Source organism: Salvelinus namaycush, chromosome 8, assembly GCF_016432855.1.
Source record: "Salvelinus namaycush isolate Seneca chromosome 8, SaNama_1.0, whole genome shotgun sequence".
Taxonomy (NCBI): domain Eukaryota; kingdom Metazoa; phylum Chordata; class Actinopteri; order Salmoniformes; family Salmonidae; genus Salvelinus; species Salvelinus namaycush.
The window spans coordinates 46,301,832-46,446,010 of NC_052314.1; the positions used below are offsets into that span (position 1 = coordinate 46,301,832).

Sequence of the window (144,179 nt, forward strand, 5' to 3'; positions counted from 1 at the left end):
TCCTTCTCGCACATGCTTTTTCAGTTCTGCCCACACATTTTCTACAGGACTGAGGTCAGGGCCTTGTGATGGCCACTCCAATATCTTGACTTTGTTGTCCTTATTAAGCCATTTTGCCACACCTTTGGAAGTATGCTTGGGGTCATTGTCCATTTGGAAGACTAATTTGCGACCAAGCTTTAACTTCCTGTCTGATGTCTTGAGATGTTGCTTCAATATATCCACATCATTTTCCTCCTCATGATGCCATCTATTATGTGAAGTGCACCAGTCCCTCCTGCAGCAAAGCACCCCCACAACATGATACTGCCTCCCCCGTGCTTCACGGTTGGGATGGTGTTCTTCGGCTTGCAAGCCCCCCCTTTTCCCTCCAAACATAACGATGGTCATTATGGCCAAACAGTTCTATTTTTGTTTCAACAAACCACAGGACATTTTTCCAAAAAGTACGATCGTTGTCTCCATGTGCAGTTGCAAACCGTAGTCTGACTTTTTTTTATGGCGGTTTTGGAGCAGTGGCTTCTTCCTTGCTGAGCGGCCTTTCAGGTTATGTCGATATAGGACTCGTTTTACTGTGGATATAGATACTTTTGTACCGGTTTCCTCCAGCATCTTCACAAGGTCCTTTGCTGTTGTTCTGGGATGATTTTCACTTTTACATTCATCTCTAGGAGACAGAACGCGTCTTCTTCCTGAGCGGTATGATGGCTGCGTGGTCCCATGGTGTTTATACTTGCGTACTATTGTTTGTACAGATGAACGTGGTACCTTCAGGCATTTGGAAATTGCTCCCAAAGATGAACCAGACTTGTGGAGGTCTACAATTTTTTTTCTGGGGTCTTGGCTGATTTCTTTTGATTTTGCAATGATGTCAAGCAAAGAGGCACTGAGTTTGAAGGTGGGCCTTGAAATACATTCACAGCTACACCTCCAATTGACTCAAATGATGGCAATTAGCCTATCAGAAGCTTCTACAGCCATGACATCATTTTCTGGAATTTTCCAAGCTGTTTAAAGGCACAGTCAACTTATGTATGTAAACTTCTGACCCACTGGAATTGTGATACAGTGAATTATAAGTGAAATAATCTATCTGTAAACAATTGTTGGAAAAATGACTTGTGTCATGCACAAAGTAGATGTCCTAACCGACTTGCCAAAATTATAGTTTGTTAACAAGAAACATGTGGAGTGCTTGAAAAAGGAGTTTTAATGACTCCAACCCGAAGTGTAAATAAACTTCCGACTTCAACTGTATCTAAAATGTACTGCACAGTAAGGATTGGATTTTAATCTTTCCTACAAATAGTTCTACCCATGATAACTTTTTGATATACCTACTACTTCTCTTTGAATGAACCATCTCCCATTCATCACGAGTCAATGTAAACACACCATTATTTGGAGTGGTATTTTTTAATTATTAATAAGTCTGAGACTACAGCCTCTTTTACAGATGAGCCCTGCATAAATACATCCAACACATACAATATACAATATACAAAATTACAAAACATATACACATTTATAGCAACATAGAGGTCCCTGAACCCTCCAAATGCCTGAACCCTCCAGGGTGGCAGGCTAGCCTAGTGGTTAGAGCCTTGGGCTAGTAACCAAAAGGTTGCAAGTTCAAATCCCCGAGCTGACAAGGTACAAATCTATTGTTCTGCCCCTGAACAAGGCAGTTATCCCACTGTTCCTAGGCCGTCATTGAAAATAAGAATTTGTTCTTGACTGGCGTGCCTAGTTAAATAGAAATAATGCTGAAACCTCCAAAATGTGCCTCATTTGACAAAACCAATTTCAGTGTACCCTCACTTATTTTAACGTCAACATGTGATTCAGTTTTCATAAAGCTTATAATTTCCTCATCTGATAAACCTCTACCACAACTTTCTGTCTATAAGTGGTAGTAGTAATTCCCAATATCTTGGGTGTTTGAGATTTGATTGAGCTGCACGTTAATGTTTTTAAAGGCATGTAATTTGTAAAGTCTATTGTCTGTGTAGGGTTCGTTCTGCATTATGTAATTTAATGAGAACACTGCCACAACTGGAGGTCTGTTTGTTGGATTTATATTTGCCCTGCGCACGAAGAGACAACGCACAATATGTTAGTCCTTGGCGCAGTCACAGCTCTCAGGCACCACGGTTTTAAATTGAAAAATTGCAGAGCCAAGGACAACATACCTCGCTAGCTGAAGGTCAGGCAAGAGAGAACAATAGGGGGGGTACAGAAATACTGGCAGTCTGAGGGTCTTCTCTGAGCAATTGACATTCCCTCTCTTAAACACTCCACGGGCAATAGGTTTCGAACCATAGCCTCATTTACATTCTCTGTTTGAACTATTTTGTTTAATTTCACCTTGTTGTCACTAGCAATGAATGTATACAGTAAATGTGTCACAGTCCCCTTTAAGACTAAATCCATTTTGCAATTGCTGTACATGAACTCGACATGGTTGTGATTCCACATCCTTTTGACTATCTGGAAATAGGCCAACACAATGAAAGTGATACCAATTTGCACAGACATCACATGCTAGAATAGCTCGTTTACTGTTATTTGGTGATTTACAGAACCAAAACAGTGTTTTGGGTTTATTTTGCTGTGTGACCCATTCCTCACCATATGTATGTGTCACTGCATTTCTCCTTCCCACTCTGTGTTTGATTGGTGTTTTTGTATCAATTAGTATGTGCTGTCACCCTTATCTCCTGTGTCATTAAATATGGTTGACAGCCTTAAAGGGTTGGTCAACACAATTTGTTCCTCAATCTGATTAACAGATTAAATTGGTGTGATTGTTCCTCCAAAGAGCAGTTCCTCCATAGAGTATAACAGATCAAACTTAAACAATGTACACATCTGATATTTTGTCTTGGGCATTCAGTCTTCTGTACATGCACAATAGACTTTAAAAGCTATAACACATTTTTAAAGAATATAGCAGATGCTTTTATCCAGAGCGATTTACAGTAGTGAGTGCATACATTTTCATACTGGTCCCCCATGGGAATCAAACCCACAACCTTGGCATTGCAAGAACCATGCTCTACCAACTGAGCCACACAGGACTACACACATTTGGTATTTAATGAAGACAAGACCTCTTTTCACCATTCAGACTTTGATTTAATCTTACATTTCAGCAAATAAATAATGCCTTCATGACAAAATATATTGCAAATAATACTTTTACAATGCAAAAGAGTCCCCTGGACCCCCATATTGGCACAATGAATTAAAGTAGATTTACTGTTCAGACAATAAACTGGTAAGAAATTCTAAAAGCATATCAGTTAAATACTACATCACAGCAAGCAGCCAAGTTAGCTTATTTTCTTCAACATTGTGCATATACAACAACTTCAAATTTGCACTGATAACAATGATAATCGTTGATAATCATAATAACATGATTCAGCAGAAGCGGTAAAATATACATTCATTGCGTGCTATAAGAGTGACAACATTCAGGTCCTCACCTTTTTCTCAATGTCATTCAACATCAAGTGGAAATACACTTCAAAAATGGCAAAGAACAATATGAAACGCTGGCTTTGTAATTTTACATTTTACTATGGCAACGAGAGTTGAAACATGAAGATACATTACATTATGCAATGTTATATTTTGCCACTGAATTTTCTGTATATATGAGCCTCAATATTCCACCAAATATTTACATTCAATGTGTGTATGCATCTCTCTCGCTCTCTCTCGTTCTCTCTCTCTCTGTGTGTCTGTGTGTGTATACTGTGTGCAACTGAGCATGAGATAGAGTGTGTCTGCTTATCTTTTTTACCTCATAAATATATCTCAGCTCTTCCTCTTTCTCCCTCTTTATGTCTCTCCTTCCATATTATCCACCACTTAACCTCTGTAAGGCACCAATCCTAATTTTAGACAACAAGTTGGACTGTGGAAAACAGCACACCACTGGGAGACAGTCATCGCTGCACACTATGAACAGATGAAGACAAGGGCCTAGATTCAATCTGGGCCGTGGAAAATCCACGTTAAAGTGCGATTGACATTTAAAGGTAATTTCCAATTGAACCGACATATGCAGCATTTACTGTGAATGCCATCTCCACTAGCGCTGGAACATTGCCTTTAAAATGTGCTTAGCGGCTTAAACACGATCGGATTGAATCTGGCCCAAGGAGACGCAAACCTACAATCACTGACAGAAAGAGCGACTGGGAAATTAGAGAGACACACAAAAGAAAAGTGAGGTGTAAAGACACAAACTCAAAGATAAAGAGAGAGACTGAAAGAGAGAGGCAGGGAAGAGGAAATAGCGGAGTGGGAGATGATGGGAGTGAAAGAAGTCATCTGAAAGAAAAAGAAAGTTGTTCCTCTTCCTCCAGATCTCTTTATCTATCTGTGTGTTTTAATTCTTCTCAAGACGTTTCTTCTTCAAATGGACACCTCATACTCCCGTGTGTCCTAGGAACCAGGTTGCAATACAACAGACCCGAATAACAATTAATTTGAAGAAGAAAATAGTTGGTTTTAAATGCTACAGCAAAATATCCTCAGCAGTTTAGGACATGCAACCTCCAGGATTCATAAGCAATGGACGAGAGTATTCACTTTTCATTAACCTACAGTCAATGTCATGGCAACTTCTAGCCAAATAAAAAGCAAAGTTACAGAGAATATTTTCCTAAATACTAGCCAAAAGGTGAAAAGTTGGAAAAAAAACTTGTCAATTTATTAAAGTTGATACAATTTACCTGTACATGAGCTCTACATTAAACTTTAGCTTAGTGACATAGATAGAACAATTTTACCTGGTGGTTTAGTTATACTAATAACCTGGGTTTGATTCCCAGTTGGTTACACAGACAGGGCTATCCATTATAAAAAATAATGACAGGCTAATGCAGGTTTTCATGTTAATTTGGATGGGAGGATTTCTAGCCTATCAGTTTAATCGAGTTGTAGACAATAGAACATCACACATTAGAGTGTTTGAACGTGTAATGCGGCTGCATGACTTGTCGGGTATAAAGTTGGGTGTGGTTTCGTGGCATCCAATGGCAGAGTAGGGCAACGCAAGGAACCACTTGTAGATTTGACAGCTCTAACGGAGTTCCACCTCAGAGACTTCCAAAACAACCGCTATGCTGGCTAGCGCGGATCTGATAGAATCTAGCCCCAAAGTGAGAGGGCTTGAGCAATACTTACACATTAGGCAAAAATAGAGAAAATACTCACCCCTGCCTCGTATAGAGGGTTGTTGAAGTCAGACTCCACAGTAATTGGGCTGTATGAGTGGGTGTGAGAGAGAGACTTCCAGAAAAGTGGCTTCCACTGCAGTCTACATACACCGAGGGAGAGGGAAATACATGTTAAAGGGAGAGAATACAGCATACAGTCAACTTCTGATATCTGATCTATGCAATGGCTCAGTACTCTTGTGTGAATGTATGTGTGTGTGTGTGTTAGGTCAAACCATGCCAATATTTGGTGAAAGTAAGAAGAATGCATTTTAATTGAGACTGCTGAACTGCGCAGCACGTACTTTGTGTAATACATGTAGATTCCACCAATCAGAAGAATGACCAGGATGATTGGCAGGATGATTGCCAAGGCAATGTTCTCACTTAGCATCTGGTGGGAGGGCTCCAATGACTGGGATACTAGGGAAATAATCAAAAATAATAAATTAAAGAAGAAGTTAAATCAAGACGATTAAAGGGGAATTCCACCACTTTTCAACCTAATTTTCATTATTTCCAGCACCATCCCACTGAGCACACCACGTAATTTCAACGTGGGCAATTGGGTAATATTTGGTTGAGACATTGATATATGAGATAACAACCTATATTCACCCACTCAAAAAGACAGCCAAAAGTTTGTAGAATTCCCAATGTGTTCCCATGATTGAGCCGGAATCTGCAGCATTTACCGTGAAGCTGATCTCCATGAACGCAGGAACATTGACCTTAAAATCCACATTTTCCACAACCCGTGATCAGATTGAATCCCTGCATTATTCTTCAACGTTGATTTTTGGTTGAGATGGAGATGTGAATCCAACATAACAAGTATTAACTTGTTGATAAACTGGATTTAAAAATATCTCATAGTGGAGATAAAGTGAAGATATGACGTTGTTTCAAAAGTACAACTTCATCATACAAGGTTTGTCTGTTGAAAATTGGTTACCATGACGTTTCAATGTTCTGTAGTTAGAAATAAGAAGAAATGTCATGACATCATCAAATTGCATTAAAAGTAATTTAAAAAATAAAAAATAACCTACTACGAGTTTCTAGCCAGGGGGAGGCATTTTCCTTCTCCCTGTGTTAGCATGAATCTCATAGTCTTTGTAAGGAACTGGAGAATGAATATGAGGTTGAAAAGTGTCAAAATTCCTCTAAAGAAGATGTAGAAGGAAACGAAAAATCACCTTCTAATTTATGATCATCCAACAGCTCCTCGTATGCCACTGATAGAGAGATGCAGATTATTATTATTATAAGATCATCATTCCTCATTCACTCTATGTTCACAATATGTTCAAGTGTTTCAATTCTCATGCAGAATTTATTGAAATCCCTCTAACCCCTCATCCTCATTTCCAGCAGTCCAATGTAGAATGTCACCTTTGCAGAAGGGTGGTGGACTGTTCCATTGAGATGGGTGGCCCGGGACACAGTTGATAATAACCTCCCCAATGAGTTCATAGCCCTCATAGCAGAAAAAACGGAGCGTCTCTCCTGCCTGGTAGCTATGTTTGTACAATGTCTGGTAACCATTGTCTGGCACACCTGGGTTTGGGCATGGGTCATACTTCACTGTTTAGGGAAAGGAAATAAAGACGGATAGAGAGAGAGAGAGAGAGAGCAATGCATTCAGAAAGTATTAACAGCCATTTTTCCACATTTTCTTGTATAATTTAAGATTGATTAAACTGAGATTATTTGTCCCTGGCCTACACACAATACCGGATAATGTGAAAGTAGAATTATGCTTTTCGAAATGTTTACAAATGAAAAGCTAAAATGTATTGAGTCAATAAGTATTCAACCCCTTTGTTATTGAGAGCCTAAATAAATTCAGGAGTAAAAATGTGCTTAACAAGTCACATAAATTGCATGGACTCACTCTGTGTGCAATACATTTTTTTAACATAATTTTTTCAATGACTACCTTGTCTCTGTACCCCACACATACAATTATCTGTAAGGTCCCTCAATCGAGCAGTGATTTTCAAACACAGATTGAACCACAAAGATCTATTGGTAGATGGGTAAAAAATGTAAAAGCAAACATTGAATATCCCTTTGAGCAAGGTTAAGTTATAAATTACACTTTGGATGGTGTATCAATACACCTAGTCACTACAAAGATACAGGCGTCCTTCCAAACTCACTTGTTGGAGATGAAGGAAATCGCTCAGGGATTTCACCATGAGGCCGAAGGTGACTTATAAACAGACACTGGGAGATGAATTCACATTTCAGCAGGACAATAACCTAAAACACAAGGCCAAATCTACACTGGAGTTGATTACCAAGACAGTGAATGTTCCTGAGTGGCCGAGTTAAATCTGCTTGAAAATCTATAGCAAGACCTGAAAATAGTTGTCTAGTATTGATCAACAACCAATTTGACTGAGCTTGAAGAATTTTGAAAAGAATAATGGGCAAATGTTGCACAACCAAGGTGTGGAAAGCTCTTAGAGACTTACCCAGAAAGACTCAGCTGTAATCGCTGCCAAAGCTGATTCAACTCAGGGGGTTGAATATTTATCTAATCCAGATACAATATATTAGTGTTTTATTTTTCATATTCTTTTTTTTATACAAATGTTAACATTTTTATTCCATTTTGACATTACTGTATTATGTGTTGATCATTGACAAAAAAAGACAATTACATCTATTTTAATCCACCATGTAACACAACAACATGTGGAAAAAGTAAAGGGGTGTGAATACTTTCTGAAGGCACTGTATAATCCCATAGGATTACAGTGTTTGACATCCATCTCAACACACACAGACAAACACCCAGGGGAGTGACTCACAGACACATTTGGGACTGCGGTCACTCCACTTGGGGGTGCCCGTATCCCGTCCATGGCAGGAGATCTGACCAGGGCCCTCCAGCTGGTAACCCTGGTTACAGGAGAAGCGCACCACTGTTCCAACAGCGAATCCAGACTCTGGGCGTACCGAACGCGCTCCGTTCACCACCTCCCCCGGATCAGGACACTGCTGGACTGCGGACGATAAGGATATACAAGACATGATCTAATATTTGTATAATTTTTTTAATCTACCCTGGTACTACAGATGAAACAGAGCTAAATGAGTAAACTCCAGCACACTTCTTTTCTGATATGTAGATGATTGTCCATTGTCCCTGAATAAACACATATAGAAAACGAATGCATTATTATATACACTGAGTATAAAAAACATTAGGAACACCTGCTCTTTCCATGACCAGTTATGATCCCTTACTGATGTCACCAGTTAAAACAATTGAGACATGGATTGTATACGTGTGCCATTCAGTGTGAATGTGCAAGACAAAATATTTTGAACGGGGTATCAACTAGACGCACCGGTTTGAGTGTGTCAAGAACTGCAACGCTGCTGGGAATAATGGTCCTCCACCCAAAGGACATCCAGCCAACTTGACACAACTCTGGGAAGCACAGGAGGTTGGTGGCACCTTAATTGGGGAGGGCGGACTTGTGGTAATGGCTGAAGCGGAATGGTATCAAATACATCAAACACATGGTTTTCATGTGTTTGAAGTTATTCCATTTGCCCCATTCCAGACATTATTATGAGCCGTCCTCCCCTCAGCAGCCTCCTGTGGTGGGAAGAATTGGGGTCAACATGGGCCAGCATCCCTGTGGAACGCTTTCGACACCTTGTAGAGTCCATGCCCCGACGAACTGATGCTGTTCTGAGGGCAAAAAGGGGTGCAACTCAATATTAGGAAGGTGTTCCTAATGTCTTGTACACTCAGTGTATGTACATACAGTATGAGGGGGAAAAATATATATATATTTCCAGAATATATTTATGAAATATATAGCTTGAGCAAATCATAACAGAAAAAATGATATGTTAATTAAATATATTTGTGCCACATGTATCATGCTGAATTGTAATGTTGAGTCTATTGTCCTCTGGTACCTTGGCATTATGTTCCCAAAGTGGGGCATGCAAAAGTTGAAAATAAATGATGCAGCTATTAAACAACCTGCCACTTATGAACCATAGTACGATTACCTTTGTTTATTTTGAAAAGAGACACATGAAACTCCTGTTGTGACTTTACATTTATTAATCTGATGACTGTTATTTATTTCATCCACTGACTATGTTTAATTGTTACTCGATTAAATTAACCATGTAACAACTAACTCATTAGGAATTTGGGGCACCACAGAAGAGGATGTTTAAAGAGTTACCATTTCCAGAATTAAACTCTATAAGATATACAGTATATCTATTACATCGATAAACAGTCATCTTATTAATCATTACCTCTTATCATATCATCATTCTGAACAGTCGTAACCTTCTTGGATCTGCAAAAAACCCAACCTTACTCATGATTCAGTACTACACAAATTGGTTTAATTATTTATTTACTAGCTAACTAAATAATAACACAGAATAAACATACACACTTACTACATGAGACAATATGGATTTTTACGCAATGACATGGAGAGAGACAGAGAGAGAGAGAGAGGAAAAAGACACTTATCGTTGATAGATTTCAGAATTATTCTCACAGTAATGTTAATCATATAGTTTGCACACAAACCGCCGCCTGTTTGGAATAAGAAATCATGAATGTATTTACGTGTGAGTGCCTTTGTTTGGTCAGAACCAGTCTCCTTTGGAAGGTTGTTGGCCTTTCAGCGGTAAGCTGTATGGCTCTGATTGTCCGATAGGGGTCTCCCCTTTCCCGTCTTCTACTGTTGTTCACTCTGGAAGATAACTAGCCAGCCATGTCGATGGTTCCCACTGGTGATGAGTGTAGTAGGAGAGTCTCACTTATATTTGCTTTTCTAGGTAGCTGATTCCAGACAGCTAACATTAATCAGCTATCTCAGTGATTGTCTGAGAGGTGAGCTTCTGTCCTCTTCTTCCTCGTATAGGTATTCAGGATTCGGACCACGATGGACATGAGCTGCAGCTCGCCGTCTCTCTGGTCTAAAGGAAGGTGAATTTATTTCTTCACCTTGTGTTGACGTTCAAAGTTCCAACTATTTCAAACGTTTAGCTCCCGCCTCAGGTTTCCTGGTCTAATGTTAATTTCGTTGGCAATGCGTTTTATGCACTCTGGTTAAAAGGGGATTGTTCCGTCAGTCTGACACGCTCTCCAACCTCACTCGGGGTGTGGCTACTTACTTATGCACAGTTTATAGGAGAAAGATTCTGTTACACCTCCTAAAATCACAATCATATCTTAACAAAAATGTATTCATAATTTTTCATATTATATGCACAACGTATTGGATGGAAACTTGACAGATAAAGGGGATATACTTTCCAAGTTACATTATTTTGTCCATCCAGTTTTTAGTGACCTCACAAAATGAAAAGCAATATTACATTTGTTTTCCATTGCTCCCCACTGACCATTACCCACATTCTTATGTTAGAATTATTGTTCCATTATTCATGTTTGACCATGTTAGAGTTTTGGCAGGAAAGTCTATGAAACAAAGGCACATTCCTATGCACATTTGAAGATAAAGGGGAGAGAGTCTTCTTCTACCTTAATTTACGACAGGGTGTGGAGGTGTCAAAACCCCACACCAGTTCCCTCCTCCCTCTGCGGGTGAGAGGAGGTCTGGTTATTGTCAACCATTGCCAAGTTGATCTGACCCATTGTGATTCTCACAGGACAGTCATGACACTCTTGAGCTGTCAATCACAATTTGAAATGTTACCGAGGCCCGCCCCCAGTCCACCTCCAAATGACATTGCACCTGTTGCGGTTTAGAATTTTCTTCAGATGCATGAGAAGATCAGCTGTCAGCACAAAAATCTTTCTCATGGATAATGCCATTTTATTTATCATAACATTGATTTAAAATACACTACATGAAAAAAAGTATGTGGACACCTGCTCATCGAACATCTTATTCCAAAATCATGGGCATTAATATGGAGTTGGTCTCCCCTTTGCTGCTATAACAGCCTCCACTCTTCTGGGAAGGCTTTCCACTAGATGTTGGAACATTGCTGAGGGACTTGCTTCCATTCAACCACAAGAGGATTAGTGAGGTCGGGCAGTGATGTTGGCCAATTAGGCTTGGCTCACAGTCTGTGTTCTCATTCATCCCAAAGGTGTTCGATGGCGTTGAGGTCAGGGCTCTGTGTTAGCCAGTCAAGTTCTTCCAAAGTTGGCATCTTATGACGGTGCCATGTTGAAAGTCACGGAGTTCTTCAGTAAGGCCGTTCTACTGCCAATGTTTGTCTATGGAGATATCATGGCAGTGTGCTCGATTTCATACACCTGTCAGCAGTGGGTATGGCTGAAATAGCCGAATCCACTAATTTGAAGTAGCGTCCACATACTTTATTTTCTGGGTGACCTAAATATTGACTGACTTTCAGTAAGCTGCCCACTCAAGAAAACGCTTCGAACTGTAACCAGTGCCTGCAACCTGGTTCAGGTTATTGGTCAACTTATCAGGGCATTTACAAACAGCACAGGAATGACATCAAATCAAATCAAATTGGTCACATACACATGGTTAGCAGATGTTAATGCGAGTGTATCGAAATGCTTGTACTTCTAGTTCCGACAGTGCAGTAATATCTAACAAGTAATATAACCATTCCACAACAACTACCTAATACACACAAATCTAAAGGGATGGAATAAGAATATGTACATATAAATATATGGATGAGCGATGGCCAAGCGGCATAGGCAAGATGCAATAGATGGTATAAAATACAGTATATATATATGAGATGAGTAATGTAAGGTATGTAAACATTATTAAAGCGGCATTATTTAAAGTGACTAGTGATCCATTTATTAAAGTGGCCAATGATTGGAGTCTGTATGTAGGCAGCAGCCTCTCTGAGTTAGTGATTGCTGTTTAACAGTCTGATGGCCTTGAGATAGAAGCTGTTTTTCAGTCTCTCGGTCCCAGCTTTGATACACCTGTACTGACCTCGGCTTTTGGATGGTAACGGGGTGAACAGGCAGTGGCTTGGGTGCTTATTGTCCTTGATGATCTTTTTGGCCTTCCTGTGACATCGGGTGCTGTAGGTGTCCTGGATGGCAGGTAGTTTGCCCCCGGTGATGGTTTGTGCAGACCACACCACCCTCTGGAGAGCCTTGCGGTTGAGGGCGGTGCAGTTGCCGTACCAGGCGGTGATAGAGCCCGACAGGATGCTCTCAATTGTGCATCATCATCATGTATTGATCACATCTTTACTAATGGTGCAGAAATTTGCTTTAAGACAGAGGGCGCTGTTGTCACTTTGGGGGAAAAACGTGCCCAATTTAAACGGCCTCGTACTCAATTCTTGCTCGTACAATATGCATATTATTATTACTATTGGATAGAAAACACTCTCTAGTTTCTAAAACCGTTTGAATTATATCTGTGAGTAAAACAGAACTCATTTGGCACAAACTTCCTGACCAGGAAGTGGAAAGTCTGAAAACTATGCTCTCTTCTAGGTCCTGCCTATAAATGGGCATGATACGTATTAGTATACATGCACGTCATACACCTTCCCCTGGATGTCAAGAGGCGGTGAGAGAATAAATGGGGTGTTTATCTTGGTCTGAAGTGGAATAACAGCTCTTGGAATGACGTGTCACCCATTTCCTGTTTTCAGGAAGGCGCGAGAAGGAACCTGGATTTGCCTTCTGATAAGCTGCCGTTATGGACGACTAATATCTCCGGCTTTGATTTTATTTGATACATGTGACCATATCATCGTAAAGTATGTTTTTTCAATATAGTTTAATCAGATTATTGAAATTTTTTCGGGAGTTTTGCCGTGTTCCGTTCTCTTCCGTTTGTTGACATGGAGAGATTCGTGCCACTTGGCTAGTGTGCTTGCTAAATCGAGAGGGAAAGAGGCCGTTCTAAATCCAAACAACGATTGTTCTTGACAAAGGACCCCTTGTACAACATTCTGATGGAAGATCAGCAAAAGTAGGAAACATTTTATGATGCTATTTCATATATCTGTCGTACATGTGAACTCGTCGTCGGCGCCCAGCTTTTGGGTACTCTAGCTATACCGAAGCTGTATGTCGTAATGAAGTTATTTTTAGAATTCTAACACTGCGATTTCATTAAGAACTAATGGATCTATCATTTCCTATACAACATGTATTTTTTAGTTATGTTTATGAATAGCTATTTGGTCAGAATATGTGTGTCAGAAAAAGTGTCAGAAAAAAATCCGGACGTTGTGGGAAAAAGTAGCTAAGTTAGCACAATGTATAACCATTGATTTCAGCTCTAAATATGCACATTTTCGAACAAAACATAAGTGTATGTATAACCTGATGTTATAGGACTGTCATCTGATGAAGAATATCAAGGTTAGTAAAAAATTATATATCTTTTACTGGTTTGTCACGATCGCTAACTTTTACTGCTGGGGAATGGCTTGTGTTTCTGGCTATTGTGGTAAGCTAATATAACGCTATATTGTGTTTTCGCTGTAAAACACTTAATAAATCGGAAATATTGGCTGGAATCACAAGATGCCTGTCTTTCATTTGCTGTACACTATGTATTTTTCAGAAATGTTTTATGATGAGTATTTAGGTATTTGGCGTTGGTGTCTGTAATTATTCTGTCTGCTTTCGGTGCAATTTCTGATTGTAGCTGCAATGTAAACTATGATTTATACCTGAAATATGCACATTTTTCGAACAAAACATAGATTTATTGAATAACATGTTATACGACTGTCATCTGATGAAGTTGTTTGTTGGTTAGTTTAGTTGGTTCTTGGTTAGTTAGGTTGGCTTTGTGCATGCTACCTGTGCTGTGAAAAATGTCTGTCCTTTTTTGTATTTGGTGGTGAGCTAACATAAATATACGTGCTGTTTTCGCTGTAAAACATTTTAAAAATCGGACATGTTGGCTGGATTCACAAGATGTGTACCTTTCATTTGCTGTATTGGACTTGTTAATGTGTGAAAGTTAAATATTTCTAAAAAATATATTTTGAATTTCGCGCTCTGCCTTTTCAGTGGAATGTGGGAGGAGTTCCGCTGGCGGAACGCCAGAGCAGTACAGGTTAAAGCACCATCGGATGTAGTGATCACAATTAAGTAGCCATATCTAAGAAAACCAAAGTTTCAAAGGCTGGGCCTAATATAGTGTTTAAGAGCTCATACAATACGTTTTGTAGTGATTCCTATGTTGATGATGTAATGAATATTTGCTGGTCTGTGGTGGGTAATGAGGACGAATCAGATGCTGCATTTGAAACATTTATGAAATTGCTTATTCCAGTTACTAACAAGCATGCACCCATTAAGAAAATGGACTGTGAAAACTGTTAAATCCCCTTGGATTGATGAGGAATTGAAAAATGGTATGGTTGAGATGAATGAGGCAAAAGGTATGGCAAGTAAGTCTGGCAAAACAATCGATTGGCAAACATACTGCAAATTGAGAAATCATGTGACTAAACTGAATTTAAATAAAAAAGAAACTATACTATGAAACAAAGATAAATGATATAAAGAATGATAGTAAAAAGCTTTGGATACTTTAAATGACATTTTGGGCAAAAAGCCAAACTCAGCTCTGTCATTCATTGAATCAGATGGCTTATTCTTCACAAAACCCACTGATACTGCTGTGACGACCCTCCCACTCTGTCTGCCGTATTCTGTCTCTTTGCTGTTGTTTTCCTAAATAAGATGTCGGTGGACGGAGCCGGGAGGGTCGTCAGCGAAATGGGACACACCTGGGCTCGGGTGTGTCCCGGGATAAATACACCTCTTCCGCATTCATTGGGGAGACAATCTCCATGCAGACACAGATAGATTTTGGATGTAGTCTTTTTGTGGCCGTTTGTTTGCTTTGGAACCTTTCAACACCCCTCATCATCACATTTATGCACGCAAACACTCACTTACACTGATTACTGACTACACACACCATTGTTAATTGTATTTAGTTTTCTTCCGTTAATAAATATATTTCATTATTCCTTATCTCCACGTTGTCTCCCTCTCTGTTATGAACTTTGAGCCGGTTCGTGACAACTGCCAACTACTTTTGTAAAGGCTGTCAATGTCGTTCTCCTCCTCGGACGAGGAGGAGCATGGATCGGACCAAGATGCGGAGTAGTAGGTATTCATGATTTTAATGGCAAACCAACAAACACTACAAATTAACAAAACAACAAACGTGACTAACCTGCAACAGTCCTGTGTGGCCCAAACGCTGACACAGGAACAAACACCCACAAAACACAAATGAAACCCAGGCTGCCTTAGTATGACTCTCAATCAGAGACAAACGATACACACCTGTCTCTGATTGAGAATCATACCAGGCCGAACACAAAACCCCACATAGAAATAGAAACCTAGACCAACCCACCCAATTCACGCCCTGACCAACTAAAACAAATACATAACAAAGGAAAACAGGTCAGGAACGTGACAGAACCCCCCCCTTAAGGTGCGAACTCCGGGCGCACCAGCACAAAGTCTAGGGGAGGGTCTGGGTGGGCGTCTGTCCACGGTGGCGGCTCTGGCGCTGGTCGTGGTCCCCACCCCACCATAGTCAACCCCCGCTTCCGTGGCCTCCTCCCAATATTCACCCTCCATGTCAATCCCGCTATTCCAAAAGGCAGTAACAGACTGAGGGGTAGCAGTTGACTGAGGGGCAGCACCAGGATAAGGGGCAGCACCAGGATAAGGGGCAGCACCAGGATAAGGGGCAGCACCAGGATAAGGGGCAGCTCCGGACTGAGTGGCAGCTCCGGACTGAGTGGCAGCTCATGACTGAGTGGCAGCTCATGACTGTAGGGCAGCTCATGACTGTAGGGCAGCTCATGACTGGAGGGCAGCTCATGACTGGAGGGCAGCTCATGACTGGAGGGCAGCTCATGACTGGAGGGCAGCTCATGACTGTAGGGCAGCTCATGACTGGAGGGCAGCTCATGACTGGAGGGCAGCTCATGACTGGAGGGCAGCTCATGACTGAAGGGCAGTTCTGGCAGCTCCTGACTGGCTGGCGGATCTGGCAGCTCCTGACTGGCTGGCGGATCTGGCAGCTCCTGACTGGCTGGCGTCTCTGGCAGCTCCTGACTGGCTGGCGTCTCTGGCAGCTCCTGACTGGCTGGCGTCTCTGGCAGCTCCTGACTGGCTGGCGTCTCTGGCAGCTCCTGACTGACGGACGGCTCTAGCGGCTCCTGACTGACGGACGGCTCTAATGGCTCGGGACAGACGGGCGGCTCTGAAGGCTCGTGGCAGACGGATGGCTCAGATGGCGCTGGGCAGACGGATGGCTCAGACGGCGCTGGGCAGACGGATGGCTCAGACGGCGCTGGGCAGACGGATGGCTCAGACGGCGCTGGGCAGACGGATGGCTCAGATGGTGCTGGGCAGGCAGGCAGTTCAGACGGCGCTGGACAGACGAGCAGTGCAGGCGGCGTTGGGCAGACGGCCGACTCTGACCTGCTGAGGCGCACAGTAGGCCTGGTGCGTGGTACCGGAACTGGAGGCACTGAGCTGGAGACACGCACCATAGGGAGAGTGCGTGGAGGAGGAACAGGGCTCTGGAAACGCACTGGAAGCCTGGTGCGTGGAGTAGGCACTGGTGGTACTGAGCTGGGGTGGGAAGGTGGCGCCGGATATGCCGGACCGTGAAGGAGGACACGCGCTCTTGAGCACCAAGCCTCCCCAACCTTACCAGGTTGAGTGGTCCCCGTAGCCCTGCCAGTGCGGCGAGGTGGAATAGCCCGCACTGGGCTATGCAGGCGAACCGGGGACACCACCTGTAAGGCTGGTGCCATGTACGCCGGCCCGAGGAGACGTACTGGAGGCCAGATACGTTGGGCCGGCTTCATGACATCCGGCTCGATGCCCAACCTAGCCCTCCCAGTGCGGCAAGGTGGAATAGCCCGCACTGGGCTAAGCACGCGTACTGGGGACACCGTGCGCTTCACCGCATAACACGGTGTCTGACCAGTACGACGCCCTCTCACTCCACGGTAAGCCCGGGGAGTTGGCTCAGGTAACCAACCCGGCTTCGCCACACTCCCCTTTAGCCCCCCCCCCCCCCAAGAAATTTTTGGGTGAGCCTCTCGGGCTTCCAGCCGCTCTGCCCAGGTCAGGAACGTGACAACTTTAATGATCTTTTCATTGGCAACATTAGCAAACTTAGACATGACATGCCAACAACAAACACTGACACTACACATCCAAGTACAGTTGAAGTCAGAAGTTTATATACACCTTAGCCATATACATTTAAACTCAGTTTTTCACAATTCCTGACATTTAATCCTAGTAAAAATTCCCTGTCTTAGGTTAGGATCAACACTTTATTTTAAGAATGTCAAATGCCAGAATAAAAGTAGCGTGACTGATTTATTTCAGCTTTTATTTCTTTCACCACATTCCCAGTGGATCAGAAGTTTACATACACTCAATTGGTATTTGGTAGCATTGCCTTTAAATTGATTAACTTGGGTCAAATGTTCCGGGTAGCCTTCCACAAGCTTCCCACAATAAATTCTGTGAATTTTGACACCTGACAGAGCTGGTGTAACTGAGTCAGGTTTGTAGGCCTCCTTGCTCACACACGCTTTTTCAGTTCTGCACACAAATTGTCTACAGGACTGAGGTCAGGGCCTTGTGATGGCCACTCCAATACCTTGACTTTGTTGTCCTTAAGCCATTTTGCTACAACTTTGGAAGTATGCTTGGGGTCATTGTCCATTTGGAAGAACCATTTGCGACCAAGCTTTAACTTCCTGACTGATGTCTTGAGATGTTGCTTCAATATATCCACATAATTTTCCTCCTCATGATGCCATCTATTATGTGAAGTGCACAAGTCCCTCCTGCAGCAAAGCACCCCCACAACACGATGCTGACACCCCCGTGCTTCACGGTTGGGATGGTGTTCTTCAGCTTGCAAGCATCCCACGTTTTCCTCCAAACATAATGATGGTCATAATGGCCAAACAGTTATATTTTTGTTTCATCAGACCAGAGGACATTTCTCCAAAAAGTACAATCTTTGTCCCCATGTGCAGTTGCAACCGTACTCTGGCTTTTTTATGGCGGTTTTGGAGCAGTGGCTTCTTCCTTGCTGAGCGGCCTTTCAGGTTTTGTCGAAATAGGACCCTTTTAACTGTGGATATAGATACTTTTGTACCTGTTTCCTCCAGCGTCTTCACAAGATCCTTTGCTGTTGTTCTGGGATTGATTTGCAATTTTAGCACCAGAGTATGTTCATCTCTAGGAGACAGAACACGTCTCCTTCCTGAGAGGTATGACGGCTGCGTGGTCCCATGGTGTTTATACTATTGTTTGTACAGATGAACGTGGTACCTTCAGGCATTTGGAAATTGCTCCCAAGGATGAACCAGATTTGTGGAGGTCTACAATTTTTTTCTGAGGTCTTGGGTGATTTCTTTTGATTTTCCAATGATGTCAAGCAAAGAGGCACTGAATTTGAAGGTAGGCCTTGAAATACATTCACAGGTACACCTCCAATTGACTCAAATTATGTAAATTAGCCTATCAGAAGCTTCTAAAGCCATGACATCATTTTCTGGAGTTTTCCAAGCTGTTTAAAGGCACAGTCAACTTAGTGTATGTAAACTTCTGATCCACTGGAATTGTGATACAGTGAATTATAAGTGAAATAATCTGTTTGTAAACAATTGTTGGAAAAATGACTTGTGTCATGCATAAAGTTGGTGTCCTAACCGACTTGCCAAAACTATAGTTTGTTAACAAGAAATTTGTGGAGTGGTTGAAAAATGAGTTTTAATGACTCCAACCTAAGTGTACATAAACTTCCGACTTCAACTGTATATCTTACCAAATTATGAAAGACAAGCATTGTAATTTTGAATTCCATAAAGTGAGTGTGGATGAGGAGAAAAGATTATTGTTGTCTATCAACATCTTGTTGTCTATTGCCATCTTTATGTAATACATGTATTACTAGCCACTTTAAACTATGCCACTTTATGTTTATATACCCTACATTACTCATCTCATATGTATATACTGTACTCTATACCATCTACTACATCTTGCCTATGCCGTTCTGTACCATCACTCATTCATATATCTTTATGTACATATTCTTTATCCCTTTACACTTGTGTATATAAGGTAGTAGTTGTGGAATTGTTAGGTTAGATTACTCGTTGGTTATTACTGCATTGTCGGAACTAGAAGCACAAGCATTTCGCTACACTCGCATTAACATCTGCTAACCATGTGTATGTGACACATTTGATTTGATTTGATTTGATGACAAGACGCCGGGGTCTGACAACTAGGATGGAAAATTATTGAGTATAATACCGGTCGATATTGCCACTCCTATTTGCCATATCTTCAATGTAAGACTACTAGAAATGTTGTGCCCTCAGGCATGGAGGGAGCAAAAGTCATTCTGCTACCTAAGAATAGTAAAGCCCCCTTTACTGGCTCAAATAGGCGACCAATCAGCCTGTTGCCAACCCTTAGTAAACTTTTGGGGAAAAATGTGTTTCACCAGGTACAATGCTATTTTACAGTAAACAAATCGAAAACAGACTTTCAGCAAGCTTATATGAAAGGACACTCAAAAGGCACAGCACTTACACAAATGACTGATCGGCTGAGAGAAATTGATGATAAAAGGATTGTGGGGTCTGTTTTGTTACACTTCAGCGCGGCTTTTGACGTTATCGATCATAGTCTGTTGCTGGAAAAACATATGTGTTATAGCTTTACACCCCTTGCTATATTGTGGATAAAGAGTTACCTGTCTAACAGAATACAGAGATGCCTCTCCAACATAATCCAGGTAGAATCAGGAATTCCCTAGGGCAGCTGTCTAGTAGGATGAATATGTATGAACTTTCCAATTTGTAAGTCGCTCTGGATAAGAGCGTCTGCTAAATGACTGTAAATGTAAATGTAAATGTAGCAGGCCTCTTACTTTTTTCAATCTCTTGAGTAAAGTAAAGCCAGTGTGGCTATGTATGACTCAACACTATACATGTCAGTTATCAAAGCGACTGAAATGACTGCAACATTTAACAAAGAGCTGCAGTTGGTTTCAGCACGGCTGGCAAGGAATAAGATAGTCCGAAATAGATCAAAAACTAAAAGCATTGTATTTGGGACAAATCATTCACTAAACCCTAAACCTCAACTACATTTTGTGATGACCCTGATCTCTCTTTTGACGAACATATCAAGACTGTTTCAATGACAGCTTTTTTCCATTTACGTAACATTGCAAAAATCAGAAATGTTTGGTCCAAAAATGATGCAGAAAAATGTATCCATGCTTTTGTTACTTCTAGGTTAGACTACTGCAACGCTCTACTTTCTGGCTACCCGTATAAAGCACTAAATAAACTTCAGTTAGTGCTAAATAGGCTGCTAGAATCCTGACTAGAACCAAAGATTTGATCATATTACTCCAGTGCTAGCCTCCCTACACTGGCTTCCTGTTAACCTCACTAGGGTATGTAGCGTCCCACCTCGTCAACAGCCAGTGAAACTGCAGGGCGCCAAATTCAAAACAACAGAAATCACATAATTACAATTCCTCAAACATACAAGTATTTTACACCATTTTAAAGATACACTTGTTGTAAATCCATCCAGTGTCCGATTTCAAAAAGGCTTTATGACAAAAGCACACCAAACGATTATGTTAGGTCAGAGCCATTTTTCCAGCCAAAGAGAGGAGTCGCAAAAAGCAGAAATAGAATTAAATCACTAACCTTTGATGATCTTCATCAGATGACACTCATAGGACTTCATGTTACACAATACATGTATGTTTTGTTCGGTAAAGTTCATATTTATATCCAAAAATCTGAGTTTACATTGGCGCGTTATGTTCAGTAGTTCCAAAACATCCGGTGATTTTGCAGAGAGCCACATCAATTTACAGAAATACTCATAATAAATATTGCTAAAAGATACAACTGTTATGCATGGAATTATAGATCCACTTCTCCTTAATGCAACTGCTGTGTCAGATTTCAAAAAAACTTTACGGAAAAAGCACACCATGCAATAATCTGAATACAGCGCTCAGAGACCAACACAATCCAAACAGATATCCGCAATGTTGTGTAGTCAACAGAAGTCAGAAATAGCATTATAAATATTCACTTACCTTTGATGATCTTCATCAGAATGCACTCCCAGGAATCCCAGTTCCACAATAAATGTTTGTTTTGTTCGATAATGTCCATCATTTATGTCCAAATACCTCCTTTTTGTTCGCGCGTTTAGCCCAGTAATCAAAATTCATTAGGCGCGATCACTAGGTGCAGACGAAAAGTCAAAAAGTTCCGTTACAGTCCGTAGAAACATGTCAAACGATGTATAGAATCAATCTTTAGGATGTTTTTAACATAAATCTTCAATAATGTTCCAACCGGATAATTCCTTTGTCTGTAGAATTGCAATGGAATGCAAGCTAACTATCACGTGAATGCGCGTGGCCAACTCGTGGCTCTCTGGCAGATCTCTGACTCAATCCCCTCTCATTCGCCACCACTTCACAGTAGAAGCCTCAAACAAGGTTCTAAAGACTGTTGACATCTAGTGGAAGCCTTAGGAAGTGCAATATGGCCCCATAGACACTGTGTATTCGATAGGCAAAGAGTTGAAAAACTACAAACCTCAGATTTCCCACTTCCTGGTTGGATTTTTTCTCAGGTTTCTGCCTGCCATATGAGTTCTGTTATACTCACAGACATCATTCAAACAGTTTTAGAAACTTCTGAGTGTTTTCTATCCAAATCTACTAATTATATGCATATTCTAGCTTTCATGGCTGAGTAGCAGGCAGTTTAATTTGGGCACGCTTTTCATCCAAAATTCCCAATGCTGACCCCTACCCTAGTGAAGTTAAACAAGTAACTCTTTATCCACATTATAGCAGGGGGTGTAAAGTCATAACACGTATGTTTTTCCAGCAGCAGACTATGATAGATAATGTAAAAAGCTGCACTGAAGTCTAACAAGACAGCTAACAAGACAGCCCCCACAATCATTTTATCATCAATTTCTCTCAGCCAATTATCAGTCATTTGTGTAAGTGCTGTGCTTGTTGAGTGTACTTCCCTATAAGCATGCTAACATTATTTTGTCAATTTGTTTACTGTAAAATAGCATTTTTGGGCCTATCACAAGGGGGAGTTAGAACACTGATCTATTGGTAGTCTAAACTGTGGCACAAATGTACTATATTTTCGTAAATTATTGGAGGTGTGAATGTCCCGAGAGTCTCTCGTCTCTGGCGCTAGAGTCCTGCATCAGGCCCAAAAATGTTTTGCTGGTGTGTGGTCCTGGAGTTGAGAGAGTACCCAGAAAGATTTCAACTGGTTCCCCCACAGCAAGATGGCATGAAAAGGGGTGTGAGTAATGGGAGAGGAAAAGTTCTCCGTATGGCCTACCAGAGTACTCGCTCCTACTGGTGAGCCTGGTCTTTTAGTGGACAGGTGGCCATGAAATTACCAGCAGTCCCGCAATACAGGCAACTCTTCATGTGAAGCCTGTATAGCCGTTCGGCTGGGGACAGCCTAGCTCTGCCTAGTTGCATCAGCTCGGGAAGAGATTAATTGGCAGACTTCGGAGACTCTCGGGGGAACTCGGGTAGCCTCCGGTTCTCTCGGCAACAGAGCCATCGGAGACTTCCGGGAGGTCTCGGAGGCAAGGTGGATGCCTTGGGCGGGCGAGTGAAATCGAACCTCCTCTCCTTCCTTCGCTCCCGTAGTCGCCCATCGTTCCGAATGGTCAAGGCGATGAGCGAGTCGAGATCCGTCAGTAGTCCCGGGCTGCAAGCCCGTCCTTTACTTCCTCCGATACTCCATGCAGGAACATGTCGAGCAATGCTTCCGGGTTCCAGGCACTCTCAGCCGCCAACGTGCGAAAATCCACCATGTAGTCTGCCAAACTATGGGAGTCTTGACATAGCTGGAGCAGCTTACGAGCAGCCTCTCTCCCGAACAACGGAGAATAAAACACCTTCCCAACTTCCTCCACAAACTCCTCCAGACTGAGGCAGACAGTGGACTGTTGCTCCCACACCACCGTGGCCCAGGCAAGTACCCTCCCGGACATCAGCGTTATGATGTACGCTATCCTCGAGCGGTCCAAGGGGAAGGAAGAAGGCTGCAGCTCAAAAATGAGGGTGCACTGGGAGAAAAAAGCTTGGCAGGTTCCGGAATCTCCAGCGTCCAAAAGGTACAGAACGGCGGGCAGGCTCAGGGTCAGGGCTTGCAGAATGGTCAAAACCGGGAAAACTAGAAAACAGGAACTAGAAACAGACAGGAGCAAGGAGAAAACCGCTGGTAGGCTTGACTAACAAAATGAACTGGCAACAGGCAAACAGAGGACACAGGTATAAATACACTAGGGATAATGGGGAAGATGGGCGACACCTGGAGGGGGGTAGAGACAAGCACAAAGACAATTGCAACAGATCAGGGTGTGACAAGTACAGCCACTATTTAAAAAAGTCAAATGCATTCGTGAATTCAATCGCTTTAGCCGAAATGTTGCGGTTTATTCATTGGGACTTTAAATGTATTAATGGATGTTTGCGAGGCATATCACTTCTTCCATCTCTTTGAATAGCCCACCAAATGCACTGTTTTCTAACCACATCTGGATTGATCCATAACGAATTACTATGGGAATAAATATCCCTGAATGACAGAAATATTGGAATAAAGTAGGCTAATGAAGGCAACAAATTGTTGCTTACTTAAACACCCAAAGTCATCCAATTGTTATAATAGGATTTGAAGTAATAACCTATCTGTGTGTGGTCAACTACTTTAGCACCGATTTGCGCTGCTTTGAGACAAGCATGGGGACTGGTCTTGATAAATCCGATTTGTATTTTCACATACTCCGTTTGGGTATTGGTTAGCCTACAATTAGGGTGTGGAAATGTTGTGATTATTTTGCTCTTCCCTCACAGTCACTTAGCAGCCTAGGCCTACTCCCAACCGGTCACTTTGTACAGCGCCATTTTTTTATAACGGAAACCCTGAGGCCTACATAGGCTACTATAAAATGCATTTTCGTTTTTCTTGGAATAGAAACACCATAATATGAATCAATTTAATTAAGCAACATTTCTACAAAAAAAAGGTTTTAAAGTCTCTAGTACAGCCAATATTAAAAACAGTCAAATGCGGTTCATTAATTGTTTAATTATTAAAGAATCTCTTTGTTATTTTGTTTTATAACTAAAATGCTTGACTGTATTTTAAGACTTGGATGACTTGCATGCTGTGTGATGACATGCACAAATGAATGAATGACTGAATGATTGATATACTGTATATTGAATTAGGCCTTTATGCCAATAAATAAGTTAAGCTAAAACAGCTACAGTAAACAGGACTCTTAGGCCTAGAGCTCCATGTCATTTCAATAACTTCGCTTCTCAAAGATGCCCTCTGGTGGTCAAACTAGCATTAATGACAACAATGGCTGACAGTAAAATAATATGACTTCATGCACTCTAATGTGCCATACATTTATGCAGCACGCTGCAAGCTGTGCTGTAGTATGACGCAACTATCGCCCAACAACAGAGTTTTTTTGTTATAGATGTTCAATGTCTACTATGATGGTAAAAGTTAATCTTGATTTTGTGTAACAGCACGAGAAATGCAGATGTGCTGAACTGCTAATAAGTGATGTGTTTCAAGGCTGCTAGTGGTTAGCTAGTAGGGGTAAGCCAGCAGGACTATGCTAAAAGCCTACACACCGTATAAGTGATACATTTTTTGCTGATACAGAATAAAGAAATCACAGGATATGGTCAGATGATAAGTTGGTTTTATTCAGTGCCAATGAGGACTCGGTATGATGTGGGTCTTTACCGTCTTATGTGGACAGTGGCTCACTCCTGCTGTGTATTCACTCGTGTGTTATTCTCTTGACATCACTTTTCCAAACACTTTTCCAACATGACATCTCAAATTCGGATAAATGTACATTTCTCCCAAAATACAAATGTAAAGTGATATGTCATATTGGGACTTTTTATTGGAAACATGATCAGAATGTTTACCAGCAACCTATTTCTGCAATCTTCCCTTTAAGTGTCTGAAAGGACCTAAGGCTCTATTCAATTTAGCCAACATCTGCATAGTGGTTGTTTGGGCGGCGTCGGAGGTGGAACTGTGTTAGAGCTGTCAAATCTACAAACGTCTCCTGGCCGTATACCTAACGCAGACATTGCCATTGGCTGCTCAGAGTCGCATTAAGAGTAATCCCATATAGCCTTGCTTACAAGTTCGAACACTGGAATAATATATAATATTCTCATTATTTCGTTTAATGATTTTTAATTTGAGTGTCATTATTTCTATGTAGCCTACACTTTCTCTTTCTGAACTTCGAACGCGAGTGGGACAGGTCTGGCTTCATGACAATTATCAAGTGCAGCTGCTCACCAATTTGAAAACGCCAATGCAGTTCCACCTCCAACACCACCAAAACAGCTATTGTGTCGGCTATCGCCAGTTAACGCTAGATCTGATTGAACCTAAGCCTTACTCAACCTCTAAGATGTAAAGTGATTTTTAAATCAGTTAGTATGCTCAGTCGGTGATCAGCAAAGGAGCAAAATTGATGCTCTCAAACACATCCTAAGTTTTGTTGGAAGTTCGGGTTGTGTTCCCCTGCTCAGGTGTTGCGTTGCATCAACCAATGGATAACATATGATCTGGCATGAGTCAGCAATGTAGTCGGGCAGGAACGCACTTTAGCTCACCTTTGATGCAGGTGGGTGGGCTATTGCTCCAGGAAAGATCCCATTGGCAAGTGATGATGTCAGAGCCACTGATGTCATACCCCGGCTGGCACTGATAGGTCAACACACTTCCCCTCACGGGAGAGGTGTGGGAGGAGCTAATCCAGCCAAATTCGATTTGAGGGAGGGCAGGACAGGTGTCATTAGGCTCTACCTCTGGATGTGAAAGAAGTTGATGTCATTAGATGTAGGATAAACCAAGGGCTTGTTCAGGAGGATATAATGTTACAGAACATTCAGATTGAAAAATAATTGTGTAGAACACACAATTGAGGTAGAATACGTAAATCGTATTGTCTGTTCATATTATATCTACATTTATTAACATATTGCCTCACTGAATACACACCAGGAAAATGTACATATTGTATTTGGGTGATGTTATGTATGGGCAATCAATGTTCTGCATATCATGTCCTTTATGTGAATGTAATGTCCTGTATGTAAAAGTCCTGTATGTGTACGTACCACGGTAGTGAATAAGGAACCCCTGGCTGAGAATAAAGGAGGAATCGTCAGGGTCACTCTGGAACTGAATAGTGACCTCAGAACCACCTGACACGACCTGGAAACGCTCTCGTGACCCCAGGTACTGGCCAATCACATGGGACATGAGGTCGTGACCATCGAATATGGTGAGAACGTCGTTGTGGCGGATATTCAAACTTTGAGGGAGACAAAATGCATGAAGAGAGGAAAACAACTTTCACTTTAAACACAATGTCACTTCAAATGGAATCATAAAATATATATTCTCACAACCATTGTCATTTCTAATCCTTACAATAAAAACTTCACTGGAAGCATCACATATTTTTTTGAATGTATGTCAGTCACAGTTGAAACACACCCGTTATAATCAATGAGACTCGCTACACCAGCCACGGAAGCAGCCATCAGTGAAGCGACAAAACGCAAGGTTCACATTGTTCAACCTTTGTTTTATGCTTTAAGTATATTCCTTACAAAACATGCAAACATACTTATTTTGAGTTCTATCCCCATCATATACCTCCGGTGTAGTGGTAAAAAAAAAAAATATGCAAAGGGAGTGCTCATGTTATGCAGTGAGGTTTCAGAGGCAAAAGAGACATGGGAAAATTCAAGGAACAATTCCCTCTCCCAAATGCTCCAACCACAGCTTCAAAGACCAAAATAATGCCTTTTGGGTGTTGGAGAGGCCAAACTCACATCTGGATGTCCAGTTCGATGCGCTTCTCCTCATTACCATGGATCTGCCACACACAGTCCTGCCCCTTGGAGTAGCTCTGTGGCCAATCAGGGGACAGAACAGTGCTGGAGGGATCGGTCAACTCTCCCCCACACAAAGCTGAGAGAGAGTGGGAGTTAGGGGCGGAAGATAGAAAGCAAGATAGGGAAGGGGGGGAGAAAAAGTTATTGTAACATTACTTGTATTATTATCTTATTTTTTTAGTTTAGTGAAAGAAAGGGGCTTTACAAACACATTATCATAATGAAATGGTAGTATTCAATAGTATTACCTTTACACACAGGCTCACTCTCATTCCAGTGTGGATCGCTTGGGTCCACACACTCAATGACCCCGGAGCCCTGCTCCATGACAAAGCCTGGGGAGCAGGAGAAGATGACTGTGGTTCCCAACGGAAAGGTAATGTCACTGCTGCTGAAATTCCCATGGGGTAAGTAGGGCTCATAACAGTGTTCCCCGTCAAAGGCTGAGAGAAAGCGAGAGAGAGCGAGAGAGATAAAATAGTGTGCACATGTGAATATGAGGAGAGAAAGAGAGAGAAGTAGGATAAAGCATAATATAAGATGAACTAAAGTAGGGCTGACCCCATTTAGTTGACTGGTCGATTGTTTGGTCTATAGACTATTGGTCGACCGAGATTTCTTTTTTTATGGTGCACAAGACACCGGTTTGATTCCCTCCTGTATCATTGGACTAATCCATTGCGGAGGCCATGGCGATGGCACAGACCATCACTCTAAGACATGTGATACTGAAATTGTATATGGTTATATTACGTAAAAAATAATAGTGCAACACTAATAAAGCTAATATTATTAGTGTATTATGCTATGTGCATAATAGAAAAATTAACCAGCATATTGGGATTGAGAACAGTGAGGCAGAGGCAGCAGCAGCAGAGATGATGAAACAGCCTTTGCCCTATTCAGAAGGGGGTGGTCGGGTAATGTAATTATGTGCACAAGCACAAAACACCATATCTGTAATTTTTTTCTGCCATGTCAGTAACTTGTACATGGCAGGAGAGTCATTTCAGCCAGAATAACCAACTAGAAGGTCCTCTGATAATACCAGTCCCTGTGTTTTGAGAGAATCGACATCCCTGTGTTTTGAGAGAAATATCTGAGTTTGACAGGTGTTGCTCACGGTTTGAGCAAGAAAACAATGACTGATTCAATAAATTGAATGAAGTGCATAGCCTAGTATTACCATCAAAAAGTATTCAGACCCCTTGACTTTTCCCACATTTTGTTACGTTACAGCTTTATTCTAAAATGTATTAAAACATTTTATCCCCCCTCATCAATCTACACACAATACCCCATAATGACTAAGCAAAAAAAAATTTTTTGTGTGCAAATGTATATATATAAAAAAAAGGGAAATATTACATTTACATAAGTATTCAGAGCCTTTCCTCAGTACTTTGTTGAAGCACCTTTGGCAGCGATTACAGCCTTGAGTCTTCTTGGGTATAATGCTACAAGATTGGCATTCCTGTATTGGGGAGTTTCTCCCATTCTTCTCTGCAGATCCTCTCAAGCTCTGTCAGGTTGGATGGGGAGCGTCGCTACACAGCTATTTTCTCTCCAGAGATGTTCGATCGGGTTCAAGTTCAGGCTCTCTCAAGGGCATTCAGAGACTAGTCCCGAAGCCACTCCTGCCTTGTCTTGGCTGTGTGATTAGGGTTGTTGTCCTCTTGGAAGGTAAACCTTTGCACCAGTCTGAGGTCCTGAGCACTCTGGAGCAGGTTTTCATCAAGGATCTTTCTGTACTTTGCTCTGCTCATCTTTGCCTCGACCCTGCCTAGTCTCCCAGTCCCTGCCGCTGAAAAACAACAAAACAGCATGATGCTGCCACCACCATGCTTCACCGCAGGAATGGTGCCAGGTTTCCTCCAGACGTGACGCTTGGCATTCAGGCCAAAGAGTTTAAGCTTGTTTCTCATAGTCTGAGAGTCCTTTAGGTGCCATTTGGCAAACTCCAAGCAGGCTGTCATGGGCATTTGACTGAGGAGTGCCTTCCGTCTGGTCACTCTACAATAAAGGCTTGATTGGTGGAGTGCTGCAGAGATGGAAGGTTCTCCAATCTCCACAGAGGAACTCTGGAGCTCTGTCAGAGTGACCATCGGTTCTTGGTTACCTCCCTGACCAAGGCCCTTCTCTCCGATTGCTCAGTTTGGCCGGGTGGCCAGCTCTAGGAAAAGTCTTGGTAGTTCCAAACTTCTTCCATTTAAGAATGATGGAGGCCACTGTGTTCTTGGGGAACTTCAACGCTGCAGAAATGTTTTGGTACCCTTCTCCAGATCTGTGCCTCGACACAATCGTGTTTCGGCGCTCTACGGACAATTCCCTCGGACTCATGGCTTGGTTTTTGCTCTGACATGCACTGTTAACTGTGTGACCTTATATAGACAGGTGTGTGCCTTTCCAAATCATGTCCAATCAAATGAATTTACTTCAGGTGGACTCCAATCAAGCTGTAGAAACATCTCAAGGATGATCAATGGAAACAGGATGCATGTGATGTCAATTTCAAGTCTCATAGTAAAGGGTCTGAAAACTTATGTAAATAAGGTATTTCAGTTTTTTTTAATATAAATCAGCAAAAATGTCTAAAAACCTGTTTTCGCTTTGTCATTATGGGGTATTGTGTGTAGAGTGATGAGGAAAAAATGTATTGTATCCATTTTAAAATAAGAAATAGAAAAGGAGTCCGAATAGTTTCCGAATGCACTGTGTGAAGGGCCTAAATGCATCAACTTTCAGTGAATGCTTTTGTTCATATGTTTTGTGCGTATGAATTTAATATCGACAAATGCGTCTGTAAAAAATATTGTGCCTATTTAATTTAACCCTTGCTGTTAATAGATCGTAAAGCAGCATACAACTGACCTAAATGTTTGGAAATGATAAGTTCACTTTCGCATTCCATAGCCTTAAAACGTATCTCAAGTACAAGTGCACTATTTAGCTCACATCTGAAGGCCGGGGGGCATTTAGGACGTCTACTGCGGATTGCTAAAATATCCTATGATTATGATCACACTTCCTCAACTCAAATATTATGGCGACACTATACCAAAGATGGATTTGTATGGTTTAGAAACTTGGGAACCAAGCTCGAGTTATCAGTGTAGCCCTGTTATTGCCTGGACTTGTTGAAATATCTTCACGCCTACAAGAAAACCTCCAGGCTTCCGTCATAACTGTCCATTTACTTGAAAAAAGAAAGAACTACAGGGGGAAGTTTGGACAAAAACTATTCCCGTCCGAGTCATCCTCTGGAATAACGGACATTCTGGGGTAACAATTACATAACCAACATTCTCTAGTAATACTAGTCCAATGCGAATAGGGTTTGTATTTGTATTTATTATGGATCCCCATTATCTGCTTCCTGTCACAAATCCTCCCGGTGGTGCTGCTGCTCATTCCGTTCACCAGCTCCGGAGGTCTACGTCACCGGCCTTGTAGGCGTCACTGAACTGGATTCATTACCACCAACCCCGGACTGTCTTGTCTCACTATGCACACCTGGTTCCCATTCCCCCTGATTAGTATGTGTATATACAGTATGTGCCCTCTGTTCCCCATTGTCCTTGTCGGTTTTGTTGTTACCATGTCCGTTGGTCGTGTGAGTACCTGTGCTATTATATCGGCTTCCATTTTGCACTTGTTTTACGGGTCTCGTCCTGTGTATTATTTAGAGGTTAACACCTCGCTCTTTTGTTTGGGTGGAGAAAATAAAAACCCCTATTACGCATTCCTGCACCTGCCTCCAATCATTATACAACGTGACTGTCACGTTCCTGACCTGTTTTCTGTTGTTTTTGTATGTGTTTAGTTGGTCAGGGCGTGAGTTGGGGTGGGTAGTCTATGTTATGTGTTTTCTATGTTGGGTTAAGGTGTTGCCTGATATGGTTCTCAATTAGAGGCAGGTGTTTGACGTTTCCTCTGATTGAGAACCATATTAAGGTAGGCTGTTCTCACTGTTTGTTTGTGGGTGATTGTTCCTGTGTCTGTGTATACCACACGGGACTGTTTCGTTTGTTCGTTCGTTTTAGGTAGTCTGTTCCTGTTTCATGCGTTCTTCGTCTATATGTAAGTTCTATTGTTCAGGTCAGTCTACGTCGTTTTGTTATTTTGTAATCAATTCAAGTGTACTTCGTGTTTCGTCTTTCATTTAATAAATTCATTATGTATTCATCACCCGCTGCGCCTTGGTCCGCTCATTCACCACAAGACGACCGTGACAGTGACACTGCCAAGGCAGCAGCTACTCTTCCTGGGGTCCGGCAAAATTAAGGCAGTTACAACATTTAAAAAACATTACAATAGATTCATTACAGAATTCACAACACACTAAGTGTGTGCCCTCAGGCCCATACTCCACTACTACATATCTATAACGCAAACTCCATCTGTACATCTGTGTGTATAGTGCATATGTTATCGTGAGTGTGCCTATGTTTGTGTTACTCACAGTCCCAACTGTTCCATAAGGTGTATTTTTACCTGCTTTTTAAATCTGCTTGCATCAGTTACCTGATGTGGAATAGAGTTCCATGTAGTTATGGCTCTATGTAGTACTGTGCGCCTCCCATAGTCTGTTCTGGACTTGGGGACTGTGAAGAGACCTCTGGTGGCATGTCTTGTGGGTTATGCATGGGTGTCCGAGCTGTGTGCTAGTATTTTAAACAGACAGCTCTATACCTTCAGCATGTCAACACCTCTTAAAATGTAATGAGGAAGTCAATCTCTCTTCCACTTTGAGCCATGAGAGATTGACATGCATGTCATTAATGTTAGCTCTCTGTGTACTTTTAAGGGCCAGCCTTGCTGCCCTATTCTGAGCCAACTGCAATTTTCCCAAGTCCCTCTTTGTCGCACCTGACCACACGACTGAACAGTAGTCCAGGTGCGACAAAACCAGGGCCTGTAGGACCTGCCTTGTTGATAGTGTTGTTAAGAAGGCAGAGCAGTGCTTTATTATGGACAGACTTCTCCCCATCTTAGCTACTGTTGTATCAATATGTTTTGACCATGACAGCCTAATCATCTAAGAAAATTGAGGAGAGCGCAAACCCCAACTTAATTAGATCTATAATCAATAGCCTAACTGTTAATTGTGCCTGGCTTTATAAATCAACCATATATATCTACAGAAGACAGATCTGGCTTCTGTTTGAGTGTTTGTTTAATAGCCTACTGATTCCGTGAGCACCAAGCCTCATGCAATGGCACAATGTCGGATAAAGCAGAGTTGGCTGTTTTTAATCTTTGCTATGCTGTAATAAAGGCTTTACAATTGTTTTTTCGTTAGAACAGACTGGCATTACTTAATTCTTTAGGGTTGTTTACACTGTTCCAAACAGGCAGAAAAATCATATTGTAATCTAACAGCACCTGTTTGTCACACATAGTATGCACACAGCTCTTGCTCCTATACCCTCCTTTTTCTTGATCTCCTTCGTATGGTTATTATTACCATTATGATCATCATTATAATAATAAGTCATGTCGTTATCATTAGTAGGCCTTGTATAACCACCATTGAACTGTAGGCATAAGAGGGCGTCCTGTTTAGTCTTAATACCGTAACTTACTTAGGCCTACATTTCAATATATAGGCTACTGAATCAATCATTCATTTTTTCATGCCATCACACTATGCGAGACATTTATGCTTTGAAATGCAATCAAGCATTTTAGTTTTATAATGAAATAACAAAGGGAGCTTCGAATAATTTGCCTAAACAACAAATAAACTGCAATTCAAGAATGCAAGCAACTATTTTTTGTCTTCTGTAATAAAGGCTTTGTATGACTTATTTTGTGTAAGAACAGACTCTCTGGTACAGTTATTTATTTAGTGTTGTTTACACAGTTCCAAAATGGTCAGAAAGAATTATAATAATGTAACTTAACAGCAGCTGTTTGGTACACATAATACTCATACAACGCTTGCTCTTATACCCTCCTTTATCTTGATCTCAAGTAGTCAGTAGTTTCCACAGCTAAGTCAAATGTCTTCCACAGATCTGACTTCCTCTTTCCCTCCTGAGCAACCAGTAAACATTCGCCCGTTTCGCGTTTTTCACGTCTTCCTCATCCATTTTGCTGTTGACATTACTGTGTTTGGAGTTTGTTATAACAAATGTATTGATGTGATTATGATAAGCTATAGGTCAGGCCCTATTGGTTATATGCATGCGATGAGAGTGAGACAATGTGCGCCAGTCACACAGGCACTCGCTGTCATTTTTTTTAACACAGTCTGACGTTTCTTGAGTCATTTGTGTGTCTTAATTATTTAATCAAACAGTATGCTTAAACCATCAGACAAGCTCAGTGCATATGTAGTTGGTTTTATTCAAGCACATATGGAAAAATACGGTTAAAAGTTTCGACCAATGGATTGGTCTTAAGAACAAGACGACTCTCAGTCAACCAAGATTTTATTTTGACGGGGACAGCCCTAAACTAAAGCAAGCAGCAGTGACTGTACTGCACAGTCAATTAACAATTAAGAGTGAGAAAGAGACAAGAGAAACTGTGTTCTGATGCTGGGAGCATTTTAAGGTCTCACCTTCATAGCGCAGAGCTAGCAGTAGCGGGATGAAAGAGGAGTCGGCCGTGAGCTCCAGGTAAAGTATGAAGCCCTCACTCACGATTCCACGCTCTGGAACATCGTCCAGGTCTGAGTCAAAGAGCAGCGGAGCCATAGAGTTGTTTCCGCTTCGCACAATCAGCCTGACAAAGAGGGAGAAGAAAGGATGGAGGGGAAGAAAGAAGAGTAGAGAGGCAGCAATCAAATCAAACTTAATTTGTCACATGCACAGAATACAACAAGTGTAGACTTTACTGTGAAATGCTTACTTACAAGCCCTTAACCGACAGTGCAGTTCAAGAAGAGTTAATAAAATATTTACCAAGTAGACTAAAATAAAAAGTAATAATACAAAACGAACACAATAAGAATAACAATAATGAGGTTATATACAGGGGGCACCGGTACCGAGTCAGTGTGCAGGGGTACAGGTTAGTTGAGGTCATTTGTACATGTAGGTGGGGGTGAAGTGACTATGCATAGATAATAAATAGCGAATAGCAACAGTGTACAAAAGGGAGGGGGAGGGTCAATGTAAATTGTCCGGTGGTAATTTTACTAATTGTTCAGCAGTCTTATGGCTTGGGTGTAGAAGCTGTTGAGGAGCCTCTTGGTCCTAGACTTGGCGCTCCGGTCCCGCTTGCCATGCAGTAGCAGAGAAAACAGTCTATAAATGGGGTGACTGGAGTCTCTGACAATTTTATGGGCTTTCCTCTGACACCGCCTATTATATAGGACCTGGATGGCAGGAAGCTTGGCCCCAGTGATGTACTGGGCCGTTTGCACTACCCTCTTTAGAGCCTTACGGTCAGATGCCAAGCAGTTGCCATACTAGGCGGTGATGCAACCAGTCAGGATGCTCTTGATGGTGCAGCTGTAGAACCTTTTGAGGTTCTGGGGACCCATGCCAAATCTTTTCATTCTCCTGAGGGGGAAAGGTGTTGTCTTGCCCTCTTCACGACTGTCTTGGTATGTTTGGACCATGATAGTTCCTTGGTGATGTGGACAGCAAGGAACTTGAAACTCTCGACCAGCTCCACTACAGCCACGTCGATGTTAATAGGGGACTGTTCGACCCGCCTTTTTCTGTAGTCCACGATCATCTCCTTTGTCTTGCTCACGTTGAGGGAGAGGTTGTTGTCCTGGCACCACACTGCCAGTTCTCTGACCTCCTCCCTATAGGCTGTCTCATCGTTGTCGGTGATCAACCCTACCACTGTTGTGTCATCAGCAAACTTAATGATGGTGTTTGGCCGTGCAGAGTCATGTTTGGCCACGCAGTCGTGGGTGAACAGGGAGTACAGGAGGGGACTAAGCACACACCCCTGAGGTTCCCCAGTGTTAAGGATCAGCGTGGCAGACATGTTGTTGCCTACTCTTACCACCTGGGGGCGGCACGTCAGGAAGTCCATGATCCAGTTGCAGAGGGAGGTGTTTAGTCCCAGAGTCGTTAGCTTAGTGATGAGCTTCGTGGGCACTATGATGTTGAACGCTGAGCTGTAGTCAATGAACAGCATTCTCACTTCAGTGTTGCTTGCCTTGAAGCGAGGATAAAAGGCACTTAGCTCGTCTGGTAGGCTCACATCACTGGGCAGCTCGCATCTGGGTTTCCCTTTGTAGTCTGTAATAGTTTTCAAGCCCTGTCACATCCGACGAGCATCAGAGCCGGTGTGGTAGGATTCAATCTTAATCCTGTATTGACGCTTTGCTTGCTTAATGGTCTGTCTGAGGGCATAGCGGGATTTCTTATAAGTGTCTGGATTAGTCTCCTGCTCCTTGAAAGTGGCAGCTCTAGCCTTTAGCTCAATGTGGATGTTGCCTGTAATCCATGGCTTCTGGTTGGGATATGTATGTACAGTCACTGTGGGGATGACGTCGTCAATGCACGTATTGATGAAGCGGATGACTGAGGTGGTGTACTCCTCAATGCCATTGGATGAATCCCGGAACATATTCCAGTCTGTAATAGCAAAACGGTCCTGTAGTGTAGCATTCGCGTCATCTGACCACTTCCGTATTGAGCGAGTCACTGGTACTTCTTGCTTTAGTTTTGGCTTGTAAGCAGGAATCAGGAGGATAGAATTATGGTCAGATTAGCCAAATGGAGGGCGGGGGAGAGCTTTGTATGTAGGTATACAGTGTGTCTATGTATGCGGATGACTCAACACCATACACGTCAGCTACCACAGTGATTGAAATGATTGCAACACTTAACAAAGAGCTGCAGTTCGTTTCAGAATGCGTGGCAAGGAATAGGTTAGATAAAAATACACCTTATGGAACAGCGTGGACTGTGAAGCAACACAAACATAGGCACAGAAACATGCATACAAACACACAATAACATACGCACTATACACACACGTATATGTGGATTTTGTGTGGCCTTGGCAGCAGCTAATGGGGATCCATAATAAATACAAATACAAATGGAGGGTGGATAAGAACCAGCGGTCTGGAAAGTTACTGAGTGAGGGAAAAGGCAATCACTTGGTTTTGGTCACTGATACAGTTGGATAGCTGTGGATTAGTGAGGAATGTGGGCCGAGGTCAGATGAAGTGAGAAGGAACAGTTTTATTACACACACCACTTAACTTCCCTCCTAGCAACAGATATGTATTGGCTGTTTTGATGTGCAAGGAGGAGACTGTGCTGGTGGAAAAATGTATTTGTCTTTTTAGCTGTTTGACCCATTGGGTGTATTAACTTGGTTTGAGCTTTGACTAGTTGTCTGTTAGGTTTTGACAAACAGAGTGAAAAACTAACACTAGTGTCCAAAAAACAGAGAAGGCAGGTCACCAGCAAAAACACAGTGAAGGCTGGTCACCAGCAAAACCAGCATCTATACTGGACCAGCCTATGATGGTGAATGCTGAACTCACAATACAATGCAGCCAAATTATTGTTGTACTTTTGCAACTTCACTTTTTCAAAGTCCATGAGAAGTAAGTTATTATCTAACCAATACACAATACTGGGTTAGAAAATAGAATTGTACTAAGATCGGTTTTACATTATTCATGTGGAATTGAGCAGCTGCATCTGCAGTTTGAACAATAACACAGCTGTCACCACGCCACTGATTTGGTAAATAGCTGAGGGATGGGGCTGGAGACATGTAACCACTCTCAAATTCATAGACTGACCATCCATGTGACTTGAACATGTTTGGACTTTAAACAGTGTTTGTTCACAATTAGATAGAAGTAAAAACAAGGTTATATTTTGGGTACTGATGGGGTAAGACAGTTGAACTAAGCTCATGAGGCATTTATAAGTTATATTCTTTAAGGATCAAAGGGTACATATCATTAATTTAAAAGTAAAACAATAAATTAATGGATGTAGCAATTGCAGATTGCGCCTTTAACATCTTAACTTACTTATCATTGTCCTCGTCCAGCGCAACCCTCTCAAAGTGGAGGTGAAGCCTGTGTCCCTTCTTGGCCTCCAGTAGCCAATGGCAGCTCAGATTATTGCCATTGCTATGGTTACTCGTAGATGGAGGAGGCGGCGAGAAGATTCTACCCACGGTCGCATTTCGGATCCACCCTCCACATGACACAGCTAACAGTTGGGAAGAACAATCAAGAGTCATCAGTTATATACACTGTGTGTGGACACTGGCGTTGGGGCCAGCCACAGAAACATCAGCACTTCCCTCAACTGTGTGAGATGTGGGGCCTTCCGTGGACAAACAATTTCCAATGAGCTCACAGTACCCATACTGGCCACAACAAAACTGCATTGTGCGTTTCAGGAAACACATTTTCTGTGCAGGCCAGACAATTGTTGTATCCTATTGACATGGTCAAAGATTCTACAGTCAGAAGATAGCGAACACTAACCCACACACTGAGGTTCAGGAGAGCTCCAATGGGGTTGAGTCATGTTCAAGCAGGTGGCTACCTCGTGGCCCCTGACCTGGAAGCCAGGGTCACAGTGGAAGTGGGCATGGCCTCCAGGGTGGATGTCCGTTACTGTCACACCCCCTCCCTCAGGAGAAAGAGGGAACAAGCAGGAGAGGAGGAAGGCTGTTGCATGTAGGACAGATTAAGGGAGTGAGAAAGATGGAGGAAAGAGAGAGTGCTACAGATCAATTGTACAAAACAAGGCAGGATGACATGTGAACAAACCATCACACTCAAAGCGCTCACTGGGGTGAAATACCTTTTACTTTATTAAATAAAAATAATATTTAACCTTTATTTAACTAGGCAAGTCAGCTAAGAACAAATTCTTATTTACAATAACGGCCTACCCCGGCCAAACCTGGACGATGCTGGGCCAATTGTGCGCCTCCCTATGGGACTCTTAATCACGGCCGGATGTCATACACCTTGATAATGTATTCATGCAAAATTTGAGTAGTCGTTTCATTTAAAAAAAAATTATTAAACTAAAATAATCACCTCAAGTTTGGTGTGCTTCCCCTCCTTGTTGTGGACAGCACCCATATAAAACCATTGTATTGACTCAAACATGTTTTCTTGGAAAAAGAAAAGACGCCACTCTGAATTTACCTTGATAGTGTAGGCTGAACACACCATGATCAGTCTGCCGGAGACTGCGGTAGTAAATCTGCACCTGATTGGTTGAGCTTCGAATCACCTGACCCTCACGCATCAGGGTCTCATTGGCTAAGAGTTCTGGTCCCGTCCCTCCATAGCCAAGGATAGTCAGGGACTCGTCCTTGGATAGGTTCACTTTCTTCACCTGGGGAGAGGGGAGATTGTGGACATCTAGTGATTCATTAAGGCAGGGGTGTCAAACTCAAATACCCAGTGGGCCAAAATGTAAAACCTGAACAAAGTCGCGGGCCAACATTGAACAAATGAACCTTTTAATATGGACCCAAACAAGTTTTGCTTTAACATTGAATATGGAACAAGCATCGCTTATTACCATACAATATATAATTTAATAGTGGAGACATGCAAAATCGAATTTCAAATGAAAAAACACATCAATGGCATTCATTTATTAAATAAATAAAATTTAAATAAAAATCGTATGCCTCTTTTCTATTTGCAGCCTTCTGATTTAAATACCAAAATAAACTTTTTCCACTGGCTAATAATTTTACAAATAAAATGATAATAAATCAATCAACCATTCAAGCCCATGCCTTGTAGCAAGAAAAAGTGCACAAAGAAAACGTTAATTATTGCACACTGATCTAATCTGATGTGCCCAAGCCAGATACCTGGCATCTCTTCTTGGATGCTAGTTCATCAATGTCTGGGCTCAGGCTCTGAGCTGAAGAAATCCTCAGTATCGAGCGAAGGTGTTCATCAGTCAGACGTCTCCTGTGAGTTGTTTTGGTCATCTTCATCGAGGAGAAAAGTTGCTCGCATAGATAAGTGCTGCCGAACATGGAGAGCATCTGAGCAGCTTGGGTGCGGAGCTGAGGCATTGTGTCAGGGATGAACTGTGGAAACTGTGCGGCGCCCACAGCATCATACTTTGACTTCAGCGTGTCGTTGCACTGGAGTTCAATCAGCTCCATTTGGATGTTGGTTGGTGCATTTTCCACATCAACTGCGAAGGGATTACTAAGCAGTTCAAACCTACATTTCTGGACATCGAAGTCGGCAAATCGCCGGCTAAACTCAGCGGCGAGAACACTGAGTTTTTCAGCAAACTGTGCGCATGGGAACACGGCGGTAGAGATCTGCGCTTTTATGGTTTGGCAGCAGGGAAAATGGCAAGGGTTTCCTTGCAGCATCTGATTCTCCCACAGGCACAGTTTAGTTTTAAAGGCCCTCACTGCAGCGTACATGTCTGTGATACTGTCACAGAGGAGAGGGCGTTTCTGGGTCCTGTCCTGATTGGCGCGCGAAAACAACAGCAGAGCATTATGGGATTCGTAGTATTAGCGGTGAATGCGCTGTATAATACCGGCGGGCCAGCTCTAGTAGTAATTTGGTATTGTCTCACGGGCCAAATATAATTACCCCGCGGGCGGCCAGAGTTTGACACCCATGCATTAAGGAATCATTGAGGAGTAAAAATGCCTAACACTGGTTACTAACCAACATGTATACATTATTCAAAACTGGTTCTACACAATGTCGAATGGATTTCACATGATGTATACTGCAACTGTTTGCTTGGAGAGGACTACAGGGGTGAAGTGGGTACTCTTAGCAAACAGGTAGCTGGGGAATCCACACCCGCCTACTTTTTCTTTCTCTTCTACCCCAAAAGCCGGACACCGCTCTAGCCTGGTGGAAGTGTTTGCTCCCCACAGCCGACTGGCTGGTACTCTGCAGCAATCCCTCTCAGAAGGGGTCTCCCCCTTCCCTGGAGAATGGAGTTGGTGGGATGCTCCTGGATGACATGGTGGATGTTCCTGTTCTCAATCCTACCAACCAGCCATGGAGATATAACACTTGCAGTGGAAATCGAAAGCAGTGTCCTCTGGCAACGGGGGCCTCCTTGGAGATGTTAAGCCCGGACCAGACACAGACTAGAAACAGTTTCGCCGCCCTGGATCCAGAGGTTCCGGCACCTTCTTCCCTGGGGGCTTCCAATTCGAGATCGGATCCAGAGGTACCTGTGCCTCTGTCCTCTGTTTTGTCTCCCTCTCCGGTGGCTTCTACCTCGGGTTCAGATCCACCGTGAGGCTGTCTGAGACTCCAGCCCATTCATCATCCACAATGGATACTACAGCTGGCTCCGGTCTATCGGGCCCTTCGGTCCTCGAGGGGTTTGCGAAATCAGTTGAGGCGAAAGAACGTAAGTTCCTCCTCAGCCATTGCACCAGCTGTCGTCATTGCCAGTTTTATGGGGGGACAAAATCATAGTTCCCGGGGAAAAAACTCTGTGCTATCCTGGATTATGAGTACAGGACATTACAAGGCTGCTTTCGACCGTTCTACGACAGTTGCCGGGAGCTGACGCTGTCGTAGTCCATGTGGGGTCAAACGACATTAGGAGGGCTAGCTCGGAAATTCTCAAAATGGATTTTAAAGAACTGATTCTAGCACTGAAAGATTCCAAAAAGCGCCAAATTATTCAGGTCCGGTACCATCATTGGGTAGTGGGTGTGAAAGATTCAGCAGAATACTGGCATTACACACCTGGCTAAAATAGTGATGTAGCTCTGTTGAAATCACTTCTATAGATAACTTTGACACCTTCTGGAAACTTTCTACATTTCCTGTAGAAATGATGGAGTCCATCTGAACCATATTTACTCCTGGACTCAATGACCCAAGCCCAGCTCAGTTAATCCCTACCATTGCGTCTGAGTTATCATAATGCTGTAGCAAATGTACATTATCCCAGGGGCGTTGGCAGACACAATGTAAGTAACATAATGTATGTCCCTCTAACGGCCCTGAATGCCTCTGTTAAGCCTACAGCTATTGTATGCAGTAACATGAACCAGAGTTAAACTGTTAGCACTGACACGGTGTGCCCTAGTAGGAAGTCCATTGTGTGCAGCTCACCCTGCACTATCAGCTCAAACATAAATAACATGAGCATGTCTATTTCTGCTAAGCATCCCAGTAAAGCATTGAAAAGAATCACAAACCCCAGAAAAATTTGAAAAAATAGCCCATATTAACATATGTAGCCTAAGAATAAAGTTCATGAAATCATTAACTTGCTTGTAACAGACGGCATTCATATTCATATTCTCTGAAACTCACCTAGATAATACCTTTGATGATACAGTGGCAGCAATACATGGTTATAAAATGAACAGAAAAAATATATGCCAATGGTGGAGGTGTTGCTGTTTATACTCAGAATCACATTCCTGTAAAGCTTAGAGAGGATATCATGTTAAATACTGTTGCAGTAATATGGCTACAGGTTCATCTGATTCACCTAAAGCACATTCTTATGGGAAGCTGCTATAGACCACCAAGTGCTAACAGTCAGTATCTGGATAATATGTGTGAAATGCTTGATAATGTATGTGATATCAACAGAGAGTTATATGTTTTGGGTGATTTAAATATTAACTGGCTTTCATCAAGTTGCCCACTCAGGAAAAAGCTTCAAACTGTAACCAGTGCCTGCAACCTGGTTCAGGTTATCAGTCAACATACCAGGGTAGTTACAAACAGCACAGGAATGAAATCATTAACATGTGTTGATCACATCTATACTAATGATGCAGACATTTAAAGCAGTACCCAAAAACATTGGATGTAGTGATCACAATATAGTAGGAAAACCAAAGTTCCAAAGGCTGGGCCTAATATAGCTTAAGAGGTCATACAAGAAGTTTTGTAGTGATTCCTATGTTGACCATGTAAAGAATATTTTATGGTATGTGGTGTGTAATGAGGAGCAACCAGATGCTGCACTTAACACATTTATGAAATTGCTTTTTCCAGTTACTAATAAGCATGCACCCATTAAGAAAATTACTGTATGACTGTTAAATGCCTGTGGATTCATGAGGAATTTTAAAATGTTATGGTTGAGAGGGATGAGGCAAAAGGTATAGAAAATAAGTCTGGATGCACAACCGATTGGCAAACATACTGCAAATTGAGAAATCATGTGACTGAACGGAATAAAAAGAAGAAACTATACTATGAAACAAATATAAATTATATAAAGACGTTATGGGACAAAAGGCAAACTCAGCTCCATCATTCATTGAATCAGATGGCTCATTCATCACAACAGCCACTAATATTGCCATTTACTTTAACTATTTTTTTAATTGGCAAGATTAGTAAATTTAGGCATGGCATGCTAGCAACAAATGCTGACAAGTATAACTGATCAAATTACAAAAGACAAGCCTTGTAATTTTGAATTCTCTTAAGTTAGTGTGGAAGAAGTGAAAAACTATTGTTGACTATCAACAGTGACCAGCCACTGGGGTCTGACAACTTGGATGGAAAATGACTGAGGATAATAGCGGACGATATTGCCACTCGTATTTGCCATATCTTCAATCTAAGCCTACTAGAAAGTGCATTCCCTCAGGCCTGGAGGGAAGCAAAAGTCATTCCGCTACCCAAGAATAATAAAGCCCCCTTTAATGGCTCAAATAGCTGACAAATCAGCCTGTAATCCTTAGTACAGTTTTGGAGAAAAAAAGTTATTTGACCAAATACAATGCAATTTTACTGTAAAAAATTTGACAACAGACTTTCAGCACGCTCATAGGGAAGGACATTCAACAAGCACAGCACTTACACAAATGGCTGATAATAGGCTGAAAGAAATTGATGATAAAAATATTGTGGGAGCTGTTTTGTTAGACTGCAGTGCGGCTTTTGACATTATCGATCATAGTCTGTTCATGGAAAAACGTATGTATTATGGCTTTACACCCACTGCTATCAAATCAAATTTTATTGGTCACATACACATATTTAGCAAATGTTATTGGGGGTGTGGCGAAATGATTGTGTAGTAGTATCTAACAGTACAGTAGTATCTAAAATGAGTCACAACAAAACACACATCTAAAATTAAAATAATCTATTTAAGAAATATATAAATATTAGATCATGCAATGCAATGTTGGAGTGGCATTGACTAAAATACAGTAGAATAGAATACAGTATATACATATGACATGAGTCTAGCAGTATGTAAACATTATTAAAGTGACTAGTGTTGCATAATTAAAGTGGCCAGTGATTCCAAGTCTATGTATATAGAGCAGCAGCCTCTAAGGTGCAGGGTTGCTTAACCGGGTGGAAGCCGGCTAGTGATGGCTATTTAACAGTCTGATGGCCTTAAGATAGAAGCTGTTTTTTAATCTTGGTCCCAGCTTTAATGCACCTGTACTGACCTCGCCTTCTGGATGATAACGGGGTGAACAGGCCGTGGCTCAGGTGGTTGATGTCCTTGATGATCTTTTTGGCCTTCCTGTGACTTCAGGTGCTGTTTGTTTTGTTGACGTTGAGTGAGAGGTTGTTTCCTGGCACCACTCTCCCAGGAACCTTACCGCCTCCCTGTAGGCCCTCTCGTCATTGTTGGCAATCAGGCCTACTAGTGTTGTGTCGTCTGCAAACTTGATGATTGAGTTGGAGGCGTGTCATGGATGAACAGGGAGTACAGGAAAGTGCTGAGCATGCGCCCTTGTGGGGCAACTGTGTTGAGGATAAACGAAGTGGAGGTGTTGTTTCCTACCATCACCACCTGGGGGCGGTCCGTCAAGAAGTCCAGGAGCCAGTTGCACAGGGCGGGGTTCAGAACCAGGGCTCCGAGCTTAATGATGAGCTTGGAGGGTACTATGATGTTGAATGCTGAGCTATAGTCAATAAATAGCATTCTTACATAGGTATTCCTATTGTCCAGATGGGATGGGGAAGCGTGCAGTGCGATGGCATCGTCTGTGGATTTATTGGGGCGGAAAGCAATTTGAAGTGGGTCTGGGTGTCAGGTAAGGTAGAGGTGTGATCCTTAACTAGCCTCTCAAAGCACTTCATGATGACAGAGGTGAGTGCTACGGGGCGATAGTCATTTAGCTCAGTTACCTTTGCTTTCTTGGATACAGGAACAATGGTGGACATATTGAAGCATGTGGGAACAGCAGACTGGGATAGGGAGAGATTGAATATGTCAGCAATAAAAGCCCCACTTTTATTCGACAGGCTTGGATCCACACTATGCAGCTGTTGCAAGAGCACATTTTTCACTGGCTGTCCACTGGTTTCAAAAACAATGATTGATAGGCAGCTTAAACTTTTTGAATTCAACCATTATTGGGTTCAAATACACATCTAGATTTGTGAACAGCCATCCACATCAACTACAATCTGTAAGGCGAAAATAGCTAAATGAGAGAGCAGAAGTGTGATTCACATCAATTAACTAAATACAGTAGATATCAATAATAAGTGATATCCGTATCGCCATAGACTACATCACTGCTGTCATCCTTACCTCCAAGCGTTTATTCAAATTGGATAATCTTTGGATATCGACAGCAGTCACACCATTGGAAGACATAGCTAGGACTTTAGCCTAAAAAAGCCTATTCCTGCTCTTTTCCCACGATCCATCAAACACATTTGGGTGTGTCATCATAGTGGTCTCTGACTTGTGGTCAGACTCGCTCAGGTGGAACAAACTTAAACTTGTGCCTTTTTTCAATGCTGATTTGAATGTACTTGAGAAAACAGAGAAGTGACAAAGATTTTTTTTCGCAAACATCCGTCTGAATTTATAAGTAATCCTAGGAGTAATCATTTAGTTTTTCAAAAGTATCTGTAATCTGATTACAATATTTTTGTTGGTAACGTAACGGATTACAATGACATTTTTTTTGTAATCCCTTAGTTTCTCCCATTTTTCTCTGCAGATCCTCTCAAGTTCTGTCAGGTTGGATGGGGAGCGTCGCCGCACAGCTATTTTCAGCTCTCTCCAGAGATGTTTGATTGGGTTCAAGTCCGGGCTCTGGTTGGGCCACTCAAGGACATTCAGAGACTTTTCCCGAAGCCACTCCTGTGTTGTCTTAGCTGTCTGTTTAGGGTCGTTTTCCTGTTGGAAGGTGAACCTTCATCAAGGATCTCTCTGTACCTTGCTCTGTTCATCTTTCCCTCGGTCCTGACTAGTCTCCCAGTCCCTGTCACTGAAAAACATCCCCACAGCATGATACTGCCAACGACATGCTTCACTGTAGGGATGGTGCCATGTTTCCTCCAGACGTCCAGTTGGCATTCAGGCCAAAGTGTTTAATTTTTCGTTTCATCACCAGAGAATTTTGTTTCTCATGGAATGGGAGTCTTTAGGTGCCTTTTGGCAAACTCCAAGCGTGTTTTCATGTGCCTTTTACTGAGGAGTGGCTTCCATCTGGCCACTCTACCATAAAGGTGATTGATGGAGCGCTACAGAGATGGTTGTCCTTCTGGAAGGTTCTCCAATCTCCACAGAGGAACTCTGGAGCTCTGTCAGAGTGACCATCAGATTCTTGGTCACCTCCCTGACCAAGGCCCAACTCTCCCAATGGCTTAGTTTGGCTGGGCGGCCAGCTCTAGGAAGAGTCTTGGTGGTTCCAAACTACTTCCATTTAAGAATGATGGAGGCCACTGTGTTCTTGGGGACCTTCAATGCTGCAGAATTTTTTTTGGTACCCTTCCCCAGATCTGTGCCTCAACAAAATACTGTCTCAGAGCTCTACGGACAATTCCGTTGACCTCATGACTTGGTTTTGTCTCTGACATGCACTGTCAACTGTGGGACCTTATATAGACAGGTGTTTGCCTTTCCAAATCATGTCCATTCAATTGAATTTACCACAGGTGGACTTCAATCAAGTTTTAGAATAATCTCAAAGATGATCAATGGAAACAGGATGCATCGGAGCTCAATTTCGAGCCTCATAGAAAAGGGTCTGAATACTTATGTAAATCAAGTATTTCTGTTTTTTATTTTAATAAAGTGCAACATTTTCTCAAAACCTGTTTTCACGTTGTCATTATGGGGTATTGTGTGTAGGTTGATGAGGATTTGTATTTATTTATTTAATAGAATAACGCTGTAACGTAATAAAATGTGGAAAAAATGAAAGGGTCTGAATACTTTCCGAATGCAATGTATGTGTGAAATTAGTGTCGATATAGTTTTGGCTCAATTTCCAGGCAATTATAAGGGTGATTATCAACTGGCCACTGCACCTGGTTATAACTCCAGTTCTGTTTGTGATATTACGATTCTACCAACGGCGATGTGTTTTATATAGACTTATTAAGGAAAAGTCAAGGACGGAGGGGGGCATTACTTTAAAAATGTCAGAATAATCAAATTAATTAATTAATGAGCAGTCAAAATTACTGCTTTAGCGGTTCTAGTGTTAGGTCAAAACTGTAAGTCGGCGACTCAGGAACATTCACAGTCTTCTTGGTAAGCAACTCCAGTATAGATTTGTCCTTGCTTTAGGAAATTATCCTGCTGAAAGGTGAATTAATCTCCCAGTGTCTGGTGGAAAGCGGACTGAACCAGGTTTTCCTCAAGGATTTTGCCTCTGCTTAGCTCCATTCCGTTTCTTTTTTATCCTGAAAAACTCCCCAGTCCTTAACTATTACAAGCATACCCATAACATGAGGCAGCCATACTATACTTGAAAATATGGAGTTGTACTCAGTAATGTGTTGTATTGGATTTGTCTCAACATAACACTTTGTAGTGACTGGGTGTATTGATCCACCATCCAAAGTGTAATTAATAACTTCACCATGCTCAAAGGGATATTCAATGTCTGTAGTGCCTCTTTCAGCCCTTATGCTGCATGTCACCCAGTCATATACAGTATGATGCAGTTCATTTAGGCCTAAGACAGGGAGTAGCCTATCATGCAAACATTTCATGCAAACAAACACTTCTTACTCATTACGTTAGTACAAATACAAAACTTTCAATCATACACTATAATTTCCCCGTCTTGGACCCTTCGTTGCTGCGGGATTTCCACCGTCTCCATCCGGATCGCCCTGCGCCTCGTCCTCCGGGTCGTCCCCGAAGGTCGGTGTTGGCGCAATGCTGGAGCCGCGCGTCAAGGGGGGTACGGTCACGACTTCCGCCGAAGTCGGTCCCTCTCCTTGTTCGGGCGACGTTCGGCAGTCGACGTCACCGGCCTTCTAGCCCTCACCGATCCTCTTTTCATTTTCCATTTGTTTTGTCCTTGTCTTACACACCTGGTTTCAATCCCCCAATTACTTGTTCATTATTTAACCCTCTGTTCCCCCATGTTTGTTTGTGAGTGATTGTTCATTGTATTGCGGTCCGTATTTGTGGCCTTGGATTTATTGACGTGTAATTGTGATTATTGTTGAGTAAAATTGCGTACATTACTCATATCTGCTGTCCTGCGCCTGACTCATCTACACCAGCTACACACAGACGCATTACAATGGGTGTCCGAGCTGTGTGCCAGTAGTTTAGATAGACAGCTAGGTGCATTCAACATGTCAATACCTCTCATAAATAAAAGTAGTGATGAAATCAATCTCTCCTCCACTTTCAGCCAGGAGAGATTGACATGCATATTATTAACATTAGCTCTCTATGTACATCCAAGGAACAGCCGTGCTGCCCTGTTCTGAGCCAATTGCAATTTTCCTAAGTCCTTTTTTGTGGCACCTGACCACACGACTGAACAGTAGTCAAGGTATGACAAAATCAGGGCCTCTAGGACCTGCTTCGTTGATAGTGTCGTTAAGAAGGCAGAACAACGCTTTATTATAGACAGACTTCTCCCCATCTTAGCGACTACTGCATCAATATGTTTTGACCATGACAGTTTACAATCTAATGTTACTCCAAGCAGTTTATTCATCTCAACTTGCTCAATTTCCACATTATTTATTACAAGATTTAGTTGAGGTTCAGTGTTCAATGAGTGTTCTGTTCCAAATACAATGCTTTTAGTTTTAGAAATATTTACGGCTAACATATTCCTTGCCACCCACTCTGAAACTAACTGCAGCTCTTTGTTGAGTATTGCAGTCATTTCAGTTGCTGTAGTAGCTGATGTGTATAGTGTTGAAACTCTAGCTTTATTCAAAGTCACTGGCATGTTGTTAGTAAACATTGAAAAAAGCAAGGGGCCTAAACAGCTACCCTGGGTAATTCCTGATTCTAACTGGATTATATTTGATAGGCTTCCATTAAAGAACACCCTCTGTGTTCTGTTACATGCTGACCAGACCGGACACGTCGCGTCCGCGAGCGTCGCAAAATAAATGTAGAAATCCATGTTATTCAATTATTGCACCCACACTGCTTGCGCGCGCCAATGAGCGTCTGCGACACCAAGGGCTAAAATAGATGTCGTTCCTATTTCTGACGCAGATCGCGCTGAAAGTCCTGCCTCTCCCATCTACTCATTGGTTTATAGAAGCAGGTACCCACGTGCCATCTCCTCATTGGTTATACCCACGTGGGTGATAGAAAGACGAACTGTTTTGCCGGTAGTCGTGGTAATACAATGAAAGTTTAGATGCGATCACCATATAATTTAAACGATGAAAAAGCCTGGAAGGAGGAGAGATGACTAGAAACGATTCGGTTGGCCGTGTTATGTGTGGATTAATTGTCGGAGTAGAGATCCTTGTGCATTTCAGGTAAAATAACAACTCAATGTTTATATCCCAGGACAAATTAGCTAGCAACAGCAAGCTAGCTAAATAGGACAAATTAAAGTTAGCTAGCAAGTGCAAGCTAACTAGCTAAATTACCATACATGTTTAATGCTTTTCGACCTGTCCCCAAATTAATATCATTGGTTCAGAGTTTGTTTTGATATTTTAACCTGCGTGTCGTGATCGTGTTTGGTGTGGGGGGGCAAAATACATTTATGCACGATAGCGCCTGATGGCGCACGCGCGCAGCCGGTTTGGGCAAGGTGTTAGACAAGTAACTCTTTATCCACATTATAGCAGGGGGTGTAAAGCTATAACACATACGTTTTTCCAGCAGCAGACTATGATCAATAATGTCCAAAGCTGCACTGAAGTCTAACAAGATAGCCCCCACAATCATTTTATCATCAATTTCTCTCAGCCAATCATCAGTCCTTTATGTAAGTGCTGTGCTTGTTGAGTGTCCTTCGCTATAAGCATGCTGAAATTCTGTTGTCAATTTGTTTACTGTGAAATAGCATTGTATCTGGTCAAACACAATTTGTTCCAGAAGTTTACTAAGGGTTGGTAACAGGCTGATTGGTCGACTATTTGAGCCAGTAAAGGGGGCTTTACTATTCTTGGGTAGCAGAATGACTTTAGCTTCCCTCCAGGCCTGAGGGCACACACTCTCTAGTAGGCTTACATTGAAGATGTGGCAAATAGGAGTGGCAATATTTTCTGCTATTATCCTCAGTAATTTTCCATCTAGATTGTTAGACCCCAGTGGCTTGTCATTGTTGATAGACAACAATAATTTTTTCACCGCTTCCACGCTGATTTTACGGAATTCAAAAGTACAATTCTTGTCTTTCATAATTTGGTCCAATATACTTGGATGTGTAGTGTCAGCGTTTGTTGCTGGCATGTCAGTAGTTTGCGATATCAGTGGGATTTGTTATGAATTGAATATCTGATTCATTGAATATCTGATTCAATGAATGAAGGAGCCAAATAGGCTCCCCCCCCCCCCCCAACATTTTCCCACTACAAAACGTCTTGTATGACCTCCTATACACTATATTAGGCCCAGCCCTAGGAACTTTGGTTTTCCTAGATACGGATTTTATATTGTGATCACTACATTCTATGGATTTGGATACTGCTTTAAAGCAAATATATGCAGCGTTAGTAAAAATGTGCTCAACACATGTTAATGATTTAATTCCTGTGCTGTTTTGAACTACCCTGGTAGGTTGACTGACAACTTGATCCAGGTTTCAGGCATTGGTTACAGTTTGAAGTTTTTTCCTGAGTAGGCAGCTTGATGATAGCCAGTCAATATTTAAATCACCCAGAAAATATACCTCTCTGTTGATATCACATACAATATCAAGCATTTCACACATGTTATCCAGATACTGACTGTTAGCAGTTGGTGGTCTATAGCAGCTTCCCACAAGAATAGGCTTTAGGTGAGGCAGATGAACCTGTAGCCATATTACTTCAACAGTATTTAACATTAGATCGTCTCTAAGCTCTACAGGAATGTGGTTCTGAATATAGACCGCAACTGTCATGTTTTGTCTTTGATCTTCATGTCTTGTCCCTGTGCTTCCCTCTGCTGGTCTTATTAGGTTCTTTCCCTCTTTCTCTCTCTATCGTTCCGTTCCTGCTCCCAGCTGTTTCTCATTCTCCTAACGACCTCATTTACTCTTTCACACCTGTCCCCTATTTTGCCCTCTGATTAGAGTCCCTATTTCTCCCTCTGTTTTCCGCTTCTGCCTGGTCGGATTCTTGTTTGATGTTTGCTGTTCCTGTGTCCTTGTTCCGCCCTGTCGTGTTCTTTGCCTTCTTCAGATGCTGCGTGTGAGCAGGTGTCTTTGTCAGCTACGGCCAGTGCCTTCCTGAAGCGACCTGCAGTCTGTGGTCGCGTCTCCAGTCGTTCCTCTCTATTGACGAGAGGATTTGACCATTGATAATATCCAGGAGAATCATTATTTGTTTATTACTGGAATAAAGACTCTGTTACTATTACGTCGCTTTTGGGTCCTCATTCATCAGCATAACAGCAACACCGCCTCCGTTGGCATTTCTGTCTTTTCGGTAGATGTTATAACCATGTAATGCTACCACTGTATCCTCAGAGGTGTTATCTACGTGAGTTTCAGAGATTTCAGTCAGAATATGAATGTCATCTGTTACAAGCAATTTATTGACTTCATGGACCTTGTTTCTTAGGCTACATATGTTAATATGGGCTATTTTTAGCACTTTGAGTTGCTTGAGTGTTTTTAATGCTTTACTGGGAAGCTTATCAGAGGTAGACTTTCTCATGTTATTTACATTGGAGCTGATAGTGCAGGGTGAGTTAAGATCATGTACATTTGATGCAGCATTATGACGACTCATTGTCACAATGACTGAATGACTGGAATTCTGATAGACTTTGGTTTAATGTAAAGATCTAATTTAATCGTATTATTATAATGTAGTAGAAAGCGATAGGTTAGAAGAAACCAACATAACCAACCCATAAAGCAAAATGTAACATCCATATATGGCCAACTATGTAAACTTTAACATTGATTTATCTTGCAATAGATGTCGTTCAATTGGTAACATACATTTTTCTTTTTCTAATGCCTCTTAAGGGGAAAGTAATCTAAAAGTAATGGAATGCAATCAGATTATGTTACTGAGTTTGGGTAATCCAAAAGTTACATTACTGATTGCCATTTTGCACAGGTAACTCGTAACTGTAAAACCTACCCTAACCAGAAACAACGGATAGATGGCGGGATTCGCGTAAAACTGAAAGCATGAACAACTACATTTAATCATGGAAAGGTGACTGGGAATATGGCCTAATACAAATAGTGTAGTTATTCCTTCCGCAAGTCAATCAAACAAGGGAAATGTCAGTATAGAAAAAAAGCAGAGTCGCAATTCAACAGCCCAGACACGAGATGTAGGCGGCATGGTCTACAGACAATCACGGACTACAAAAAGAAATCCAGCCACGTCACGGACACCGACGTCTTGCTTCCAGACAAACTAAACACCTTCTTTGCCTGCTTTGAGGATAATACTGTGCCACCAACGCGGCCCGCTACCAAGGACTGTGGGCTCTCCTTCTCCGTGGCTGAAGTGAGTAAGACATTTAAACGTGTTAACCCTCGCAAGGCTGCCGGCCCAGACGGCATCCCTAGCCACGTCGTCAGAGCATGCGCAGACCAGCTGGCTAGTGTGTTTACGGATATATTCAATCTCTCCCTATCCCAGTCTGCTGTCCCCACATGCTTCAAGATGGCCACCATTGTTCCTGTACCCAAGAAGGCAAAGGTAACTGAACTAAATGACTTTTGCCCCGTAGCAATCACTTCTGTCATCATGAAGTGCTTTGAGAGACTATTCAAGGATCATATCACCTCCACCTTACCTGTCACCCTAGACCCACTTCAATTTGAGTACCACCCCAATAGGTTTACAGATGATGCAATCGCCATCACACTGCACACTGCCCTATCCCATCTGGACAAGAGGAATACTTATGTAAGAATGCTGTTCATTGGCTACAGCTTAGCATTCAAGACTACAGTACCCTCCAAGCTCATCATTAACTTCTACTTCATCACAATCCCGGATCCGGGAGCACCCCCATCAGTAAAAAAGCTGACTAGCATAGCCTAGCATAGCGTCACAAGTAAATACTAGCATCTAAATATCATTAAATCACAAGTCCAAGACACCAGATGAAAGATACACATCTTGTGAATCCAGCCATCATTTCTGATTTTTAAAATGTTTTACAGGGAAGACACAATATGTAAATCTATTAGCTAACCACGATAGCAAAAGACACAACTTTGTTTTTCCACCATTTTTTTCCTGCATAGGTAGCTATCACAATTTCGACCAAATAAAGATATAAATAGCCACTAACCAAGAAACAACTTCATCAGATGACAGTCTGATAACATATTTATTGTATAGCATATGTTTTGTTAGAAAAATGTGCATATTTCAGGTATAAATCATAGTTTACCATTGCAGCCACCATCACAACTCTCACCAAAGCAACTAGAATAACTACAGAGACCAACGTGAATTACCTAAATACTCATCATAAAACATTTATGAAAAATACACAGCATACAGCAAATGAAAGACAAAGATCTTGTGAATCCAGCCAATATTTCAGATTTTTTAAATGTTTTACAGCGAAAACACAATATAGCATTATATTAGCTTACTACAATAGCCAACCACACAACAGCATTGATTCAAGCCAACAATAGCGATAACGAATAAACCAGCAAAAGATATACATTTTTTCACTAACCTTCTCAAACTTCTTCAGATGACAGTCCTTATAACATCATATTACACAATACATATAGAGTTTGTTCGAAAATGTGCATATTTAGCGGCACAAATCGTGGTTATACAATGAGAATAGTAGCCAAGCTGCCAACAATATGTCGGGAGAAATCTTGGGAGAGGCACCTAATCTAATCAGTAACTCAATTTAAACTTGACTAAAAAATACAGGTTGGACAGCAAATGAAAGATACATTAGTTCTTAATGCAATCGCTGTGTTAGATTTTTAAAATTAACGTTACTACGACATACAGCGTGCGTTAAAGCGAGACCGCACCGAAATTAATGGCGGAATATGAGTTTTACATTTTTCAACAGAACAACGAATTAACATCATAAATAGTTCTTACTTTTTGATGAGCTCCCATCAGAATCTTGGACAAGTTGTCCTTTTTCCAAAAGAATCATTGCTCGGTTGTAGATTGTCGCCTTCAACTTTGGAATTAGCAGTAAACATTAGCCATGTGGGCCAGACGTGCCCAACTCACTAGAACGCAGCACAAATAAATACCCGAAAATCGCAATATACTGATATAAACTGATATAACTCGGTTTAAAATAACAACATTATGATGTCTTTAACACCTATATCGAATAAAATCAGAGCCGGATATATCTAAGGGCTATAACGGGAGCTTTCTAGAACGCCATCCTGAGGTCTGTCTTGCGTCATGGCGAAAGAGAGAACCCCACGTTGCCAGCCCATTTATAAGGCCTCAGATCTGCCTAGCAACTCCATTCCAATTCTCACTATTTGCTGACATCCAGGGGAAGGCGTATGCAGTGCATCTCAACCAATAGAAGACATGCAAATTAATAAACCGACCTCAGAACAGCCTGCAGATTTCAGATTTCTCACTTCCTCATAGGAAAATTGCTCCAACTCGAGTTCTGTTTTACTCACAGATATAATTCAAACGGTTTTAGAAACTAGAGAGTGTTTTATATCCAATGGTAATAATAATATGCATATTGTACGAGCAAGAATTGAGTACGAGGCAGTTTAATTTGGGAACGAAATTATTACAAAGTGCAAACAGCACCCCCTATTGAGAAAAGGTTGCTTGAGGTCCTGGGTCTCAACGCCGCCCTGTGTAATTGCGTCCTGGACTTCCTGACAGGCCGCCCCTTGGTGGTGAAGGTAGGAAACAACATCTCCACTTCGCTGATCCTCAACACTGGGCCCCCACAAGGGTGAGTTCTCAGCCCTCTCCTGTACTCCCTGTTCACCCATGACTGCGTGGACATGCACGCCTCCAACTCAATCATCAAGTTTGCAGACGACACTACAGTGGTAGGCTTGATTACCAACAATGACGAGACGGCCTACAGGGAGGAGGTGAGGGCCCTCGGAGTGTGGTGTCAGGAAAATAACCTCACACTCAATGTCAACACAACAAAGGAGATGATCGTGGACTTCAGGAAACAGCAGAGGCAGCACCCCCCTATCCACATTGACGGGCCAGCAGTGGAGAAGGTGGAAAGTTTTAAGTTCCTCTACGTGCACATCATGGACAAACTGAAATGGTCCACCCCAGACAGTGTGGTGAAGAAGGCGCAACAGCTTAGTCCGCTGCGCCACTCGGGAGCTCATATATTTATATGTATATATTCTTATTGCATTCCTTTACATAGATTTGTGTGTATTAGGTAGTTGTTGTTGAATTGTTAGATTACTTGCTGCACTGTGGGAACTAGAAGCACAAGCATTTTGCTACACTCACATTAACATCTGCTAACCCTGTGCATGTGACCAATAACATTTTATTTTATTTGGATTTGATTTGATTACATTTAGAAAGTAACCTACCCAACCCTGGTCACACCCAAGAAGACTCAAGGCTGTAATCGCTGCCAAAGGTGCTTCAACAATGTACTGAATAAAGGGACTGAATACTTATGTAAATATGCTATTTCCTTTTTGTGTTATTAATACATTTGCTAACATTTCTAAAAACCTGTTTTTGCTTTGTCATTATGTGTTATGGTGTGCAGATTTTTAAAATTCCTTTATTATTTCCCCCTAACCCTACCACCCCTCCCTTAATTGGAGTAAACTAATGGACAACAACACTTTGGCTTCTACTTCCAGCTTATACACACTATATACACATTTTACGGACAAAGTATATTTTACAATAGTGCCCCTCAACCCCTCCCATCTATCTCTGAAGACCATTAAGTTTTGATTTATATTTGCCATATATTTTTCAATTGTGCTGTTTCACAAAAGTTCTGAACCTTTCTATTCTCATAGTTTCGACAGATTGTAAATTAAAAAACATTTTTGGCTTAGAGTATTATTATATAATTGATTGATTGACTATAAATCACTTAACTGACTTAATTGACTTAAATCACCCAGAAGTGCTATTTGCAGAGTTAGCTACAGGTCAATTTACCAATTCCTCGGCCATTCCTGAACCTGCGACCAAAACCAAGCTACAGTACATACAGTGGGGCAAAAAAGTATTTAGTCAGCCACCAATTGTGCAAGTTCTCCCACTTAAAAAGATGAGAGAGGCCTGTACTTTTCGTCATAGGTACACTTCAACTATGACAGACAAAATGAGAAAAAAAATCCAGAAAATCACATTGTAGGATTTTTAATGAATTTATTTGCAAATTATGGTGGAAAATAAGTATTTGGTCAATAACAAAAGTTTCTCAATACTTTGTTATATACCCTTTGTTGGCAATGACAGAGTTCAAACGTTTTCTGTAAGTCTTCACAAGGTTTTCACACACTGTTGCTGGTATTTTGTCCCATTCCTCCATGCAGATCTCCTCTAGAGCAGTGATGTTTTGGGGCTGTTGCTGGGCAACACGGACTTTCAACACCCTCCAAAGATTTTCTATGGGGTTGAGATCTGGAGACTGGCTAGGCCACTCCAGGACCTTGAAATGCTTCTTACGAAGCCACTCCTTCGTTGCCCGGGCGGTGTGTTTGGGATCATTGTCATGCTGAAAGACCCAGCCACGTTTCATCTTCAATGCCCTTGCTGATGGACGGAGGTTTTCACTCAAAATCTCACGATACATGGCCCCATTCATTCTTTCCTTTACACGGATTAGTCGTCCTGGTACGTTTGCAGAAAAACAGCCCCAAAGCATGATGTTTCCACCCCCATGCTTCACAGTAGGTATGATGTTCTTTGGATGCAACTCAGCATTCTTTGTCCTCCAAACACGACGAGTTGAGTTTTTACCAAAACGTTCTATTTTGGTTTCATCTGACCATATGACATTCTCCCAATCTTCTTCTGGATCATCCAAATGCTCTCTAGCAAACTTCAGACGGGCCTGGACATGTACTGGCTTAAGCAGGGGGACACGTCTGGCACTGCAGGATTTGAGTCCCTGGCGGCGTAGTGTGTTACTGATGGTAGGCTTTGTTACTTTGGTCCCAGCTCTCTGCAGGTCATTCATTAGGTCCCCCCGTGTGGTTCTGGGATTTTTGCTCACCGTTCTTGTGATCATTTTGACCCCACGGGGTGAGATCTTGCGTGGAGCCCCAGATCGAGGGAGATTATCAGTGGTCTTGTATGTCTTCCATTTCCTAATAATTGCTCCCACAGTTGATTTCTTCAAACCAAGCTGCTTACCTATTGCAGATTCAGTCTTCCCAGCCTGGTGCAGGTCTACAATTTTGTTTCAGGTGTCCTTTGACAGCTCTTTGGTCTTGGCCATAGTGGAGTTTGGAGTGTGACTGTTTGAGGTTGTGGACAGGTGTCTTTTATACTGATAACAAGTTCAAACAGGTGCCATTAATACAGGTAATGAGTGGAGGACAGAGGAGCCTCTTAAAAAGAAGTTACAGGTCTGTGAGAGCCAGAATTCTTGCTTGTTTGTAGGTGACCAAATACTTATTTTCCACCATAATTTGCAAATAAATTCATAAAAAATCCTACAATGTGATTTTCTGGATTTTATTTTCTCATTTTGTCTGTCATAGTTGAAGTGTACCTATGATGAAAATTACAGGCCTCTCTCATCTTTTTAAGTGGGAGAACTTGCACAATTGGTGGCTGACTAAATACTTTTTTGCCCCACTGTATGTGGTCCCATGTGGCTCAGTTGGCACATGGCACTTGCAACGCTAGGGTTGTGGGTTTGTTTCCCACAGGGGACCAGTGTGAACAAATATGATAATGTGTCCATTAGCTACTGTAAGTTGCTCTGGATAAGGGCGTCTGCTAAATCACAAAATGTAAAATATGGACAGTACCTAAAGTTATTAGCTGGCTGGCTTTCTATGGGCTCAATGCTTGAAAACGTGTGTGATGATTTATGTGCCCTGGATCAGGTTTAAGTGTTAACTGTTAGACAGGACACAATGTGGGATTTCTGATGGTGTTAAGTTTAGGTTCCCAGATATTACGAAATTAAATGAATGGTTCTCCCATCGATCGATCCCACCTATAAATATCTGAGCTTTTGGATTGACAAGGATTTAACGTTTATAAAAACTGATTAGCTAGTTTAAAAGCTACGATTTAAAATGGGCTTATTTTTTAGAAATAGATCTTGCCTCTCCCTAAATGGCAGGATCAGATTGTATAGTCAATTTTCCTGCCAGTTCTTGACTATGGTGACACAATTTACCAGAATGCAGCAGCCACTACTCTTAAACCTTTGGATGCCGTCTACCATAGCGCCCTTCGGTTTATCACAGGTTACAGTTTCAATACTCCTCCCTGCATCTTGTATTAAAAGGTTGGCTGGTTCTCATTAAAGTCCCGTAGATCACTTCACTATTCCCTTTTTGTTTACAAAGCTCCACTACACAAGCTTCCAACTTCGTTGTTTAAGTATAAAATCATGCGTTACCAAACCCGTTCACAGGGTTGGTTAACTTGAGGTTCCTCGGGTCTCCACCGAATTAGGTAAATACACTTTTAGTTTTAATGCGCCTCACTGCTGGAACAATTTGGAGAACTCATTACAATTAGATGTTCTGGTGTCACTCTGCAGTTTAGGGTGTTAATTGAGGACCTAGTAGCGGAGTACTGTGACTGTTTTTCATAAATGTTGAGTTTTGTATTGATTGCTGTTTTGTTTGACATTGTGTTGGTTGTTGTATTGTTGTTATCAGGGCCCCCTTGTGAATGAGACCATGGTCTCAATGGGGTTTCCCTGAATAAATAAAGAATAAACAATTTTTAAAAATGATTAGTGACCAACAATGTCCGAACTCCGAAGGTTTGTGCTAGCTAGCTTGTGTGTGCGTTTGCTTATCCTGGAAGCGGAAGGGCTGAAGCGGTCCTATGTAAAACAATAGATAATGATTCAATTAAAAATGGGGATATCCAACCAGTGTAGGATGCCGCTTTGAAGTCTGAGGGCACAGCCCCTTCATTATGGTCGCTTCTTGCCGACACATCAAAGCAGCTGTTCCAGACTCTCACGTCAAGGACGTAGAGAAGCTGGTGTTAGCAAGACTAGCTAAATACTATCAAAACTATAGAAACCCTCAGTATCAAAACTCTCCAAAGGCAGCCTGAAAAGTAGCTGAATTTGTTGCTAGAATCTTTTACCAATAAAAGTTGCTGGAGGGGTCTGAAAACTCGTTAAATATACTGACAAAGTTGCTGAATTGGCAACACTGGAGTAGTTCCTGGTTTTGGGTTTTCTTCATTGATTATTTTGACAAATCAGAATTGGGAGAAGGTGGTGCTTAAATTGGTGCAGTGATTTTCAAGCCTGTGTGCAGATGATAAACGGTATCCACTAGATTCCCCAGCCACAAAGCCAAAATTGTCTATATCGTAAAAATTAATGAAAACAAAAATTAGATTTTTGGCCATGATAAACACGGGTGAAATTAGCAGAAAGGAGGGGTTTGGCCGAGTGTTTCCATTTCAAGGGAGGAGACTTCGCTTCCTTCCTTTGTACAAAGGTAATTGTTAAAGGTTATTGTTACAATTGTTAAAGGCACCCCCCCCCCCAGAAGTAAAACAGGAAATGACAAACTTTCGTGAGAGAATTTTACTTCTGGGTGATCGAGATTAGGATTTGATCATCCAACGGTTGTAATTAAAGGGGGAGGCATTCAGGGGCTTTGTGTGTCTGTCCATGTGGGTGTTTGAGTGAGAAAGACAAGAGAGCCAATGAGTATGAAAGCACAGCCCCCTTCATTATCGACGCTTTGTGCCTACAACATCAAGGAGCCTTTCCAGACCCACTTTTCACTTGCTTCTTAAACTCTCATCCCATTGCTTTGTATTTTTCTTGTGTGCAAATAATAAAAAATACATAATTGTGGAATGATGTGACATAAGTAACGGTCACTTTAACTCTACCTACATGTACATTGATGGATTCTGTTAAAATGTAACATGTTCATTTTAAACTGTAGTTTGTTTGTATCCTGTTTAGTGAATGATTACTGTTAGTATTAAATGGAGTTTAGGCCATGAAACTGTGTGTATGCTAATTTGGAAAGGTTGACCTAATCAGATAAGAGGAAATTGCCTAGGATTAGAGAGCATGGTCAGGCCCAGGACAATTGAGATGGACGGGTGTGATTCTGACATCTAGCTGAACAAAGAGAGGACCATGGACATTCCACAGGGGAGATAAGGGAAACTCATTGGAGTCATAAAATGTATAGCTGGGGAGGTGACAGTTACAAGAGGGTGATGACCAAAGGAGGGAAGAGTGTAAAATGTGTTAAGAACTTTCTAAATGTATGCACTCAGCTGACAGCAACCTTGGTAATAAACACTTCAAACTTCTCTTGAGCTTTTGGTCTCAATAGCATTTTTCAAAAACAACATATTATCTCAATTACCTCGACTAACAGGTGCCCCCGCACATTAACTCTGTACCGGTACCCCCTGTATATAGCCTCGCTATTGTTATTTTACTGCTGCTCTTTAATTACTTGTTACTTAAAAAAAAAATTTTTTTTACTTATCTATTTTTTACTTGACACTTATTTTTCTTAAAACCGCATTATTGGATAATGGCTTGTAAGTAAGCATTTCACTGTAAGGTTTACACCTGTTGTATTCGGCGCACGTGAAACATTTTATTTTATTTGATGACTAACGGCGCCTTACCTGAATTTCCACTCCATAACCCAGATACACTGTGATGCTGTAGATGCACTCCAGAGGAGAGTAAGGGGATGAGGAGAGAGGATTTGGAGACTCCACAATGCCCTCCATCCCAGAGAGACTGGCATTGCACTGCACTGGAGAGAGAAAGTCAGGATCCTTGACTGAAAATGCACAAATATCTCAACCCTATGGAACTAATGCCTATGAAACACTAGATTCATCCTAACATTACATAATGTTAGGCATGCAATCCCACCATTCATTTACCTGGCATATGCACTGTGGTGATGGTTGTGGTGGTGATCAAAGTGGTTGTCGTCTCCTCCTCTGTGGGTGATGTTACAGTTTTCCCTGCTTCTGATTGGCTGGCTGGGGGCGATGAGGTCAGGGCTGTGGTTAGCACCCCTGTTGGCATCACAGTGGCTGCAGGCCCAGTCTGCCCAAGCTGTGGTACAGCCTGAATAGGTTTGGTTGTTGTGCCTGCAATCAAGGCAGAGTGTTTAAACCAGGGATGGGCAACTGGTGGCCCTCTTTTGTAGTCGGATCAATTTCCAGAAAGTATTCACACCCCTTGAATTTTTCCACATTTTGTTGTGCTACAGTATGAATTTAAAATGGAATAAATGTAGATTTTCACTGGCCTATACACAATACTCCATAATATCAAAGTGGAGGGGGATTCTACTAAGCTAACATATGGAATTGTTTTAAGATGGTCACACAAAATTCAAAATATTTGTTTAAGTATTTGATAAAATATTGAATTTTGCCATTACTACTATAGCCCATAAGAACACATTGAATAACACATTCATAAATGGCAAAACAGACAGTCAAAAAATACATCATATGGAATAAGGTTTTGAAATGTCTGTCCTATATATAGGACATAAGAAAGTTCAGGGAATATTTTAGTTTTTTGTACTCATATTTAACCCCCGTTTTTTGTTGTCACAAAACTACCTCCATACATCCATAAAATGTTTCAACAGGTACCGTGTTAACTTCAGATGAGTCCTGTGACACTTGTGGGGGCTGTAGAGCAAAACGGAGAACACCATCGTGCTTTTTAGAGTCTCATCTTTCCATAGAGTGGTCATATTATTTTGGACTCTACAGACGTTTTCATGAGAAGTCTTATGAGTATGTTTCATGGTCTGAAAAACACCACTGTAGCTCTATCACCTTCGATCACAGATGCGGAAGGCTGACATAGGTGGATGCGGTGGATTGAGATGCAGCCCATGCAAAAAATAAATTGTATTATGTTACTTAGATTGACGCATGGGTGCGTCAAGACTCTTAAGGATTTTTTTACATTATTTTTTAATGACTACCTCATCTCTGTACCCCACACATACAATGATCTGTAAGGTCCCTCAGTTGAGCAGTGCATTTCAAACACAGATCCAACCACAAAGATCAGGGAGGTATTCCAGTGCCTCACAAAGAGGGGCAGCTATTGATAGATGGGTAAAAAAAAGACATTGAATATCCCTTTGAGCATGGTGAAGTTATTAATTACACTTCGATGGTGTATCAATACACCCAGTCACTACAAATATACAGGCCTCCTTCCTCATTCAGTTGCTGGAGAGGAAGGAAACCTGGTTCCTGGATCTTTTCACAGCATTATAAGGCTGCACTGAGACAATGACTTATCAATGACCCAAGCCCAGCTCAGTTAATCCCTACCATTGTGTCACTGAGTTGTCATAATGCTTCAGCAAATGTACATTATCCCATGGGCGTTGGTAGACACAATGTAAGTAACCTATATGTCACTCTAACTGCCCTGAATGCCTCTGCTGATCCTACAGCTTTTGTATGCAGTCATTTTTATATTTGTATTTATTATGGATCCCCATTAGCTGTTGCCAAGGCAGCAGCTACTCTTCCTGGGGTCCAGCAAAATTAGGATTCATAGGAATCACTACAAAACATTATGTATGACCTGAAGCTTTTTCTTGAGTGGGCAGCTTGATGAAAGCCAGCCAATATTTAAAATCACCAAGTAAATATACCTCTGTTTATATCTCATACATTGTCAAGCATTTCACACATGTTATCCAGATACTGACTGTTAGCACTTGGTGGTCTACAGCAGCTTCCCACCCAAATGGGCTTTAGGTGAGGCAGAAGAACCTGCAGTCATATTACTGCAACAGTATTTAACATGAGATCCTCTAAGCTTTACAGGAATGTGGTTTTGAATATAAAATGACACCACCTCCACCTGTGGCATTTCTGTATTTTATGTAGATGTTATAACCATCCATATATTGCTACCACTGTATCAAATGTATTATATAAGTGTTTCAGAAATTGTCAGAATATGAATGTCATCTGTTACTGATTTCATGAACCTTGTTTCTTAAACTACATATGTTAATGTGGGCTATTTGTAGCTCTTTTCTGGGATGTTTAATTGTTTTCATTACTTTACTGGGAAGCATAGCAGAAGTAGACATGCTCATGTTATTTATGTTAGTGCAGGGTGAGGTGCACCCACTAGACTTCTTACTTGGGCACACCGCCTCAGTGCTAACAGTATAACTCTGGTTCATAGGCACATAATTACTGCATACAATAGCTGTAGGATTAGCAGAGGCATTCCGGGTAGTTAGAGGGACATAATGTACATTTGCAGAAGCATTATGACAACTCAGCGACACAATGGTAAGAATGAACTGAGATGGGCTTGGGTCATTGATAAGTCATTGTCTCAACGTTGCCTTATATTACTTTGGATGGATCCAGGAACACAAATGATTTGGTATATAAAACAAGCTTTGTTTCCAGAAGGTATGAAAATTGTCAATAAATGTTATACCCACAGAGCTGCAATCGTCTCATAGCCAGTTATGGAGGGCTAAAAGTCTGCTGAAACGTCCAATGCCATGATTTAGGGAGGGCACAGGGACAGATATTATGGGGCGTTTGTTGGTGTGAAGAAGAGACCCAATCACTTCTTTAAAATCCATCTTCAGCTGTTCAGCGCTGCCCTTCATAATGTCATTGAATCCCATATGAAATATGATACTACATTCTCTGATGCAGGTTTAAAATGTTTGGGAGTAGCTTATTGATGTTCTGTACCCGTGCTCCTGAATAGCACAACGTTTTTGCTCCAGGGACTGAGACATTTCTCAGCATTGAACTGCACAATACAACGGCCAGAGAAGGGGATGGAGAAATCCACCCATTAAACCTTTCACGGGCCTACGAGAAGCAGGATAGCATACTCCCGCTGCTCACAGCAATATGTCCAGACCTCCTACAGCAGGCAGTGCCCCGTCAGATACAGAGAGAGGGAAAGGAGCCCCTGCTGAACAAAGCCGCTGTTGGAGTCAGTGTATTTGGAGACAGCACAGTCGTCGCAGACACATGCAATCCCAGCGATGAAAGAGAAGCTAGATCAGACACCAATGCAGCGAAGCTATTCCTTATATCAATCTGCTCCGAACCTCTCACAGACACTGTCAGTTTGTGTGAAGAATTGCAACACTGCTGGGTTTTTCACACTCAACAGTTTCCCGTGTGTACCCAAAGGACATCCAGCCACCTTGACACAACTGTGGGAAGCATTGGAGTCATCATGGGCCAGCATTTCTGTGGAGCGTTTGACACAATTTGTTGGGCATGGACTCTACAATGAGGCAAGTGCAACGCAATATTAAAAACGTTTTCTTAATGTTTTGTACACTGTGTATACAGTGCCTCCGGAAACTATTCAGACCCCTTTACTTTTTCCACATTTTGTTTCGTTACAGTCTTCCAGTTCAACATGTGAATGGAGAAGAAGCTCGTGGACGAGGCTCCTACGCATTAGTTAATTTAGCCAAATTTTTACTTTGCATTCCACTTTCTGACATATCAGATTTGATTGATGAGTTCGTAAGTTACCTTTTTGATTCAAATGTCACACGACCTGAGGAGCAGAAGACCTGTAACAAACGTTTCAACCGCATTGGCAAATGTGGATGGTAATGGTGCCGACTCCAGTCCAATCTTTACAGACTCTCATGCGGTAACACTCCCCACAGATCTTCAGAACCTCCGTGCGGTTCTGGTCTCGGAAATTACAGCTACTATAGCCACTCAGCTCAAAACTGCCATTGATGCTGCTCTGGCCCCCTTCTCCACCGTCCTGGACTGTGTCCGAGCCACTGCGAATGAACAACGCCGCCGACTTGACGGCTTTGAACATGACCTTTGTGACTACAGTGACCGCATAAACTCAGCATAAAAAGAAACGTCCCTTTTTCAGGACCCTGTCTTTCAAAGATCATTTGTAAAAATCCAAATAACTTCACAGATCTTAATTGTAAAGGGTTTAAACACTGCTTCCCATGCTTGTTCAACGAACCATAAACAATTAATGAACATGCACCTGTGGAACGGTCGTTAAGACACTAACAGCTTACAGACGGTAGGCAATTAAGGTCACAGTTATGAAAACTTAGGACACTAAAGAGGCCTTTCTACTGACTCTGAAAAACACCAAAGGGTGGCTACTTTGAAGAATCTCAAATCTAAAATATATTTGGATTTGTTTAACACTTTTTTGGTTACTATATGATTCCATGTGTTATTTCATAGTTTTGATGTATTCACTATTATTATACAATGTAGAAAATTGTAAAAATAAAGAAAAACCCTGGAATGAGTAGGTGTGTCCCAACTTTTGACTGGTACTGTAGATACTTAATGAAGGACTTTTTACAACTTCATTAGGCCCCATTTATCATTCGTACATGTACAGACACTCAGCCCCTTTTCTTTTTTGTAACAGGGTAACATACTGCGGGAAACTTATTTGGCCATCCTTATTTGGCCATCATTGTATGTGTTGCACTGATTGAAGTCTCCCTGAGTCAGGTCAGTTCCGTTTTACCGTTATGGGGTTTTCCTGTCTTTGTTACCTGTTGACCTACTTTACCGTTTTGTGAATGCCTTTTCAAATGTATTTCCCTACTCGTGCTATGGAGCCTCTTCGCGTTAGGATAGGAAGGTTTCCTGTTTATATGCACCGAAGCTGCGCAAACTTCAACCTGTGTGGGAGGGGAGGGAGTGACCTTTTTTGGTCATATTTTTTATTTATTTATTGCTTTTTACATCAGTTTTCTCTGTTATCTTTGCAAATGCTTGGTCTGTTTTCACAACTTTCAATATTTTAGATGGCTAACAATAATAGTAATATTGGAATAGGTAGGCCTAATCCTATAAAGTTTTTATCTTGCAATACTAAGACAATGAATAATCATGTCAAGAGGGTCTTCTCCCATTTGAAAAAACTAAAAGCAGATGTATTTTTACAAGAGACCCATTTATGCATTAAAGATCACAAGGCTACAAAACTCCAGGTAAGTCAGGTTTTCCATTCAGACTTTAACTCCAAAGCCAAAGGGGTTACAATTTTGGTTAGTAAAATAATACATTTCTCTACTACTAATGTTATTTCAGACAGTAATGGGAGATACTTAATCATAACTGGCATCATTTGGCAGACACCTGTAGTATTGGTCAATGTGTATGCTCCCAATTTTGATGATGTTGAATTTGCCAATGGGTTGCGGGGGAAAATACCTTCTCTGAACACCCATCTTTTGATATTTGAATTGTGTTATTAGCCCAGCTTTAGACCGCTCCAACCCCAGAACTATGTCTCCTGCTCTCAAAGTCCTTCTCAAATTTTATGGTTCAGAACGGGTGTACAGATCCCTGGAGATTTAAGAATCCCTAGGCAAGAGAGTATTCTTTCTATTCACATGTACACCATTATTATTATTTTAATTTTTAATTTTACCCCCTTTTCTCCCCAATTTCGTGGTATCCAATTGTTAGTAGTTACTATCTTGTCTCATTGCTACAACTCCCGTACGGGCTCGGGAGAGACGAAGGTCGAAAGCTATGCGTCCTCTGAAACACAACCCAACCAAGCCGCACTGCTTCTTAACACAGCGCGGAGGAAACACCAGTGTCGGAGGAAGGATATCCCTACCGGCCAAACCCTCCCTAACCCGGACGACGCTAGGCCAATTGTGCGTCGCTCCACGGACCTCCCGGTCGCGGCCGACAGAGCCTGGGCGCGAACCCAGAGTCTCTGGTGGCACAGCTAGCACTAGCATGCAGTGCCCTAGACCACTGCGCCACCCGGGAGGCCCATTTTTCTCATATTGACATTCTTTATTGATCATAAGTTACTTCCAAATGTCACCTCTTCTGATTATTTACCCATTGTAATTTCTGACAATGGACCTTTAGCCCTCAACATAGTCCTATCAGGACAAACTCGTACTCTTCTCTGTTGGAGATTCAATTCTCTTCTCCTGTGTGATGCAGACTTCTGTAACGTTATCTCCACTTCTATTGATAATTTTAAATCAGACTAGCTCAACCTCTCATTATCTCTTATGGGAATCACTTAGAGGTGATTCCCATAAGGCCTATCTTAGAGGATACATTATTTCTTATTCTTCTCATTTAAACAAAACTTGGAAAGCTAAACTAGAAGAACTCTCTAAACCCATCCTTGACTTAGACCACCAATATGTCCTGACGCCATCCCCAGAGCTATATAAGCAACGCTTCAACGTACACTCTGAATTCAATCTCTTGTCCACTACTGTACTTTAAGCACCGACAGTTTCCTAGGAAACTATGCAGTATTTAGTTTTTTTGATGTGTTATTTCTTACATCTTAAGTTTTATTACATACAGTCGGGAGGAACTATTGGATATAAGAGCAACGTCAACTCACCAACATTACGACTAGGAATACGACTTTCCCGAAGTGGATCCTCTGTTTGGTCCACCACCCAGGACAATGGATCGGATCCCAGCCGGCGACCCAAAACAACGGCGCCGCAGAAGGGGCAGACGGAGCGGTCTTCTGGTCAGGCTCCGTAGACGGGCACATCGCGCACCGCTCCCGAGCATACTACTCGCCAATGTCCAGTCTCTTGACAACAAGGTAGACGAAATCCGAGCAAGGGTTGCCTTCCAAAGAGACATCATAGATTGTAACGTTCTTTGTTTCACGGAAACATGGCTCATTCGGGATACGTCATCAGAGTCGGTACAACCACCTGGTTTCATCACGCATCGCGCCGACAGAAACAAACATCTCTCTGGTAAGAAGAAGGGCGGGGGTGTATGCCTTATGATTAACGAGATGTGGTGGGATCATAACAACATACAGGAACTCAAGTCCTTTTGTTCACCTGACCTATAATTCCTTACAATCAAATGCCGACCGCATTATCTACCAAGAGAATTCTCTTCGATCATAATCACAGTCGTGTATATCCCCCCCAAGCAGACACATCAACGGCCCTGAAAGAACTTCATTTGACTCTATGTAAACTGGAAACCACATATCCTAAGGCTGCATTTATTGTAGCTGGGGATTTTAACAAGGCTAATCTGAAAACAAGGCTCCCTAAATTTTATCAGCATATCGAATGCGCGACCCGGGCTGGCAAAACCCTGGATCATTGTTATTCTAACTTCCGCGATGCATACAAAGCCCTTTCCCGCCCTCCTTTTGGAAAATCTGGCCACGACTCCATTTTGTTGCTCCCAGCCTATAGACAGAAACTAAAACAGGAAGCGCCCGTGCTCAGGTCTGTTCAACGCTGGTCCGACCAATCGGATTCCACGCTTCAAGATTGCTTCAATCACGTGGACTGGGATATGTTCCGCATAGTGTCGGACAATAACATTGATGAATACACTGATTCGGTGAGCAAGTTTATTAGCAAGTGCATCGGTGATGTTGTACCCACAGCGTCTATTAAAACCCTCCCCAACCAGAAACCGTGGATTGATGGCAGCATTCGCGCAAAACTGAAATCGCGAACCACTGCTTTTAATCAGGGCAAGGTGACCGGAAACATGACCGAATACAAAACAGTGTAGCTATTCCCTCCGCAAGTCGATCAAACAAGCTAAAAGTCAGTATACTGTAGAGACAAAGTGGAGTTGCAATTCAACGGCTCAGACACGAGAGGTATGTGGCAGGGTCTACAGTCAATCACGGACTACAAAAGGAAAACCAGCCCTGTCGCGGACCACGATGTCTTGCTTCCAGACAAACCAAACAACTTCTTTGCTCGCTTTGAGGACAATACAGTGCCACTGACACGGCCCGCTACCAAAACCTTCGGGCTCTCCTTCACTGCAGCTAACGTGAGTAAAACATTTAAACGTGCTAACCCTCGCAAGGCTGCCAGGCGGCATCCCTAGCCACGTCCTCAGAGCATGCGCAGACCAGCTAGCTGGTGTGTTTACGGACATTTTCAATCAATCCTTATCCCAGTCTGCTGTTCCCACATGCTTCAAGAGGGCCACCATTGTTCCTGTTCCCAAGAAAGGTAAGGTAACTGAGCTAAATGACTATCGCCCCGTAGCACTCATCATGAAGCACTCATCATCTGTCATCATGAAGTGCTTTGAGAGACTAGTCAAGGATCATATCACCTCCACCCTACCTGTTACCCTAGACCCACTCCAATATGCTTACTGCCCCAATAGGTCCACAGACAATGCAATCTCCATCACACTGCACACTGCCCTATCCCATCTGGACAAGAGGAATACCTATGTAAAGAATGCTGTTCATCAACTACAGCTCAGCATTTAACACCATAGTCCCCTCCAAACTCGTCAGTAAGCTCGAGACCCTGGGTCTCAACCCTGCCCTGTGCAACTGGGTCCTGGACTTCCTGACGGGCCGCCCCCAGTTGGTGAGAGTAGGAAACAACATCTCCACCCCGCTGATCCTCAACACTTGGGCCCCACAAGGGTGCGTTCTCAGCCCTCTCCTGTACTCCCTGTTCACCCATGACTGCGTGGTCATTCACGCCTCTAACTCAATCATCAAGTTTGCAGACGACACTACAGTGGTAGGCTTGATTACCAACAACAACGAGACGGCCTACAGGGAGGAGGTGAGGGCCCTCGGAGTGTGGTGTCAGGAAAATAACCTCACCCTCAATGTCAACAAAACAAAGGAGATGATCGTGGACTTCAGGAAACAGCAGAGGGAGCAGCCCCCTATCCACATTGACGGGACAGTAGTGGAGGAGGTGGACATTTTAAGTTCCTCGGCGTACACATCACGGACAAACTGAAATGGTCCACCCACACAGACAGCGTGGTGAAGAAGGCGCAGCAGCTCCTCTTCAACCTCAGGAGGCTGAAGAAATTCGGCTTGTCACCAAAAGCACTCACAAACTTTTACAGATGCACAATCGAGAGCATCCTGTCGGGCTGTATCACCGCCTGGTACGGCAACTGGTCCGCCCACAACCGTAAGGCTCTCCAGAGGGTAGTGAGGTCTGCACAACGCATCACCGGGGGCAAACTACCTGCCCTCCAGGACACCTACACCACCCGATGTCACAGGAAGGCCAAAAAGATCATCAAGGACAACAACCACCTGAGCCACTGCCTGTTCACCCCGCTATCATCTAGAAGGCGAGGTCAGTACAGGTGCATCAAAGCTGGGACCGAGAGACTGAAAAACAGCTTCTATCTCAAGGCCATCACTGTTAAACAGCCATCAATAACATTGAGTAGCTGCTGCCAACATACTGACTCATCTCTAGCCACTTTAATAATGAAAAATGTATGTAATAAATGTATCACTAGACACTTTAAACAATGCCACTTTATATAATGTTTACATACCCTACATTACTCATCTCATATGTATATGCTGTACTCTAATACCATCTACTGCATCTTGCCTTTGCCATTCGGCCATCGCTCATTCATATATCTTTATGTACATATTCTTATTAATTCCTTTACACTTGTGTGTATAAGGTAGTTGTTGTGAAATTGTTAGATTAGTTGTTAGATATTACTGCATGGTCGGAACTAGAAGCACAAGCATTTTGCTACACTCGCATTAACTTCTGCTAACCATGTGTATGTGACAAATAAATCAAATTTGATTTGATTTTACAGATGCAGAACAGTTACTATTGCATTCACGTGGTACCTACTATGAACATGGAGACAGGGCAAGTCGTCTGCTCACATTCTGGAGAACTTTGGCTCCTTCTCCGGTTATAAGCTGAATCTCCAGAAAAGTGAGTGCTTCCCAATCAGCGCTACAACTCCAGCAGACAGACTTTGCTTTCAGCTTAGCTGCTCTGGTTTCAAATATCTTGGAGTGAACGTAACTCGTTAATTACATTCTCTTTTTTCTGCAAACTCGCTCCCCTCCTTACGCAAATGAAATCAGATTTTCAGAGATGGGGTAACTTACCAATATCACTTATAGGAAGGATTAATGCTGTAAAAATGAACAGTTTACCCAAATTCCATTATCTATTTCAATCTCTCCCATTGTTGTTACCAAGTCAATCAATCAGGCTGTTATCACATTTATCTGGGGAGGAAAGGTACCCGGAGTCAGTAGATCTTTATTTCAGAGATGCAAGTTTAGTGGAGGGCTTACACTACCCAACTTTTTACACTATTACTGGGCAGACAACTTTCAGAAATTGCCATTCTGGTTACATGCTCCAGATACCCCATGGTGCCACCTAGAGGCACATTCTTGTATTTCTGCTTCTCTTCCTACTTTACTCTGCTCTTTTCTCCCAGCATCCCCCACTCGCTATACTGGCTATCCTGTAGTGCTTTCCACACTTAAGATGCAGTTTCGACTGCATTTTAATATCTCCTCTGCATCTACTATGGATCCTATTGATAAGAATCACTTATTCTCCACTTCCCTAATAGATAATGATTTCTCTTACTAGACAAGTAAATGTATTAAGTCCTTCCAAGACTTATATGTAGATGGAATTTTTTCTAGTTTTCCCAACTGGGCCTCTAAATACTCTTTGCCTCCATCTCACTTTTTCAGTTACCTTCAAATTAGGCATTGTGTCTCCTCCCAATGTTCTGGCTTCCCTGCTCCACCCCCTTTCTAACCCTGGAATGGCATATTGACTCTATTACTTCGACAGAAAGCAGTCATTTCTCAGATCTGTGTATTATGTCATTGGACAAACATTCCACTAACAAAACTAAATCTGCTTGGGAACGGGAAATGGGTGTTGAATTTACACAGGAGTGGTGGGATGAGGCGATTGATAGAGTATGCTCCACTACATCTTGTGCTCGTCTTGGTCTCATACAATTTAAGGTTTTTATATAGAGTGCATTTTTCCAAATCCAGATTGTCTGAAATATATACAAATGTAAATGATGAGTGTGATAGATGTCATGTCTCAACATGTGATCTTAGTTCATTCAATGTTCAAAACTACAAAATTACTGGGATTCTATTTTTTATTTTTATTATCTGAGGTGCTTGAAATTAACCTGCAGCCATGACTCTTGGTAGCTGTTTTTGGTATTCTAGAAGACTTGCCGATATTGCCAAACATGCCGATATTGTTGCTTTTACATCCTTATTGGCTCGACGTATAATTATTTTCCAGTGGAAGTCTGCTCAGCCCCCCTCTACTTCTCAATGGCTCAACGATGTAATGTTCTTCCTAAAGCTTGAGAAAATGAAGTATTCTCTGTTAGAAAATGGCAACCATTTATATCATACTTCAATGGCTTGCAGAGGTTCCTGTCTGACGAGATGCTTTAAGGTTTCCAAGTAGTCATTACATTATAGGTGCAGTCATCAATATAATGCTATCCAGTACAAGCAAGTTCGTCTGTTTACTGATCATTTATTTATTTATTTCGGTTGCTCCACTTTTTGTATTTTGAATCTGTATTGAGTTGTTTGTATGTGAGACAATTTTATTTGTTGTGATATCTCTGTGGAATGTTTTTTTTCTAGGACCGAACTGTGGGAGGGTGTGGGCTGGGTTGGGTATATGGGGTGGGTGGTTGGGAGGGGGTTGGGGTGAGTGGTTGTGAGGGAATTGAGGTGGGTGGACTGAGGAAGGGCGTAGAAGTAAGGAAGGGACGGGGGGGTGGAAGTGTTGTGTGGAGGGAGGAAGGGTGGTTGGGATATGGTAAAATCATTCTACTTACATTGGTGTACATTTTGTAAAACTTGAATAAAATAAATACAAACACTTTTTTCCCCCTCAGCAATCTATACACAATAACCTATAATGACAAAGTGAAAACAGGTTTTTAGAAATACCATGAGACTCGAAATTGAGCTCAGGTGCATCCTGTTTCCATTGATCATCCTTGAGAAGTTTCTACAACTTGATTGGAGTCCACCTGGGGCCAATTCAATTGATTGACATAATTTGGAAAGGCACACACCTGTCTATATAAGGTCCCACAGTTGACAGTGCATATCAGTGCAAAAACCAAGCCATGAGCTCAAAGAAATTGTCCGTAGAGTGCAGGGACAGAATTGTATCGAGCCACAGATCTGGGAAAGGGTACTGGGGATGCTGTGGTGATGTTTTTCTGCGGCAGGGACTGGGAGACTAGTCAGGATAGAGGCAAAGATGAACGGAGCAAAGTACAGAGAGATCCTTGATGAAAACTTGCTCCAGAGAGCTCAGACTAGGGCGAAGGTTCACCTTCCCATAGGACAACAACCCTAAGCACACAACCAAGACAATGCAGGAGTGGCTTCGGGACAAGTCTCTGAATGTCCTTGAGTGGCCCATCCAGACCCCGGACTTGAACCCGACCTAAAAATAGCTGTCCTGCAATGCTCCCCATCCAACCTGACAGAGCTTGAGAGGATCTGCAGAGAAGAATGGGAGAAACTCCCAAAATACAGGTGTGCCAAGCTTCTAGCGTCATACCCAAGAAGAATCAAAGTTGTAACGGTTGCCAAAGGTGCTTCAACAAAGTACTGAGTAAAGGGTCTGAATACTTATGTAAATGCAAAATTTCTGATTTTTTTATTTTGATAAATTAGCAACAATGTACTGAAACCTGTTTTTGCTTTGTCATTATGGGGTATTGTCTGTAGCTTGATGAGGAAAAGCTAGGGAGGTAGGGGCGTAGATCAGAAAACCAGTTAGTATCTGATGTGACCACCATTTGCCTCATGCAGTGCGACACATCTCCTTCACATAGTTGATCAGGCCTGTAGAATGTTGTCCCACTCATCTTCAATGGCTATGCGAAGTTGTTGGATATTGGAGGGAACTAGAACACTGTCGTACACATCGACCCATAGTATCCCAAACATGCTCAATGGGTGACATGTCTAGTGAGTATGCAGGCTATGGAAGAACTGGAAAATGTTTAGCTTGCAGGTATTATGTACAGATCCTTGCGACATGGGGCCATGCATTATCATGCTGAAACATGAGGTGATGGCGGCGGATGAATGGCATGACAATAGGCCTCAGAATCTCGTCACAGTATCTCTATGCATTTAAATTGCCAATCGATAAAACACAATTGTGTTCGTTGTCCATAGCTTATGCCTGCCCATACCAAAACCCCACCGCCACCATGGGGCACTCTGTTCACCATGTTGACATCAGCAAAACGCTCGCCCACACGACGCCATGCACCGCCATGCGGTTGTGAGTCCGCAGACCACATGTATGTAAATTCTCTAAAACGACATTGGAGGCGGCTTATGGTAGAGAAATTAACATTATGTTCTCTGGCAACAGCTCTGGTGGACATTCCTGCAGCAGCATGCCAATTGCACGCTCCCTCAAAACTTGAGACATCTGAGGCATTGTGTTGTGTGACAAACTCCTTTTATTGTCCCCAGCACAAGGTGCACAGCACCTTGCGCTGTTTAATCAGCTTCTTGATATACCACACCTGTCACGTGAATGGATTATCTTGGCAAAGGAGAAATGCTCACTAACAGGGATGTAAACACATTTGTGCAGAAAATTTGAGAGAAATACGCTTTGAACATTTCTGGGATTTTTCATTTCAGCTTAACTTACTATTGAGAGTTAGAATATCAAATCAAATCAAAAATCAAATCAAATTTTATTGGTCACATACACATGGCTAGCAGATGTTATCGCGAGTGTAGCGAAATGCTCATGTTTCTAGATCCGACAGTGCAGCAGTATCTAACAGGTAATATCTAACAAATTCCACAACAAAACCTAATACACACAATCTAGTAAAGGAATGGAATGAGAATACATAAGTATAAAATATATGGATGAGCAGTGACAGAGCGACTACGATGCAATAGATAGTAAAGAATAGATAGTGAAGGACACAGTATACAGTATATACAGTACATATGAGATGAGTAATGTGTGATATGTAAACATTATTAAAGTGATTAGTGTTCCATTTATTAAAGTGGCCAATGATATCAAGTCTGTAGGTAGGCAGCCGCCTCTCTGTGCTAGTTGGGGCTGTTTAACAATCTGATGGCCTTGAGATTGAATAATAGCTTATCTCTCTATCCCAGCTTTGATGCACCTGTATTGGCCTTAACTTCTGGATGTAAGCGGGGTGAACAGGTCGTGGCTTGGGTGGTTATTGTCCATGATGATATTTTTGGCTTTCCTGTGACATCGGGTGTTGTAGGTGTCCTGGAGGGCAGGTAATTTGCCGGCGGTGATGCATTATGCAGACCGCACCACCCTCTGGAGAGCCCTGCGATTGTGGGCGGTACAGTTGCCGTACCAGGTGGTGATATAGCCCGACAGGATGCTCTCAATTGTGCACCTGTAAAAGTTAGTGAGGGTTTTCGGTGACAAGCCAAATTTTTTCAGCCTCCTGAGGTTGAAGAGCCACTGTTGCGCCTTCTTCAGTGTGCGTGGACCATTTCAGTTTGTCGGTGATATGTACACCGAGGAACTTAAAACCTTCCACCTTCTCCACTGCTGTCCCGTCAATGTGGATAGGGGGGTGCTCCCTCTGCTGTTTCATGAAGTCCACGATCATCTCCTTTGTTTTGTTGACATTGAGGGTGAGGTTATTTTCCTGACACCACACTCCGAGGGCCCTCACCACCTCCCTGTAGGCTGTCTCGTCGTTGTTGGTAATCAAGCCTACCACTGTAGTGTCGTCTGCAAACTTGATGATTGAGTTGGAGGCGTGCATGTCCACGCAGTCATGGGTGAACAGGGAGTACAGGAGAGGGCTGAGAACGCACCCTTGTGGGGCCCAAGTGTTGAGGATCAGCGGAGTGGAGATGTTGTTTCCTACCTTCACCATCTGGGTGCAGCCGTCAGGAAGTCCAGGACCCAGTTGCACATGGTGGGGTCGAGACCCAGGGTCTCATGCTTACTGATGAGTTTGAAGGGTACGATGGTGTTGAATGCTGAGCTGTAGTCAATGAACAGCATTCTTACATAGGTATTCCTCTTGTCCAGATGGGATAGGGCAGTGTGCAGTGTGATGGCGATTGCATTGTCTGTGGACCTATTGGGTCAGTAAGCATATTGGAGTGGGTCTAGGGTAACAGGTAGGGTGGAGGTGATATGATCCTTGACTAGTCTCTCAAAGCACTTCATGATGACAGAAGTGAGTGCTACGGGGGGATAGTCATTTCGTTCAGTTACCTTAGCTTTCTTGGGAACAGGAACAATGGTGGTCATCTTGAAGCATGTGGGGAAGGCAGACTGGGATAGGGATTGATTGAATATGTCCGTAAACACACCAGCCAGCTGGTTTGCGCATGATCTGAGGACGTGGCTAGGGATGCCGTCTGGGCCGGCAGACTTGCGAGGGTTAACACGTTTAAATGTTTTACTCACGTCGGCCACAGAGAAGGAGAGCCCACAATAGTAGAATACACAAGGTGCAATTTTGAAATATGGTTTTGCATCAGCAGTTTTCTCTTGTGATGTCAATTACTGAAAGTCAGTGAATTAGGTCAAGTCAGCTAACATTTTTTAGATTGTAAGTTAGCCTTGCGGCCAGCTATCTAAACTTGTAGTAATAATGGTTGAAATACCGAACGGGGGGCCCACGTTGATAACAAGTCACTCTGTCAGATATTATATAAAAAAATGCAAACATTTCTCTACACCCTATGGCAAAATGAGTAGAATTGCATGAAATGATGTGTAAAACTTAACTTCGCTTAGGGCCCCAAAAGGACTGAATGTGTGAATATGGATATGGTTACGCAGACCCACAAGCCACTACAGTCCCCTGTGATAAGTTACAATTTTTTGTGGCCCCCACCCCCATCAAAGTTGCCCGTCCCTGTTTTAAACACGCCAAGTTTTGTCATGAGTGTGCTGATTGGGCCACATCTTGGCCCCAGCCTACCCTTCTATATATGCAGTTGGTTTTGGTTAATTTGAAAAGGGCTTTACAAATAAAAGTATTACTGTTGTTATTATTAATTAGTAGTAGCATATTGTCCACATCCACATTACCAACAAACTAACATGGTCCAAGCACACCAAGACAGTCGTGAATAGGGCACAACAAAACCTACTCCCCAGGAGCTGCACCATCGAGAGCATCCTGACTGGTTGCATCACTGCCTGGTATGGCAACTGCTCGGCCTCCGACTGCAAGGCACTACAGAGGGTAGTACGAACGGCCCAGTACATCACTGGGGCCAAGCTTCCTGCCATCCAGGACATCTATACCAGGCGGTGTCAGAGGAAGGCCCTAACAATTGTCAAAGACTCCAGACACCCTAGTCATAGACTGTTCTCTCTGCTACCGCACGGCAAGCGGTACCGGAGCGCCATGTCTAGGTCCAAGTGGCTTCTAAACAGCTTCTACCCCCAAGCCATAAGACTCCTGAACATCTAATGAAATGCCCCCCCCACCCACCTCTTTAACACCGCTGCTACTCTCTGTTGTTATCATCTATGCATAGTCACTTAAATAACTCTACCTACATGTACATATTACCTCAACTAACCGGTTCCCCCGCACATTGACTCTGTACCGATACCCCCCTGTATATTGTCTCGCTATTGTTATTTTACTGCTGTTATTTAATTACTTGTTACTTTTATTTCTTATTCTTATCCGTATTTTTTTTCAACTGCATTGTTGGTTACGGGCTCGTAAGTAAGCATTTCACTGTAGGTTGTGTTTGGCGCATGTGACTAATAAAATGTAACTGATATTAATGAATATCAGTATTGATAGAATAATGTAAAACTGCTATTGGTGAGCTATACTACCTGTATTAATTGGGGCATGGCCCAGGTACTCCTTACTCAGAAGGGCTGCATGGATCAGCTCACCCAATGGATGGGGACCAGGACTTGCTGTGGGAGTAGCCTCATGGCCAGGGGTCATAAAGCTCACACCTAAGAGGAAAGAGAGATATATATATATCCGTCATCTTGAACTTCTTCCATTTTCTAATAATTGCGCCAACAGTTGTTGCCTTCTCACTAAGCTGCTTGCCTATTGTCCTGTAGCCCATCCCAGCCTTGTGCAGGTCTACAATTTAACCCTGATGTCCTTACACAGCTCTCTGGTCTTGGCCATTGTGGAGAGGTTGGAGTCTGTTTGATTGAGTGTGTGGACAGGTGTCTTTTATACAGGTAACGAGTTCAAACAGGTGCAGTTAATACAGGTAATGAGTGGAGAACAGGAGGGCTTCTTAAAGAAAAACTAACAGGGCTGTGAGAGCCGGAATTCTTACTGGTTGGTAGGTGATCAAATACTTATGTTATGCAATAAAATGCAAATTAATTACTTAAAAATCATACAATGTGATTTTCTGGATTTTTGTTTTAGATTCCGTCTCTCACAGTTGAAGTGTACCTATGATAAAAATTACAGACCTCTACATCCTTTGTAAGTAGGAAAACCTGCAAAATCGGCAGTGTATCAAATACTTGTTCTCCCCACTGTATATAATGACTTGTGAAAAAAATAAACTTAAAAGGGAGGAATTTAAACTATGATTGGCAAATTCGTTATTTAAAAAAAATCAAGAAACATCTTTCACAAGAAACATTGCTGCCTCTTTCTCTATCTCTCTCACTCCCACACACACGCTAGTGCTCAGCGATTAGAGCTATTTGAGGTCGGTTCGATTATAAAAAAAATATCGAAATGTTCGATTTCAATACTTTTTTTTAAACATTAAATGATTTAAATATGTGGGTTGAATGCTGTAGCACAGAAAAATCCATTAATAAAAGTCCCATGATAGTAGTGACTGCCCATGACTGTTTATCATATATTAACCATCAGTTATTCACATTACTTTACTTTAATAAAATATTTCAGTTGTTGTGTATATTACATTTGTTTTATTTGACAACTTATGTAATTCCAAGTCATCATCTCATCTCTGTAGAGCTGCTGGCTATGCTGTCTGACAAAGACACTATTTTAGTAGTTTTTCAAAGTAAATAAGCCATACTTTTATGACTGCTGAATGCCAACTATCAATCACTTAGATCATGTATGGTATTTTCAGGTAGAGATACCTCGCAAATAAACTGCTCTCTATGTATCCCCTCTTGATGGGGGCATTCTTCTCTCTTAAGTAGCAGGCGTAAAAGAAACAAAGACCGAACAAGTTTAGCCGCACAATGGATCATGATCATTGTAGTTAATTATCAAATTTTCTGCGGATAACTACGGTATAAAGAAATTTGGACTGTTGTAATAAACTACAATTCCCTACTACTAAGCACAGTTCGGGCATATGATCTGATTTATCTCTAGAGAAACTACAGCGCACATTGCATTGAGCTCACAGAAAAAAAGCTGAATGACATGAAATTCAAATAATGTAACTGATCTCAGTCAATTTGTTATTTAAAAAACAAAAAATAACCAACATTTCAGTTAATCGCTCAGCACTAACCCACACACACACACGTGTTACCTGTAGTTAGGTGGAGGATGGTGACAGATAGTGTCACAGCAAGAACTGTAGACACCATGGCTTAGTATCAGAACAGCCTGACAGAGAGTGGAGGGAAACAGAAGTGGGGAGAGAAAGAGATTTTGAGGAAGGAAGGGAGAACAGACACAGCCTAAATGATGGTAAGAAAGTAAAGCAAGAGAGCAAAAGGAAAATGCTTCGAAATCTGAGTACATTTCTCAATGCATGCCTTACTGCAGTATTGTACTTTAATCAATCAGAACAACAGCACCAGCAACTACACTGATCATTAAAAACCTACAGTAAAACTGTAGTTTGCTTAAGCTTTAGACCAGGGGTGTCAAACATACGACGGGGTACAATCTGGCTCGCGGTGATGGTGGACTAAAAAAAAATACAAATGTACAATTTAAAAAATAATAATTTACCTTTATTTCAACAGGCAAGAAATATAACCAATTTCAGTGCGGCCCTCCGGACCTCATTGAAGACCGAATGAGGTCCCCAGGGCAAAATGCATTTGACACCCCTGCTTTAGAGAGACAGATATTAAAAGATGCAGTCTGTGACCTGGGAATCAGTTCAATGGTCATTTACATTTTTGATTCCTAAAGAATAAAACATACACATGGGCTTAGCCCAACTGTCTTACTCCATCATAAGCCAAGGTTGTATTGCTCCATTCTTTACAAACAATAAACAAACAAGGTATAGCTTCAAAATGTTTAAAACTGTTGTTTATTTATTTCATTTAACCAGGCAAGTAAATTAAGAACAAATTCTAATTTACAAAATGTGTATGAGGGAGGGTTCATTTCCCCAACCCATCCATTTCTAATGTATAAACCCCTCTCAAATTCATAGACAAATTAATTTAACCCACATCATAGTTTAAAACATGTATTTACATTTGTTCACACTATTGTTATTTGTAAACAATGGGGTAATTAAACATTATTTTAGGTTATGATAGGGTAGGGTAAGCTCATGGTTTGACAGTTGTGCTAAACTCAAGAGATGTATAAAGTATATACATGGGTATATCAAGCATTTCAATGTCATTGAACATATCCACATATCCCATTTCGTATATTTAAACCTACAATAAAAGTGCCTTGGTGAAATTGCTCAAAACGTGATATTATCAGCAGTGGAGTATTGTTTATCATTTGTGTTTTTAGTGTTGCCTTCCATCAATATCTCACCATGTAAATCTATCTCACAACATAAAATAAGAGGAAAAGGCTATCACATCCCTCTTCGTTTTCAAAATATCCACAAAATCATTATATTTGCCCGACAACCACTATTCAAAAATGAATAGGCCTAATTTGTATTTGCGTCAGATAAAACCAGAGTATATTTGTTTGGTTTAAGATCTCATTGCAGGTAGCGTTTGTTGTGCAAGGTGATGGATAGGAAAAAGAGACCTGCGCTTATTATTAGGCCTATGCGTAATAGTTAACAGCGAGGGAAACATACATACCTGGAAAATCACGTCCTGTACTATTCCACTATTATTATCCGTTTCTCCTACACACTGGTATTCGCGTTTCAGTCAAAAATCTGGCTATTGTTGGTTGAGCTAGGTTCTCTTTTACTGTGTTCCTTCGAGTCCCTTATATAAAATACCAGCGCTGACGCTGCGCGTTAAATTTGTTTAAATTATAATTTACTTCCACCCGGCCCTGCTCTTTGTGTGAGTATGCAGGGGGTTTTGTGACTACACCAATCTAATATCGTAATCACTACCATTGATTTTCCAAAATATGTGGAAAGGTATCCCGCTGTCTATTGAATCCGCTCCCCCTTTGTCCTTGATGGCATGTCTATCCCGCCTCTCTCTTATTTCTTGGCCCCGAAGCAGACGAGCGGGTGGGTAGAACGCTGGTAGCTGTTTCTACGCGTATGGTTGAAGCGTTGGTGTGTGTGAGGCATAAATCGTGAGTAATAGCTCACAAGTGCGCCCTGGTGGATGTTCGCAGATTTGCATGAACTTGGTTCTCTCGGCGAAGAGCTGTACAACAGTGCTGGAACAGCAACACACATCTAAAAGCCCAGGATAGAGAGTGGATAGCATGCAACATTAAACTAAGATTGCCTATACCGAGCTAATTAGAAGACAAAACATCTATTTCACTTCAATTGACCACACGATAAATAAATACATCTAAAATGAAATACCCTTCGGTATTTTCCGTAAAGGCCGATATTCTACTCTGGCGCTTTGCGGAAACATCGAATGCGGAACAAATATTATCGAGTTGCATTGGCTCAGCCCATCAAGACAGATAGACAGTGAAGCACAGAAAAAAAGAGGGACAGTGGTGAGTCATTAGGCTACAATAAAAATGTACGCATACCAGATACCTTTTTAATGGTTGTCTAGAACTGAATACCCTACACAATCTGTATAGCTTATATATTTAAATGTGGACTATCTTCAGATAGGGGGGGGGGGTGCTTTTTGTGTAAACCAAAAAAGACCTTTGCTCATACAGTAAATCTAATAGGCCTATGTATTTGGATTTGTGCAAGATGGTAAGCTCAACCAGACAAGTTAAAATGTGATTCCTCAACTGTTATTTTTTAGATGAGCCCTGAATTACAGAAATTACAGAAAACACACACGTCAAAATATAAATACAAAATGCAAGCAGAAAGAAAAAAACGGTCATAACAAACAAACACATTCATAAGTAACAAGGTCCTCAATCAGCTTTCTGAATTTCCCTAGAGGCACCAGAATATCAAATGTAAGAACATTTTGAAGATAAGGTGCAATAAAACTTAAAGCTGATTTAGCTAACTCAGTAGAGACCAAAGGAACTTCCAGAGTACCCTGAGACCAGGTACGGCCAGCCCACTTATGGCGGCAGATTGACGATGGCGACATATTCTGAGCTAAACTAACCAAGACGCACCTCCAACAACACATAAAAACTCACATAATTCTGCCCAAAAACAATGACAATGTCTCTCAACCAGTGGCATATGACCTTTTTATGTAAGTGCCAATGCCACTGTGTGATAAACAGTGCTCACTTTGTCAAAGGCAAGGGCGCAAAATATTTTACTTGTCTATTCCCAGCATGTCTCTATAGGGTGCTGTTGGAGAGATGCCTCACTGCGGCGCTCCACCAACTTTCCGTCCCAAAAGTAAGCTAACATATATCATGTAGCAGATATAGGATATGGTAGAAAGAGTATGTGGCCTTTTTTGTAGCCTACAGACTGGAGATAAAATGAATATCAGTATAATGAGACAGACACTTTCTACATCATGCAGGTTTCTCAAATCAAATACCCTCACCTAAATGGCGCCCAATCAAATAAAAAATGCGCTGTTATTTTAACAAACATATCCTAAAAACAGGACAGGTCAAAGTAAAATGGACAATATGGAATGGACAATCACAACTGTGGTCCAGGAGTTTCACACCATTGTCATGATCAGTGGTTTGAAGTTTGTATCCTTACATTTTTGACAAGCTGATCATAGCGAAAAGGAAAATACTTCTGTATTTCATGCTGTGTAAACACATTAAAAATAGGCTCACAATAATTCCTGATAAGTTTGGGTAGCTGATATTCAGAGTTTAAATAGCCAAATTGATTAGTCACAGGAATCAGGACTAATAAAGCCAATGCAACTGCCCATTTTGCAAATGGTGGGCCTACCACATGATGGGCATTCATAAAATGTAATTGCGGCCGACATGGTGGGCTACATCCCAGTGAGCATAAGGGGGGGGGGGGGGGGGGGGGGCAATTTTTGATCTTGACTAGGGCGCCAGAACGGCAAGGACCAGCCCTGTGATAACTCATGTCTAAAGTTGAGTAATTACAGTGGGACTTATTGTGAAATGGCTTTATGAATGAAAAACTAGCAATGTATCAACCTACGTGACATCAAAGAGGGCCAATCATATTTCTGGTAGAGAATGCAGTGATGAGTACTAAAATTGTCGCCCGTAATAAAGCACAGTGCGCTATGATACCCTGCATCTAACAGCTTTAATGAAGTGGCAGCTGTGTTCATATAGATATCGCCGCCATAGTTGAGGACCGACAAACATTGACTGAATAATCTGCTTTCTACTATTTAGCGAGAGGCAGGACCTATTTCTATTGAAGAAACCCATTTTTATTCTCAGCATCTTAACTCATCAATATTCTTTTCAAAGGACAGATTTTCAAGTATTCAGATGCCCAGATATTTGTAAGCACGGACACAATCAATTTGGACACCAGTACATATGCTTAAATCAGACTTATTTTTATGCGCTCTAGAGAAAATATACTTTGTTTTACCTGCATTCAGTACTAATTCCAGGTCAATAAAGTTTCTGTAGTACAATAAAGGCAGACTATAGTTCAGATAGAGTCTGGTCAATTTTCAAACCAGTTACATGCAGCCTGGTCTAGGCCAATTGAGGAAAACCTCTGAATTAGCAGTGAGTGATCAACAGTTTTGAAAGCCTTTGACAGGTCAATGAAGAGGGCAGCACAATGTTGCTTTTCATCCATACAGTTAACCACATCATTTATAACTAGGGATGCAGCAGAGATAATGTTATGACCTGGTCTAAAACCCGACTGATGTACATTTAGAATACATTTCAAAGATAAGAAACATCTTAGCTGAGAATTAAATGATTTTAATAGTTTAGCCAGGCAAGAAGGTTAAGAAATATGCTGATAACTATTTAGGTCATGTGCTCCCCCTTCCAAACCTTGGGGAGAGTATAATCATTAGGTAAAAAATATGGGTTAATGATTCAGAAAATCAGGGGGCCAGAGTGTAACGGCAGTCTAAGTCGTCCTCCTCATCGGACGAGGAGAGGCGAGAAGGATCGGACCAATATGCAGAGTGGTTAGTTTCCATGGTAATTTAATAGACACGAAAACAATATGCGATACAAAATAACAAATGAAACTACCGTGACAGTCCCGTGTGGCGAAACACTAACAAGGAACAAACACCCACAAACCACACGTGAAACCCCGGCTGCCTAAGTATGATTCTCAATCAGGGACAACGATTGACAGCTGCCTCTGATTGAGAATCATACCAGGCCGAACACAAAAAACCAACATAGAAAAACACACATAGACAACCCACCCCAAGTCACGCCCTGACAATACTAAATAAATACAAAACAAGGGAAAACAGGTCAGGAACGTGACACAGAGAGCTGCAGCAAAAATTTATTTTTTTACAGTACCAGTTAAAAGTTTGGACACCTACCTACTCATTCCAGGTTTTTCTTTATTTTACTATTTTCTACATGGTAGAATAATAGTAAAGACATCAAAACTATGAAATGACAAATATGGAATTGTGTAGTAACCAAAAAGTGTGAAACAAAACACAATTCTTCAAAGTATCTACCCTTTGCCTTGATGACAGCTCAAATCAAATCGTATTGGTCACATACACATGGTTAGCAGATGTTATTGTAAGTGTATCGAAATGCTTGTGCTTCTAGTTCCTACAGTGCAGCAATATCTAACATGTAATCTAACAATTCCACAACAACTACCTAATACACACACATATAATTAAAGGGATGGAATAAAAATATATACATATATGGATGAGCAATGACAGAGCGACATAGGCAAGATGCTAATGTCTATTTTTCCCTGTTTATCAAAAGAGTTTGAAAAACTTGTCAATAATCAACTGTCTGGCTTTCTTGATGTCTGTAGTATTCTATCTGGTATGCAATCTGGTTTCCGCTCAGGTTATGGATGTGTCACTGCAACCTTAAATGTCCTAAATGATGTCACCATTGCCCTTGATTCTAAGCAATGTTATGCTGCTATTTTTATTGACTTGGCCAAAGCTTTTGATACGGTAGACCACTCCCTTCTTGTGGGCCGGCTAAGGAGTATTTGTGTCTGATGGGTATTTGGCCTGGTTTGCTAACTACCTCTCTGAAAGTGTATAAAGTCAGAAAATCTGCTGTCTCAGCCACAGCCTATCACCAAGGGTGTACCCCAAGAATCGATCCTAGGCCCCATGCTCTTCTCAATTCACATCAACAACACAGCTCAGGCAGTAGGAAGCTCTCTCATCCATGTATATGTAGATGATACAGTCTTATAGTCAACTGGCCCCTCCCCGGATTTTGTGTTAAACGCTCTGCTTTCTTAGTGTCCAACAAGCTTTCTCTGCCCTTAACCTTGTTCTGAACACCTTCAAAACAAAGGTCATGTGGTTTGGTAAGAAGAATGTCCCTCTGGGATTACTACCTCTGAGGGTTTAGAGCTTGAAGTACTTACCTCATACAAGTACTTGGGAGTATGGCTAGACGGTACACTGTCCATCTCTCAGCACATATCAAAGCTGCAGGCTAAAGTTAAATCTAGACTTGGTTTCCTCTATCATAGTCGCTCCTCTTTCACCCCAGCTGCCAAACTAACCCTGATTCAGATGACCATCCTACCCATGCTAGATTACGGAGACATAATTTATAGATCAGCAGGTAAGGGTGGTCTGGAGCGGTTCTTTACCATTCGGCCATCAGATTTGCCACAAATGCTCCTTATAGGACACATCACTGCACCCTATACTCCTCTGTAAACTGGTCATCTCTGTATACCCGTCGCAATACCCACTGGTTGATGCTTATTTATAAAACCCTCTTAGGCCTCACTCCCCCTTAACTGAGATATCTATTGCAGCCCTCATCCTCCACATACAACACCCGTTCTGCCAGTCACATTCTGTCAAAGGTCCCTAAAGCACACACATCCCAGGATCGCTCGTCTTTTCAGTTTGCCGCAGCTAGCGACTGGAACGAGCTGCAACAAACACTCAAACTGGATCGTTTTATCTCAATCTCTTCATTCAAAGACTGCTGTTGTCTGTGCCCAACAATGTTTGTACCCTGTTTTGTCCTGCTACCATGTTGTGCTGCTGCCGTGTTGTGTTGCTACCATGTTGTTGTCATGTTGTGTTGCTACCATGCTCTGTTGTCGTCTTAGGTCTCGCTTTATGTAGTGTTGTCTCTCTTGTCGTGATGTGTGTTTTGTCCTATATTTTTCTTTAATCTATTTGTATTTTTAATCCCAGCCCCCATCCCCGCAGGACACCTTTTGCCTTTTGCTAGGCTGTCATTGTAAATACATAAGAATTTGGTCTTAACTGACTTTTCTAGTTAAATAAAGTTTAAATACAAATAAATACAAATAAATAGATGGTATAAAATACAGTATATACATATGAGATGAGTAATGCAAGATATGTAAACATTATTAAAGTGGCATTATTAAAGTGACAAGTGATCCTTTTATTAAAGTGGCCAATGATTTCAAGTCTGTATGTAGGCAGCAGCCTCTCTGTGTTAGTGATGGCTGTTTAACAGTCTGATGGCCTTGAGATAGAAGCTGTCTCTCGGTCCCAGCTTTGATTCACCTGTACTGGATGGTAGCGGGGTGAACAGGCAGTGGCTCGGGTGGTTGTTGTCCTTGATGATCTTTTTGGCCTTCTTGTGACATCGGGTGCTGTAGATGTCCTGGAGGGCAGGTAGTTTGCCCCCGGTGATGCGTTGTGCAGAACGCATCTGAAGAGCCTTGCGGTTGTGGGCGGTGCAGTTGCCGTACCAGGCGGTGATGCAGCCCGACAGGATGTCTGTAAGTTTGTGAGGGTTTTAGGTGAAAAGCCTAATTTCTTCAGCCTCCTGAGGTTGAAGAGGCGCTTTTGTGCCTTCTTCGCCACACTATGTGGGTGGACCATTTCAGTTTGTCTGTGATTTGTACGCAGAGGAACTTAAAATGTTCCACTGCTGTCCCATTGATGTGAATAGGGGGGTGCTCCCTCTGCTGTTTCCTGAAGTCCACGTTCATCTCCTTTGTTTTGTTTTGTTGACGTTGAGTGAGACTCCGAGTGCACTCACCTCCCCCCTGTAGGCTGATGATTGAGTTGGAGGCGTGCATGTCCACGCAGTCATGGGTGAACAGGGAGTACAGGAGGGGGCTGAGCACGCTCCCTTGTGGGGCCCCAGTGTTGAGGATCAGTGAAGTGGAGATGTTGTTTCCTACCTTCACCACTTGGGGGCGGCCCGTCCAGGAAGTCCAGGACCCAATTGCACAGGGTGGGGTTGAGACCCAGGGGCTCTAGCTCAGGGCTGCCCAACCCTCTTCCTAGAGATCTACTGTCCTGTAGGTTTTCAGTCCAACCCTAATTTAGCATATCTGATTCAGTTAGTTAAGGTCTTGTTGAGCAGCTAATTAGTAGAATCAGGTGTGTTAAATTAGGGATGGACTGAAAACCCACAGGATGGTAGATCTCCAAGAAGAGGATTGGGCAGCCCTGCTCTTGCTTAACCTTTCTGGCGCAGGCGTTCCGCTAGCGACCCATCTCGACAACATCCGTCTGGGCCGGCAGCCTTGCGAGTGTTAACACGTTTAAATGTCTTACTCACGTCGGCCACGGAGAAGGAGAGCCCACAGTCCTTGGTAGCGTGCCGCGTCGTTGGCACTGTATTATTTTCAATGCAGGCAAATAAATTGTTTAGTTTGTCTGGAAGCAAGACGGAGGTGGCCGTGACATGGCTAGTTTTCTTTTTGTAGTCTGTGATTGTTTGTAGACCATGCCACATACGTCTTGTGTCTTAGCCGTTGAATTGTGACTCCACTTTGTCTCTATACTGACATTTAGCTTCTTTGATTGCCTTGCGGAGGGAATAACTACAGTTTGTATTTGGCCATAATCCCAGTCACCTTTCCATAGTTAAATGCGGTGATTCGCGCTTTTAGTTTTGGGCGAATGCCGTCATCTTTCCACGGGTTCTGGTTAGGGTAGGTTTTAATAGTCACAGTGGGTACAACATCTCCTATGCACTTCCTTATGAACTCACTCACCGAATCAGCATATACGTCAATATTTTTCTCTGAGGATACCCGGAACATGTCCCAGTCCGCGTGATCAAAACAACTTTGAAATGTGGATTCCGATTGGTCAGACCAGCTTTGAATAGTTCTTAACACAGATACATCCTGTTTGAGTTTCTGCATATAGGAAGGGAGGAGAAAAATGGAGTCGTGGTCAGATTTGCCAAAAGGAGGGTGGTGGAGGGCCTTGTATGCATAGAGTAGCAGTGAACCAGAGTATTGCCAGTGCGAGTACTTCAGTCAATATGCTGATAGAATTTAGGTAGCCTTGTTCTCAAATTTGCTTTGTTAAAATCACCAGCTACAATAAATATAGCCTGAGGATATATGATTTCCAGTTTGCATAAAGTTTAGTGAAGTTCCTTGAGGGCCATCGTGGTATCGGCTTGAGGGGGGATATACACGGCTGTGACAATAACCGAGGATAATTCTCTTGGGAGATAATACGGTCTGCATTTGATTGTGAGGAATTCTAGGTCAGTTGAACAAAAGGACTTAAGTTCCTGTATGTTGTTACAATTGCACCATGAGTCGTTAGTCATTAAACATACACCCCCTCCCCTCTTCCCAGAGAAATGTTTATTCCTTTCGGCGTGACATACAAAGAATCCGGGTGGCTGTATCGACTCCGCTTTGCACACTCTTGGCATTCTCTCAACTAGCTTCATGAGATAGTCACCTGGAATGCATTTCAATTAAAAGGTGTGCCTTGTGAAAAGTTAATTTGTGGAATTTCTTTCCTTTTTAATGCGTTTGAACCAATCAATTGTATTGTGACAAGGTAGGGGTGGTATACAGAAGATAGCCCTATTTGGTAAAAGACCAAGTCCATATTATGGCAAGAACAAATAAGCAAAGAGAAATGACTGTCCATCATTACTTTAAGACATGAAGGTCAGTCAATACGGAAAATGTCAAGAACTCTGAAAGTTTTGTCAAGTGCAGTCGCAAAAACCATCAAGCTCTATGATGAAACTGGCTCTCATGAGGACCGCCACAGGAAAGGAAGACCCAGAGTTACCTCTGCTGCAGAGGATAAGATCATTGATCATTGCAATCATTGATTGCAGCCCAAATATATGGTTCACATAGTTCAAGTAACAGACCCATCTCAACCTCAACTGTTCAGAGGAGACTGCGTGAATCAGGCATTCATGGTCGAATTGCTGCAAAGAAACCACTACTAAAGGACACCAACCAATAAGAAGAGACTTGCTTGGGCCAAGAAACACGGGCAATGGACATTAGACCGGTGGAGTACAAATTAGAGATTTTTGGTTCCAACTGCCATCTGTGGGACGCAGTGTATGTGTACTGGTTCTGGTTCCCACCATGAAGCATGGAGGAGGAGGTGTGGTGGTGCTTTGCTGGTGACACTGTCAGTGATTTATTTAGAATTCAAGACACACTTAACCAGCATGGTTACCACAGCATTCTGCAGCGATACGCCATCCCATCTGGTTCTCTCTTAGTGGGATAATAATTGTTTTTCAACAGGACGATGGCCCAAAACACACCTCCAGACTGTGTAAGGGCTATTTGACCAAGAAGGAGAGTGATGGAGTGCTGCATCAGATGACCTGGCCTCCACAATCCCCCGGCCTCAACCCAATTGAGATGGTTTGGGATGAGTTGGACCGCAGAGTGAAGGAAAAGCAGCCAACAAGTGCTCAGCATATGTGGAAACTCCAAGACTGTTGGAAAAGCATTCCTCATGAAGGTAGTTGAGAGAATGCCAAGAGTGTGCAAAGCTGTCATCAAGGCAAAGGGTGGCTACTTTGAAGAATCTCAGCTATAAAATATATTTAGTTTTGTTTAACAATTTTTTGGTTACTACATGATTCCATATGTGTTATTCCATAGTTTTACAATGTAGAAAATAGTAAAAATAAGGCAAAACCCTGGAATGAGTAGGCGTCCAAACTTTTGACTGGTACTGTATGTAAATAAGGTATGTATGTGTCACGCCCTGACCGTAGAGATCCTTTTTATGTCTCTATTTTGGTTGGTCAGGGCGTGAGTTTGGGTGGGCATTCTATGTCTGGTGTTCTATGTTGTCTATTTCTTTGTGTTTGGCCGTGTGTGGTTCTCAATCAGAGGCAGCTGTCCATCGTTGTCTCTGATTGAGAACCATATTTAGGTAGCCTGTTTTCCCACTTTGAGTTGTGGGTGATTATTTTCTGTTTAGTGTTTTTCGTCACCTTACAGAACTGTTAGTTTGTCGTGTTGTTGTTTTGTTAGAGTGTTCATATTTATTAAAATAACGTATTATGAATACTTACCACGCTGCACCTTGGTCTTCTTCTTCTTCTCCCGACGACAATCGTTACAGTATGTTTTTTATTTGTAATACATTTGCAAACATTTCCAAAAACCAGTTTTTGCTTTGTCATTATGGGGTATTGTGTGTAGATAATAATAATTTCATGCATTTTAGAATAAGGCTGTAACGTCTCAAAATGTGAAGAAAGTCATACTTCCGAATACTTTCCGAATGCACTGTACATGTCGATTTTTCACTGTGCATAAACTCCGTAGTGCTGCGCATCTCTTCATTATGCCTGGTCCTGGACTAAAAAGCGATTTAACCTGTTTGGGCTGCAGGGGCAGTATTGAGTAGCCTGGATAAAAGGTGCCCATTTCAAACGGCCTCGTACTCAATTCTTGCTCGTACAATATGCATATTATTATTACTATTGGATAGAAAACACTCTCTAGTTTCTAAAACCGTTTGAATTATATCTGTGAGTAAAACAGAACTCATTTTGCAGCAAACTTCCTAACAGGAAGTGGAAAATCTGAAATCGATGCTCTGTTCTAGGGCTTGCCTATAAATGTCCTTGATATATATCAGTATACATGCACTTCATATGTCTTCCACTAGATGTCGACAGGCAGTGAGAGAAGAAATGGAGTGTATAACTTGATCTGGGGTCGAATAAAAGCTCTTTGTATGACGTGTCACCAGTTTCCTGTTTTCTGGAGCGCGCGAGAAGGGACCTGGTATTGCCTTATGTAAAGCTGTCGTTATAGACGACTAATATCTCCGGCTTTGATTTTATTTGATACATGTGACAATATCATCGTAAAGTATGTTTTTTCAATATAGTTTTATTAGATTATTGAAATTTTTTCGGGACGTTAGGCGTGTTGCTTTGTCTGCGTATGTTCAGGAAGGAGAGCTTCGCGCCACTTTGCTTGCTTTCCGTGCTAATTGACTGGAGAAGAGGACATTCTAAATCCAAACAACGATTGTTCTGGACAAAGGACCACTTGTACAACATTCTGATGGAAGATCATCAAAAGTAGGACCCATTTTATGATGTTATTTCATATATCTGTCGTACATGTGTACTAGTAGTTTGCGGCCAGGTTTTGGGCACGCTCTCGCCATAACGTAAACTGCATATCGTAATGAAGTTATTTTTAGAATTCTAACACGACGATTGCATTAAGAACTAGTGTATCTATCATTTCCTATACAACATGTCTTTTTTAGTTATGTTTATGAATAGTTATTTGGTCAGAATATGTGAGTGTCAGAAAAATATCCGGACGTTGTGGGAAAAAGATGCTACGTTAGCACAATGTATAACCCCTGATTTCAGCTCTAAATATGCACATTTTCGAACAAAACATAAGTGTATGTATAACCTGATGTTATAGGACTGTCATCTGATGAAGCTTATCAAGGTTAGTCAAAAATTATATATCTTTTGCTGGTTTGTTACGATCGCTAACTTTTGCTGCTGGGGAATGGCTTGTGTTTCTGGCTATTGTGGTAAGCTAATATAATGCTATATTGTGTTTTCGCTGTAAAACACTTAAGAAATCGGAAATATTGGCTGGAATCACAAGATGCCTGTCTTTCATTTGCTGTACACCATGTCTTTTTCAGAAATGTTTTATGATGAGTATTTAGGTATTTGACGTTGGTGTCTGTAATTACTCTGGCTGCTTCGGTGCTATTTCTGACGGTAGCTGTGATGGTAGCTGCAATGTAAAACAGATTTATAGCTCAAATATGCACATTCTTCGAACAAAACATAGATTTATTGAATAACATGTTATAAGACTGTCATCTGATGAAGTTGTTTCTTGGTTAGTTTGGTTGGTTCTTGGTTAGTTAGGTTGGTTTTGTGCATATGCTACCTGTGCTGTGAAAAATGTCTGTCCTTTTTTGTATTTGGTGGTGAGCTAACATAAATATACGTGGTGTTTTCGCTGTAAAACATTTTAAAAATCGGACATGTTGGCTGGATTCACAAGATGTTTATCTTTCAAATGCTGTAATTGGACTTGTTAATGTGTGAAAGTTAAATATTTCTAAAAAATATATTTTGAATTTCGCGCCCTGCACTTGAGCTGGCTGTTGTCATAAGTGTACCGACCTCGGGCTTGCAGCCAGAAGAAGTTAAATTTAATTTCCATTGACCATGCCTTATAGTCCAGGGCTTTATTTGTGTCTGGGAAACCGGCATCTATTGATATCTCTCTCGCTTCCTCCTTCTATAGCTTACTTATCTGCTGCTCTTTCTCTTTTAGTTCCCCTCTGTTATTTCAGTTCATCACTGTAGGATGTGCTGGCCCATGGATCTGCTCCCATTGCCCCCCTGTGCTGAGCTGGTGGTCCGTTCTCTGAGTGGGCTCCTGTGGACCCTGCTGCTCCTCTTCCTATGGTATTGTTACAGGGTGGGCTCCGACCCGCCAGCCCCAGGCCGAGCCATCCCAGGAAAGCACAAGTCCGGCTCCAGGCGTTCTGTGTTGTCCCGTGCCGGCAGCTGTGCGGGAACAGAGTGCAATGCCACATCAAAGATGGCCACTGGAGATTGGGGGACTCCCTGCATCTCCATGGAGACAGGGGAGGAGGAACAGGGGCGAGGCTACCTGACCCCTGTGCTGAGCCATGCCCTGTTCCCAGCCCAGGCCACAGCGAGTGGCAGGAAGCCTTATGCAGCACTGCAGGAGTATGCAAAGCGCTACAGCTGGGCTGGCATGGGACGCATTTATAAAGGACTCCGAGAGCAGGTAATGTGAAATCTGAAATGTACAGTCATTTCAATTAATGATATACCCATTGATTTTTGAAGAATATGAAATGCCTGATCAGCTTAATAAAACTGTCTAAACCCATCATAACCCAAAATATAATGGTTAGTTGGTCACACTTTATTTGGATAGTACAGATATTCCATCTGTAGATGCTATACATACTATCAACAAATCTTTTCATAAGCAACTGGAAAGGGAAAGTGAAAGAGGGATACCGAGTCAGTTGTACAACTGAATGCATTCAACTGAAATGTGTCTTCTGCATTTAACCCAACCCCTTCTAAATTTGTGATTAGGGTACGGTATAGAATATATATTAGGGTAAGCATTAAGGGTTAGGCCAAGGGTTAAGTTTAGGATTATAATAAGGGTTAATGCTTAGGGTTAGTAGATAGTTAGTTGAAATGCTACTAATAGTCTGTAGAGCATCTACAGATGGACTATCCAAATAAAGTGTTAGTGGTTGATTTACTCCATTGTTTGTAAACCAAGTGTTTGTGTATCTGTGCCAAGTCTGGCAAAAATTGCCTGCATTTTGAAAAGACACTAGATGAAAATGATATTAAAGGTGAATCAGAATCTCAGGTGCCACCTACACACTTAAAAGGCCCAATGCTGCTGTTTTTATCTCAATATCAAATAATTTCTATGTAACAATTAAGTAACTTACCATAATATGTGTACCATTAAAATATTCAAAAAGAAACAAAAATTGATTTTTAGCAAAAACAACTTTTCTCAAGCATGACTTTTGCTAGGATTGTCTGGGAGTGGTCTGAGTGAAGGACCTAATTGAAGGGATATCTAACCTGAAAACTAGCTGGTATTGGCAGAGAGGTTTGGAACTCTGTTTTTTATTGGTCTATTAATTTATACTTCCTGGTGATGTCACCAGGCAGGCCAAAACTCAACCCATGCAAAATCTTCTGATTAGAAGGTCCTGTGTAGATTGTATTTTCAGCTAGCAACTATCAGCAAATAACACTGATCACATTTTGAAAAACTTTGACAGTGTTAGTTTCACCAGCTGTTGTACAAATATGACACAAAACACAGAAAAACTGAATTTTGCCTGCACTGGGCCTTTAAAACTTCTTATGGCTGCAGGGGCAGTATTGAGTAGCTTGGATGAAAGGTGCCCATTTCAAACGGCCTGCTCCTTAGTCATAGTTCCTAATATTTGCATATTATTATTAATATTGGATAGAAAACACTCCAAAGTTTCTAAAACTGTTTGAATTATTTCTCTGAGATTAACAGAACTCATATTGGCAGGCAAAATCCTGAGTTGAAATCAAACCGGAAGTCAGAAATCTGAGATTGTCTGTATTCAACAGAGTCCCAAAAGAATTCCAAATGACGTATGGCTGGGGTTGCACTGCCTAGGGGTTCCACTAGATGTCAGCAATAAATAGAAATTCCAATGAGATTTCTATGGTGTTCTGGGAGAGAATGAGAGCAGAATCAGTCAGGTGTCCAAGCAGCCACTCGCGTAACATCCCTCTTCCGCATGCAAGCCACTGCCGTTCCATGGCTCACGCAGACAAGAAGGAATATTCCGGTTGGAACTTTATTGAAGCTATATGTTAAAAACATCCTAATGATTGATTCAGTACTTAGTTTGAAATGTTTCTTCGACCGGTAATATCACATTTTGAAGTTTTTGTCCGATATGAAGCTGACCAGAATTAGCGTTTGGATATGTTTACCAAACGCGCTAACAATTGGACATAAATAACGGATTTTTTCGAACAAAACAAACATTTATTGTGGACCTGGAGTTCCTGCTCTGCTTTCCGATCGAAACCAACAAAGGTAATGAAATATTTATAATATATTTTATTGTTTATAGTGACGCTATCTCTGCAACTGTGACATGCTAATTTGAGCGCCGTCTCAGATTATAGCGTGCAGTTATTTTTCCTTAAAGTTTAAAAAAAATCTGACATAGCAGTTGCATTAAGGAGAGGTGTATCTATTAATCAATGTGTATAACTTGTATTGCCATCTTTATTTATGATGAGTATTCATGTTGAAATGATGGGCTATGCAAAGTCACTTGATGTTTTTGCCACTAGTGAATCTAGTCGCCTCAATGTAAACTCAGATTTTTTTATATAAATATGAATTGAATCAAACAAAACACGCATGTTTTGTGTAACATGAAGTCCTATGAGTGTCATCTGATGAAAATAATCGAAAGTTAGTGATTCATTTTATCTCTATTCTGGTTTTTGTGATGCTACCATTAGCTGGGAAAAATGGCTATGATTATTTTTAGTTTTGTTGTGACCTAACATAATCGTTTGTAGTGCTTTCGCTGAAAAGCCTATTTGAAATCGGACACTTTGGTGGGATTAACAACAAGATTACCTTTAAAATGATATAAGACACATGTATGTTTGAGGAATTTTAATTATGAGATTTATGGTTTTTGAATTTGGCGCCCTGCACTTGGACTGGCTGTTGTCATATTGATCCCGATTTAGGGCTTGCAGCCATAAGAAGATTTATTAACAAAAATGATTCTATATACAGTTGAAGTCGGATGTTTACATGAACTTAGGTTGGAGTCATTAAAACTCGTTTTTCAACCACTCAACGAATTTCTTGTTAACAAACTATACTTTTGGCAAGTCGGTTAGGACATCTACTTTGTGCATGACACAAGTAATTTTTCCAACAATTGTTTAGAGACAGATTATTTCACTTTTAACTCACTGTATCACAATTCCAGTGTCACAATTTCAGAAGTTTACAGATACTAAGTTGACTGTGCCTTTAAACAGCTTGGAAAATTCCAGAAAATTATGTCATGGCTTTTGAAGCTTCTGATAGGATAATTGACATAATTTGAGTCAATTGGAGGTGTACCTGTGGATGTATTTCAAGGCCTACCTTCAAACTCAGTGCCTCTTTGCTTGACATCATGGGAAAATCAGCCAAGACCTCAGAAAAAACATTGTAGACCTCCACAAGTCTGGTTCATCCATGGGAGCAATTTCCAAATGCCTGAAGGTACCACGTTCATCTGTATAAACAATAGTACGCAAGTATAAACACCATGGGACCACACAGCCGTCATACCGCTCAGAAAGGAGACGCGTTCTGTCTCCTAGAGATGAACGTACTTTGGTGCGAAAAGTGCAAATCAATCCCATAACAACAGCAAAGGACCTTGTGAAGATGCTGGAGGAAACAGGTACAAAAGTATCTATATCCACAGTAAAATGAGTCCTATATCGACATAACCTGAAAGTCCGCTCAGCAAGGAAGAAGCCACTGCTCCAAAACCGCCATAAAAAGGCCAGACTACGGTTTGCAACTGCACATGGGGACAAAGATCGTACTTTTTGTAGAAATGTCCTCTGGTCTGATGAAACAAAAATAGAACTGTTTGGCCATAATGACCATTGTTATGTTTGGAGGAAAAAGGGGGATGCTTGCAAGCCAAAGAACACCATCCCAACCGTGAAGCACGGGGGTGGCAGCATCATGTTGTGGGGGTACTTTGCTGCAGGAGGGACTGGTGCACTTCACAAAATAGATGGCATCATGAGGAGGAAAATTATGTGGATATATTGAAGCAACATCTCAAGACATCAGTCAGGAAGTTAAAGCTTGGTCAAAAATGGCTCTTCCAAATGGACAATGACCCCAAGCATACTTCCAAAGTTGTGGCAAAATGGCTTAAGGACAACAAAGTCAAGGTATTGGAGTGGCCATCACAAAGCCCTGACCTCAATCCCATAGAAAATTTGTGGGCAGAACTGAAAAAGCGTGTGCGAGCAAGGAGGCCTACAAACCTGACTCAGTTACACCAGCTCTGTCAGGAGGAATGGGCCAAAATTCACCCAACTTATTGTGGGAAGCTTGTGGAAGGCTACCCGAAACGATTGACCGAAGTTAAACAATTTAAAGGCAATGCTACCAAATACTAATTGAGGTCATGTAAACTGCTGACCCACTGGGAATGTGATGAAAGAAATAAAAGCTGAAATAAATCGTTCTTTCTGCTATTACTCTGACATTTCACATTCTTTAAATAAATTGGTGATCCTAACTGACGTAAAACAGGGAATTTGTACTATGATTAAATGTCAGGAATTATGAAAAACGGAGTTTAAATGTGTTTGGCTAAGGTGTATGTAAACTTCCGACTTCAACTGTAGTACCAGAAAAGGGTTCTTTGGCCAGTAACAATAGCGGAACCTTAATGATGCTATATAGAACCCCTTTTTTAAGGTTCTATAAAGAACCATTTAGGGCTACCGAGTGGCGCAGCGATCTAAGGCTAGAGACTACAGACCTTGGTTCAATTCCAGGCTATATCACAACCTGCCGGGATTGGGAGTCCCATAGGGCGGTGCACAATTGGACCAGCGTCGTTCGGGTAAGGGTTTGGCAGGGGTATGTTGTCATTGTAAATAAGAATTTGTTCTGCACTGACTTGCCTAGTTAAATCAAATAAATAAAAAACATGCTCAAAAGGTTCTATATAGAACTTTTATGGTGCTATGAAAAGCCCTTTCTTAAAGATAGGCTCAGCGAAATGACTTTACCACGAGCAACACCAAATATTTTAACATGGTGATATTTGCAACACTTCGCTCACACAGTCACACACACTTTCTGTGCATCTGCACCAAAACAGAGGAGAAGTTGAGCCTCGCACTTCAACACTCTTATTTGTTGTGGAAATTGACACACTGCTGTTTTCTTTCTGCATCTACATAATATTGCTGAGTCTACCTTTAACGCTAGAACTGCTAAAGCAGTCATTCTGACTGCTCAATAATTGTATTTATTTATTACTATGCAATTTTTTAAGTCATGCCACCCTCCGTCCTTGACTTTTCCTAAATAAGTCTATATAACATACTGTCCGCATTAGAATCTTAATATCACAAACAGAACTGGAGTTTTAGGAGGGCATGTTCTTTTTTGAATGGTTTTCCCCATTGCATCTCCTCCTGACAGTAGGGCCTGCTCCGCTCCTTCTTCCAGTTGAAAGTGTAGTGCCCAGCAGATAAACACCCAAATAATTTCCTCGAATCTGAACCTAAACTAATTTCACACATATAACAGATTAAAAATATTAAGTAAAGTACGATGGGGAGAAAGGGGTAGAATGGGTGAGTTGATAAGCGAGGGTAAACAACAATGCGTAATCACCCCTTGTGAATTGTAACGGCAGCCTTCCTCCTCTTCGTCTGAAGAGGAGGTGTAGCAGGGATCGGACCAAGACGCAGCGTAGTTGGTGCTCAACATATTTAATAATACGAACTGTGAACACTACAACAATACAAAAATAACAAAATGTGTCATGAATCCCGCTTCCTGAGTCTGTTTTTGCCTGTGTTCTGTCCTGGAGTGTTTTTTTCCGGTGTCCTGGAACGCACCCTGTCTGGTTGCCGGGCGACGTAGCTGGTTGGGAGATCTCTGATTTACCGCACCTGTTTCCAATCCGCTATCTGCACACCTGGTCCTGATCATCACCCCTCCACTTCATAAGCACTGACCTGACATCCATTCCCTCCCGGATCGTTAGCCATGAACAGTATGTCGTGCCAGCGTATCAGCCTCCATTTTGATAGAGTTTGTTTTGTTGTTTTGTACGTCTTGCTTGCCTTGAACTTACCTCCGTTCTCTCTGTCTACAGTCATTTCCCCGGAACACTCATTCCATCCCTACCTGGTCGTCGGTGGCTTCTGTTACTCCCTTGGATCTGCCAATTCAATCCCATCAACTCAACTCCGCTGCCCGCTCCGCTACCTGGATCTTTCTATCTCTACACTTAAACTTGTAAATAAATACTCACCTTCGTCTTACTCTCCTTGTCCTGGTCTGCTTCTGGGTTCTACGTTAGAAGACCGTGACAAAATGTGGCAAACCGATACAGTCCTAGCTGGTGCAGAGAAAACACAGAGACAGGAAACAACCATCCACAAACCCCAACACAAAACAAGCCACCTATATATGATTCCCAATCAGAGACAACACAAAACACCTGCCTCTGATTGAGAACCATATTAGGCCAAACATAGAAACAGACAAACTAGACACACAACATAGAATGCCCACACAGCTCACGTCCTGACCAACACTAAAACAAGCAAAACACACAAGAACTATGGTCAGAACGTGACATGAATGAAGAACAGGGTGGGCCATTCCATTGTATTAATCCATTCTAAGTATAATATTAATGATGCACTACTCAGAAATCGATCCGCCATTTTCTGGTTGCTAAAATTCTAACAGTTTGCCTAATTTCAGTTTATGTGGCAAAACAAGCAAGTATAGTGTAGATAATCATTATACCATGTAAACCGCTGTGAACAAAAATTTCCATAACCAAAAATATTGTATTTCAGCTGTTTGAAGCTGGTGTACAAAAGTGAAAGTAAAATAAGCTAAAACTTAAGAACGGGAAGCATAGAAATAGGGCACATAGAACATATCTACCGCTTCTCAGACTTGCTTTCAGTGAGAATGACTCACATTTCTATGTGAATTTGGTAAAGTCCCCCAAAAAGTTACATATGGCAGCTTTAAAATGGTATGTACCCTATATCAGTCCACCGAATCAAAGACGTCTTACCAGTCTACTCTGACCTACTTAGAGTAGGCTGCACAGTGAGAGTGTGTGTAATTGTACATGCTGAATGGCTTTCAATATCTGGGAAAATATCCATATTGGGCAGCAGGTGAGCGAGTGATGGAGAATGTGGTGATTAGGCTTGTGGAACCTTAAATTGTCAAGGGGAGAAATGTCACCATGCACAATTTCTTCACTTCACTGTCATTGACAAACAAGTTGCTTGCAAAGAAAACAAGTCTGGCCGGCAACATGAACAAAGTGAGATAGGAGCTGCCTCCCTCTGCACAAAATAAGGCACCTGTACAGCCGTTGTAGTCCACAACAGTGCTGAAGAATGACAATGAAGAGAAAACCAGAGATTATTAAGCACTACAACCAAACAAAGGCATGTCAAAGTGTGTCAAGCAAGTGAAAGTTACGAAAATTGTGTGAACTGTTAGGATAAGGGATAACAGCTAAATGAAATCCAACTGAAGACATTGCATGAAGACGACCACAAGCATGAGCTGACAATAATTTATACTTTTTTATTGTTGTCTTATTGACACATTCATTATAATTCCATTATTGCTTTTGTGCTGAGTTTCACTATTTTGTCGAGGCCAGTTGGCGCTTATAACGATGTTTAGGCTAATAATGTTATCGTCATCTGACCGCTCGTCTTGACCGTGCGTTTTGGTGGTTGGCGTATTTTTTTTGAAGGGAAGCCTAGTTGTAACAAAGGTACGAATAAAATTGATTGAACACTTGAATTGTGTGTTTTTTTGTTTTTCCATATGTGACCCGTTTCAGGAAACTAGGCGTATGTCACGGGTCACTACTTCACAGGCGAGCTGTTAGAACATAAACTTTTTTTTTAATCAACATTTTTTGGGGGCAGAAATACCTTCTCGAACATGTGAACTTTCATGTGCCTTAATAACAAACTTGTATGCCATCTGTAAATACAAATAAAATTGTTAAATAATGAGCCTAGCTGTTTAGCCACAGAAAAAGTGAAAACAACCTTCCCGCTAGCCATGATTGGCTGAGATAATGAGTAAGATGGACATGCCGAGAGGTGAGTTTGGATTGGTCTGCCATAAAGCACGCTTCTGTCTATTTGAGCTGGTCAGTATGTCTAGGTAATCCTCTCTAACGCGGCTTAATTTTTTTTTTTTTATCGCGTAGTAAAACTGCATAAGCCTAATGTCAAGTTAAAGTGTACTGTTAGCTAACTAACGTTACGTCTATGCTCTCCACTTTCTGGAGGACCGAGTTTTGAAATCAGTGGAATTCGAGTATGAATGCTAAGGAGATGGCGAAAACATGTCTCCAGATCTTCAAACTAAGGGCAACCATGGCATCCGACAGGAGACGCATCCATCGATGATGTATACAGGTAAGATAGTCTAGCTAGCTACATTGTCAGATATTACACGTTTCTAATTTTGACAAAGTTGTTTTATTTCAAGATAAAGTGTACTGTTAGCTAGCTAACGTTAGCTGGCTGGCTCGCTAGCTAACGTTATGTGTATGATCTTATTATTCATATCTCAGACCCATTTGCTTGACTAGTTATAGACTGGATGTTAGCTACCTGCATCTGGTCCTCCATCTTGACCAGTGAGAGTACAGAGACACTGACATCATCAGAGTGCGACGTATGTTCAAAACGGAAACCTGTCGAAGGCTGAAACCTGAACTAAAGACCTCGGTTTAAAAGCTTATACAGTGTTTTATATACTTTTATTTTATTTTGAAACCTGCGGCTCTGTTCAGCTAAATTTCTGTGAGCGCAGCTATCTGTACCGGGATCCTGCCAGGTTCCGTATAGCTTGCCTAGCTGGCTCGGCGGTTTCAAATGGAGGCCGCTAATTGAACGTTTCCAACGTTGCAGGAGCTGCGTTTACTTTGCTTTGTTCCATGACAATGTGGACTGTGTTGACTTTCAATGTAGCAACTGCATGCTTGCGTAGGACTACAGGGGCGAAGCAGCTACTCTTAGCAAGCAAGTAGCAAACCTACATAAGCTACTGGGGAACCCACGCCCACCTACTTTTTATTTTTCTTCCACCCCAGTAGCCGGTCCGCTCTGGTCTGGTGGAGATTTCGCCGCCGTGTCGGCTCTCTACAGCCGACTGGTCGGTGCTAGGCTGGGTTCCATCCCCAAAGGGGTCTCCCCCATCCCTGGAGAACGGAGCTGATCTCGACCCAACCAACCAGCCATGGAGGTACGTCACACACGTGGAAGTCGAAGAAGGCGTCCTCTGGCAATGGGGATCTCCATGGAGATGTTGAGCCCGGAACTGAACACAGACCAGAAACAGCTATACCTATCAAGATCGGATCCGGAGGTACCTGTGTCTTCGTCCTCGACTCTGTCTCCTTCTCCGGTTGCTTCTACCTCGGGTTCAGATCCTCAGAGCTCCCAGCCTCACCAGACCGTGAGGCTGCCTGAGAGACCGGCACATTCAACATCACCAGCTGTCATCATAGGCAGTTCTATGGTGAGAAACATCTCGGTCCCCAAGGCAAAAACTCTGTGCTACCCAGGAGCACGAGTACAGGACATACCAAGGTTGCTTCCGACTGTTCTACCACAGATGCCGGAAGCGGACACTGTCGTAGTCCATGTGGGGTCAAACGACATCAGGAGGGCTAGCTCAGAACATTTGAAAATTGATTTTAAAGAACTGATAGCATTAAAAGACTCCGAAAAACAGGTCCAGTACAATCGTTGGGCCGCGGATGTGAAAGATTCAGCAGACTGCTGGCATTACACATCTGGCTAAAATACTACTGTAGCTCTGCTGGAGTCACTTTTATTGATAACTTTGACACCTTCTGGAAACAGAAGATACTCTACAGGAATGACGGAGTCCATCCAAATCATCTTGGCTCCTGGACTCTGTCCACACATTTCAAGACTGCATTGAAACATTGACTGGTAAATAATCCAGGATCAGCTCAGTTAATCCCTACCATTGTGACAATGAGTCGTCATAATGCTGCATCAAATGTACATGATCTTAGGGGCATTGGCAAACACAATGTAAGTAATTTCATTTATGTACCCCTAATTGCACCAAATACATCTGTTTATCCTACAGCTCTTGTAAGCAGTAATCATGAGCCTATAAACCAGAGTTACACTCTTAGCACTGAGGTGGTGTGCAATAGTAGGAAGAACACTTTATGCAGCTCACCCTGCACTATCAGCTCCAATGTAAATAACATGAGAAAGTCTACCTCTGATAAGCTTCCCAGTAAAGCATTAAAAACAGTCAAGCAACTCAGAAAAGTGCTAAAAATAGCCCATATCAACATATGTAGCCTAAGAAACAAGGTCCATGAAGTCATTAACTTGCTTGTAACAGATGACATTCATATTCTGACTATCTCTGAAACTCACTTAGATAATACCTTTTGAATATACAGTGGTGGCAATGCATGGTTATAACATCCACGAAAAGACAGAAATGCCAAAGGAGGCGGTGTTGCGGTCTATATTCAGAACCACATTCCTGTGAAGCTCAGAGACGATCTAATGTTAAATACTGTTGAAGTAATATGGCTACAGGTTTATCTGCCTCACCTCTTGTGGGAAGCTGCTATAGACCACCAAGTGCTAACAGTGAGTATCTGGATAATGTGTGAAATGACGCATTTATGAAACTACTTATTCCAGTTACTAATAAGCACGCACCCAATAAGAAAATGACTGTAAAAACTGTTAAATCCCCTTGGATTGATGAGGAATTGAAAAATTGTATGGTTGAGAGGGATGAGGTAAAAGGTATAGCAATAAAGTTTGGCAGCCCAACTGATTGGCAAACGTACTGCAAATTAAGAAATCATGTGACTAAACTAAATAAAAAGAAACTACATGATAAAACAAAGATAAATTATATAAAGAATGATATAAAAATCTTTTGGGCACCTTAAATTACATTCTTTGAAAAAAAAGCGAACTCGGCTTCTTCATTCATTGAATCAGATGGCTCATTCATCACAAAGCCCACTGATATTGCACTGATAACTACTTTAATGACTTTTTCATTGGCAAGATAGCAAACTTAGGGATGACATGCCAGCAAGAAACGCTGACACAACACATCCAAGTATATCGGACCAAATTATGAAAGACAAGAATTGTACTTTTGAATTCCGTAAAGAGGTGAAAAAATTATTGTTGTCTATCAACAATGACAAGCCACCAGGGTCTGACAATCTAGATGGAAAATTACTGAGGATAATAGCAGACGATATTGCCCCTCCTACTTGCCACAACTTCAATTTAAGCCTACTAGAGAGTGTGCGCCCTCAGGTCTGGAGGGAAGCTAAAGTCATTCTGCTACCCAAGAATAGTAAAGCCCCCTTTACTGGCTCAAATAGCCAACCAATCAGCCTGTTACCAACCCTTAGTAAACTTCTGGAAAAAATAGTGTTTGACCAGATACAATGCTATTTTACAGTAAACAAATTGACAACAGAATTTCAGCATGCTTATAGGGAAGCAAGCACAGCACTTACACAAAGGACTGATGATTGGCTGAGAGAAATTGATGATAAAATGATTGTGGGGGCTGTCTTGTTAGACTTCAGTGCAGCTTTTGACATTATTGATCATAGTCTGCTGCTGGAAAAACGTATGTGTTATGGCTTTACACACCCTGCTATAATGTGGATAAAGAGTTACTTGTCTAACAAACATGCCACTGACTTTGAGTAAAGCCAGAGTTTCTATGTATGCGGATGACTCAACACTATACACTATACAGCTACTACAGCGACTGAAATGACTGCAACACTCAACAAAGAGCTGCAGTTAGTTTCAGAGTGGGTGGCAAGGAATAAGTTAGCCCTAAATATTTCTAAAACTCAAAGCATTGTATTTGGAACAAAACACTCACTAAACCCTAAACCTCAGCTAAATCTTGTTATAAATAGTGTGGAAATTGAGCAAGTTGAGATGACTAAACTGCTTGCAGTAACACTAGATTGTAAACTGTCATGGTCAAAACATATTGATGCAGTAGTAGCTAAGATGGGGAGAATTCTGTTTATAATAAAGCAATGCTCTGCCTTCTTAAGAACAAATCATTATTTACAATGACGGCCTACTTCAGCCAAACCCAGACGACACTGGGCCAATTGTGCGCCACCCTATGGGACTCACAATCATGGCCAGTTGTGAAACAGCCTGGATATGAAGCAGGGTGTCTGTAGTGATGCCTCTAGCACTGAGATGCAGTGCCTTAGACCACTGCGCACCTTGGGAGGTATAGCCACCTGGGAGTTGATGCCACCATTTCAGATTAGTCTAACGTTGTTCTTGCGCTGTACCCAATGATTTATAAAAACTAGCTTGATGGGTCGATGTCCTCATTGTGGTTTTACAGACAAGTTTAATACGTTTTATGTACACACTTTATTCAAATATTTATGAAATGCACATTGTTATATTTGGTAACACTTATTTTCCCTCGACTCCAACTGTCACATCTGCTCCTGGTGTTCATTCGGTGTCTTCTTGACCTGCAGTTACTCCCCCTGTACACTCTCTCTCTCCCTCTCCCTCTGTCTCCTGTTCCACATCTCACCACCAAACTACCTTGCTCTGGATTTTACTCACCACCACTACCTTGGATTCCCTTCAGGACCTGTTTACCCTGTTCTATTCAGCTAACTCCAACCTCAGTCTCCACATCTGTTTTTTCTGCAACTCATCCGAGCTTCCCCGGATCTGCACTCCATATCTCCCTGTGTAACAATAAATATTTTGGTTCACTCATCCCTGTTTCCTCATCAGCTCTTGGGTTCCCCTGTGTCGCTCCGCTTAACACCAACCCCATTCGATGCGGGTGGAGCTATGTCTACATAAGGGTGCTAATGTCTTTATTTGTGGTTAGTAGTTGTGGTCAGTAGTTATGGTCAGTAGTTATGTGGTTGTGTTGGAGGTTTATAGGGCCCTACAGTATGGACATGGTCAGTAGTTGTGGTCTGTAGTTGTGGTCAGTAGTTGTGGAAGCGTAGTTGTGGAAGCCATTGTCATTACCACAGTGCTGCCAACTCTCACTCATTGGACACACGCATTCGACCCTCTTCACACGCCCACACCTCTTATTTCTCAAGCGTTGAAAGAAGTATTGCTTTTATTTTCAAATTAATCCAGTGCATTAAGTTTTCAACTCTGACTCCAAATCGTTTTCTTAATCGGAGCTCCATGCTCCTGCAATTCTACATCACGAGCATTGTAACCCATGCTTCCCTTGGACTGCTGTGCAGATGAAATATCAGTGGGCGCAGAGAAGCAGGAGATTTTCTCTGGCTTTTGGCCAAGTGAGACAGTAGCGTCCCGCCTAAACTCAGATTTATGGATATAAATACGAACTTTACAGAACAAAACATACATGTATTGTGTAACATGAAGTCCTATGAGTGTCATCTGATGAAGATCATCAAAGGTTAGTGTTTAATTTTATCTCTATTTCTGCTTTTTGTTGCTCCTCTCTTTGGCTGGAAAAATGGCTGTGTTTTTCTTTGGCTATGTCCTGACCTAACATAATCGTTTGGTGTGCTTTCGCCGTAAATCCTTTTTAAAATCAGACATGTTGGCTGGATTCACAACAAGTGTAGCTTTAATTTGGTGTCTTTCATGTGTGATTTCATGAAAGTTAGATTTTTATAGTAATTTATTTGAATTTTGCGCTCTGTATTTTTACTGGCTTTTGGCCAAGTGGGACGTTAGCGTCCCACATATCCCAGAGAAGTTAACTGCCTTGTTGTTAGGAATTTTATGAATAATGACTAAACATTTTCTACATTTAATTTATACTCTACCCTGTCTTATTATATCTGATTAATAATGTTAATTCATAAGGAAGGGATTATGTAGTATGAACAAGGAGGAATTAAAACATAATAACCACCATTCCAACTTAGTTAGAGAGGTTTGTACTGTGGGTTATAAAGTAAACAAAAAGGATCGTTAAACTATGGTTGAACTGACCCAACTTAGCCCTGAGATGTTTAGATAAGGCAGTGAGTAACTTTTTAGGTCTTCCATTATCTTGAGTTGTCTGCTAAAGTGGTAATAAATATAGTGAGCCTTCAGGAGAATAAATGATATTGAGTGTCATGTGTGTGCGCTGGTGAGTTGGAATGAACTTTCGAACCTGTTTTATCTTGGTCAAGAGGAGGAGATTTATTCTGTAACCAATGACGTCATATTTTGTATATAAACTGTTGTTTATGGTTAAATGGGAGCGTGCTCCGAGAATAAATACTATTATCTATTTTTAATAAGACTGTTCCCTGTCTATTTTATGTTAATAAAGATCTTACAAATTCTTAGAAACAGACAGAGTGATTTTAATTAATGAGCTAAATTCCCGTGACACTTGTTTAGGGGCAGAAGGACAGATTTTTACCTTGTCAGCTTGGGGATTCAATCCAGCAACCTTTCAGTTACTGGCCCAATGCTCTAACCACTAAGCTACCTGCCACCCAAAATAAGCAAAGAGAAATTAGTCCATTACTTTAAGACATGAAGGTCAGTCAATACGGAACATTTCAATACATTTTTTCAAGTGCAGTCGCAAAAACCATCAAGCTCTATGATGAAGAGTTACCTCTGCTGCAGAGGATAAGTTCATTATAGTTACCAACCTCAGAAATTGCAGCCCAAATACTTCGGAGTTCAAGTAGCAGACATCTCAACATCAACTGTTCAGAGGAGACTGCGTGAATCAGGCCTTCGTGGTCGAATTGCTGCAAAGAAACCTACCACTAAAGGACACCAATAAGAGACTTTCTTGGGCCAAGAAACACAAGCATTGGACATTAGACCTGTGGAAATTTGGCCTTTGGTCTGGAGTCCAAATTGGAGATTTTTGGTTCCAAACGCTGTGTCTTTGTGAGACGCAGTGTGGGTGAACGGATGATCTCCGCATGTGTATTTCCCACCGTAAAGCATGGAGGAGGAGGTGTGGCGGTGCTTTGCTGGTGACACTGTCTGTGATTTATTTAGAAATCAAGTCACACTTAACCAGCATTGCTACCACATCATTCTGCAGCGATACACCGTCCCATCTGATTTGGGCTTAGTGGGACTATCATTTGTTTTTCAACAGGACAATGACTCAACACACCTTCAGGCTGTGTAAGGGCTTTTTTACCAAGAAGAAGAGTGATGGAGTGCTGCATCAGATGACCTGGCCTCCACAATCCACCGACCTCAACCAAATTGAGATGGTTTTGGGATGAGTCGGACCGCAGAGTGAAGGAAAAGCAGCCAACAAGTGCTCAGCATATGTGGGAACTTCTTCAAGACTGTTGGAAAAACATTACAGGTGAAGCTGGTTGAGAGAATGCCAAGAGTGTGCAAAGCTGTCAAGGCAAAGGGTGGCTTTTTGAAGAATCTCAAAAATAAAATATAAAATATATTTGTTTAATATTTTTTTTCATTACTACATGATTTCATAGTTTTGATTTCTTCACTATTATTCCACAATGTATAAAATAGTAAAAATAAAGAAAAACCATTGAATGAGTAGGTGTTCTAAAACTTTTGACTGGTAGTGTATGTGTTTGTGATCCTTTTAATGTAAGGTGATGCTAAAGTAAAATGTCCATCCTGAATGGACAATAATGCTTTATTCGATTCTAGCTTTCACTTGGATTCACCTGGTCAGTCTATGTAATGGAAATATCAAGTGTTCTTAATGTTTTGTATACTCAGTGTATATAAATAAAAACATATTCCTTCAAGTATGTTTTTTTAAGAGTACTAATGTTACTGTACCCACTACAACAATAAATACTTTTGTACGGGATAAACAGGGTCAATGCGTTCTCTGGAAAATAATGCACGACTTGGCCATGATACGGCAACTGCTCCGCCCACAACTGTAAGGCTCTCCAGAGGGTAGTGAGGTCTGCACAACGCATCACCGGGGGCAAACTACCGCCCTCCAGGACACCTACACCACCCGATGTCACAGGAAGGCCCAAAAGATCATCAAGGACAACCACCCGAGCCACTGCCTGTTCACCCCGCTATCATCCAGAAGGCGAGGTCAGTACAGGTGCATCAAAGCGGGGACCGAGAGACTGAAAAACAGCTTCTATCTCAAGGCCATCAGACTGTTAAACAGCCATCACTAACATTGAGTGGCTGCTGCCAACATACTGATTCAAAATTCTAGCCACTTTAATAATAAAAAATTGGATGTAATAAATGTATCACTAGTCACTTTAAACATGGATACTTTATGTTTACATACCCTACATTACTCATCTTATATGTATGTACTGTACTGTATACCATCTACTGCATCTTGCCTATGCCGTTCGGCCTTCGCTCATCCATATATTTATACGTACATATTTTATTCATTCCTTTACACTTGTGTGTAAAAAGGCAGTTGTTGTGAAATTGCTAGATTACTTGTTAGATATTACTGCATGGTTGGAACTAGAGGCATAAGCATTTTGCTACACTCCCATTAACATCTGCTAACCATGTGTATGTGACCAATAAAAATTTGATTTGAATATCATTATTTGAATATGTTGGTAACCCGTTGTATAAAAGAGATAATGCTCTTGAAGCCGGTGTTTGGAGGATATATTGGCACGGACCTAACAACACCCGTGCTCATATCTCCTCCAAACACCGGCTTCGAGGGCATTATCACTTAAATAATGCACACTCTAGAATGCAAACACTGTATAACATTAAAACATGATCAAAACTATAATTTCCGGGGCTCCCGAGTGGCTCAGTGGTCTAAGTTACTGCATCACAGTGTTGAGGCATCACTACAGCCTGGGGTTCGATCCAGGCCATAAATGGGAGTCCCATAGGGCGGCGCACAATTGGCCCAGCGTCATCCTAGTTAGGTGAATGTTTCTTCTGACACATTGGTGTGGCTAGCTTCTGGGTTGAGTGGGTGTTAAGAAGCGTGGCTTGGCGGGTCATGTTTCAGAGGATGCATGATTTGACCTTCGCCTCTCCCGAGCTTGTTGGGGAGTTGCAGCGACGAGACAAGATCATAATCATGAAATTGGGGAGAAAAAGGTGGGTAAAAATCACAAAGAGAAATAAACAAAACAAAACTAATTGCCAGTGCTTACATCTGTAGCTCTATGAATTTGAGAGTGGTTACATTTCTCCTGTGATATCCCTCAGCTGTTTACAAAAACAGCCTTATCAAAGAACCCTTGAAGAATTCCCTTTCCTAAGTGTGAACTACTGTTATGCCCTTGAGCAAGACAATCCCTAACTTGCTTCAGGGGTGCTGCTATTTGTTGCTTCCAGCCACTCGGTGTGTGTTTGGTGTCCTGGTGGTTGGGATTTAAAGTACAGAAAGCAAATAGATAAATAATAAAAAACATCCATTACATAATTTTGTTTGTTTTCATCCTCAGTGCAAAACAATTACAATAAAAATGTATTAACCAATGTCTAATGTTTAGTTCTTTCTCTGTGATTTGTCTTTCTCAGGCCACATTAAATGATCGCTCCTCCATCCAAAAGCCTCATCTCTTCTTCCTCCCAGATGTCCCCAGCATTCCTTTTTTCCCACGTGACGCCCATCGACATGACATTGAGGTCTTGGAGGCCAACTATCCCATAATCCTCGCAGAGTTCCAAGCGGTCTACCAGAGAGGCATTGATCCGAAGATGGGCTGGACTCTGCCTGGGACCTAAGGTACAACTCCCAGTGAGCATGTACCTGTTCAACACCTTTTAATTGTTCCTTCCTCATTTCCTTGATTTAGTCACTGATCTAACCTGATTGGACAATTAGGTGAAAGCAAAGGTTCTCTTGCATAGCTTTCACAGATCCAGTCATGTCACATCAGTGAGTTCTTCCAAAACAGAGGGAGACGGAATACATTTTTTATGTTTCCATAGCCTCAGAGCCTGCACTACTAGTCCCACCCTACACACACATATTTGAAATTCGGCGTAAGTCCCTCACTTCAAATGGAGGCAGTCTGCACCGTTGCAGTCAAACTCCCACTAAGCTTTGGTGCCGCAAGTTTGCACTTCTAACTCTTGCTATGCAAAAATCTACGGGAAGTTGATTTAAACGGGGGCTGAACTGACTCACTACCCAATTGTTGGTCCAATTCGCTTCATATATACTTATGAGGGGGCATTAGTCAGAATAATATCTAAAATAGTAGATTTATCAGGGTGTTTAAAGTTGGGGCAGGTTGGTCCAGGTGAAGATCACCTGTTATTAATAATTCAGATTTTGCATACTTAGATGGCAAGTCAGATAATTTGTTAAGAACACATGGGGGAGCCAAGGGAGGGTGATAAATTCCCACTAGCGTTAGCTAGGGATTACTACTAAAGCCCACATTAAATACTAGACATTCAAACCGCTTAGGGCAGAGGTGGAAATAGACCCATAAATATTTAAGTTGTTCTTTATGAATATGGCGACACCCCCAACTCTGGCAGACCTATAAACATTAGAACCCATCAGAGTCCGGCACAGTTATCTTTAACCAAGACTGAGTGATTATCAGAATGTTTGTGTTGGTTTGAGAAGCTAGAATTACTATAAAATCAATTTTCGAAATCAAACTTCTGGTATTTACATGAATCAGTCCAAAGCTACAGCTGCGGGATTTCAGATCAGATAGCATGTTTGCACTAAAGACTGACTATGTTCAGGAGGTAACCCCTTGTTTAAAAATACTGTAGGTCTGGCTTGAAATGGCATAAGATACAAGAACCAATAAGGTTTACCTGTTGAGGGCCAGGACTGAAATCCCATCACTTGTTTAGTATATTTGCAGTATTAGAACTTAGCAATATATCTCCTATTCTATTCAGGTGTAAGCCATCCCTTTTTGAGAACTGAGGTTGCTCACAAAACAAATCAAAGTTGTTGATAAAATCCAACACTATTTCGGGTCAGAGTTTTGATAGAGTGTCTTGCGAAAGTATTCACCCCTCTTGGCATTTTTCCTATTTTGTTGCCTTACAACCTGGAATTAAAATAGATTTTTGGGGGGGTTTGTATCATTTGATTGGCACAACATGCCTACCACTTTGAAGATGCAACATATTTTTTTATTGTGAAACAAACAAGAAACAAGACAAAAAAACAGAACTTGAACGTGCATAACTATTCACCCCCCAAAGTCAATACTTTGTAAAACCACTTTTTGCAGCAATTACAGCTGCAAGTCTCTTGGGGTATATCTCTATAAGCCTGGCACATCTAGCCACTGGGATTTTTGCCCATTCTTCAAGACAAAATTGCACCAGCTCCTTCAAGTTGGATGGGTTCCTGCTGGTGTACAGCAATCTTTAAGTCATACCACAGATTCTCAATTGGATTGAGGTCTGGGCTTTGACTATGCCATTCCAAGACATTTAAATGTTTTCCCTTAAATCACTCGAGTGTTGCTTTAGCAGTATGCTCAGGGTCATTGTCCTGCTGCAAGGTGAACCTCCGTCCCAGTCTAAAATCTATGGAATACTGAAACAGGTTTCACGCAAGAATTTCTCTTGTGATCAGTTTCCCAGTCCTTTCCAATGAAACCCACCCCACAGCATGATGCTGCCACCACCATGCTTCACTGTGGGGATGTTGTTCTTGGGGTGATGAGAGGTGTTGGGTTTGTGCCAGACGTAGCATTTTCCTTGATGGCTAAAACGCTCAATTTTAGTCTCATCTGACCAGAGTACCTTCTTCCATATGTTTGGGGAGTCTCCCACGTGCCTTTTGGTGAACACGTTAAGCAATGGCTTTTTTCTGGCCACTCTTCTGTAAAGCCTATCTCTGTGGAGTGTACGGCTTAAAGTGGTCCTATGGACAGATACTCCAATCTCCGCTGTGGAGCTTTGCAGCTCCTTCAGGGTTATCGTTGGTCTATTTGTTGCCTCTCTGATTAATGCCCTCTTTGCATGGTCCGTGAGTTTTCGTGGGCGGCCCTCTCTTGGCGGGTTTGTTGTGGTGACATATTCTTTCCATTTTTTAATAATGGATTTAATGGTGCTCCGTGGGATGTTCAAAGTTTCTGGTATTTTTTTATAACCCAACCCTGATCTGTACTTCTCCACAAATTTGTCCCTGACCTGTTTGGAGAGCTCCTTGGACTTCATGGTGCCGCTTGCTTGGTGGTGCGACTTGCTTAGTGGTGTTGCAGAAACTGGGGCCTTTCAGAACAGGTGTGTATATACAGTTGAAGTCAGAAGTTTACATACACCTTAGCCAAATAAATTTAAACTCAGTTTTTCACAATTCCTGACATTTAATCCTAGTAAAAATTATCTGTCTTAGGTCAGTTAGGATCACCACTTTATTTTAAGAATGTGAAATGTCAGAATAATAGTAAAAAGAACGATTTATTTCAGCTTTCATTTCTTGCATCACATTCCCAGTGGGTCAGAAGTGTACATACACTCAATTAGTATTTGGTAGCATTACCTTTAAATTGTTTAACTTGGGTCAAACATTTTGGGTAGCCTTCCACAATAAGTTGGGTGAATTTTGGCCCATTCCTCCTGACAGAGCTGGTGTAACTGAGTCAGGTTTGTAGGCCTCCTTGCTCACACACGCTTTTTCAGTTCTGCCCACAAATTTTCTATAGGACTGAGGTCAGGGCTTTGTGATGGCCACTCCAATACCTTGACTTTGTTGTCCTTAAGTCAGTTTGCCACAACTTTGAATGTATGCTTGGGGTCATTGTCCATTTGGAAGACCCATTTGCGACCCATTTGCAACCAAGTCTTCAGATGTTGCTTTAATATATCCACATAATTTTCCTCCCTCATGATGCCATCTATTTTGTGAAGTGCACCAGTCCCTCCTGCAGCAAAGCACCCCCACAACATGATGCTGCCACCCCCGTGCTTCATTGTTGGGATGGTGTTCTTCGGCTTGCAAGCATCCCCCCTTTTCCTCCAAACATAAAGATGGGCATTATGGCCAAACAGTTCTATTTTTGTTTCATCAGACCAGAGGACATTTCTCCAAGAAGTATGATCTTTGTCCCCATGTGCAGTTGCAAACCATAGTCTGGCTTTTTTATGGCGCTTTTGGAGCAGTGACTTCTTCCTTGCTGAGCGGCCTTTCAGGTTATGTCGATATAGGACTCGGTTTACTGTGGATATAGATACTTTTGTACCTGTTTCCTCCAGCATCTTCACAAGGTCCTTTGCTGTTGTTCTGGGATTGATTTGCACTTTTCGCACCAAAGTACGTTCATCTCTAGGAGACAGAACACGTCTCCTTCCTGAGCGGTATGACGGCTGCGTGGTCCCGTGGTGTTTATACTTATACGTACTATTGTTTGTACAGATGAACGTTGTACCTTCAGGCGTTTGGAAATTGCTCCCAAGGATGAACCAGACTTGTGGGGGTCTACAATTTCCCCATGATGTTAAGCAAAGAGGCACTGAGTTTGAAGGTAGGCCTTGAAATACATCCACAGGTACACCTCCAATTGACTCAAATTATGTCAATTAGCCTTTCAAAAGCTTCAAAAGCCATGACATCATTTTCTGGAATTTTCCAAGCTGTTTAAAGGCACAGTCAACTTCTAACCCACTGACCCACTGGAATTGTGATATAGTGAATTATAAGTGAAATAATCTGTCTGTAAACAATTGTTGGAAAAATGACTTGTGTCATGCACAAAGTAGATGTCCTAACCGATTTGCCAAAACTATAGTTCATTAACAAGAAATGTGTAGAGTGGTTGAAAAACGAGTTTTAATGACTCCAACCTAATTGTATGTAATCTTCCGACTTCAACTGTGTATGATTATATGTAGAACCCTTATTGCCTTCCAAAGAATCATCAAAGAACCCTTTCTTCCAAAAATGGTTCTTAGGATGTTTATAGTTTCTAGGTAAAACCCTTTGACTTTCAAAGAACCCTTGTCTTCCAAAAATTGTTCTTCTGATCAAAACGGTTTTTGGTAAAACCTTATCCCTCTGCAAATAACCCTTTTGGAACTCTTTTTTTCTAAGAGTATACTTGATCTGTTTTCTTACTTATCTGAAGTATTTGAGAAGTTTTCTTCTTAGAACATGACCTCGTTATTAACGGCGGCACTGAATGGCGAATGGTGTATGGTGTTCACTGTACACGACTTCACTGTATTTGTGAAAGGAGTGACTGAAACAAAGTCGCTCTAGAGAGGAAGGTCTGCTAACTGACTAAAATGTAACATGTTCATTTGTAATGTTCATTGTAATCTGTCATTGGGCAGACTATGTAACAAACATGGTATCTGACGCAATTACCCAATATTTTATGTTCATTATAATCATACTGTATTCACCACCACTTGAGTATGACCAAAGAGCTGTAGAGGATTTGTTTGGCATATATTTAAGGAAACAAACTCACAGACACAATTCATATTTTATTGAGAAAAAGTTCCAAATCATATTCACTATTGATTGTACAGAGTTCGAATCACAGGTCTAGGGGGTGCTCGTCACCTCTCTAACAAATTGAACCCTGAATAAGTATGAGAAAATTTGAAGACATGCCGTGTGTATACACTCTATAGCATGTGGCATATTGATTTTGGATTACAGTGCCACTAGATCAAGGACACATCTCTTAGTAAATATCGTTGTTGTCCCCAAACCACATTTTCTCAGATATTCTCAGTCTACCATTGCTACTCCAATTGGTCCTCTTCAAAGCAGTAATGCCAGACTCAGCAGTAGTGGAGGAGGATGTTTAGGAGGAGGTAGGGCACACAGGCTCTCCCTCAACAATGTACCACACCTCGTTGTGCCTGTTCAGAATCTTCTTTGGGCTGAAGGACACACACAAAATATTAAAGTATGTTTGAAAAAAGTATTTTGGTGGAATTTGGTTAGATTTTGGATATGAGTATATTGAAAGATTTGTATCTGTGCTCCCACCTGTCATATCCCACAGCATAGTGGTAGTCTTTGTTGTAGGTGGCCTGGACTTTGTCTAGCTGCCTTTTCAGCAGCATGGAGTTTACACTGGATGTCAAAGACATCATCCATCCACCGTAGCTCCTCACGTACACTTTCATGTCTGGCATCTCAGTAAAGTACACCTGTATGGGGAAATCACAATGACATCCACATTGTTAACCAGCGGTCTTTAAAAAAACATGACATACTTGACATGGTTTCAAATGGTATTTGTGTTTTTTCAAATACTTAAGCTGTGCTCGATCGAGCTTGCCTGGCTCAATGGCGCCATGAAACAGTCCCAAAAGTGCAACCCCTGCCCACCTGACACTATAAAAGCTATATCTAAGTATTTGAAAGATACTTCTTGAACCCAGGGCTGATAGACAATCATATTATGTTCAACTTAGATTCAGTTTTTCTAAAGTGCCAGGTGGGTGAGGTTTTTACTTTTGGGACTATTCCATTGGCGCCATTGAGCCAGGCAAGCACAATTGAGCTCAGCTTAAGTATTTGAAAAAACACACTCAATAAAACACACAAATACTACAGACCCCTGGCTACCGATGTAGATGTCATTGTGTCAGGTTTACAGGTTTTTGACAGGTATCCGCAATATGGTAATTGCCCTCTGATAGGCTAAGTGGAAGTTTCACCATATTGCTTATACCAATCAAATCCTCTCAGATCATGTGCATAGGGCGTAGGGTCTATTTAGGATTTGGCTTTACCTTGTCATCAGTGGGTTGGGGAGGAGTCATCTGATGGGTAGACGGCAGGAGGAAGCTGAGGGTGAAGACAGACGACCCCCACGTCTTCTTCTTCTCTTCAATTTTGACAGTCACCGGAGCAGTCATGTCAATGTTGACGCCTATAGAAAAGATCTGTGTAAGCACTTGTTACCAGGTATAAACACACGCATGGAAAGAGATTCATGCACGTGCATCCACACACACACACACACACACACACACACACACACACACACACACACACACACACACACACACACACACACACACACACACACACACACACACACACACACACACACACACACACACACACACACACACACCAGCCTTGTTGGATCCGGTGATATAGTTGAAGAGTCTCCTGAAGGCAGTGTAGGTGGCCATGTCCATGAAGTATGCTTCCTCATCTGTTGACACCCATTTCACTGATTCATAGTGGCGCACCTGTAACACAGGCACAAACCTTCACTCAAGAGTCCTCTGCTGTAGAGTGTATTTGAGTTGCAGATGTTGGGGACGGGATTAGGATGAGACTGCGCAAAAAGGGCATAACTGATCTACAACCCTGCAGAACTGATCTACAATATTTTTCAGATTACCGAAACCCAATACGATAACCAAAATGGGGATGATAATGATGATCATCATGTTGTTGACTTGATATATTTTAATGCAAATGCTATTGTTTTGTATCTGCTACCCTGACCAACAACTAAACATAAAAAAATTGGTCACAAAAAAGGTGGTGAAACAAACTCCTAAATTGTAGCCCCAATGTGCCATTAATTTGTGCTGCACAAGACTGACCTCATAATCGTCATTCTTGCACACCAGATCATAGAGCAGACATTCCTTTGACTCTGTGCAGAAGCGAGACTCAGAAGAGTTTCTAAAGGAAACAGTGGAAAACAAATCAATAAAGAACAATAGCATACGATTTAGCCCAGATACTGTTCATTCATACAAACAGTATTATTCTGAAACGCGTGGTTATGATGTGTGGAAAGTAATAACAGAAGTGTATTATATTACCCAACTCTGGCTTCAGCTGTCAAGATGAGAACCAAGCCAACCAACCCTGCCAAATAAACCCTGAAGTACACACAAACAGTCAGTGTCATCACATTAAAAACCTAAAGTACACACAAACAGTCAGTGTCATCACATAGACACACTTTCAAACTCTTTCACACTCTTCACATATGGTGCTGCTACTCTGTTGATTATCTATGATTATCTATCCCGATTGCCTAGTCACGTTTACCCCTACCTACGTGTACATATTACCTTAACAACATTCTACCCCTGCACAAAGACTCGGTACTAGTACTCCTTGTATTTAGCCTTGTTATAGTTATTTTAGTGTGTTACTATTTCCTTTTTTATTTTGTAAATTATTCTTAGATTTTAACTCTGCATTGTTGGGAAAGGCTCGGAAGTAAGCATTTCACTGTAACGTCTACTACACATGTTGTATTCAGCGCATGTGACAAATACATTTGATTTGAAAACCTAAAGTACACAAAACAGTGGTTTTGTGTACTTTAGGTTTTCAAATCAAATGTATTTGTCACATGTGCTGTCATCACATGAAAAACCTAAAGTACACACAAACAGGCAGTGACATCATCATATGAAAAATATATCATACAGACATAACTCATTAAGATTACAATATTGTAATACTTTAAAAGACAGAAACTGTGTTATTACACATTTCTATTTCTATACAAATCACTCTTCCTTTAATTACTTAACACCATAACAAATCAAACAAACCTAATCAATGCAATGATGACCTATCATTTCTACTTACATTGTGCTGAGTGTGTCTTTTAGATCAGCTCAGTTCAGATGCATTCACTAGCTTGAGGGAAATGCTTGCAGAGAAACTATTTATAGCAACTGAGGGTTATTTGCATCAGTCCCCAAAACACGCCCATTTCACCACAGAATGTACAATGGACTTCACGTGCTTAAAGAAGAAAAGGTGTTTTTTAAATAAGTGTGTGCCAAGTTAGATAACGTGAGACAATTGATCTTGATGTGTCTTTGAAAAGCAAGTATAGGCTTATTGAGAAAGAGGCTGTGACTAGATCCGTCACGTGTAGTAGACTATTATATATTTCTGTTTCGTAATTAAAGCCTTTGCTGTTTCGCAATAACAGCCTGGCTGTCACGTTTAGACTAAATAAATAGCACTTGCATGTAATTTGTTCACTGAGCACTGCTGGGTCGACATTACCAATCACTAGTGGGCAATGGAGTAGCCCTGTTTATAACTGGTGCTAACATGGACTCTTTGTCCTAGTCTTGTCAACACTCTGATTGTGCCCACATTTTTAGACAGGTGTAGATGATTTAAAGGCACATTGTGATCAGATCTTTCTTACCACCACTGTAGGTAATCCACATTTATTATGATATTACGTTTATAATGTAGAGGGAAATTAAAATTTAAAAAATTGGATGCACATTGGGCAAACATTTTCCAATTCATATCAAACCATATTCCCCACCTATAAAAGCAGATAGGACAGCACTTTTGCACGACCCAAAGAGCTCAGCTTTGACCCCCACGAAGAGGAGAGTAGCCTAGAAAACAGAACTCTGGGGTGTATCTCAATAGTCGGAAAGGGCCTAATTTCTAAACATTTTAGCAGACAATCTTTTCCAGAAGGACTTACAGGAGCAATTAGGGTTAAGTGCCTTGATCAAGGGCACATCTACAGATATTTCTGCCTAGTCGGCTCGGGCATTTAAACCAGCAACCTTTCAGTTACTCGCCCAACACTACCTCACCCCGTCTCCTACTCACATGGGCTGACCTGAAGAGACAATGGATAGGTGGTGAATACAAAATGGCGCTCCTCACTTTGAATCTGATCTCAACTGTCCCTGTTCTTTCACATCAGTATAGGAAAGGAGACAATAAAACAAGAAAAGGAAGCCACTGAATATCAAGATGGATGCAGTAATGGAATGAACCCCCTGCCCTAGATTTAGAAAGTCAAAGTCAGTTCAGTTTAAATTACCTTCAACAAACCTCTGACGTCCCTTGTGATGTCAGCTGGTCAACACCTCAGGGGCTCAATGGGCGACATCCTTCACTTGGTGACTTCAGCCTCAGATGAAGAAAAACTCAAAATAACTCATATGATCTCCTCTCTTATGTCCTTTCTATGTGGAGTAAGTACGAGCTTTAGGTCAAATTCTTAGCCAACACGTGACTTTAGCCTGATTTGAACAGGACCATGAAACTGTATGTTGTGGACATTTCCATGGCATTAATTGAACAAATGTTGTCACACTGGCTGCAGAGCTGATTGTTGTTGGAGTTGTATTTGTTGTTGTTGTTCAAAAACTTTACATTTGTAGATATAATGAGTTTGTGAGAGTGATTGAACAAAACATAAGAGGTGCGTTTGTTTCTCTCTGAGCATGAGACACCCTGTTCCAATACAAAGCACTAGAGTGCATTTCAGTTTACACTCTTAGAAAAAAGGGTTCCAAAACGGTTCTTTGCGGAGGGATAGGGTTCTGCCAATAACTGTTTTTATCTGATGAACCCTTTTTGGAAGACAAACGTTCTTTGTAAGGAAAAGAGTTCTACCTAGAACCTTTTACATCCTAAAAAACATTTTCGGAAGAAAGTGTTCTTTGATGATTGTTCCAAAGGCAAGAAGGATACTTTGGAAGACAAGAAAGGTTCATCAAAGAACCCTTCTTAATCTGAATAAGCTTTTGTATAGATTTTCTTCCCTTTCTTTGAAATAGTGCCTGAGTGCTTACCTCAGCGTTTAAATATCAACATCAATCTACGCACAATAACCCATAATGACACAGTAAAAAGAGGGTTTAGAAATGTTTGCAAACATAAGAATTCAGACCCTTTACTCAGTACTTTGTTGAAGCACCTTTGGCAACAATTACAGCCTCAAGTCTTATTGGGTAAAATGCTACAAGCTAGGCACACCTGTATTTGGGTTTTTTCTCCCATTCTTCTCTGCAGATCATCTCAAGCTCTGTCAGGTTGGATGGGGAGCGTCGCTGCACAGCTATTTTCAGGTATCTCCAGAGATGTTAGAGCAGGTTCAAGTCCGGGCTCTGGTTGGGTCACTCAAGGACATTCAGAGACTTGTCCCGAAGCCACTTTTGCGTTGTCTTGCTTGCTGTGTGCTTAGGGTCATTGTCCTTTTGGAAGGTGAACTTCATTCCAGTCTGAGGTCCTGAGCGCTCTAGAGCAGGTTTTCATTAAGCATCTCTCTGTACTTTGCTCCGTTCATCTTTTCCTCGATCCTGAATAGTCTCCCAGTCCCTGCTGCTGAAAAACATCCACACAGCATGATGCTGCCACCACCATGCTTCACTGTAGGGATGGTGCCAGGTTTCCTCCAGACATGACGCTTGGCATTCAGGCCAAATATTTCAATCTTGTTTCTCATAGTCTGAGTCCTTAAGGTGCCTTTTGGAAAACTGCAAGTGGGCTGTCGTGCCTTTTTCTGAGGAGTGGCTTCCGTCTGGCCATTCTACCATAAATGCCTGATTGGTGGAGTGCTGCAGAGATGGTTGTCCTTCTGAAAGGTCTCCCATCTCCACAGAGGAACACTGGAGCTCTGTCAGAGTGACCATCAGGTTCTTGGTCACGTCCCTGACCAAGGCCCTTCTCCCCCGATTGCTCAGTTGAGCCTGGAGGCCAACTCCATGAAGAGTCTTGGTGGTTCCAAACTTCTTCCACTGTGTTCTTGGGGACCTTCAATGCTGCAGAAATGTCTTGGCACCTTTCCCCAGATCCATGCCTCAACACAATCATGTACCAGAGCTCTAAGGACAATTCCTTTGATCTAATGGCTTGGTTTTTGCTCTGACATGAACTGTCAACTGTGGGACCTTATATAGACAGGTGTGTGCGATTCCAAATACTGTCCACTCAATTGAATTTACCACAGGTGGACTCCAATCAAGTTGTAGAAACATCTGAAGGATAATCAATGGAAAAAGGATGCACCTGAGCTCAATTTCGAGTCTCATAGCAAAGGGTCTGAATACTTATTTAAATAAGGTATTTTAAATATTTAATACATTTGCAAAAATGTCTAAAAACCTGTTTTCACTTTGTCATTATTGTCACGCCCTGACCGTAGAGAGCTTTTTATGTCTCTATTTTGGTTTGGTCAGGGTGTGATTTGGGTGGGCATTCTATGTTCTTTTTTCTATGCTTTGTATTTCTTTGTTTTGGCCGGGTATGGTTCTCAATCAGGGACAGCTGACTATCGTTGTCTCTGATTGGGAACCATACTTAGGTATCTTTTCCTCACCGATGCTTTGTGGGTAGTTCTTTTCTGTTTTGTGTTTCTGCACCTGACAGGACTGTTTCAGTTTCGTTCATTCTCTTTGTTATTTTGTTATAGTGTTCAGTTTAATTAAAAAGCATGAACACTCACCACGCTGCGGTTTGGTCCGATTATTCCTCATCCGACGACGACACAAGTTACAATTATGGGATATTCTGTGTAGATTGATTAGGGGGGGAAATTATTTAATCCATTTTAGAATAAAGCTGTAACGCAACAAAATGTGGAAAAAGTCAGGGGTCTAAATACTTTCCGAATGCACTGTAGCTGTACAGTAAATCAAGTATATATTACCTGCTTCAAGTGATCACTTTTACTTTCAACATAGCCACTTCATTTGCGCACTTGCTCCAGAATGGGAAAATGTTCTTTATTTTATTATATAAGTTTAATTATATTCTTCTTACTATGAAATCATATAATATAAAGTAATGGCATGGGACTTACAGTGCCTTGCAAAAGTAGTCATCCCCATTTGCGTTTTCCCTATTTTGTTATGTTTCAACCTGTAATTTCAATGGATTTTTATTTGGATTTCATGTAATGGACATACAGAAAATGGTCCAAATTGGTGAAGCAAAAAAAATAAAAAACTTGTTTCAAAAAAAATAAAAATAAAAATAAAAACTGGTGCGTGCGTATGTATTCACCCCCTTTGCTATGAAGCCCCTAATCAAGATTTGGTGCAACCAATTACCTTCAGAAGTCACATAATTAGTGTAATGAAGTCCACCTGTGTGCAATCTAAGTGTCACATGATCTGCCACATGATCTCAGTATTGTAAAGGATGGTTTTGTTCTCTTTTAACATAAATATATGCCTTATAGAAGTAGGACATGTTAATCACAAAACATAGTGTGACTGCAGAAAAGCTGTTGTTAATCTAGGGTGTCGACTGTGCAAACCACAAGGTTGAGACAAGATGGAAAAATGCTGAATAACAAGAAAACAGGAACTGAGGAATGTGTAGGGAAAATGCTGAATAACAAGAAAACAGAAACGGAGGAATGAGTAGAAACCAACAAATCAGCTCAATCTTCACAAGAACCATTCCGGACATTTCAATCCTGAGTGCTGTGACTGGACACCACCGATGGGCTAGCAAGTTTAAACCACGCTAAGCCTCTACTGTGACAGGCCAACTCTAAAGTTGGAACTAACTCTGGAACAGTATAAAAGAAGATGTCTGTACTATTTCAGTCAGTTCTCTGCTTTACCCTGCGTGGTGATACAGTGAACCCGTATATACGAAAATTGCATTTACCATTCTGAGCTTATGTTAAATAAAAATACTTAAAGTATATTCGGTGACTTTGAATCACATTTTATCCTGATACCAGATTTGATTGACGCAACCTTTCACAGTATATATACACCTGTTCTGAAAGGCTCCAGAGTCTGCAACACCACTAAGCAAGCGACACCATCAAGCAAGCGACACCATGAAGACCAAGGAGCTCTCCAAACAGGTCAGGGACAAAGTTGTGGAGAAGTACAGGTCAGGGTTGGGTTATAAAAAATACCAGAAACTTTGAACATCCCACGGAGCACCATTAAATCCATTATTAAAAAATGGAATGAATATGGCACCACAACAAACCTGCCAAGAGAGGGCCGCCCACCAAAACTCATGGACAAGGCAAGGAGGGCATTAATCAGAGAGGCAACAAAGACCAAAGATAACCCTGAAGGAGCTGCAAAGCTCCACAGCGGAGATTGGAGTATCTGTCCATAGGACCACTTTAAGCTGTATACTCCACAGAGCTGGGTTTTACGGAAGAGTGGCCAGAAAAAAGTCATTGCTTAAAGAAAAAAATAAGCAAACATGTTTGGTGTTCGAATCTGTGGTATGACTTAAAGATTGCTGTACAACAGCAGAACCCATCCAACTTGAAGGAGCTGGAGCAGTTTTGCCTTGAAGAATGCACAACAATCCCAGGGGCTAGATGTGCCAAGCTTATAGAGACATACCCCAAGAGACTTGCAGCTGTAATTGCTGCAAAAGGTGGCTTTACAAAGTATTGACTTTGGGGGGGGGGGGGGGGGGGGGTGAATAGTTATGCACGCTCAAGGTTTTGGTTTTATTTCTTGTTTGTTTCACAAAAAAAGATTTAGCATTTTTAAAGTTGTAGGGTTGTTGTGTAAATCAAATGATACCACCCCCCAAAAAATCAATTTTAATTCTAGGTTATAAGACAACAAAATAGTAAAAATGCCAAGGGGGTGAATACTTTCGCAAGCCCTGTATAAGCATATCTTCTCAGCTAAGGTTTCTTTAAACCTGACTAAAATAAATAATGGATTTATTGTGATTGTGTATATTACATTTTTTTTAGACTTTTTAAAAATGTAGATGTTCCAAAGGAACGCATCAGCCGCTTGTATGTGGCTTGAATGCAGCTTGTATACATGGAGGCCTGGAGATGCTAAACGTGTTTATGGTAATCAACAGTAAATTACCGTGAGACCAGCAGTCTTTTGCATGACAATAACCGGCTGACAAAATCTAATGACCACCACAGCCCTATTGCAGAGTTCTGTGGCATCCTGTTGTACACGTAGAGTCCCATATGGGTTGTGAATGCAGTGAACTTCTTGTCATTTTCACACATGAGAATGTTGTAAAACCCACAAAGGAGGTCCATGGTTTTGAGGAATGCATTGCTCTCTAGAGCTGGCGGACAGTTGGCCTGATGAGGTAGCGGGTGGGCGTCGTTACAGTTTCACTGCATTCAGCCATCTGAAATCCGTGCTTACCTGCAGGCCTCCATCCTGCTTCCACACCATGACCAGTGGTGAAAAATTAAAGCAGGAAGCAACAGTGACTCTGTCTATAAAAAAAAGTGGTCAGATGAAGCAGATACTAAACTACAGGACTGTTTTGCTATCACAGACAGGAACATGTTCCGGGATGCTTCCGATGGCATTGAGGAGTACACCACATCAGTCACTGGCTTTATCAATAAGTGCATCGAGGAAGTTGTCCCCACAGTGACTGTACGTACATACCCCACCAGAAGCCATGGATTAGAGGCAACATTTGTACTGAGCTAAAGGGTAGAGCTGCCACTTTCAAGGTGCGGGACTCTAACCCGGAAGCTTACAAGAAATCCTGCTATGCCCTGCGACGAACCATCAAACAGGCAAAGTGTCAATACTGGGCCAAGATTGAATCATACTACACCGGCTCCGACGCTCATCTTATGTGGCAGGGCTTGCAAACTATTACAGATTACAAAGGGAAGCACAGCCACGAGCAGCCCAGTGACACGAGCCTACCAGACGAGCTAAATCACTTCTATGCTCGCTTCAAGGCAAGCAACACTGAGGCATGGATGAGAGCATCAGTTGTTCCGGACGACAGGGTGATCACGCTCTCCGTAGCCGACGTGAGCAACACCTTTAAACAGGTCAACATACACAAGGCTGAGGGGCCAGACGGATTACCAGGACGTATGCTCCGGGCATGTGCTGACCAACTGGCAGGTGTCTTCACTGACATTTTCAACATGTCCCTGATTGAGTCTGTAATACCAACAGGTTTCAAGCAGACCACCATAGTCCCTGTGCCCAAGAACACAAAGGAAACTTGCGTAAATGACTACAGACCCGTAGCACTCACGTCCGTAGCCATGAAGTGCTTTGAAAGGTTGGTCATGGCTCACATCAACGCCATTATCCCAGAAACCCTAGACCCACTCCAATTCGCATACCGCCCAAACAGATCCACAGATGATGCAATCTCTATTGCACTCCACACTGCCCTTTCCCACCTAGACAAAAGGAACACTTATGTGAGAATGCTATTCATTGACTACAGCTCAGCGTTCAACACCATAGTACCCTCAAAGCTCATCACTAAGCTAAGGATCCTGGGACTAAACACCTCCCTCTGCAACTGGATCCTGGACTTCCTGATGGGCCGCCCCCAGGTGGTGAGGGTAGGTAGCAACACATCTGCCACGCTGATCCTCAACACTGGAGCTCTCCAGGGGTGCGTGCTCGGTCCCCTCCTGTACTCCCTGTTCACCCACGACTGCATGGCCAAGCACGACTTCAACACCATTATTAACTTTGCAGACGACACAACAGTGATAGACCTGATCACCGGCAATGAAGAGACAGCCTATAGGGAGGAGGTCAGTGACCTGGCCGGGTGGTGCCAGAATAACAACCTATCCCTCAACGTAACCAAGACTAAGGAGATGATTGTGGACTACAGGAAAAGGAGAACCGAGCACGCCACCATTCTCATCGACGGGGCTGTAGTGGAGCAGGTTGAGAGCTTCAAATTCCTTGGTGTCCACATCAACAACAAACTAGAATGGTCCAAACACACCAAGACAGTCGTGAAGAGGGCATGACACAGCCTATTCCCCGTCAGGAAACTAAAAAGATTTGGCATGGGTCCTGAGATCCTCAAAGGGTTCTACAACTGCAACATCGAGAGCATCCTGACTGGTTGCATCACTGCCTGGTATGGCAATTGCTCGGCCTCTGACCGCAAGGCACTACAGAGGGTAGTTGCGTATGGCCCAGTACATCACTGGGGCTAAGCTGCCTGCCATCCAGGACCTCTCCACCAGGCGGTGTCAGAGAAAGGCCCCAAAAATTGTCAAAGACCCCAGCCACCCCAGTCATAGACTGTTCTCTATACTACCGCATGGCAAGCGGTACCAGATTGCCAAGTGTAGGATAAAAATGCTTCTCATTAGTTTATACCCCCAAGCCATAAGACTCCTGAATATGTAATCAAATGGCTACCCGGACTATTTGCACTGTGTGCCCTCCCAACCCCTCTTTTTGCGCTGCTGCTACTTAACTGTACATTCATGTACATACTACCTCAATTGGGCCGACCAACCAGTGCTCCCGCACTTTGGCTAACCGGGCTATCTGCATTGTGTCCCATCCACCACCCGCAAACCCCTCTTTTACTCTACTGCTACTCTTTGTTCATCATATATGCATAGTCACTTTAACCATATCTACATGTACATACTACCTCAATCAGTCTGACTAACCGGTGTCTCTATGTAGCCTCGCTACTTTTATAGCCTCGCTAGAGTATATAGCCTTTTTACTGTTGTTTTATTTCTTTACCTACCTATTGTTCACCTAATACCCTTTTTGCACTATTGGTTAGAGCCTGTAAGTAAGCATTTCACTGTAAGGTCTATCTATGTCTATCTATGTTGTATTTGGCGCACGTGACAAATAAACTTTGATTTGATTTGAAGCATAATCACTGATGGATTTGCGGATTAGCCTTGTCTCTTCTATTTCTGTGAGAACCGGCCTCAGCTTCTGGTAGTGGACGGGGGGGAACTCTTCTGTGGGGCAGGCAGAAGGGCCAATCATCAGTCAGGAGGACCCCTTTGCTTCTCCCCAGTTGAGTGAATGTCTGGAGAAGATGTTGTCATACTCAGTTATCTGCTCCAATAGCTGTCTCTTGGATGGTTGGCTGGCTTGACATGCATCTATGTTGAGGTAACTAAGGCTTAAGCTGGAAAGCATTTGCTTGAAGTTTACATCTGTCATGTTGATCGGAGGAGGCTGCTGCGGACTGACATCTGCTTTCAAAATGTTGGCTTGAAGGACGTCAAAGTCTTCTACACGTCTGCTTACTTGCTGTTCCGTTTCCGGATGATTGGCTTTGACAGGGGGTTGGAGAGAAAAGCAGCGTCAGGCTAGGAAAAACAGGCACCACAGGATAGCAAGATCTATGCAGGAACAAATGGCTTGAACTGCAGACTGACTGAGCAGAGGCTACGATCTGGCAGCATGGAGGTGGCAGGGCTGAGTATTTGTAGAGGTCTTGATTATGGAACAGGTTGCAGCTGGTGGGGATCTGCTCTGACTCCAGCACACCTGTCTCCACTCACACAATCAGATACACCCACACAGAGAGAGGGAGAGAGCACTGGGGGAGTGGTGGCAGGTTAGGGAGCCACGTGATGAGAAGTAGAGGGAGTGGCAGGGGCAGATGTAACAACATTGGTGTGATGATCCTCCCCACGAGGATGTCTCTTGGCGTAGCTTGAAATGAACATGGTTTGACAATGACTGTGCTGCCTGGAGAGATGGGAACATTGCTAGCTAGCCTTCCCCACAGCAGGTGTTCGTGTTTCGGGAGTAGGGTGACAGCCTGTGTCAGCTTGACTGTGACCACCTTGCTTGGCATTTTGCTCCCCCTCCATCGGGTCGTGAGAAACTGCTCATGTTTAGGGGATGGATGATGTTCCTCCTTGGAAATGCGTATCCAGAATTGGTTGTTTTCCTTCATTTGGTGCATTCTATTTTTTAGAACATTGGAACCTACAGTATGATGAGTTGGTTAAGCTGGCCTGGTACTACTAGAGTAGGGACAACCCACCTAACTCCATATAGCTGTAGCTTCAGCTCGTACATGCATTTTGGACGGGTCTGCTTCTCCCCACAGCGAACTACAACTATATGTGGTCTGCTTTTCTTCTGCTTCTCAACTTTTGTTCTGGTTTTTCACCAAGAGTGCAAGACATAGAGCCTGAATAGAGCATGCCCTTCAGTTCAACTTGGTCACTAACTAAAAAAAAAAAAAAGCAACTCACTAAAAGCTTGCAACTCTGCTTACCCCTGAACAAATACACAACAGTCTGCTGGAATTACTGAACATGTGTTTATGTATAGAAGCTCCAAGTCTTCTTCCTTGTGGGTTTGTGGCCCTACTTCCACACTGCCCCTCTCAAAGTGTGGGTGTCCTCATTTCCCGACGGCACCGCCTGTCTGACCTGTCTGGGTCTGCATCCCTGACACTCTCTCTTCTAATGGCCTGGAGTAAAACATGAAAGGCAGAGGTTCTCTATTCTGCAGTGCATCAGCGTGGAGTGGTCTGGAGCTCCACAGACTTCTCACACTTTTCTGTTCCAGTTGTTCTGTATAGTACTGTGGAGTTAGTGCTGCTGGTGCTGACATTGCAGGAGTGTCACTTGTGTCTTCTGTCCAGCACATGGTCCAGCAGGCTGATTAGAGTCTGCATACAGTGAACATCAGCTGCCGTTGAAGGAGCTGTTGCCTGTATACAGTCGTGGCCAAAAGTTTTGAGAATGACACAAATATTTATTTCCACAAAGTTTGCTGCTTCAGTGTCTTTAGATATTTTTGCAGATGTTACTATGGAATACTGAAGTATAATTACAAGCATTTCATAAGTGTCAAAGGCTTTTATTGACAATGACATGAAGTTGATGCAAAGAGTCAATATTTGCAGTGTTGACCCTTCTTTTTCAAGACCTCTGCAATCCGCCCTGGCATGCTGTCAATTAACTTCTGGGCCACATCCTGACTGATGGCAGCCCATTCTTGCATAATCAGTGCTTGGAGTTTGTCAGAATTTGTGGGTTTTTGTTTGTCCACCCGCCTCTTGAGGATTGACCACAAGTTCTCAATGGGATTAAGGTATGGGGAGTTTCCTGGCCATGGACCCAAAATATCGATGTTTTGTTCCCCGAGCCACTTAGTTATCACTTTTGCCTTATGGCAAGCTGCTCCATCATGCTGGAAAAGGCATTGTTTGTCACCAAACTGTTCCTGGATGGTTGGGGTAAGTTGCTCTCGGGGGATGTGTTGGTACCATTCTTTATTCATGGCTGTGTTCTTAGGCAAAATTGTGAGTGAGCCCACTCCCTTGGCTGAGAAGCAACCCCACACATGAATGGTCTCAGGATGCTTTACTGTTGGCATGACACAGGACTGATGGTAGCGCTCACCTTGTCTTCTCCGGACAACCTTTTTTCCGGATGCCCAAACAATTGGAAAGGGGATTCATCAGAGAAAATGACTTTACCCCAGTCCTCAGCATTCCAATCCCTGTACCTTTTGTAGAATATCAGTCTGTCCCTGATGTTTTTCCTAGAGAGAAGTGGCTTCTTTGCTGCCCTTCTTGACACCAGGCCATCCTCCAAAACTCTTCCCTCAATGTACGTGCAGATGCACTCACACCTGCCTGCTGCCATTCCTGAGCAAGCTCTGTACTGGTGGTGCCCCGATCCCGCAGCTGAACCAACTTTAGGAGATGGTCCTGGCCCTTGCTGGACTTTCTTGGGTGCCCTGAAGCCTTCTTCATAACAATTGAACCGCTCTCCTTGAAGTTCTTGATGATACGATAAATGGTTGATTTAGGTGCAATCTTACTGACAGCAATATCCTTGCCTGTGAAGCCCTTTTTGTGCAAAGCAATGATGATGGCACGTGTTTCCTTGGAGGTAACCATAGTTGACAGAGGAAGAACAATGATTCCAAGCACCACCCTCCTTTTGAAGCTTCCAGTCTGTTATTCGAACTCAATCAGCATGACAGAGTGATCTCCAGCCCTGTCCTCGTCAACACTCACACCTGTGTTAATGAGAAAATCACTGACATGAAGTCAGCTGGTCCTTCTGTGGCATTGCTGAAATGCAGTGGAAATGTTTTTTGGGGGTTTCAGTTCATTTGCATGGCAAAGACGGACTTTGCAATCAATTGCAATTCATCTGATCACTCTTCATAACATTCTGTAGTATATGCAAATTGCCATCATACAAACTGAGGCAGCAGACTTTTTGAAAATTAATATTTGTGTCATTCTCAAAACTTTTGGCCACAACTGTATACTGAGTGGGACCCACCTGTGGTGCGTTTGCTGTGTCCACTTCCTCTGACATGGCAGTCTGGGCTTGGCTGATTGCACGCTTCACTGGGTCTGAAAGTCTGACCTGTGTTTGTACTCTGCTCTTTCTGGTGCCCATCTAGCCGCTCCTGGACCTCCGTGGTTGTCCATTGCTCTGGCGGTTTGAAGAAGTTTTTCAGTCTTGGATTTCTAATCTTCTAATGTTGTTATTTGATCTGATTTTAATAGCTAGCATTTCAATGGCCATAACGAATAGATATGGTGACAGCGGACACCCCTGTTTATCTCCTCTTGACAATTCAAAACTCTCTGAGATGTAACCGCTATTTATTATTTACACCTGGGGTTGATATACATTACTATTACACATTTTATAAGAGACTCACCGAAATCGATAAATCCCAGTCTTACTTTATCAAAGGCCTGAAGTGGTCAACCAGATCTGAACACAATCAGACCACTTTTGTGCATCTAAACCTGTCTTTTCAATGCAATCTTCTGATAGCAGAAGTCACATGTAAGTGTCAAGTGTAGACATGACCTATGACTTGGGTGTTTGGAGTCTTTGATCATTTTTTACCAGTAGTATGCAAACCTTTGGTGTCACAGAAAGAAAATGTGAGTCTGGTAAAAAAACCTGTGGTATTGTGTAGGCTATAGCAATGTTTTATTAGTTAGCTAGGGTATGAAATAGGTGTATCTATCTAGCTGTCTTATTTGTATTTGTTCAATGCTTCAATTGATTTCATAAACTATATTGGATATATGCTATAGGTTCGAAATCAACCCAAGATGATGAAACCTGAAGATGGGACAAAGTGCATGACAAAGTGGCCCAGAGGAAGTCAGCTGTTCTCAACCCCTACAATGCCCCATTCTTCCAAGAGCTCACTGAGTTTGAATGAAGGTAAGTACACACAGACACACATACACACACACAGGACACGAGCTTGATATGTCCCTTTTCACCTGTCTTTTTAGTCCGAGTAACAGTCCTGTTGCTCTCTGTCTCTCATTCTATTCTTTCTTTTTCTATAATTGGGGTGAGTAGAGCTAACAAAATCAGAACTGAGGAGGATTGTTACGGAGACCCTGAGGAACACCTGATGCTGCGCTGACTTCTCTCTCCTGGATGCTCTCCCGCCCAACTGTCCCGTTGTGTTTCACAACCTCTGAACCTCCTTACCCAACTATTTAACCCTAAACATTGATCTAGGATTGTACCCAATATCAATTTTAACTCCATCTCCCTTTCGCTCTTATTTGTTACATATGTGTTAACTGTTACTTCTATTGTCAATTATGTCATTAATTTGTTAATGTTGTTACCAATTTGAATACATTTATTTTATGTACAAGTATATTGTTTTTCTTACATTTAGATTTCAGTGGGAATTTCACTGTACATTTACAGCATTATCCTGGCACCAGAGTTCCCAGCTTAATACTGTAATTTTCCTTTACAGCAGAGATGCTGTAATATTTCACAGTACTGTTTTTCTTACTGTAAAACATTACAGCATCCCTGTACATTTACAGCAGTGATCTTTTTTAAATGGAGCCCACTCCTTAATTTTAAGTTGTTTGGCAAATGTACGTGTTTTAGAAACCGTAGAACCTGCTCTTAACAATGGGTTATGAAATCAAAACGTCTTACTTGTATGAAGGATTATTTGAAAAAGTTGCTCTTTGATTAGCTCTGTTCCCTGCTACGCTGCGCTTGCAGTATCTTCATTCAGGAAATGGACAATTTTGTCACCCATCAGACTATTGTCATTTTAATCTTGTCTTTAGACTACAACTAAAATTGGAATTGTTAAAATAACTTGTTGTAGTGTTAATTGTAACACTTTTGCAGTGTGTATATGCATCGATAGAGGGAATTTCACACTTTCAAAAGGTTAAAATGTTAACATGTCAGTGTTTCTGTAACCCATACAGAGTAGGGGAAAAAACAATGGCTGTGTGAAATTCACAATACACTGGAATGAACTAATAGGCATTTCACTCTATTCTGCTGAAAATATAAAATGCACTCACTCTACTGTGGTGAAAATCACACAATTTCACTCTACAGTGGAGTAAAAATCCAAATGCATTCGCAAATCTGAGCTATCTTTGTTGCAGGTGCATGTTTACAGTTGAGTAAGATGAGGAAAAATAAGAAACCCACACATTGCTCAAAAGCTCTGACGAAGGCCTTGAGGCCGATACGTAAAGCTTAATAAAGAGCAGTGATAGAGCAGTTTGCATGTTTCTTATTTTTAGCCACTCTATGGGAGTGAAATGTAATGAAATGGTGTATGGTGTAAAGTCTAATTTTCATGTTTCCCAGGGTGCCTTTTCTTTTTGTAGAGTTACCACCCACGACTGTATTTGTCAGTATTTGTTATTTGTTAGTGACACAGACATGGTTGTTGAATTCTTTCCTTTAAAAAGAACTGTGGCTTTCACCAAGGGAGTTCCTAGGCTAATGGTATCATTAAAACGATCTGACAAAATACATTACATATATCATAAGGCCTTATTTTGATGGCCTAGTTTTACCCTAACTCAGTGGTGTTAGGAAACTCCTGGTTTATCAGGCCCGCAAGTCACATTATTCTGGTTTGCAAAGTTATGTGTAATTCCTATTGGAATCCAGAGGATATCCAACAGTTGGAGTTTTTATTCACCCGCAACCCGCATTCAGAACGGAAATCGATTAAGGAGAATACTTAAACTATACTGAACCAAAATGTAAACGCAACATGTAAAGTATTGGTCCCATGTTTCATGAGCTGAAATAAAAGATCCCAGACATTTTCTATACACACAAAAACGGTTATTTCTCTCAGATTTTGTGAACAAATTAGTTTACATCCCTGTTAGTGAGCAGTTCTCCTTTGCCAAGATTATCCATCCACCTGATAGATGGCATATCAAAAAGCTGATTAAACAGCATTATCATTACACAGGTGCACCTTGTACTGGGGACAACAAAAGGCCACTCTAAAATTTGCAGTTTTGTCACACAACACAATCGGGAAGCGTAAAGCGAGCTCTGCCTCCTCTCCAATTAATAGCCTATAGCCTAGATATTTGTCATACATTTCTTTTATGTATTACCTTTTACTTGTGGCATGAACACAACCAGTCACAATGTTTTATTCTGATTAGGCTACTTCAAAAGTATTTTGTAGGCTACCTGCTCACGTTCGTCCAAAAATATAATTCCAGCATCCAAACTGTGGGGATGATGTGGAAGCACCCGAAGTCAGTATGCTTTGCTTATTTGTTGTGGTGCATTGGCACAGAAACCTGTAGGTGGAAAATTTGTTGCATATATTTTATATAATTATAAATATAGCATCTAATATGGGGACAAACCGAAGAACCCTACTGTATATGGTTGTACTTAGCACCTTTTTTATGTAAGATTGTACTAGTGTACTGGCCTAACTGGTCTTGAATAACTACCTTGGGCTTAAAGACTCTCCAATGTCTAGCAGGGCCAAAGGAAACGTTAAAACTTTCTAGTACACTATAGAAGGAGTGTATGGAGGTGGTTTACACATCCTCCTCCTATTGCTGCTTTGTTTCCATGTCTTATCACAGGTCACAAAATACCTGCTCTGACCATTCTGGGAGGGAATGTTGGGTGCCATTGTCCCTTTGTTGTTGTTGTTCCAGAATTGCATTCTAAAGAGGAACAATAGAGAAGTTTCTACACGCCCAACCAGTACTATACCCAGGCTCCATTCAATATGACAGAACCATGTGTAACGTTTAATCCAACTAAGTTTTGCAATTTCAACTGGTCACGCCCATTCTGATCGGGCCACATCTTGCCAAACCCACCAAACGGGAGCAAATGTATCCCAAAGGCTGTTTTAGAATGGTGCATGGCCGATCGTTCAGTACAAACCGTCATGCAACGTAGCAAACGTTGAAACGAACCAATGCGATACCATATGGAACAGGATGGGTGACCTGGTTGAAAAACCAACCAACTATTTATCTATCTCAAACAGGACAATTTTTGCAGTTGATGTTTCAATACAGAGTCGCTATATCACAATCTATTTGGTTGAATTTGAGATAGGTAAACTCTGAAAATATGTATGACATAATTCTGTGACAATGTGCTGTGTAGGTGACACAAAGTGAAGTATTTGGATTATGCTGACACACAAAGCCTGCACAACAACTCCACAAACTGGTTATGTTGTCATGTAATTTAATGTGGATTAGGAGCATCCAGCCTGAAGTTATAGAATGTTTTCAATTCAATCTGTATCGCTGAAGTTCAGCAATATAGCGCGTTGAAATGTAAAGGTAAGTCTTTGACAATTTTTTGGGCCTTCCACTAACAAAGCCTAGTATATAGGTCCTGGATGGCAGGAAGCTTGGCCCCAGTGATGTAATGGGCTGTACACACTACCCTCTGTAGCACCTTACGGTTGGATGCCGAGCAGTTGCCATACCAGGCGGGGATGTAACCGGTCAGGATGCTCTCGATGGTGCAGCTGTAGAACTTTTTTCTGGGGACCCATGCCAAATCTTTTCAGTCTCCTGAGGGGAAAAGGTGTTGTCGTGCCCTCTTCATGACCTTCTTGGTATGTTTGGACCGTAATAGTTTGTTGGTGATGTGGACACCAAGGAACTTGAAACTCTCGTCCAGCTCCACTACAGCCACGTCGATGTGAATGGGGGTGTGTTCGGCCCTCCTTTTCCTGTAGTCCACAATCATCTCCTTTGTCTTGCTCACGTTGAGGGAGAGGTTGTTGTCCTGGCACCACACTACCAGGTCTCTGACCTCCTCCCTATAGGCTGTCTCATTGTTGTCAGTGATCAGGCCTACCACCGTTGTCTAGCAATTAGTTGCTGGTTTACTTGTTAAAACTTAAACAACCTAATTTCTTATGATGGTGGTGTTACGTATAGAGAATATATAATATATTTATTTCAACGCTTTCTCTCTGTGAATGTGTGTGTGTGTGTGTGTAGCTCCTTCACTATTGGGAGGGCGGGGGGGTCTATGGAGAACCAAATTTATATCCCTTGACTTATTCCACATTTTGTTGTGTTACAGCCTCAATTCAAAATGGATTAAAGATATATTTTTTCAATTACTCAATGACAAAGTGAAAACATGTTTCTAGACATTTTTGCTAATTTTGTGAATACAGCCATATCTAATTTACATAAGTATTCACTCCCCTGAGTTGATACATGTTAAAATCACTGTTGCCAGCGGTTACAGCTATGAGTCTTTCTGGGTAAATTCCTAAGAGCTTTGCTCACCTGGATTGTACAACATTTGCCCATTATCTTGTCAGAATTCTTCAAGCTCTATCAAATTGGTTGTCGATCATTGCTACACAACCATTTTCAGGTCTTGCCATATATTTTCAAGCAGATTTAAGTAAAAACTGTAACTTGGAACAGTCACTGTCTTCTTGGTATGCAACTCCAGTGTAGATTTGGCCTTGTTTCTTAGGTTATTGTCCTGCTGAAAGGTGAATTATTCTCCCAGTGTCTGGTGGAAAACAGACTGAACAAGGTTTTTCTCTAGGATTTTGCCTGTGCTTAGCTCCACTCCCCAGTCCTTAACGATTACAAGCATACCCAGCCACCACTATGCTTGAAAATATGGAGAGTAGTACAGAGTAATGTGTTGTATTGGATTTTCCCCAAACATAACACTTTGTAATCAGGACAAAAAGTAAATTGCTTTGCCACATTTTTTGCAGTATTACTTTAGTGCCTGGTTGCAAAAAGGATTCAAGTTTTGAAATATTTGTATTCTGTACAGGTTTTCTTATTTTCACTCTGTCAATTAGGTTAGTATTGTGGAGTAACTACAATGTTGTTGATCCATCCTCAGTTTTCTTCTATCATAGCCATTACACTTTGTTACTGTTTTAACCAATGGAGGCTCCTCTGAGGAGGAAGGGGAGAACCATCCTCCTCAGTGAATTTCATGAAAATAAAAACGCTGATAGTCGGAAGCAAGTTCAGGGAGTGAGTGTTTTAATAAATTAACACAACATAATACAAAATAAGAAACAAGAACAACGCACAGACATGACACAGGAACAGAAATAATTACGCCTGGGGAAGGACCCAAAGGGAGTGACATATATAGGGACTGTAGTAATCAGTGATGAAGTCCAGGTGAGTCTGATGACGCGCAGGTGTGTGTAACGATGGTGACAGGTGTGCGCCATAACGAGCAGCCTGGCGACCTAGAGGCCGGAGAGGGAGCACACGTGACAGTACCCCCTCCCCGATGCGCGGCTCCAGCTGCAGTACGCTGACCTAAATGACGATCCCGGGGATCAGGAGCAGACCGGTCACCTCTACTGAGGCGCGGGAAACCTGTCAGTCCGGCTGAGACGCGGGAGCATGGCGACCTAGAGTGCTGGAGAGGGAGCATACGTGACGGTACCCACTCCCCGGCTTATTCAGCTTCAGCTGCAGGACGCCAACCAAAGGGACGATCCCGGGGATCAGGAGGGGACCGGTAACCCCTGCTGATGCACAGGAACCTGTCGCCAGCTGGGGCGAGGGAATCTGACAGACCGGCTGAGGCAGGGGAGCCTGGTGATCCGGCTGAGGCATGAGAGCCTGACGAGCCGGTGGAAGCAGTGGAGCCTGATGAGCCGGTTGAGGCAGGGGAGCCGGCTGAGGCAGGGGAGCCTGACGAGCCGGCTGAGGCAGGGCAGCCTGTAGCGGCTCCAAGACATTCCAACCGAAAAAAAGAAGAAAAAAAACACACTCACTGATGCTTCCCTTAGGTGAGGCGTTATTCTGTAATGATGTGCGCTTGGAAGGAAGTAAGTTCAGGGAATGAGTGTTTTAATAAATAAACACAACATAATACAAAATAAGAAACAAGAACAACACACAGACATGACACAGGAACAGAAATAATAACACCTGGGGAAGGACCCAAAGGGAGTGACATATATAGGGGCGGCAGGGTAGCCTAGTGGCTTAGAGCATTGGGCTAGTAACTGAAAGGTTGCAAGTTCGAATCCCCGAGCTGACAAGGTACAAATCTGTCATTCTGCCCCTGAACAAGGCAGTTAACCCACTGTTCCTAGGCCGTCATTGAAAAGAAGAATTTGTAGTGCATCAAATGTGGTGAGGAGTTGACTCAGAGTCAGAAAGACAATAGTTGAACAGTTTTGAACAAATTCATTTCTTCCAAAATTAAGGAGAAGCAAGAGGGAGAGGGAAAGCTTACTGTATTTCGTAGTGTATCTTTTTTCACTTTCACTTAGTTAGCTAGTGTCAAATGCAGCTAGCTAGTTAAGCCTACTCAAACACCCGGCAAAAACAGACAGGGATGCTATGTTAGTTAGCTGGCTATGGCTATTCAACAATGAAACTTTTCCAAGTCAATGTAAGCTTTTAGTTTTATACATTTATTGTCACCGGGGTCTGCCGGTGTAACTGCTAAACTGCTTGCTGTACACTATACTGCATGATTGTAGTGAGTTTACTACCGCGTTAGTTCTAGTAGCTATGTTGACTATGACATTAGCTAATATGGTGACAACAATGTAGGCTGTCTGTAGCGGTTAGCGGTCATGATATGAAGATTTGACTTGGAAAGGTTTTTTCACCTGGTCACAGACAGCTGATGTGTAGTGCACTGAAGTTCACAAGCGAAGGGAAAAGGTGAGAGGAGGGGAGCGCGTAGATAGATGCGAGAAGGAATTACAGTACCAGTCAAAAGTTTGGACACGTACTCATTCAAGTGTTTTTCTTTATAATTTGACTTCCCCGTTTTTCAACTGGTCGGCACTACAGCACTACAAAAATGTTCTGCATTGTAGAATGATAGTGAAGACATTAAAACTACTAGATGACACATATGGAATCATGTAGTAACCATAAAAGTGATAAACAAATCAAGACATTTTTTTTAATTTGAGATTCTTCAAAGTAGCCACCCTTTGCATTGATGAAATTCACAAAGAATCTCAGAGTAGGAGTATTGAGTGCCGCAGATACTTCAGGATTTTGTTCCAACTTGGCTCTGAACCATGGTGCCTTCAGTTTGCTTGAACAGCTACGTTGTGGAACAGTTTGTACTGAACGACACGTTTTCCCAAAACATTCTTGTATGTTCTTGAACAGACTTTGAGATACGTTTGCTCCATTCAGTGGGTGTGCTGGGGTGTGGCTTGAAGCAACGAGTGACGTATTTAAAGGGCAGCAGTGCATTTTGAACTTACAACCCAACCCTTCCCCGTTTTTCAACTGGTCGTTCACTACAGCGCCGCTTCTGTTCAATTTAACTTTCGATTATGTTTTTATGTACTTAATGCAGTCCTGACCAACTACTAATTTATCCGTTCAGTGGTTGCCTAAATTCAACATACCTAGTCTTCCAGGTCAGTTAAATCACAAACATGAAGTGCCTGCTGCACTCCAGGACCAGGGTTGCCTACCCTTGTCCTAAAGACATTAGTCAATGCTTATGAACTGAATATTGTATGTGAATTGACACTAACAAAAGGGTTGAAAAGTTCAGCAGTACAGTAATTGCTTAACATGGCTTTGGTGATGAAAGGTACATAATGCATTTGTCATCTCCCTATCAGGCCACTGCATGATGTGACATGAGCCTGGATGGTGACAAACCTTTTTCAAGCTTCCAGACTGAATACTGTGGCCTTCAGTGGTCCCGGAAGCAAGGGCCTTACCTGGGAGTATAGCAGCACTCTCTCTCTGTCTCGCAGCTATTTTTTCAGCATGTATTATTTGTAACTACTCAAATTCATCATAATGCTATGGACGCAATCACCAGCCATGTTTCCAGTAACTTGTCCAGTGATTTTTTTGTCGACATTTAAAAAGTTTGCATAGAAAATAGATGTGACAATTGGCTGCTGGGAAGAGTTTCCAATTAAATATCTTGTGTCGATAAAAACAGCTGGACGTAATGATGTCACACTTAAAATATATGTGTATTTTCCGCAAAAACCTTCAGTGCCGAATAATAAGCTAGTGGTTGAAGTGTTTCCATTACCCACTTAGGCAAATTGCGCATGAAGAATGACAACCAGTATGCCCTCACACCTATCTGTTTCATGTCTCAGGTAGCCCAGGAAAGCCAGCATGCATAGAATGCAATAATTTACTCATATTTGTCATAGTCTAATAATTCTCATGTGCCAATGTTTCGTCACGGTCCATACCATGGTGAAACTTGCATTTACTTGAAAAACACTATTTCCATCATTTGACGCAATAAAGAAAGTTAAACAAAAGAAAAATCCACCCCTGTCGAATGTTTAAAAATGTTGTCGATCTTTAGGAAATGTCTCCTATATCTGCCGTTTCCATTACACAACGCAACATTTCTTTTGGCGACATTGCTTTTGTCAAATAAACCTAGGTCATTGGAAACCTGCCTACTGACATATTATTCACTTTGTTTTCTTGTCACATTCTTCAATCTTGTCTGGGATATATATTTTAGTTGACACACCTGTGTGATGTCTGATATACATGAATAAAAATGTATTCACCCAGCAGACTAGTTGGCTGGAGGGTTTACGGACATATCTCCCTATCCCAGTCTGCTGTCCCCACATGCTTCAAGGTGTCCACCATTGTTCCTGTACCCAAGAATGCAAACGTAACTGAACTAAATGACTATCACCCCGTATCACTCACTTCTGTCATCATGAAGTGCTTTGAGAGACTAGTCAAGGATCATATCACCTCTAACTTACCTGACACCCTAGACCCACTTCAATTGGCTTACCCCCCCCAATAGATCCACAGATGATGCAGTCGCCATCGCACTGCACACTGCCCTATCCCATCTGGACAAGATGAATACCTATGTAAGAATGCTGTTAATTGACTACAGCTTAGCATTCAACATCATAGTACCCTCCAAGCTCATAATTTGGCTTGTCATGCCAAATAGTGTCCCCCTGCCAAATAGTGTCCCCCTCTACGTCACAATAGGATTCGATGAGTTCTGGCTTCTGTTGCTAGGGATGTTGCTATAACTTGCAACATGCTGACCGGATTGCGTAATGAACCAAAGCGTCCGTTGCTATGCTGATTGCTTGGCTCTATTTGATCTCGTAGGAGGATGCTGGCAGTTCTAGTTCTATTCCCCTGCATAAACACTCAGTCCGCGCAAATTCATTTCCTCAGAATTGCTCTCCAAGGACAGTGTATTTGACGATGACTACCTGCTGATTCAGAGGACCGAAAAGACTGGAAAGAGAACACTTTCTTTACCATGTATTTGTCTTAGTACTGTAACGACCCTGGGTTTATAAGCGCGGAAATCGACTCTGCCGCTTGAGCATGCTTTTGCGGCACAGTCGATAGCGCGCCGGACTTCGGGCTAGAAGGTCGAGGGTTCGAGACCTGCTCCCTGCTGTTTCATTACATTGGTGTCAGAAGTGATCGGCCCTCGCATCCACGACAGTGCGTGTGCTTGGCCGGTGAGCGCGTTCCTGTAAAGTCGCAAGCTAGCGCGAGGACGCGCTCTTTGAAAGGAGGGAGTAGTGTAACGACCCTGGGTTTAAAAGCGCTGAAATCGACTCTGCCGGCACAGTCGATAGCGCGCCGGACTTCGGGCTAGAAGGTCGAGGGTTCGAGACCTGCTCCCTGCTGTTTCATTACAGTACATATGGTTCAATATGAATAAATAATTTAAGCTGTTTTTATAGATTGATGTTGCTAGCTACCGTACTTATATACCTCAGCCTGCCTAGCCAGCTAGCCAGACAGTTTTATTTAGCTAACATTAGCTAGCTAGCAAGCAACTGTTCTTGCAACTTTCTGCTTGTATGTAGCTTGCACTTCAATGGCATCCCTCGAGGAGATTTTATTTTATCTTTCCAACCTGACGAAGTACTATGAAGACACCACTGATTTCGACAAGAGGCGCAACATTCAGAGAAAATCACAATTCAGGGTAACGTTAAGCAGTTACATTCAATTAGATAACTGGACGGATTTAGCTATGCACAACCATTTTTCAACAACCATTTCCAATCTAACGTTAGCTAGTTGCTAGCTATACATATAGTTCAGTGGACGCTGCTGAGGGGAGGGTGGCTCAAAATAATGTCTGGAATGGAGTAAATGGAATGGTATCAAATATATGGTGTGGTCCGTTTTTCAGGACCCTGTCTTTCAAAGATAATTCGTAAAAATCCAAATAACTTCACAGATGTTCATTGTAAAGGGTTTAAACACTGTTTCCCATGAATGTTCAATGAACCATAAACAATTAATGAACATGCATCTGTGGAACGGTCGTTAAGACACTAACAGCTTACAAGCAATTAAGGTCACAATTATGAAAACTTAGGAGACTAAAGAGGCCTTTCTACTGACTCTGAAAAACACCAAAAGAAAGATGCCCAGGGTCCCTGCTCATGTGCGTGAACGTGCCTTAGGCATGCTGCAAGGAGGCATGAGGACTGCAAATGTGGCCAGGGCAATAAATTGCAATGTCCGTACTGTGACACGCCTAAGACAGTGCTACAGGGAGACAGGATGGACAGCTGATCATCCTCACAGTGGCAGACCACGTGTAACAACACCTGCACAGGATTGGTACATCCGAACCTCACACCTGCGGGACAGGGACAGGATGGGCGGTACATCCGAACCTCACACCTGCGGGACAGGGACAGGATGGCAACAAAAGATGCCCGAGTTACACCGGGAACGCACAATCCCTCCATCAGTGCTCAGACTGTCCGCAATAGGCTGAGAGAGGCTGGACTGAGGGCTTGTAGGCCTGTTGTAAGGCAGGTCCTCACCAGACTTTACCGGCAACCACGTCGCCTATGGGCACAAACCCACCGTAGCTGGACTAGACAGGACTGGAAAAAAGTGCTACTTCTCTAACGAGTTGCGGTTTTGTCTCACATGGGGTGATGGTCGGATTTGCATTTATCGACGAAGGAATGAGCGCTACACCATGGCCTGTACTCTGGAGCGGGATTGATTTGGAGGTGGAGGGTCCGTCATGGTCTGGGGCGGTGTGTCACAGCATCATCGGACTGAGCTTGTTGTCATTGTAGGCAATCTCAACGCTGTGCGTTACAGGGAAGACATCCTCCTCCCTCATGTGGTACCCTTCCTGCAGGCTCATCCTGACATGACCCTCCAGCATGACAATACCACCAGCCATACTGCACATTCTGTGCGTGATTTCCTGCAAGACAGGAATGTCAGTGTTCTGCCATGGCCAGCAAAGAGCCTGGATCTCAATCCCATTGAGCACGTCTGGGACCCGTTGGATTGGAGGGTGAGGGCTAGGGCCATTACCCCCAGAAATGTCAGGTAACTTGCAGGTGCCTTGGTGGAAGAGGGGTGTAACATCTTACAGTAAGAACTGGCAAATCTGGTGCAGTACATGAGGAGGAGATTAATGCAGCTGGTGGCCACACCAGATAAATCAAAAATCAAATCAAATCACATTTATTTATATAGCCCTTCTTACATCAGCTGATATCTCAAAGTGCTGTACAGAAACCCAGCCTAAAACCCCAAACAGCAAGCAATGCAGGTGTAGAAGCACGGTGGCTAGGAAAAACTCCCTAGAAAGGCCAAAACCTAGGAAGAAACCTAGAGAGGAACCAGGCTATGAGGGGTGGCCAGTCCTCTTCTGGCTGTGCCGGGTGGAGATTATAACAGAACATGGCCAAGATGTTCAAATGTTCATGAATGACCAGCATGGTCAAATAATAATAATCACAGTAGTTGTCGAGGGTGCAGCAAGTCAGCACCTCAGGAGTAAATGTCATTTGGCTTTTCATAGCCGATCATTAAGAGTATCTCTACCGCTCCTGCTGTCTCTAGAGAGTTGAAAACAGCAGGTCTGGGACAGGCTTATTGTGGGGAATGTCACAGGGAACATCTTCGCTAAACAAACAGACAAGAAAACAGGCCTAGTAGCGGAGATTGAGCACCATGGAAAGCGTCGCGGTTGATCAAATCCCTTACGAATCTGACTAGTCAAGCTCGTGCATTCGCTTTTGTATCAGTAACATCATGGAACAATGTTGCAAATGTCTATTTCCTTGAGCGTGTTTGTGGACACAATGTACCAGCCATTTTGTTAACAGTGAGTAGCTGCAGTTTATATTTTGAGCCTCTGCCAGTGCCACAAAGCTAGTTTGGAAATTTGTGAATGTGAGATGGAGATTGCTTTCAGTTACTGAGTTGAGAGGTCACGTGTAGCCTAGACTACACATAGTCAGTAATGCAATTTATAGAAATCATGCAAGTATGCCTAAGTGATGTTTTCTATTGGGGACTTTATGTTAAGTAGACTAATTATGGTAGGATGCTATAGCATTGTGATGACTGGTCTAATGTATGAACGAAACCAGAGAGTTGATATGTCATTTTCATGCAGCTATTCGCACGAGTATATCTACTATTTTTACATCAGTGCGGCATAAAAATGGTAGGCTATATTATTGGTCCACGGGACCGTTCATTATTTTTCTCGGGAAAGGGGAAGGAGTTTGGTCAGGAAGTCCTGGGATGCCGGTCACTGGAATTAAACCCTAAATAGCATACAATAGCATACAGCGGAATGTTCTTTCTGATAGTCTTTAATAAAGAAATGTTTTGGTTATCCTGACCTGGATGCCATGTATTATAGTCTCTAATATGACCACCTTCTCTTGTGCATGTCATTTTCCAGATTTGCCCTAATGAAAAATGCCCCTTAGATATTCATTTAGAATCCTCCAATCCTCTAAATGTAATTATTTGGCGGAGAGCCATATAGATTTCAAAATAGTTGGAAAGAGATT

The 144,179-nt window shown here is 42.0% G+C and overlaps 2 protein-coding genes across 2 annotated transcripts; both read right to left on the reverse strand.

Annotated features, from left to right (window-relative positions):
• Positions 1-4,399: 4,399 nt before the first annotated feature.
• Positions 4,400-60,816, reverse strand: LOC120052155 (seizure protein 6 homolog). Its single transcript, XM_038998988.1, has 16 exons — positions 60,669-60,816; positions 60,392-60,535; positions 38,427-38,609; positions 37,752-37,937; positions 37,287-37,470; positions 33,882-34,045; positions 27,562-27,756; positions 27,251-27,389; positions 26,528-26,724; positions 26,021-26,215; positions 8,057-8,251; positions 6,630-6,821; positions 6,434-6,472; positions 5,540-5,657; positions 5,233-5,335; positions 4,400-4,458 (listed from the first exon to the last, which is right to left on the reverse strand). Exons 1-16 carry the CDS (start codon positions 60,814-60,816, stop codon positions 4,429-4,431), a joined length of 2,412 nt encoding a protein of 803 aa, XP_038854916.1. The 3' UTR covers positions 4,400-4,428.
• Positions 60,817-115,069: 54,253 nt separating this feature from the next.
• Positions 115,070-118,246, reverse strand: LOC120051938 (heme-binding protein 2-like). Its single transcript, XM_038998820.1, has 7 exons — positions 118,183-118,246; positions 117,399-117,458; positions 117,174-117,255; positions 116,690-116,810; positions 116,343-116,482; positions 115,591-115,754; positions 115,070-115,481 (listed from the first exon to the last, which is right to left on the reverse strand). Coding segments are annotated over exons 1-7 (648 nt in total). The 5' UTR covers positions 118,185-118,246; the 3' UTR covers positions 115,070-115,402.
• Between the last annotated feature and the right edge of the window lie 25,933 nt (positions 118,247-144,179).

Bases quoted from the DNA above. Each gene is read 5' to 3' on its own strand.
- LOC120052155 (XM_038998988.1), bottom strand. From the start codon at position 60,816: ATGCCAACAGGGGTGCTAACCACAGCCCTGACCTCATCGCCCCCAGCC. The intron at 26,725-27,250 runs GTGAGTTTGGCC...TCTCCCTCAAAG, and splicing joins ATCGAACTGGACATCCAGAT to TTTGAATATCCGCCACAACG. The intron at 4,459-5,232 runs GTGAGTATTTTC...CCTGGTTCCTAG, and splicing joins ACCCTCTATACGAGGCAGGG to GACACACGGGAGTATGAGGT.
- LOC120051938 (XM_038998820.1), bottom strand. The intron at 117,256-117,398 runs GTAATATAATAC...TGTTTCCTTTAG, and splicing joins ACAGCTGAAGCCAGAGTTGG to AAACTCTTCTGAGTCTCGCT. The intron at 115,755-116,342 runs GTAAAGCCAAAT...TTCCCCATACAG, and splicing joins CCCAACCCACTGATGACAAG to GTGTACTTTACTGAGATGCC.